Raw genomic sequence first — 144,179 nt, 5'->3', positions numbered from 1 at the left:
AAAACAGAAAAAAACCCAGATATTTTGCATGTAACATCTAATTCACTTTTAAATCTCTATCTATAACTTCAGTTGAAGCTGTTTCTGTTGGTTACCTCATCATACAATCATAGAATCAAATCATAGAATGACTTTGGTTGGAAAAGTCATTCAAGCTCACTTAATTCCAGCCGCCAGCCATGGGCAGGGACACCTTCCCCTGGACCAGGTTGCTCAAAACCCTATCCAGACTGACCTTGAACACTCCCAGATCTAAGGCACCCATAATTTCTCTGGTTCTCACCTGTTCTGGTGTCTCTTCACCCTCATGGAAAAGAAGTTCTCCCCAGTATCTGATCTAAACCTACTCTCATTTTAAGGCTTTTCACTCTTGTCCTGTCACTACAGGCACTTGTAAAAAGTCTCTCTTCATCTTTCTTCTATTTTCCCTTCAGATACTGAAAAGGCTCTGTTAGGTCACCCCAAAGCCTTCTCTTCTTTAGGCTGAACAATCCTTTCCTCATAGGAGGGGTTCTCCATCCTTCTAATCATCTTGGTGCCCATCCTCTGGATTCGCTCCAAGAGGTCAATGTCTTTATTATGAGATGCAGCCCTGCATGTGGGATCTCAGCAGAGCAGAGGGGCAGGATCCCCTCCCTCATCCTGCTGCCCACACTGCTTTGGATGCAGCCAGGACACATTTGGACTTTCTGGGCTGTGAGTGCTCATTCCTGGGTCATGTCCAGTCTCTCATTCATCAACATTTCCAAGTCCTTTTCTTTATCCTTATTCCTGAGGGGCTGTAGTTTTGGGAAGTGGGCAGAAAGAAGATATTTTGATTTTGATAAACCTTACCAGGGCTGATGACCCTTCAGTGTTATGGCACAGTGACACGCGTCCTGATTTCTGCAGACCAGGGCCTCCCAAAATTTCATCAGAAATTGCAAATTAAATACAAATGGGAACACATGGAAACACAGCAAATGGATTTTGGTTTGCGGTTGAAAGTAAAAAGTTCTGATAAGTCATTCATTCCAGGAAAACCGATGTAAGATGAGCCATGCAAAAGCAAAGCTCCTCACAAAATAACGCCAAATTAGGCCTTATATCTTAATGCATCAATTTTATTTGCACAGTAGCAAGACTATTTCCCAAATGCAGACAGTTTTTAAGACTGTGCTCACACAGACCATTTCCTATCATGAAAGTGAAAGCACTCCAGAGAATTTCAGAAAATTGAATCTATTCTAAAGTTTTCCAAAAACTGGAAGCTGCAACAGCAGCCTGGCCAGGGAAAAGCCCAGTGTTCTTCTGAGTGCTTCAAGGGAGGATTCATTTCTGTTTGCTGAAAGCAGCTGGGTAACAAGAATTTGTACCACTCCCAAGATCACTGTTTTACAGGGAAAATCTAGTTTTCCAGAAGTCTCAACCGGAATAAAATTATTTCTTAGTTGATTAGTTTACCTCTGAATCTTTTTCCCTGAGCCATTCAAGGTCCCATGAGTGAGGGACACTTTAGAACAGAAAAATGACTGTAATGTATTATATTTGTTTTCTGGTTTACATATTTTTTAACCCAAATTAAAAAAAAAAAAAATACCCCCGTGTGACTGTCAACACCTAGAGTGTCACCCAAGTTCACTTTGTCCTTGTTGTTATACAAGAGACTCCATAGTTCCTGAATTTTGGATTCTGGTTTTATTGTTGTTATTGCTGTGTAGAATAGCTCCCAAAAACCTTGCAGCACAGTATCAAAACCAGGAAGGGGGCCAATCAGGCCTGTAGAGGATCCATAGGGCTTTTCACCGCTCCTAGATTGGAAATTCCCATCTGTATTTCAGGACTTGATTATGTGATATCCTATCCCAAAAAACATTTTAAAAAACCCTCCTCTGCCTTTCCACTTCCCACTTTGGACTTCAGTGTAATGAGAAGGTGCCAGATCTGTGGCAGCTGTAGCTGCCTACAGCAAAGGTGAAGGAGAAGTGGTTTTCCTTGTGTTTGAACTCCCCACTGTCTCATCTTTTGCCCTGTAGGGACAGCCTGCTCCTGTCCCTTCATGATTTCTTTCTTTAAGTGTGTCCATCCTTTCTGCATCCCTTTGTTTTAAGGTATTCTCTGTATCAGCATCTGTGTTAATAATCAGAAGGCTCAATTGGTTCAGAAAGTGTCGTGAACCAATTCAGGATCCCATGCCAGGGCCCCAGGGAGGCAGGAGACTTCCCTGTAGGAAGTGTCCAGTTGACATACAGGGTCCTTATTTCCCCTCAGAAGGGACTCACCTACTACAAGTGCCCTTCTTTTCCTCTTAATACACGGGGCTGTGATCCATCTGACAGAGTACGTGCAAATGGCAGACTCTCCACACAGATTTTTTTTCTCTGGTGTCATCTGTCTGACCTTCTGGACCCAGGGCCTTGTACCTATTCTGTAAGGGCACCTGGGAAGGTGATGAGTGTTGGGAGGGGATTAGTTTACTTCCCCTAATAGGGACCCATTTACATTGCCTCCTATCTAGTAGATCTCCTCCTTCTGCCACATGGCAAGAGGAGTGGGGCTCCTTTGGCTCCTGCTGAGATTCTCTCAGGGTTGGAAGGGAGTAACTCCACCCACCTATTTTTTTTTTTTTTTCCTCTCCCTAAGACTCCTTTCCACTTCTTCCTTAAGCTCTGCCACCAGACTCACTCTAATGAGAACTACATCTCTGCAGCAGTTTTGTTCTGAGGAGTCAAGTTTCCCCCCAGCCCCTCAGTTTAAATACTGTTACACCAAATTTGTGATGCTATGCAGCATTTTCTATCATCTTACAGAGGTCTCATCAGTCCACAGTGAAAACCCAAGATGACTCCAGCATTATCAGTTTGGGCCAAGGAAGGGATTACTTCCACAGGGTTTTAGGTTACCTCGTTTTTCTGCTCCATTGCCCTCTACGTATAAGTTGGGGGTTTTGGCAAATGTGAATGCTACCTAAAAGAGTAGAGCAGGCACGCAGTGTAAAAAGTGTCAGAAATATCACTTTTTTAAACAAAATCATGTCTCTCTCTAGTTCCATGTCACTTGGTATTTTTACTTTGCTGCTGGGACGAGGTTTCTTCTTACTTTTCAGAAGCTGAGTGTGGCACTTGACCAGAGTGTGAGCATTATTCTTGTACCAGGACAGCATAGCAAAGGGAGGGAGGTCATGGAGGTGTTACAGGAGAATACTGTCATCTTCAGAAACAGCAGTCTCTGATTGTTCCATTGGCCTGATTAAAGTTTTTATTTATATTATATCCAAGGATGAGGGAACAGCTTCTGATAAAATAAGTAATAATTCATGGGATGATGTCTCAAGATCACAGATAACAGTATATTTCCTCTGGAAGTGGCAGTCACCCAGATATTGTTTAAGAGTATCTGTCTTGTCCTGGGTATGCAAGCTAGAAAATTATATTGAAGAACTGCCTAAATCTAACCATGATTGTCATCAAAACTCTTACTGTGGCTTATAAATTTTTTATATATAGGCAAAAGAACAGCAGGCATGCATTGATTTTTATTAAAGAAAAAGAGAGCCATTTTCTTGTAAAATTAACAAGCTGGCATTTTAGTGTCTGATGTATTTGATTTTTTGGTTTAGAGTGTTGAAACTTTCACCACAGTGAAGGTATTTTTGCTGTTGGAACAGTTAATAAACCATCCTGTATATATCCACATTGTCCCCTTATTCTGGAAAGAAAGATGTCATTGCTTTAGTGATCAGTATGCAGTATTTTCCCTTGCTCCCCTGCTGAAGTAGAAAAACAGACTGGTGAATTTGAGTAGAGTTAGAGTGCTGTATTACAGCTGTTTCCCTGAGAACAGGACAAAGGGTCCTTGAAGACTCCAAGGCACACAAAACCTTCTCCAGCAGCACAGCTTGCACGTGTTCCTACATACATATCCAGGTTTGTTTCCATCTGTGCAATGAAGATCAAAAGAACTGAGGAAATGTATACTTTAGGGTTCTCTGAAATATATAGACCTTGTAAGAAAAAAGTATTTAAATGTTTTTCTCAGTTCAGGTTAGAGCTGAACAATCCTAGAGAAAGCAGAAGACTGGATTTTATTACCATCACTTGAATGCAAGCTAAATTGCATGAGATTGATGTTTTTAATCAGTGAGTTCATATGAAATTTCAGAAAAAAATTGATTCTTGACATAAACAAGGCAACAGTAATAGAAGTATCACATATGACCTCCTTTTTTATTGTCTCAAAAGTTGAGCAAGAACCTTTCTATATAAAACTATGTCTTTCTCTTTTACAGCCTAGTGGCACAGCAACAAAAATGTTACTAAGAGAGCAGTTCAAGATTTTGAAGAAAAACATAACAATTGCAGCTTACCCAAGGAATAGCTTTCTTTTAATTAAGGTAGTTTTTCAGCACTGTCAAATATTTGTATATTTTGTTTTAAAAATTTGGACTAATGTGATTTACAACAGTAAATTATGAAAAATATCTTTCCACTCCCTGTCCTTATGCATCATTTAAGCTTCCTGCATCTCTGTCACAGTACTTTAATGGTCTGTCAGCACTGAGCTTTCATTTTCAGAGCCAATGAGAGAAGAAATAGTTAAGAATCTTAATATAAATAAATGCTAAAATAAAGTTACTCAAGACTTAAAAGCTGATGCAGTATGCTAAATTCTAAATGTTTCTCTCAAATCCACAGTTTTCAATTTAAATGCTACTCGCTTTTTGCTGTACTAAATTCTTTGTTGTACCAAAGCCTGGCCAGTGTTTTATATTCTTGAGTTAAGTCTGATGGAAAACAAGGAAAATGGTTTCCTTAATGACAAAAATTAGAATAATTTACGATTCTGGACTATATACCTTTCTAAATAAATGTGCAATTATTATATTTCATTCATTTTTGTGGGTTTATTACCTTGGTTATGAGGAAGATGGTGAGTATAGAGCAAATCACTTAGCTCAGCCATTGAGTCAATTATAAAAATTTCCATTTAGCAGAAGCAGAATTCTTTTTAGGGATTCCAGTCTTAAATGGTGTCAGATTGTAAATGTGGGAAGATTTCACAACATTTACTTTCTAGACATAAAAAACTGAAAATCTGTTACTGATTTGAGGAAGAGAGATGAGAGCGTGGAGAACAGCATTTCAAGGCAATTTTTCTAATATTGGTACAAGACCTATACAATTTTGAAGTTCTGCAATCCAGCAGAAGACTTCAAAACCACTCATGGTCAGTACATGTACAGCACATCCTTTCTGTGTTCCAGCAAATTAATTGCTAGCAAGATATTTAGACTTTTAGTTACACAAATAACCATATGTATATACAAATGAAAACTTAGTTTTGAAATTCTCTTGGTTCCCTAAATATCTCCAGCTGCCAATAAATATATCAGTTTCTGTCCCATGGGAACATCCAGTTAATTTGCCTAATTTTTATCCAAATTCCTTCACAAAAAGAAATAGTAATCTAGATTTTGAATCAGCTCTATTTTGCATGTAATCCTGGAAAGGGGAAGTACATGATTTTACAGGTTCAGTAAAATAATGGGCCAAGAAATGCACATTTTGATTCATAAATTCATAGTGAAGTTCATAATTTTTCACTTAGTCTGCAGAAACCCTGTGCTGGGTTACATTTCTTTCCTTTCCAGGACAAGTATAATGTGCTTCATCCACCAACTCTCCTTCTTTTCTCATTTGCACATGGAAGAAGAAACAGGAGCCCTTTGGAGCTATATAACTGAAGTCCAACAATTCACATTTCCCCATCAACTGGAAATTCAGGTGTTTTCCTTTTCATGACCATAAAGAGATCATCCACACTTTACAGAGCTGTCAGGACCACCATTACAGCCTCTGCCCTGGGGAAGGAAACCACTGAAAATTCCCTCAGGGCATGCCATAGCTTCAGCATGAGTCTGCTCACTATGAACAATTTTCATGATGAATTATTCTCTGATGAATGAATAAGCTTTCTCCAATGAGTCAGTTGAAAAACAACTTTAAGTGGCATCCCCAGAACATTGTATTATGAGCAATCCCACAATTAACACCAGAAGGTTATGGTATTTTAAATTTTCCTTTCTGACTTTTGAAGTTACATGGCAATTTTTCTCTCATGTGCTATCCCTATGGGGCAGAAATTATGTAATGATGCATTTCCACCCTTCTAAAGGCTTTCATGCAGAAAACAACATTTACTCTGACCTATGGAAAAGTACCATATTTCGTAATTGCACTTTGATTTTTGAACTGTTTAAGAATTTCTTTCTATTAATTTTTTGCAATAATCCTACAATAATTAAGAAATCTAAGAACACATTTTTCTTGCTTTATTTTTGAACTGGTCTATTCATAATCACTTAGGAGTTGCTAAATGTAACCAGAGCAGTCTAGCAAGCAATACTAGGGCTCATTAAGCAACTGGGTGATGTGTTACTTTTATCTTTTGCAATAAGGACATTACTATTTTGTTGTCTTCTTGCTACACACTTACTATTGCCCTCAGGTATATTTGTTTAAACATGCACGTAAATTATACCTGCACTAGTGGAAAATGAATATCTAAGGGGAACAGTCCCTTTTGCTGCTGTTTCCAAAGCAACTACAAAAGTTCACACCCCTTGAGGTCATGGCCTGTTTGTCTTGTGCAGAGGTGCTGGATAGCAGCAACAACCATCATACAGAATCACAGATGCATTTAGGTTGGAAAAGGCCTCTAATATCAGTTGTAATGACTACAGCTATTAACCCAACACTGCCAAGTCCACCATTAAACAATGTCCCTAAGTGTCACATCTATGCAGATTATCTCCAGAGACGGAGACTCAACTACTTCCCTGGGCAGCCTGTTACAATGCTCAACAACCCTGTCAGTGAAAGACTTTTTCCTAATATCCAATCTAAACCTCCCCTGCTGCAACTTGAGGCCATTACTTCCTGCTGGCCACACAATCACAGAATCAATTAGGTTTGAAAAGACTTCTGATATCATGAAGCCCACACTATTGCAGATACACGGCAGGATGCCATTGGCCTTCTTTGCCCCCTGGCCACAGCTGGATCACATTCAGCTGCTGTCAACCAGAACCCCCAAATCCTTATTCACTGGGCAGCTTCCCAGGCACTTTTCTCAAGCCTGTAGCACTGCATGGAACTTTTGTAAACCTCATGCAGAAACACTTAATCTTGTTGAACCTAATGCCATTGTCCTCAGCCCATTGATCCAGCCTGTCCAGATCCTCTCCAGCAGACTTGGCATCATTTGCAAAGTGACTGAGGGTGCTCTCAATCCCCTCATCCAAATCACTGATAAATACATTAAACAGAACTGGACCCAGTACTGATCCTTAGGGAACACCACTGATGACTGGCTGCCAGCTGGATGTAACTCCATTGATTCTCTGGCCCAGGCCATAAAGTGATTTTTTTATCCAATGAAACACACGCTCATTCAAGCCATGAGCATCCTTGACAAAGGAAGTTTCTGGTTCCACTTGCATCAAGTGCAATAGGAGGTAGGAGCTCTTTTTATACGCAGTCCTTACCAAATTTTGTTAGGCTATGACCAGCAATGGTCTTTGTTCTCCTGAAGAATATTTATCAGTGTCTTTCAATTCTTTAAAATCCATCAGTGGGGCATGGATTCTTCCCATACAGTCAGGCAGTTGCCCTGGAGCAAATCATGGCTTAATTGCATTGCCTATAAACAAGCACTTGCCTTGACTTCAGAATCAGAAAGCCTTTGCAGATCAGGACTCATAGCTATTGAAACTAACATTGTCTCTCTTTTATTTATTTATTTTTTTCTTTTCTCTATGATAGCCTCATGAATGGAGTATTTATCTTAGTTTAAATACGGTCTGTATTTATTCACCTGACTCTTTTCCCATGTAATTTCAACTTATTAATTTGACTATATTGTTTTTTTTGGAACATCTAAATGCATTCTGTCACCTAGAGTTGTATTTCTCATAGGTTCAACTATTAATAAAAGCCACAATTGCTCCTTGTTCGTTTCCTTCAAGCTTCAGAAGCAGAAACCAAGCAGGGTTTCTTAAGGTATTTTTGCCTGGATATGAACAGACTAGGTAAATTAACAAATTTATTTGCTATGAATAGTAGTTCAAAGTTGCCAGCACTAACCAGAGCTTATTTGTTCATTTTATGCTTTGTATTGTAGCAATAAATATTTATGATAATCATGCCCCATTTTTATTCATATTAACATTGAAGACAGCTTACAAATATCTTGGGTTCTCCAGATGTTAACTTTACCAGCCAGACAAGTGCTGGAAGTTTTGTTGGTAGAAAAAGCAAATAGATATTGGTATTTTCATTCCTACAGATTATGTTCTAATCACACATTTTTTTAATTAACTAAAAATTTAGATAGAATAGCAACCACAAAGTGAATCATGCTGGTATAGTGACAGATTCTTTCCTTAAAATTTCTTCTGAATTCCTTTTTCATACTCCTTATGAGTATACACAATTCACTTTATCTGCTTCAATTCTATCAGAGAAGGATTCTTTTTATCACACAAGTTTTGCTTTCAGAATGTGCTATGTCTCAGAAGAGTGAGAATGGGGAATTATCACAAACACAAAATCATCTGGCAATATATTTATCTTTTTTATTTTAAATTGATAACTCAGAGGTTTATTTTTAAAGGACCTAAATTATGCACTTCTTGAGAAAGTAAAACTTTTGTGGAAGTTGGTCCTGTGTATTTTGAGAGACACATTTTGTTCTTTACTAAACAAATATAACTTTTAGTATTACTGTTTTAATTGCCCATTCTCAGTTGGGATTGTTTGTTGACCTACGACTTCTTAACATCTGCCTGCTATGGGGTCACCTTGTCCTGCACTGACTTGACAAATATTCTCTTGGTTTATGCATTTCTCTTTGTGGTAATGGCAACTCTAATAATAGTGCACATACTGAGTCTCTTCTGGAAACATCTTAGATCATTCTTAAAGCAACTCTAGGACTTTCATATTAACAGTTTGCTTTGGTCAATAGTTCTTGGTTTTGTTTGAAATAAAGCTCATCTGAGTATATATGCCCTATTTTCCTGCTCCTTTCAGAGTCAGAGTTTGTTTCCTTTAGCCTTTAGAAATAGAAGCCTTTGTCATAAGTAGGCATTTTTTTCAGATAACCATTCCCAACATACATATTTTAAAAAATAAGATCTAATTTCTCTTTATCAGACTAAAATTCTCATTTTTACAAATAGAAAAGGATATAATTATTCTTCCTCTCAAAAGAACTCAAATTTACCTTTCACACATGCAGACTTTTGAATGGAGATTCTGATACTTTTTTCTGTTGCACTTATTCCACTGCCAGCAGGGGCAGATGTCAAGCTCTTTCATGAAACCTTTAAATTTCTGGTACTGCTTTTGTAGAAGCTTATGAATAAAAATGAGGAAAGGCATTTGATAATTCTGTGCAATCTGTATTTCATCCTGGCCTCAGAGTGGCCATTTCCCCATTCAAATTTGTGTGGTTAAACTCTAGGTAGAGTCTATCCTTCAGAGTGAGTAGCTTTACTCCACACAAGCTAGATGGAGGGATAATATTCAGAGTTTGCAATTTCATATTAAAAAAAGGCCATGTATATTAGAAAATGTTGTGTGAACATTAGTAATAGCATAATGTCAAAGGCAAAACCATCAGCTGCTTGTCTGTCTCTACCATGAGGAATGAGTGATTGCAAACAACAGAAGACAAATAGTATAATCATAAATATAGAATATTTTTCCCAATATCTAACAGATTTTTGCTGAGGATATTGTTGGCTGCTGTTACTTCATCTTACTATTTTTTTTTTCTGATTTTTGGAGGGTTTCCTTGGAAGAGAAAACTCCAGGGAAGAAAATAGTATCAAATAACAAGACTGTCAAGAATAATATTTTTATATACAGTTTTAATTGAGTTATCCTCAGCTGCCATTCTAATCTTTCTTTGCTTTATTTTAAGTTTATGGTTTACCTAAGTTAAACTCTTTTAATGTAAATATATCTTCAAGAATCATTCCCTTTATATGCATATTTTCTTAGAGTCAAGCCAGAATATTATAGCCCGTTCCAAATTTTTATTTCCACACTTCCTGAATGACTGCAATATTTCTCTCTGTAGATTTTTGAATGTCCCATTAAAAAAAATAGCAACCAAAAAATCTTTTGGGCAGTGGTCACTGAACACATGGAAATCTGGTTACACAAAGTCTGCTCCAAGCCCACACAGCTGGGCAGTGGGCAGGTGTTGACTGCTTCTTAGAAGAGCTCCCTCACCCTTTTATGAGAATGGAAGTGGATACTTTGAGGATGCAGCTCATCCTACAACTTACACAGGGGAACGTTTCTGGACACAGAGTTATTTTTTTTTCCCCACAGATGGTCAGGATCTTCACAACAGTCTGCTGCCCAGACACTGCGAAGTGTGGTTACAGCTCAGGCTGCAGAATCACATGTTCCTGCTTTTCACAAATAGATCCAACCTGGATCCCATGCCAGAAGTCTGCCATGGATTTCACTAAGCAGAGTCTTGTGGCAAGGCATTCTGGTCTTTGGTATCTTTGCAAACTAAGATATCAAGACCTGACATTTCAACGGTGGCATGGAAGGTCATTTTTAATATTTTTTCTGTCTTCATTTCAGAAGGCTTTTATAATTGTAACTTTATAAGCTTTGATTTTCACCTCACTGTTGGACTAGTTTAGCATTTATTCCCACAATGATACATTACTCTGATATAACCAAGACCCCACACTGTTAAGAACATGGGCAAACAACTACAGTCTGTCTAATTCCTCCTTTTTTCTGTAACAATAAAACAGATGTAAAATACAGCATGAATAAGGGATAAAGATGTCACCACAGAAGGAAATTAATTAAGCTGACTGAAAGTGTAAACATAAAGCTTGCATAGAACATAATCCAGTTTTGCAAGGCCCAATTCAAGTCTTTACTAGTATGGAATATTGTTAAACTTACTAATGCCCATATAATGCATGTGAAAGCATTATTCTACCCACAAATGATAAAATATTTACTTACCTGTTGCAAGTAATTTTTCCAAGAAAAGGATATGCAAATACAGATTCAAATAGTTTTAAAGATGAGCACAAACAATAGGAGAGGAGATCAAATGTTTTACATTAGGGATTGCAAAACAGAATCTGTAAAAAAGCTCTTCTGTGTCTCTTATCCCCAGAGTTCATCCATGCAGCATAATTTGACATGTACATGAAATACTGCAGACTGGCTTTCAGAGCAACAGACATAATGCAGGACCTTTTCTTTACTGAGAACTAAAAGTTGAAACCAAAATATTCATCATATGGGGGTATCATGCTACATCTTTTTTATTACAGTCAGGTATAATAATTCTACTATAATTATCTTATTTATACCAGCAGTTAGAAATTGAAATCTAAAATTATGAAATAACTGGAACTTTACAAAAATTAGTCTGTAAAGCAAATAATCTGTAAAGGAAATAAACTTAAAAACAAGAAAAAAAAAATCTTTCCTTGCTCCAGATAGTAAGAATTTAAAAGACTGGATGACAGAACTTGGATTGCTAAATCCAGTGTTTAGATTTCAAGTCCCAAAGTAAGTTAGAAGTTATAACTGTTTAAATCATGACTCATAAGAAGTGCAACAGCACGCTTGCTTTTGTTTTAGTCATATTCATTAAAAATGCATGGATCCTGCATCAAAAAGATACCACAGAAGAGATGTAACTATTTATCTTATTTATAGTTCTATACAAATTAAAAAGAAAATTTTCTTATTTAGTTTGAACAGCATTCTTTTCTCCTGTGTAAATTAATGTAATGATATAGAATAAGACCTTACATGGTAACATGCACTTAGATGCAAAGCCACGTGAATGTCCCACAGCCACGATTCACATCATATCAAGACAATGGGATACAGTAGATATTTCAGTTTGCATGGAAATGCATGCAGACACAAGTTCTTCATATTGAATATTTTTGGTTTTGTACAACAAAAGATATTCCAGGCTTCTTTATATGTTCACTACAAAATGTCACTGCTGCAAAAGTGAGTAGAGAGGCAAAAATTCTCTTTCTCAGTATGATTACTGTTACTGATAGTTTTTGTCCTTCATGCAGGAATCAGGCTCAGCTTCACAATGCCAGCCCCATCTTCTCACATTCATTCACTCTGTTACAGAGGAAGAATAATGTGCCTATGGCTCCTGTTCATGGTAATTTTGTTAGAAGCAAAACTCATCTAAGAATTTCCTGTTCATTTAACCACTTACTCTTTCATACAGAGAGTGACATAAATATAGCTGAAGACAAATGCAAGATGGACAAGTAAAGTTAAAAGAATGACTAGCTGGAAGTAAGCAGAGATGTTTTTTAAACTGGCATTAACACTTGGAAAACTTTAACATGGATCTGGAGTCTTAGCATGGCATCCACAAATGCTAGCACACTGTACATAGATGTTCATTGCAGGAGATGGGGATCTGGAGACTCTTGCTTTTCTATGGGTTTTGAATACAAATCTCTGTACAGGAAGGAGTCATCTTCTGCTGCAGAGGATTTGAAGACATGGACCTTCTTACTGAGACAATCACTTCCTCCCTTTCAGCTACAGCTTCAAAGAAAGAAACTTGCCAGTCTTCGTACCAGCAACCCAAAGGTTCATTCTTAACTAGACATGCAACTTTTCTCCTACTTCTGCTAAAATAGGAGCAAACTAAGCTAAAATCTCCTATCTTTCAGAGAAAAAAGCTATGCTCTGGGCTTGTGGATTGTCCTATCCTGTCCTGGACCATATTCAGTTGCTCTTCCTAAAGCTTGTCTGTTTGCTGGGTCAATATTGCACTAGGGCAAGGCTAGGTATCAGGCTGCAAAATTCTTGTCCTTACGTATTTTTGGCTCAGTATTTTTGACACATGATACTGTTATAAAATGGAAAAACTAAAGGACACAGCTTCCCACAGCTCCATAATATAGGATCCATTACTTTCTACAATGCTTACCATTATTATTGAAACCTTAAAATAAAAATAACCAAGTACTATTTTCCCTACAGTTTCCATCTGACATAAGAAAAAATAATACAATAGTCTTGTAGAGCAGAACTCCAAGTTCTAAGAGGACTAAGAGAAATTTATTTGTATCTCTAGTGAAGAGTTGATTCACAATGCACCATTTTGAAGCCTTGTATGCAGGAGATCAGGTATTTCCTAGGAGATAACCAGAAGAATGTTTGGTGGCTTCTTATATGCCTTCTGTTTCTAAAGTATGTGTGACTGTGGGGGAATTGAATGCAAAGATTCAGATGGCACCTTTCAGTGCTGTAATCATGAAGGATTTACAATTTTAAAAAAAAATTATTGGAATGTTTTCACAGCCTGTTGAAAGTGAGAACCAACTCCAATCTGAAAGGCAGCAAAAAATTGTCTAGCAGCACTGATGGATTTTGCGCTACTTCAGCTTGCTGTTTGCATCTCTGTCTCTGTAAAGAGTTTGTACTAATTGCCTGAATTTTAGCGTCATTTATATTGCAAGCAACACATGAGATGCAGTTGTAAAATTATCACTCAATGTGTTAGTGCCCCCAAGGAAGGCATACCAAAAGGCACAGGCTTTATCATTGCATTTTCGTTGAGGGTACCCCATTGGTTTTAATGATCTTTATAACCTCTCAATTCAGTAACTATGATAAGACATAACTTTGTCAAATTATATAAAATATCCTTACGCTCAAAAGGTAAATATGGGGAAGCTAAAAGAAATAGAATTTGAGATTAATTAACTTCCAGAGCAAAGGAAATCTATAGAATAAGAAAGATCTATTATAAATATAATGGAAGTAGGAATTATTGGCTTTGAATATGGAATGCAAAATAAATCACATTGTAATGCACTAGATCTTTTTTAGATTTATTGACTAAATTTGTATATACTACTCTCTTCCTCTTGTAGGGTTGATTTCTCTGTATGTTTTTTTTGTACTATATCTGTTCAAGCTACCATTTCTATTTTAAAAGTCTCTGTGCTTGTAGCCATGCAAAATTACCAGTGACACATTTTCTTTTGGGGGGCACTACACTGGTAGTGTACCAGTGACACTAATAAGACACAAACTTTTGCAAAGCAGGTAATTTCTTTGTTTCTGTTTTGTTTTGACATCTTTTATAATCTTACTGCAAGTCCTGATGTGTTTTAACATTTGCTAATACCATTTCTTTCTGTAAGCACTTAATGCTATGACATCCTTACAGAGCAAAGCTCCTTTCTGTCATCCTGTGAAAGTCACAGCTTCATGCCAATGCTCCCGAGCAGAGAATTTCTCCTGGTCATTCCCATAACATCCTCATATCCTCCTGCTACTGGAGGAGTTTGCATCTGTGTTCATCTTTTACTTGTTTTGCTCTTGATAGCATATATTAGCAAGTGTTTCAATTTGTATTCATCTTCAACATCCTGTTTTTTAAAGAAACAAAGGTCTCTCCATACCACTATTGCTGTCAATACATAGTGCATTGGGATGAAAAGTTAACCTCCTGTTGCAACAATTACTGTGGTTAAACAACTTTTAGAGCTATTTTAGTGACAATCAACAATCTGCCAGTGTTTGATCAATTTCAGCTTCTGAATAGATTTGCAGAATCATAGAATAGCAAAAGCATTGCGGTTGGAAGGGACCTCTGGGAATCATCTAGTTCAAGCATAGGAGCAGGTTGCACGGGATCATGTCCAGGCAGTTTTTTAATTTTTCCAGAGAAGGAGACTTGACAAGGTCTCTGGCAGCTTTAGTGCTCTATCATCCTCATAGTAAAGAAGTTTCTTCTTATATTCAGAAGGCACTTCCTGTGCTTCAGTTTGTGCCCATGTGCACTGGAAGGAGTCTGGCACCATCCTTTTCTACCCTTAAGATACGTGCATGTATTGATAATTTATTGATTGCCCTCTGTCTTTTACAGGTTAAGAGTCCCAGCTCACTCAGCATTTTCTCATCAGAGAGGTGTTTCTAATTATCGTTGTAGCCCTCCACTGTATCCTCTCCAGTAGTTCCTCATCTTTTTTGATCTGGAGAGCCCAGAACTGCACAGCACTCCGGGTGAGGCATCACCAGAACTGAGCACAGGAGCAGGAACACCTCCCTCAACCTGCTGGAAATGCTCTTCCTAATACACCCCAGTTTACCACTGGCCTTCTTGGCCACAAGTACACACTGCTGGCTCATGGACAGCTTGTTTTCGAACAGGACCCCCAGGTCCTTCTCCACAGAGCTGCTTTTCTACAAGTCAGTCCCCATCCTGTACTGGTTATGCTTCCTCAGGGGCAGGATCCTGCATTTGCCTTTGTAGAACTCTGCTCTGCCAAATGGTGGGTCTACCAAGGTGACAAATAAGATAGAAGAAGAGAGCTAGAGATATGCATAGAGGAAAAGGTTCAAGACAAAAGAGAGATGCATTTAGGCATAGTGCCTCAGATTTCTATAAATCCCTACCTTCATTATCAGGACACAAATTATATTTAAGAGGCTAGAGTCTAGGCAAGTAAAATGTGCTGATGGTAATTCACTGTAGCCTAATGTGAACTAATACATTTATGAATCAAACATGATAAAAACTGCAGAAAGTTACATTTAAAAAGTGGCCATACAGTAGCTCATAAAAGATTAAACTAGTCTGAATTATATTTCCCTGTACAACTAGTTTGGAAGTTTTGTTTTTATTAAAGGATATTGCTTTTGAAAATGTTACAAAGATTTCATCAAAAGAAAAATGCATGAAATTAATTCCTATGAATGCATGGTTTTCACATATTGACATAGACTATGCCAACACAGAAGAAAAACTATCTGAATCAATAGCAATGAAAATAATGAAGTTAGCATATTATCATTGCCACAATCATTCAGGTGTCAAGTTGAATAGTATCATAAATCATCTCAGGTTAGACAGTAAGATCTGACAAAAAGGGAATTTTTGATAGAGGTAGCTGCAGATAAAACAGTGACCAAGAGTTGAAGGCAGTAAAATAAAATTTCTGTAGGTTTTAATCTTGATCTTTTCTACTTCTTTATAGACAATGGTTTGTAATTACAGACAGCAATTAAACATCAAGGACTTTTTTTCTAATATTTGTAATCGAAATATCCTTTTGACCATTTGAGCTTTTGTAGGCAAGACTAAAATTTTTAGAACTACAAAGAAATGTCACCTCGTGTTCTTAAAGGCTAGTTTCAGTGTACCACAAAGTTAACAATGACAAATTGATGCGGAAAGGTCATGACATTTTGTCAAGAGAGGGCTCTTGTTCTCAGGCAATCGAGCCTGTAAATACACACCATTCTGAAAAGTTCTGCTGCTCCAGTAGCTGCCAGTTTAGGAAATGTTTTTAAATGCCATGAGCCTCTGTGCTAGTAAATCTGTTTCTATAAAAACAAGAGTCTTACCAAAATATAATTTCAAAGAAAATAATCAATTTAGACTAACAAAGCAAATCTTGTGTTTCTGTCAAAACTATTTATTTCATTTGCTTTATTTAATTTCTTTCTGTCACATTTTTTAGAAATACAGGAATGCATCGAAAGGTAAGAAAGGAAAATTTAATATTAATCAAATTAGCTGCAGATAGTGTCCGGTTGGCAATATATAACCAAAAATGTGTATTATACTTCCATCTGTTGAAACGGGTTGGGGAGGTGTTTTCTTTATCTCTTGTATAAACCATTCCTCATCACTTGTGGGTGGGGTGGGGGAAGGAGGAGTTTATCTTCTGTTAATGGGCCAGCTGTTAAAACCAGGTGGGGCAGTGTTCTTATCTCTTCCATGGCACATCCTCCCTCCAGGGGGATATCTGCTGTTAATGGGTCGTTAAGGCTCACTGCATGACTGATAAAATTACATCATCCCATTGTGAGATGATCCACTCAGTGGGGGGAGCCAGGTGTTCCTACCTAGATAAAAACTGAGACCCAGAAACACCAAGTAGCCAGTTTTCCACTGGATTCCAGAGGAAGATCATATCCAGATCACCACCACTGGACTCTTTTGTACAGGATTATCTCTACTCCAACAGAACCACATCCGTTACTCCAGGAGGATTTATTTGAACTGCTTCCAACACCCTGACCAATAGGGTGTCGGGTCGTATCTCTGACTCTGTCAGAGTTTTCTATGATTTTTGTTTGCTTGTCTTTTTTGTACTACTACATTTGTATTTTTAATATTCCTAGTAAAAAACTATTATTCCTATTCCCATATCTTTGCCTGAAAGCCTCTAGTTTCAAAATTATAATAATTTGGAGGGAAAGGTTTGCATTCTCTCTTCCAAGGGGACCTCTGGCTTTCCCTGGCAGACACCTTTCTTTCCAAACCAAGAGAGACAGATTTACCAATGGCATAACATTTTGTGTGGCAATGAAGGCCACCTGTTATGAACACTGAGGAGTCTTGCACTGTGGGCTTCTCTGCCCAAGAACTTATTAAAACCCCACAATATGTTTCTTCCTATACTGGAACAAAAAATCAGGATTCCATAATGCTTCCTTTCTGCTCCTATTTACTGTTTCCATGGATCAGTAAATGTAGCTCTTTGGGGAAGACCAGTGATTAGCTCTTCAAAGCAGAAGTTATGTTTCCTTAGGGTTCAGGGAGAAATGTAGCCACCTAAAGGTGGGGAAAAAAGCAAACCAGGACACAAAAGACATACATGCCTGCCAATCATGGTCTTAGGCACCAGGAATTGCTTGCTGTATTTAGTACTGGGAGAGGGGAAGGAGAAGGTGATAGTGTGTGGTTGTAAACTATGGACCAGTATCACTGCCTACAGACTGAGAATGGTAATCTCTGCCGTATTACACATCACTTAACAAAAATGCCTATTGTCATCAGCTGAACTGGAGCACAGTTCTAATAGTTCAGAGTAGCTTTCCTGAAGGGAGAAAAACTAGCTCAGCAGAGGCAGGTGGAAATTTCCAAGAAAAGAATGAGGTTCTGCCAGCCTCCTATTGACAGCACTGTGTTCTGTAAGTACTTCCATTGATCTATGGGACTATTCATGCAGTAATGTTCTTTGTGCAAGGAAACAAAACAAAACAAAATGTAAATTCAAACTCAATGGGTTAAGGTGCACAATCTGGCTCATTTGTTTCATAGATACAACCCACTGACTTTCTAAATTATTATGGAAGTATCAACAGCTGTTTTCTCCACCCAACTATTTCATATTGAGTTGGAATGCACACTTATCCATCAGTAATGCAAACCAGCCCTTTCAAAGACTGTGAATAAGCAAAAAAAAAAATCATATTGGAAAAACTGGAGATGTAAAAATTGGAAAAAACGGAGATGTAAAAATTACTTAGAGATCAAAATAGCCTAGCTGTCTCAGTGAAAATAAACATAGTTGATCCACATGACAAATCAACCTTGTGAAGAGGGGGGAAAAAATGTTCTGTTTCCATGCTATGTGAATGAAAACCTTTGCCAAATTTGGGAGGACAGAGTCATCCACCCTCCTGGGGCAGAATATTATAAGCATTCACACACACAAAAAAATGACAGATATCAACAGCTGAAACTCATCATTTCCTTCTGATCCTTAGCTGTCAGGGGACTTTACAGGTAGTCCAAGACAGAAGGATATTACAAGTGCGATGAAGAATTCTGTACTGCACAACATTTCACAGCAAAACGAGAGCTCTCACAAAAATATCTTTACAATGTTTAAAGGTGTGAAATTAAAAGAAAACTGGTACCTTTGCTATACAACAGAAAGACTGTTCAAGCCCAGGTTCAGAAAAGTATTCAAGAATTGTCGAAGTTCCAGAAACTTGGAATTTGGGGTTTTAGTACATAGTAGTATACGTGAAGCAATATTGAGGACTTTGGGTGTTGTCTGGGTCCTTCTTCTTCACCTTGTTCTTCCTTCTTCTTCATGTGTTTGGGTGGTTTTCTGTAATTGGTTGGTGGGGTCCCCACTTGAAGACTTCAAAGACAATCCATCCAATTATGAAATGCCACATAAACTATTTTAACTTTAAACCTAACCAACTAACTACTTGAAGAGATCTTACAGAGAGGTACTTCATTTTACCTCATTTCTCTAACTTGCTAGTTAGAGCTCATGGCTCGTGAGTCTGTAAATAGTTAAGAAATAATAAATATCTAAGTTTGAACATGGACTGTGATTCCTGTGTATTAATCCCAACCTTGGCAGAGAAAAAGAAGCCAGAACCATCAGAAAGAATAGTTTATTTTTTACAAGATTCTCTCAATTTCAGTTTTCATGACATGTGCTATTCAGGAAGGAAAAGGGGGCAAAGAGCACCTAAAAATTCCTTAAATACCTTACAGGCCCATTGTTTGTTCTTAACAAGACTTCTCAAGTCTTTTTCTCTCAATGAAAATGTCTGAGCTAGAACTGAGATGGGGACTCTTGGACTGCTTCCTTCCATTGTAAATCTAGTGGGGATTCCATGAAATGTCATCATCATCATCAACAGCACTCAGCTCAGCACCCAGCACTGCACCAAGTGTAACTTTAAAGACAAAAACAAACAAACAAAATCCCAAAAGAAACAAAACAAAAAACTCCTTTTATATTAAATTTAGAAATGTGTTACTTATCCCACATTAAACACCAGAAATACAGCTAATGCATTTTTGCACATCTTAAGCTTTAAAGCTGTGTTTTCAACCTGTTTGCAGACTACAGAATAACAACTGAGGACAGCAGAGTGCACATGGACTGCAGAGATTGATTAGGAGGATATCCTGCATCAGATAAGGCAGGTAGGTGTAGATAGTTGGGTAGCATGACAACTCATTACTGGACAGAGACAATGGCAGGAAGTAAGCTAAAACTCTCAAGCAAGTACATTTAGGCTGTTATTTAAGCAATCACCAGCCTGTTCTTGAAGCCAAATGTGTCTCTCATACTCCCTGATGGACACTTTAGCTGATAATTGGAAATAACTAAGCAGAAAATGTGGGCTCTAGCTACTCGATGCATTCATGTGTATATAGTTGAGGGGGAAGATTGGCATTATTCATCTCCTCTGCCCTTGTTGTGTTGCTAATGATGAACAGCAATTTGCTCCTGTAAGCTTTTCCAGAATTGCCGAATTCTGCAAACTGCCAGAGTAGTGGGATTTATGGCTAGTGCAAGCTAGAGCTGTCTTGCATAATATGGGGTCATAACTGCTCAGCTACAGGCACCACAAAACTGGCAAAGTGAGAGCTGGTACAAAAAGCTACATTAGCAAACTAACAGGCACTAGCCCAATCCATTATCCAGTATAAAAATACGGGCATGGAGATGGGGTCCAAAGGAACAATTTTTACTCCATCATTGCTAACAAAGGCAAGAGGGTCCCATACTTGGTGATTAGAAGGATAAAGAGCAGTGGGTAACTAACTGTTCTTTGCTACACCCAGCTGGCACAGGACAAGATGAAATTAATCCGTTGGGATAAGGAAATTCATGGGAAAACTATTCCTATCTGCAAGCCATCTGTAGCTGTAAGTTTTCCCTGAACAGCAGTTTCTATGAGACATGTTTAAAATCACTGAGTAGATTAGCAAGACTATTTGGCCTTAGATTTCAACACAAGATTTTTAGCTGAATCACTGAACTGGTGCGCCAGTTTGACTCCATACGGTATGTAGGTACTAAGCACATTCATAGCCGATGAATATCGAATGCCCAGAGTGAGATCAGCAAAAACAACAGAAGGAGGAAAACAGCAAAACAGCAGACCTAATTAGAGAATTAGAGGTATTTTTGAGAATATACTCTACTCCTGGAAAGGTAAGAGCTTTTTTTTTGTGCAGCAGGAAATGCATGACATAGTCGCCATCACAGAGACATGGTGAGATGACTGACACATTTGGAGTGCAAGGATACACAAGGAAGGAGAGGCAGTGGAGTGGCCCTGTATTTTAGGCAGCATTTAAATTGTCTTGAGCTTAGCGATGGCAACAACAGTGTTGAATTTTTATGCCAAAAAAAAGTCAGGGGAAATACTAACAAGGCAGATATCATGGTGGGAGGCTGTTATAGACCATCCAAACAGGATGAAGAGGCAGAGGAAATATTCTATTTCTATTAGAAATCAATATTTGTATTTTCTGTTGGGAGAAGTCTCAGACTCATTAGCACTTGTTCTTTGGAGGACTTTGGCTCACCAGATATCTGCTGGGAATATAATTCAGTAGAGAAGAAACAGTCTAGGAGGATCCTGGAGTGTGTGAAAGGTAACTTTCTGATGCAAGAGATGAGGGAACCTACCAAGGGAGGCACCTGCTGCAGCTGTTTCTTGTGAACAGAGAAGGACTGGTGGGTAATGTGATGGCCAGTGGTCACAAAGTTACGGAATGTTCTTTTCTGGTCAGCAAAATTTCCACCTTGGACTTCCAGAGAGCAGACTTTGGCCTGTTTAGGTGACTGTTTAACAGAGCTCCTTGGGAGGCAGTCCTGAAGGGCAAAGGAGTCCAGGAGGAAATTCTAAAGAAGGAAACTCCAAAGGTCCAGGACCAGGCTGTTCCCATGTGCCAAAAACTGAACCAGTGAGGGAGAAGATTGGTCTGACTGAACAGGGAACTTTGCATGATGTTTGGAAGAAGGAACAGACAATGTGGGAAGACTACAAGGATGTTGTGAGGTTAGACAGGGAGAAAACTAGAAGGGCCAAAACCCAACTAGAAACTAATCTGGCTACTGCTGTAAAAACTGGTAAAAAATTGTGCTATAAATAAATCAGCAAGAAAAGGAGGGCTAAGGAGAATTTCCATCTGTTGTTGGAAGTAGGGGAGGGGTAGTGACAAAGGATGAGGAAAAGGCTGAAGCACTCATTGCCTTCTTTGCCTCAATCTTTTAACAGCAAGACCCTGAGCTGGAATACAGAGATGGAGAGCAGAATGAAGCTCCCATAACCCAAGAGGAAATGGTCAGTACCTGCTACACCACTTGGACAATTGCAAGTTTATGGGGGTGAATGGGATCCACCCAAGGGTACTGATGTAGCTGGTGGAAGTGTTCACTGAAGCACTTTCAATCCTTTACCAGCAGGTCTGGTTAACTGGAGAGGTCCCAGCTGACAAGGAGTCAGCAAATGTAATGCCCATCTACAAGAAGGGCTGGAAGAAGGGTCTGAGGATCTACAGGCCTCTCAGTTGACCTTGGGGCCAGGGAGGGTCATGGAGCAGATCATCCTGAGTCCCGTCCTATGGCACATACTGGACAGCTGGGGGTTCAGGCCCAGACAGCCTGTGTTTAGGAAAGACAGGTCCTGTTTGATCACCAGTGAAGTTGCATCTCAAATCCTTTGTTCAGTTCTGGACCCCTCACCACAATAAAAACATTGAGGTGCTGGAGCATGTCCAGAAAGGACAATGGAGCTGGTGAAGGGTCTGGAGCAGAAGTCATATGAGGAGTGGCTGAGAGACCTAGGGTTGTTTTTCCTGGAGGGAAGGAGGATCAAGGGGGATCTTATCACTCTCTATGACCACCTGAAAAGATGTTATAGCAAGGCTGGGGTCAGTCTCTTCTCCTAAGTAAAAAGTGACAGGATGAGAGAAAATGGCTTCAAGTTGTGCCAGGGGAAGTTTAGGTCTGGTATTAGGAAAAAAAATCTTCATTAAAAGAGTTATAAAGGAAGGGTTATTGGAAGTGGTTGAGTCACCATTCCTGGAAGTGTTCAAAAAAGTGGGGTTGTAGCATGGCTTAGTGGTGAAGACAACAGTGCTGAGTTAACAGTTGGACTTGATGATTTTAAAGATCCTTTTCAACAAAAAAATTCTATTATTCTATGGAAAGTCCTAAGATACTCACTGTCATGATCTAAGCATTAGTAATGCCTTTCTTTTTTCAGCAGTGCCAAACTGAGAGAGGTGTACATGCTGCCTCAGAGCTCACTGCCTGCTCTAAATTCTCACCCTTGAGTAGAATGAGTTCAAACTTCCCTTTTACATGGCAATGTCCAACAATGTAAGCATGCTCTTGTGATAGTGGGGAATGAAAGAAATCAGCTTCAGCTCTCCCTCTGAAATGAATTTCCAAATCATACTGGGTAAAAAGAGATTTAATATAGAGCTCTGCACATTCATTTTGGCTTTTCCTATTATTTTTCCATTACTTGAAAGCACGCTTCTCTTATCCACATTAAACACCTAAAGCTATTGCAGGCTTTTTATTTAAGACAGATAAAATGGTTAAAGTATTCTATGTTTTTGATGTAAAAGAAAAGATTAGAAACCTTAAGGCAGCTACTATCTAACAGTAATTGAAGCATCATCTTTTCCAGATCAGAGTACCTTTGTGGCAATATTTAAGTGATTTTCAAGCATGGAACAATTTAGTGGCTAAAAAATTACTAACATCATTTCAAGAGACAGATATTGCAAAAAATCTGAAATGATGGATTTCTTTGAAAATCTGAACCCAAACTCTTAAGTAATGAATAGCTCAATCAAGCTTTTCTTAGGAGTCCAAATGTTTCTTCTCATCTTCCACTTACAAAAGAAAAGAAAAATATTTGGCTGTGAAAACTTTTCCTTCTGTATGTCTAGATGCCAAATTAGCAGTTACATGATTTATAGCTGTCATGAGATACATTAGTAATGTGCATTAAAGTGAAGCTTCTTGTTCCCCCTTCATCTATGGTATAGTGAATTCACGTCTTAAATTACAAACTAATAATGGGCATCAGGGTTTACTGAGGAGATCTGTAGTTATCCTGCATTTCTGTACTACAAGGCAAGAAGGGCTGCTGTAACACCATGTAATTTGGTACATTAAGATTTTTAGAAACTGAATGCCAGTGAAAAGGAGAAAACACACCAGAACATAGTACACGTTTATTAAATATTTTGTCCTTAATCTGCTCACAACCTGTTTGTTTATTTATTCGTGTTGTAGAAAATGCGGCAAGACTTAGGTCTCTCTCTCCCTTTCTCTCCATCCACACAAAAACCCAACCACAGCCACAGACATTTATGGTTTATAAAACTCTTTCTATTGATCTTCAGTGTCATGACCTTTAACGTAATATATTACTGAGTTTCACCAAAATATGGCAAAGTGTAAAGAAAATAATTTCTCTGAGACTTTCACACTTGCAGTACCTCAGCAAGTGGTCCCAAATTCTTCTGTGTTTCAGGCTGAATAATATTGGCAATTTATTTTCAGTTTTTCATTATAATATAATGGTATTTTCCACTACAGATACCTGTGAATCCTCTATTGTTCATCTAGGCTATTATCCACTGGAGTCTTCTTTTTAAATGGAAAAAGAGAAATTATTTTTGAGATAATTGATACCTAGTATTTTTGATTAGGTTTAAGTCAGATCAATGCAGAGATCATTAATGACATGTTTTAAATCATTAAACAAAAATTCACTAGAAAAACATGGGGTAAAAGAAATAATTCCATTTGTTGTTTCCTGGAATTTTTGTTTGCTTTACTTTAATAAGAAGAAAAAAATCATAGGAAACTAGAAACTTGCATTTGAAATAAAGCCCAGACCTCTGTGTTTTGACTGCGCTTTCATCACTTTCTTGGTAATTTTGACCAAGTGACAATAGCATGCATTTGCATAGAAATATTCCAGACTTTCTTGTCTAGATCCAGTAGTACTAATTTCTTCTGACGCTCATATGAATTTGTTTATTAAATATTTGTAAAACTTTTCATAGACAATTGCAATCCAAAATTATACTTGTTTTGGTTTTTTTTGGTTGTTTTTTTTTTTTTTGGCTAACAAATATGTCATAAGCAACACTGGACAGCCAAACTAAGCAAGGCGCCTGCAAAGACTGCCAAAGGCTTTCTCCACTGTGAGAAGATGAGAGATTCAAGGCTGTCCCATTTTCAAGTCTTACTTCGCTAAGAATGAATTCCTTCTGAATATGTCATATTGCTTCTTTAAGTAGAAGACTGACATGTCCAAGTCACTCAGAAGTGAGGCTGGAAACAGATAAGTCCATTTTTAAGAGGTTTAATTAATGTCCTGAGAACTAAGGAAATGAACAATTTTTCTGACAAAGGAACAAAGCCCTCCTTAGGAAGAGGTTGTGGAATAGTTTAAAACACACCACATAAATGAGATGTGTGTTCATGGCTAGGATAAAATATTCTTTGATGTATTTTAACAACATGTTTGAGTCATAACTGGGAACTCTGATGAATAACAAAGCAACAGCTAGAAGAGGCCATGAGAAAAGGGAAGGAACACATGGCTGGCTGTGGCAAAGTACTAATTCTGCCTCTTGCTACAGCCAGCCTCCACCTGCCTGTTCCTGAGGGTCTTTCACCCAAGTGTAAACCTCTCCAAGGCAGTGGGACACTAAATCTGAGTATTATTTTCTTCTAATAGCACTGGTCCTACTGAGGTGGTGGTGTGATTTGCTCATGATGCTCAAACCTCAATTTCTTTTTGCAGTAAAGTACTGCTATGTTTGCTTCCCCTGGATGCAAATGCAAATTCCCTTGGATGAAGGCTACTTTGCAACATGAGTTACAGAAATACTGTCATAGACAAGACACAGATTTATCTGCTTGTTCTCTCTAGTGAACTAATATAGCAGGGGGAGATGGAGAGAAAAAAAAAATATGAGAGGGAAGAAATGCTCTCACCTCATGATTTTTTTTTTTTTTTTTTAATGTGAGACTGTTTCCCAGTTAATCAGACAGAGAAACAAAGTGAATGCTACCAAACCACATTTCTTGTAAAGTGGCAGGACAGTGATAACTTCATTCAACATGTGCCTGTGAAATCACAAACAACAGCATGTTCCAGATTGACAAACTGTCAAGATCCAAGATAAGTGTTTCTGTTAACACAGGGCAACATAAAAACATATTATTTGTATTATTTTTTCATCAAATAATCACAGGGGGCTTTTTGTATAAAGAAAAAGAAATCGAAGAACTTGGATGGGAAATCACAGTTTTCTCCTTTTAAGAGCGCTATATAAAGTATTACAGCTTTTATTTAGAAAAAAAATTGATTTTTGATTTTCTTGTTCACTTTCATAGTAATCTATTACATCTTTAAACCAGGGCCAAAGCAAATACTGATTTATTCATGGATCAATAAAAATCAGGTGCTCTTATAAATTTCATTGCCCTCTCATCTCCTTCTGTGGCTCAGTTAGCATTCCTAGTTTTTCACCAAATGAAGAAGAGTGTCTCAACACATCTGGCAGACCCAGGACCACCACCTACAACAACAGTTGATACTTTGTAAGACCTTCCATGGTTCACAAATCCAAAGTAATATGCAAATCATATCTATTATATGTGAAAAAAATAAATATATACGTATATAAATGGTAATGTATATATATGATTTATATATAATAATAATTCATGATGTTTTGGGCTTGAAGATAAGGAATGTGGTGTGATTCAGGCATCACACAGAAAGTAGGCAAAATAGCTTAACTTATTCATCAATGACTTGAACACTTGGATGGAGTGCCTCCTCAGTAAGTTTGCTGATGATACAAAGCTGGGAGGAGAGAAAAATACCCAGGTGCTGTGCAGCCATGAAGCAAGACCTGGAAAACAAGCTGAAGAGCTGGTCAGAGAAGAACCTAACAAAGTTCAACAAAGGCAGGTGTAGGGTCCTGCCCCTGAGCAGGAATAATCCCGTCCACCAGTACAGTCTGGGGGCTCACCTGCTGGGAAGCAACTCTGCAGAAAAGGTCCTGGGGGTTTTGGCAGACAACAAGCTGTTCATGAGCCAGCAGTGCCCTTGTGGCCAAGAGGGCCAGTGGTATCCTGGGGTGCATTAGGAAGAGCATTTCCAGCAAGTTGAGGGAGGTGATCCTGCCCCTCTGCTCAGTCCTGTGTCCAGTTGTGGGGCCCCCCAGTACAAGGGAGAAAGACATGGGGAGCTCCTGGAGCAGGTCCAGCAGAGAGCTACTGGGGGATTACTGGGGGACTGGAGCATCTCTCTTATGAGACAATAGTTTGAGACAGTCAAGCCTGTTCAGCCTTGAGAAGAAGCAAGTGAGAGATAAACCCATCAATGTCTATCAGTATCTGCAGGGAGGCTGTCAGGAGGATGTTTCCAGGCTCTGCTCAGTGGTGCCCAGTAATAGGACAAGAGGCAATGGGCAGAAACTGAGGCACAGGAAGTTCCATCTGAACATGAGGAAAGAACTTCTTTACTGTGCAGTGAGCACACATTGGAACAGATTGCCCAGAGAGGTTGTGGAGTCTCCCTCCCTAGAGATATTCAAGACCAGTATGGATACAATCCTGTACCACTTGCTCTAGGAAGACCTGCTTGAACAGGAAGATTGGATAACATGACCCAGGTCCTTTCCAACCTTACCCATTCTGGGATGCCTGCCCCCATAAAAACTATTCTATATCTGTAACTGGCCCTAAAATATACTTTGTTTCTATGATGATTTTCCCCAAACTTGTTCATCCACAGCAATAAAAACAAATAAGTAGCACACTACTTACATTTTCTTCTAGACCTGGGGAAGAAAATACATCTGCAGAAAGCGAAATAAGACAGTTTCAGAACCTGTAAGTTAGGGCACTCTGGGTTGCAATTGTGGCAATGAGCAGAAGTGGCTTTGTTTAATTCTCATTGAGTAAAGAATCTCAGGCAGAATTTCCTTTAGCATTGTGCTGAGGGATCTACAGCACAATGTAGATTGATCTAAATCTATAATAAAGATTTACACTCCAAAGTGCAAGATCTACCCTCACTTCAGTTTTGATACATAGGACATAGTTCAGTCACTGTGAATGCATACAATCAGTTTTCTAGGAATCACAGTAAACAAGACCATACAGGAATGACTCCTGCTTTTCAATGCAGTATTGCTTAAGTAAGCTTTTAAGATACCCTGTTCTGATCCACCCCAAGCTTGCTTCATTTGGAGGATCTGACAGATGTTTTTTCAAATCTCTATTGCTACTATTTCTTCCAAGAATTCTGATCTTATCTGAGCAAGACCATGCCCAACATGACAAATCATGAGCCTGCAGAGCAGATGTTGAATTCAAAAGTCACCTTTGATCAAGCAGTGTGGGTATTGTCAGGAAAAGTATAAGCCTTCTACAAGGACAAAGTTCATGTGTAACATCAGGGCCACAAGCCAAAAGATCAATCTTGTCTTTACTCCTCAGGGAACTGATTTCTCTTAATAGTAATCTTTGCTGCACTGAAGCTTAATTACAGGGCAAGTAGATTGCAACATCACTGAAGGAACACATACGGGTCATTAATTTCTCCATATAAAAGTTTATTGTTTACTCATTGCACAAGTTATTTTAAGGTAGCTGAATACATAGATACAAATATTTTCAGGAATGAAGATCTGGCTATTACCCATAGGACAATTTTACTTGCAGTCACTGTGACAACAGCTATTACAGGAAAATTTGTGAATCCTCAGCAACTCCAGACAGCCTGTATAAATGCTTTTAAGTCTGAACTATAAACAAGTCTCTGTTACTGAGTTACATCCAAACCATGGGAAATGCTGATGGCAGAGCATTTGCAGCCTCGCCCTGCTGTGCTTGCAGCCCAGGAGCTGGGGCTGCTGCCCTCCTTCCTGCCAGCACTGCCACACCAAAGGGAGCATGGAAAGCAACTGAGACACAGGATGCCCATGTATCTATTGGTGAACACACATATTGGATTTGTTTGTCCCTAAAACAATCTTTAATGATTTAGTGCTCCAAATTTTCATGGTCTTAGCCTCAACTTGTGTCACTGAGATCAACTACTGGCAGAGGGACAGAGCCAGGGCAGCATGAAAGCATATTCTTAGTGCTGTTATGTTCACTGACATGTGCAGTTTGTTCACTGTCTACTATTGTTCCCATGGCTTGTTGGGACCTGTTTCACATTAGGCTGCAAGTTGCTATGAGCAAAGTGTATTTGGCCATACCTACAGATCACTGGCTTGGGGCTTAATTGTTTTTATTATAAGTAATGCATAATAAAATTAGTCACATAACCCAAGAGAACAAATAGCACTAGGCAGTTTCTAAAAAAATTTCTGATGGGAATTATACCAACAGTCCAGCAAGTATTCAGTATGAGATAAATGAGAAAAATAAAAACATCTCATGCATCACTATCTATAAGCAAAGCTGTCTGTGACAAACTTGAACTGAACTCTGTTTCATGTGCAAAGACTTTACTTCTTTTCAATTAGAAAAAACTTTTCTAATTGTTAGCAGTTTTAAATAGAAGTTATCTATTCCACTTATGACCTGAATTGTACCTTTTCTCCCCCCCTAATATTTCAGTCTGAATATTTCAACCATTTCTGAGAATGAGGTTGGGACAAGAAAACCCTGCTGGCTGGTCCCATATGAAAATATTTTAATATAATTCAGAGTTTTACAATTCAAAAGAAAACACCATGCTTTTTATCTTGATCAGGAACACAAATCAAAGAGTTCTGCTAGGAAATATTTAGAGAAATTTTGATGAAACCTGTGTGCACTGAATATTCTTTGAATGTGTTTGTTCAATATATATTATTATTGTTAGAGAATTTAACCAGGGAAAATGAGTCATGAATGTTTTGGCTGTTGACAAAGGTATACACCCCTTGCTAATGATCAAAAATTAGGAGGATCCAAAGCACATTGTTAGAGCTGGTATGTTATTGTGATTTGTATTCTAGTGATGAAGATATTGCTCACTGCAGGGGGTTTGGATTAGATGACCTTTAAAGGTCCCATCCAACACAAACCATTCTGTGATTCTATGAGTAAAGTGCATGTTAACAAGATCAAGCTAACCCACAATCCTATAATACAAAATTAAATATATTTATTTTTTTCTTTTTCACAGAAGTTATTTCATATTCACAAACTTACTGAAAAATGTGGGATAATCAATTTTTTTCAAGCAAAATGTAGTCAAGCTCCAACCTGATGGAGCTAGCTAGCATAGTGGGTAATCTGAAAGTATACTACAATCATGAAAAAAACCCCAATATACCTGTCCTCTGGTCTCATGTTCAAAATTGAAGGCATTTCCAGTCCCTAGAAGAGCTCTGCTATTTCTGTAGTAAAATTAGCAACAGTTAATGGATTTTATAAATTGCTGTTTATGAACTTTAATACCTTGTTTCTTGTAGCTCTGTCCCAATCAAATCTATGACTAAAACCAATCACATCTGTCAACATCTCATCCTATCTGACTCCTCCTCAGTAGCACACAACACTCAGAGGGCTGAATATAAAGACTGGGGCTGCACCTATGACATTAAATGAAGTGTGAGCAACACCACAGTTTACATCCAAACCACTGAACCTTTTTTCCTTCCCATACCCTGTGCTATATCTTTCTGCACCTGAACAGAGAGTTTTTGGCATGGGTCTATAAATATTAAGAATTAAACATGTTAAATGACACTGGGTGGTCCATTAGCCCAAGCTTGGGCCATGCTAAGTGTGCTGATAACAGAGGTAGCCACATACTCAAATTTAGCTCTCTTTCCTGTGCACATCTTCACTCCTAACATTTGTCATCAGTATGTTAAAGTTGCCACAGAAACTGACTTTATTTCTCATGGTAGCTGAGCTTAAACACAAGAAGCCTGCATGCTTTAGACTGGAGTGGGAAAAGAAAGACACAAGGGCAGTATATACATAGTAAGACAAAGTATACATATATTTATATTTTATTTTTATTTTTGTACTTTTGTGTTATTTGCACCAAGGTTTCACTTGCTTTGGAAAAATAATGGTCCTGATTTTGATCTTACTAAATATGCAGGTTTGTGCATGGCAATGACATAAAACATCAAGATTATAATTTCTAAAGTTTATATAAGACTATTTCTAGACATGTTAGTGAAAATGGTAGGGGTACAGTAAAAGCAAAATCATAATCTCAAGAAGAATGGCAGAAGACACACAGAGAAATCTGAATTCAGTTCTAAATGATGAATGACAAAGATCATCAGAGTTCTAGATAATACATTTTTAAACATAATTCAATTCATGAAAAATATTATGAACCGTCCAGTTTACATGGTCTGTCATTCTGGAGAGATGAGACAGTGGCGATACTTTGGGTTTATGTTTGTTTGCTGTAAAATTTACTGCTGAAAGCTTGAGAAAGACACAATGAGTCCATGGTCAAGCTGTGACAGAATTGGATCAAGATCAAACAGTACCTTAGAGAGATTTCAGGTGAAATCTCAAAGCCTCTTTAAATACATCTCCAGCAACAATTTTATCAATCTTTTATTATCTGCAATTTTTTTTCTGCCATTGCTTCACGGTGTTTGGAGAACTGAGTAGAGGCGATAACTGGACTAAATGCTAGCAAAACAAATACAAAACAAAAATGACCCAGAGTCCTCCAGGGGAGACAGGCCACAGGAAATGCAGAATATTATCTTTATTCCTTAACTTAGCAATTCCTCCTCAATGTGGGGAATATTAAAGGTAAGGAGGCTTTCAGAAAGCTGTGAAAGCAGGCCCCAAAAACGGAAGGAGCAGAATAACTTGGAATTAGCTTCAACTGCAAAGTTTTAAAGTAGGAAAAGATACAATGATACAGTAAGCAAGGACAGGAAATAATAGTTTGAGTTTTAAGGCTTGGCTAGAATAGACCTTAAGATTGCAGAAAAATATGGAATATTGTTTATTGTTAATAGAAAGCATACAAGCAAGCATTGTTTGAAGCAAGTGTATGTGTGCTTTCAGTGATTGGCTAGAACAATTGTCTGTAAGCTTTAGCAATATCCTGTTGGCCAGAAAGTTTTTTAAATGACCTGTAACAAAGAAATCTTCAGCTGCTGCTGACAGACATGAGCTGTTGCCATCTTTCAATTGTCTCAACCCCTGTCATGAGGCTGATGTCGCAATAAAGGCCCAAAGGAACATCTCCCAGTGGTCCTGCTCGTGCAAAACCTCTAACACAATCAACATATTCTGTTGAAGACAGTGAGGCTTTCCAGCTTTTATTGCATTTGTTTTAATAAAGACAGATTCCTCCTTTTAAAAAATCATTTTCATGAGTCACTGTAGACTTTGAAATTCAAGTACTGTCTGCCAAAGAGTCAGGATGCACAGGCTCAGATACATGTCTCCACAGAACTAACTTTTTATCTTATGCTCTGATATTTATAGGGAAAAAGTCAGGACATTTTCAGAACTTCTGTTTCTCCTATGGGGCCAACTGCAGAAGAGCTGAGAAACTCAGCAGTGATTCCTTCGGACATTGTGCTGTCTTTGCAAAGGGGAACACCCAAAAACATAGCTCATGATTGAGTCCAAATTCATTGTGTCAACAGCAAGACCTTCTTATTTTTAGAGCTTTTTTGGCTGGATTTTCTTATACTTCTAGGAAATTCTGAAGATCAGAAAAAATAATAACTCCATATGCAAAGGATATTTGTCTGACTTTAAAAATATTCTAGGGAATTTAAAATGTTTAATGCTGTTAATATTAACAGCAAATTATAATATTATTAACTTCCCACATAATATTCAGTGCTAAGATAGAAAAGATGCTGTGTCATTGGGCAGGTTTATTGTTATCATAAAAAAACACATGTAATGATATGCAGAATTTTGAACACCACAATTTACTCACCTTGATTTAGGATAAGACTGAAGCATATATTCATTAGGACAAAGCTTGAATGATTTACTGATTGGCACTTCATTAAATTTGAGGAGAACCAGCCTTTTTCATTTTTTTTTTTTTTTTTCAGATTCAAGAACTGTGGTATCAAAATTGCTTCCTTTTCCTTTCAGCTGAAAGGAAGAGAAATCAGGTAGGAGTTAGTACTCTCCTAGTTCATACAAACCATGAATGAAAATATAAGCTTAATTTATGCTGTAAAATCCATCCAAACACATGCAAAGAACCTCTGTGAGTATCTTGTTCTCCCTTGTTTTCCTCTCCTTTTCCCCCCCCCAAAAAAATCCTCTGAAGATGGTGATGATTTGGCGAAGGCTTTAAGTTCCCCATCTGCTTCAGCCTTTTCTTTCTATCTCAGAGCAGAATTGCTAAGGTAACTTTCAATGCCAGACTGATGCTCCCTGAGGGTGCTCTGACAGTGCACGTGTGACTAAATGACACATCTCACACTGCACATTTCAAACTGTGAGAACTAGAGGGATTTAATAACATTTAGTCCTCCTCTTCTGTTTGCACCTTCTCTCTAGCCTTCTTTTCAACTCACAAACCTATGCAGAATTGATGGATTGCATAATATTGCTGAGGAGTATGCCCATTGTTTTAGCAAAGGAAAAGCTATTTTTCAAGGCACTCATCCAGAAATCTGGCTGATCACAATAGCAATCTAGGTCCCTTAGGGCATTTCCCTTTTCTTCTAGGTAAGATATGACACTGGAGAATCTGTAATTAAAACAAAACAAAACAAAACCAACAAACAAACAAACAAAAAAGCCAAACTCCACATATGCAAAAACAAAGCAAACAGACACTGGAATATTTTGCTTTTGTCACTCATTATGTCCCTGAATAGGGTATGATGAGTATGCTGAAGAGAGCAACTGGATGCTTGACTAGCTCTGGTCGTCCTGAATTTCAGTCTTAATTCAATTCAGGAGTGTACCTCTGAGATGAATTTTCTGATCATCCTCACTTACCAGTTAGATTCACACAGGGAACAGGCTCTGAACACTCACATGAAATTTCTTTTACATGAGACCAAACCTAGAGTGGGGCCCCAATACCTTCTCCTCCAAAGCCTAAAATATTTGGTCCACAGCCTGTAAAGGTGTAAAGTAAACTTCCCCTGAAGTCCATCTGGTGTCAGTGTCAGACCTTAGCACACATTCATTTGCTCTCCAAATGCTTCTGTAGTGCTGTAGTGATTGGCATTATGGAATACTGCCTCTGTGGCCACATTAGGATACAGTTTGTGCACACAGGCATGAAATCTATTTGTGCAAATAAGAAAGACTTTTGCCCACAACCATTCTGGGAAATCAGGCTCAGCAAGTGCTCTTTCTGTGACACAGTTACTCTGCAACTGCTGCAGGTCAGTATTTCAAAGAGAGACTATAGATGAAATCAGTAAATGCAGAAACTTGGAGTGTTTAATCCCTTAAGATTTAAAGACCATTTTTAATTTGTAAATAAAGATGTGTCTAACAAAAATTACTGTTCTGAGATATTCAAAATTTGTTACAATCTTCGCTGTTCTTATATTAGCATACTTACACCTATCTATAGTTTCAGAGTGATGAACCATCAATCCAGTTGATTAAAAAGACTATTTATATACCCATTTTTACTGTGCTTCTATATGCCTGTAGAGGAAAAATCACAGCAAATTCCTAAAAAACCTGATCAAAGTCTCCAGAAGCAGTAAAATCTTAGTTTATTGCCAAGATGTATGAACCCAGACATGATGAACCTCAAGAACAGCATTGGGGGCAAGTATGAAGTTGTATGAACCTATGAAAATGATCAGAGAAATCTGGATAAATTACTCTACAAAAGCATCAGTATTACATTACACAAAGAAAGCGTAGTTTGGCAGAAGCAAGTATTTCTGCATTTAGAAGCAACTGGAATATGTACATGTGAGTTGCTTAAAAAGTTGCAGTTACAATACTTGTGTCATATTACAGATATTTTTGTGAATAAGGAAGTATAGTTGTGCTCTGTTTCTTAAACAAATATATGAAAACTAGATTAAAAATGGAGTCCATATTTTCACTGTCTTTGGGGACCACAGAGGTAAGAGCTGAAAATAGCTACTATCAGGAAAAGTTTTGTTAAAACCCATCGCTCCTTGTGAAGAACAGAAACAGAAGATAAAGGAGTAGAACAGCATATCAATGTGCACAGCTATTAGGAAGAGTTTTTTTACTCAGGAAAATGTGTGAGGAAAAGGTGTTGCTCTGTTGCAGTTTTCTCAGAGATGTAAAGCCCTAGATTTTAAGCAAAAAAAAAATTATGGAGCAAGCAGATATTGTACTGTAGAAATGAACTTGTGCTTATAGGAGGTAGAAGAGGGAGGAACATATTAGGTCTTCTTCAATCCAAATATGCTGTTCTTTCCTTGCTGAAATTTTGTAAAATAGGTCCATAGATACTGATCACCGCTTCAGAGTCAAAGCTGCAAAATCCAACAAAGTACAGTGTCAGCTACAGCCAGGGGGTAGTTTACAAGAGAAGAAATATGGTTTAATGTGACTGGTTTCTCAGATATTTTTCAGAAGGGTACACTGAATTTTTTTCAAAAGAGCTCTAAAATATGAAGAAAGACCAGAAGATTGAACTACAGTTTTAAGGATTCTTTAATTATCTTGTTTCAGACATTTCAAACTCCTGACAAAGGCTACTCTGAGAACAGTAAAGTCCCATATTAATATATTTTTCTGACAAGTACTGTAGGCTGATGCCGGAGATTAAGTTAAACTAACCTATGTTAGTGTCTTTAGAATATTCCTTTTCCCTCAGTGATGTCATAGTAGATACATCGGTTGATGTATAGAATAAAACAAGGTGATTATTCAGACTTCTGTGGTTTCAATATTAGGTTGGAACACAGTTTCAGTGGCAAATGCTGCTGGATACAATAGTGCTTTTATCTAGATGAAGAAGAGGACTCCTAAGACTGCAAGAGGTCCTCAAAGAAGAAAAAAATCTTCATATTTTCAGACATATCATATTCATCTTTTTGATTGCACTCTAAGGTTCATTAAATGTGGTCAGGCCCTACATTTAGCCCAGGAGTCCATGAAGTCAGTTATACAAGACAGCAGTCAGGCCCTAGGCACCAGAAAGCAGATCAACTCTACATCCTGAACCTTGCCAGCTGCCTTTGTTCTCCCTCTCCCACTTTATTAGGGCTTTGTTTACACGGAGGTATGCCATAGGGAGTGCATCTTTTCTTAAAATTATATTTAATAGAGTAAAATGATTAAATAGCCTTTTGGTGAAGATGACTTGGACTGAAATTCATATATATTGACTGATCAGGATTAGGGGTTCCAAATGAAATGGGTGAAACATTGTGAAATGCTCCAAGATGACTTGAAATATTAACTAAGAATTCACACTGAAGTCAGCGTTCCCTGATAATGAAAGACATCAGTCTGTGGGTAAAAGGAAAAGCAGAAAGCTTGGAGCCTTTTTCTTGCAACATCTTATTGCTTTTTAGGTTAAATGCTTGTACTACAATATCCTAAGTTTATAATGGCATTCTAGAAGGAGAGCTGTCAGAAAAACTAAGACCACTTGCTTGTCCAATGACAATATGTTTTGTTGAAAAGCTTTTTAGTAGATAAATGGTATCTCTTCTGGCAATACCATAATTGTGTGTCCCACAAATAGTACTTGGTCCTTCAAGGCTCCAGCATGGTAAATCCTGGTGATGCATTTCCTCTTAAAACACGTCAATAGTCCAAAGCAGAGAAAAAAATCCACCATTTTATCAAACATATAATTAGAAATAAATACGGGATTTCAGAGACTACCAGAATATTTACATGTAAAAATCAATTTAATCATGAACACAGAAACCCATATTATTTATACTAGACATCAGTGATTAGTAGAGTTAAAACTTACTGAAGTAATATTTCAGGTGATGCTTCAATTGGCCATGCAATGACATTATTACCCCTGAAGGTATTCAAAAGACACATAGATGTGGCACTTAGGGACACAGTTTAGGGCTGGGTTAGTGATTGGTCTTGGTGATCTTGAGGTTCTATCTCAACCTAATGATTCTGTGATTCCACTACCATAATGGCTTTGTAAAGGCAACCATTCCAAATGCTCCTTTCTGAATTTCACTCTGACCAGGGTCCACAGTTGGGACTATTTGTCTTGGGTAAAAAAAAACCCCAAATCAACAAACAAACTCAAACATTTTTCTCTTTGGATTTGTTCCTTGTGGAACAATTTTTGCAAGGGCAATTGTGAGTAGCAGAGGGATACTCTCAGCACTGTGGCACAGCAGCCCTCCTGATGGGGTACAGGGGCACCTTGGAGCTCCCTGATAAAATGGTGCACAGCTGAAGAATCAGCACCAGAGGCTTTGCAGATGGAGCATTAGAGATCATGATATTTGCCACAAAAGTATTACCAGAGCTAATTGCAATGCAGTTCCTCTCCAGTGACCTCCACAAGGCTTTTTTACCCTGCTAAGGAAAAAAAAATTACTCTTCATTCATATCAAAGAAGACGGATCCTTTTCATTTCCAATTCTACGCATTTTCTATGTTCATTGTTTAAAACTGGTCATCCACCACCAGTATATTAATAAAAACTGATTAATCATATCAATCTAGCTGCTGGCTTGTTTATGAGGTTTATTATTTACACGATAGGAAATTAAATTTTGCATAGTGAGTAAAATCAGATTGTTACAATTCCAGTCACTAATTGTATTTCACTTGTAATTTTCATACTGTCAAACATATATTCCAGTTTGCAATTAGTTTAACAGATTTTGTTTATTCCATCATATCAAGTTTCCTCCTAATTATAAAAAATGTTTAGGTTTCCTCATCTGAATACTATAATTTCATGATCGGATTATGATTACAATGCTGATAATGCTTTCCAAGGGAACGTTTAATTATTTGGGGTAGACTGAACCAAGTTTTCTGGAAGAAAAAGAGAACAGAGAACACAATATCCTTACTTGATATTTTGGTGTCATTATGGACTTCACTCACTTTTTCAAACTGCAGGTGCAAAACATGCCTGCTCACCTATAGCCTGGATCTTCCATAAGCAAAAAGAGAAATTTAACTGGATAACCAGCCCCACACACAAGTCCCTTCCTACATACATCTGCAGTATCTCACACCCAATCACATCTATCTAAGTCTACTTGGAAAATTACTTCCCTTCTCGCATTGCCTATGCAAGCAGGGGAAAATGAAGCTATAAATGTCCCTTACCCCAGGAGTTTGGCCACATAATATGCACTTCCTATTTAACTGCCCACATTCTCCATTTGAATATGAACTGTCACTCTCTTACATTAAGAGGTAATCTAAGGTTTGTAGAGATATAATCCAAAAGCAAAATATTAAGGATATTTAATGAAGCCCCATCCTCAAAACATAATGAAAATTGTTCAGATTAAAAAAATTAAGTGAAAACTTTGAAAATATTTCAGGCTGTACAATATTAAAATTAATACAGCTGAGCAGAATAAATTCAGTTAGGAGCTTGACTATTTTTGTTTAATGCCAGAATAGCAGATCCTGATAGAGATTCCTATCTTTATAAACTGTATTTATATTTCATCCAGTCACTTTTGCCTGATTCACAAATAATTTTTAAAATCTAATTTTAAAATGTTAGACACAGTACTAAAAATTGAATAGTTCAGGCACATAATTTGGAAAACTGAGACGTAAGACTTCTGGATGGAGAGATTGTCACTTCAGTGGTTTTTTTTTGTCATTTGGCTAAATCAGATCCAGACAATGTAAGTATCACCAGCTGGGAAGAAGAATAACAATAATACATTTTTAAAATCTTCAAAGAAACACATTTCAGTATGCACTGATTTGTACTGGCACTTAAATGCACAAATGAGGCCGGTGGAACTAAATATTCATATGGGGTCATCCTGAAACTTGCAAAAGCATGGAGAAGCCTCCACTGAAGCAGTTCAACTTCTTCTGAAAGACAGTAGAGAACTCCGGCCAAGTTTTGTAAGGGATGAGTGAAACAGTCAGAGTAATTGAATCTTTTCTCCAACAAAAAACCCATGATGGCTTGTAACCCAGTATTACTGCATCAGGCCATATGTGCTGGATCATTAAAGGCAGTTAAAGTAAACAGATGAGCAGGAAATCCAGTCTGGCTTTAAGAATCTAGAGTGCAATCAGCTACTTCCACAAACTTAGTGAAGTGACCCAGAGATCAGCAATTAGAACAATGAAAAATGTTTATGCATTTTACCCATAAATTGTCTTTCACTGAATGCTTGGGGCATGCAAATAAAATGCTTTGCTTGTCCATTTGTGACTTTGGGAGAACAAGTATTCTTAATCCATAATACATATATATTTTTAGATGTGTTCTTTAAAAAACTTAATACATTTTTAAGGAAATAGCAGCCAGTACTGAAACAAATAGGGCAATATAGACATGCAGTACCAAAATCAATTGTAAAAATACTAGCTGAGATGAAAATTGAACCCTTGCTGGTCTGGATCGAAAATTCTTCTGAGGGGATCAAGTATAACCTGAGTTTGTTACCTCTGAAAATCCAGTCAGCTTGAACATGACACAATTTGGAACAGCCAGCATTTGACAGAAGAGGAAGGAGGTTCTCCCTACATCCAGGTCCCCTGACAGTCAGAGGCTCTTTCAGGCTTAAGTGCTGATCCTGCAGGAGAAGGCACCTTAGGAGAGCTGAGGTTCACAACAGCCTTCACAGGCTGATCATAAACCACAGAACCACATAGATCAGCCTTAAAACGTGGCATTAAGAACTTGGTGGAAAAAAAAGAGAAAAGTTTGCGGTTTTTTAAAAATAATTTAATTTAAAATTTTGAAGCTCCTTAAAAATCTCTTCATTTTGGGTCCCATCCTCTTCCTCACACAGCTTTGGGAGTAATATCCTCACTTTCTTCTCTGCAACCACTAAAATCCTCCTGAGAACCCTGGATACTGCTCTTATTTCAGGACATACCTGCAGTGACAGCTCTTAAAGATCTTTTACCAAATGACTAAGCACAGGCTTATATTTTATTACAGCATAGAGTATTAATGAAAATCAAGAAATATCTGTATTCTGTTTTTCAGTGTTTTTTTAAAAAACAGATATTAATAAAAGAAATGTATTAATTAATGGAAGAAGCACAATTTTTGCTTGATTTAAGATACATTTAGTCAGCCAACATATCTAGGTAATTGATATCCAGAATGAACAGTCTTGTTCAAATAGTCTGCTGAAATCAGAACAAAGCATCTAAGTCTGAGCCAAAACTGAACATTCTCAGAAGAAACAGGAACAAAGTGGGTTATTTGCAAGGCAGATGTTATATATCGGTAGTTTTAACTCATTGTAATTTATTTTGTCTGGAAGCAAGCCTGCCATTTTCATACAGCTCTTTGGGGTTTTTTTACCAGTTTTATGCCACTGGGTAGTATTTACTGATGAAATGCAGTCAGAAGCGCTTTCTGTGTAATTGCACTTTCAGTGAAGCAGTCAGATCCTCTTCTTCAGCACTTGCTTGCTCTCACACCCACATATTCTTATTCGTATGCAGTGTCTTATCTCTTGCTGTCTGGCCTGTGAGTTATGTGTCTGCTTTTATGTTTTCTGCCAGTGTTTGCTCATCACTGGTTGGTCATTTTTCACCTCCTGAGTTACACAGTCATCACTGTTACCACTTGTACTTCCATGATAGAAAATGAAAAGTATGTGTCTTCAGTATTTAACCCTGTTTGTGCTAAAAGAGGCTGAGGACTATTCTAATCACAACATTTTTTTTTTTTTTCTTCCTAATCAAGGTCAATCTAAAGCTGAAAAACTAGTACCGTTTCTGCAGTGTACTGTTACTAAAAATATCAGAGTAAGCAACAGTCTTGGCCTCTGTCTGTGAAATACTGGGCCATAACAGACCACTGTGAGGTTAAGTCTGCTCTCCCATATTACAGTGCACAGAAGGCTGGGTGGGGGAGAGACAAATTAAATGGAGATGCACACAAGTGTGTGTGAATTAGAGAACACTGCAGGGCAGCAAATGGCTTCCTGAAAGCAGCAAGAAGCACTTAATCAGAGGGACCATGTGAGTGGCAGGAATTACTTGCTCCCTTAGCTGGGAGATGTGACAGCATCTGCTCCAATGCTGCTTTTAAATCACCATAAACACCCCCCATTCTCTGCCATGCAGCACTGAGAATCAGATACTGGTGGAGTCACTGCCTTCCTGGTATTGCTGCCAAAAATACTTCAAGGGCATGTATGAAGAGAGAAAAAAACCCCAGCAGTTTGCTTTTCAGACTGAATTACCAGCACCAAAACGCATGCATTTTAATGAAAATTCTGTTCGCATAGCAAAGTGTTCAAGAAATTGAAATACATATGGGATTTCCAGTGGTATATCCTAAGAGGTTTCCTCTATTTCTTGTGACTTTCATTAATAAATTAATTGCTGACAAATTTATCACACATTGTATGCACAGATCTTCAATCGTCTTTGGCTGTGAATTTCTCTAGAGGACTTTGCTCTTGACAATACAAAAAAGTCTCTAGGCATGCCAGAAATAGTAACTTCATGCAGATTCCTTGGCCCCAGTTGAAAGTCAACAGAAAGAAAAACAGTTCACCATTTGCTAATAAAACATCAGTATTGCTTACAAAGGACAAAACAGACTTAAATAACTACTTATTTATGAAATGCTGAATCATGGAACCAGATATGCCGGAAACCTTGCCAGGATTTCCCATCCTGTTTAGGTTTTTTTTTTTTTTTTTTTTTTTTTTTTTTTTTTTTTTTTTTTTTTTTTTTTTTTTTTTTTTTTTTTTTTAACTGAAAATGGATTGAGAGAAATGAATGCATTCTCCAGATCACTGACTCTTTGGCAGCAGTTACTAGAAAAAGATTGACCACATGAGAACAAACCTATCTCCATCTGGGAAATGGGTTCCATGCATTCCATGCCCATGGCAGGAGGGTTGGAATCACATGGACTTTAATGTCCCTTCCAGCCTAAACCATTGTATGACTGTATGAAATGATAGTTTGACAGCCAACTTTGCACAGCAAACTCCTGTGGCCAGACACAGGTGGGACAGCCTCCAGAAGCATGAGGCTATCTGACCTGACCCCAGGCTCCAGCCACACCCTTCCAGGGGGAACTCTGAAGGGAAGGAAATCCCCCCTTGCCCAGCCAGGGAACTGGCAGCCTGTTAACATGGGTGAAGCTGAGCTGATCTGAGGCACAATTGCATGGTCAACCACCACGACAAAGCTGCCCAGTCCTCACAGAGCTACAGGTTTAGTAAGGTACATGATGGAAATCATGGCTCCTTATTTCCAGCACACACTTAAGGAAAAACAGCTCCTGAGGCAATGTCAGAGGAATGCCATATAGGACAACTTCTGAAGCACCTCCAGGTGAAGATTAAAAAAGAACAAAAGCAGAAAAATAAGTCAAAAGTTGCTTTTCTGCATATTGGAGCTAAATCACAAGTCACTCAGCAACTTGTTTCTCAGGAAGTCTCTGAGAACAACCAGGGAATTTGCTGCTGGGAAGTATAAAAGGTAACATATTCACAACTATGGTTACCATTCCTGAAATGGCTGCAGAGCCATGGTCTGTAACCCCTGTGTATTCAGTGCTGAAACTGCCCTTTCTTTCCTGAGAGCTAGGATTACGGTGAGAATGTTCAGGCAAATACTGGCTGGTCTGAATTAAAGACCAATGATACAATCTTGCATGTGTGTGGCCAGAATGGCATAGGCTAATTGAAGATTTATCAAGTCTGAGGGTTGGCCTGCAACTTCTCAGAGTGGCTTAATAATAGCAAGACAACTTCTCTGGACATGCTTTGTAAAACAAAAGGCTTTAATAATGACAAAAATAACAAACATCATCAGACAAAGAAATATCAATTGAACACAGTGCAGAGAACACTCATAGACTAGCTAAGGAAGTCCAAAAAAGCCCTTGAGCTCCTCTGTGCAGTCTTTTTAGTACTCAATGGTTTAGGTGGGATATTCGGCACCGTGACCAATGAAATTGGCAACAGTCTTTGAGGTACATTTCCAAAGCCCAATCAGTGCTCCTGTGCAGTCTCTTGGCTAATTACAATGAGAAGGTTATGGAAAATTCTAATTTTACTTCCTTACACGTTCAGAGGTAAACTGAAACTATTTTCCTTATATAGAATCATGTGCTTGGGTGTGGAAATGCACTGCAACAGAGCAACACTGTAGAAATGAACATGCAAAAATCCATTGTAATTTTCTGCAGTGTGCAGCAGTTAAGTATTCATTCCCAACCTTGTGAGCCTGAAAATGTAGTGGAATCCCAGTTGAATAAAAGAGCTGTTGTAGAGCATGGAACAGTACCTTGTACTGTTTTAGAATGTAGCTGTGTGGCTAAACAGTGCTGCTGGTGGGACCCTCTTTTATAGAACCAAAACAAAGGGCTGTGAGTAACCTGTGGACAAGGCACCTTGAGTTTTGTGCAAGTGACCTGTGCTGCCAACACTCCTCTGAGCAGGGACTCATTTTTAACTGTATGGAGAGAGGAGTTCCCTAAATAAGGCTTGCTCCTTGCAAGCAGACCCACCTGAAAATGTATGAATCATGGGGTTTACAGAGCAAAAGTCTAGACAAATCTAGGAATTTTAATAGAGTTTGAAAGGCTCATGCTTTCTCTCCCATCCAGGACCTAGAAGCATCTTCCATAGTCACAGTGAAAGGCTCTGATTTTTCACCTTCCAGCTCACTGGAGTGCAGACAGGCCACTTTTAACAACACATGTTTACATTTTGTTATAAAAAATCTGCGCCATTCTGGTCATCTATGTCAAATACTTCACAAAAACCTAAAATACGGAAAATTCTCCTCACATGAATTTTCCTGAGGACTGAAAGATTTTTAGGATATGTCTTTTACATGAGTACTCCATTGCCAAATATCACCTTCTATTATCTGCAGTTTTGGAGGATGTGATTGAGTTCCACTGCCCTTGAAGAGAAGAAAAAGCTGTTTTTCTCTAGCTCTGGAGATTGAAACTATTGAAATGACATGGTTCCCTAACACAAGAGCCAACTTCCACCATGAACCTCTTGAAAACAAACACCAAACCTTTCATCACCTTGAATGTATTCTAGAATAGTCTTTTATCTCACACTTGTTATTTTGATTTCAGAAATATCATGGGTTCAAAAAGCAGAGCAGCTGGACAAACAAAAAAAATAAGATAAAAAGGAAAAGGAAATCACAGCAAAGAAAGCTGATGGAATGTTCAATTGTGAAGAGATCTGGAGAAATATGAAAACAAGCTCCTAGCCTGATGAGCTGATTCCTGGTGCCTGGGTTTATGTACCAGTCATGGCTTTTCCAGCTTTGCAAAGGACGCTAACACAGCCTTCCCCTCCCCTCTCCAGCAAGGGGGACAGTCATGGCAGGGAGAGGGTAGCACAGTTCAGGAGGCAACGAGGCCTGGGAAACCCTCATCTCCCCAGGGATGCCTCTCCCACCTGGCTTCCCACTCAAGCATCCTGTGCCTCATTTCCCACTGCTGCTGTAAGACTCTTGAGTGCTTTGATGTAGGCAGCTAGCAAAGTGTCACCTTCAAGGGGTGAGCAAGGGGAAAAAGTTATTCCATGTGCATAAGGCATAATTCCAGGTAAAGCTCTTTGTGCTGCTGAGTAAACAGTCTGGCTTATCTTGCACAATTGCTTCCTGTTTACCTGTGAGATAAGGACTGGGGCAGTCCACTGAGACAGTGACCCAATGCAAAACAGACAAGACAAAATTGAAACTGAAAGAGATTACATTTTATTTCCTAGCTGCAGACAGAAGTTGTGATCCAGTGTGAAAGACTGTGTGTGTACATACACATCCATATCCTCTGTGCTACAGGGAGTGGTCAGTGTCTAATTTGGCCAGTAATTGTTTCGCCTTTCAGGACAAAACCTCCAGAAAGGAGAAGGCGCTGAAGCATGATTTTAGTCTGAGGATGCAATTACATGCTTCCATTTTTCAACTTTTTTTTTTTTTTTAAAGGTCAGTAGCTTTCTAGCAAGTTTTAGAAGTGCTAAAATTTGTGCCAAATCAACACATGCAGCTGTGGACACGCTCCTCTGAAAAGTGAAAGAAGCTTTTCTTCCTGAGCTACTTTAACCAAAATGGAAAATATAATTGTGAAAAAGGGATGTGAAAACTCTGCTAAACCAGACCTTTACATGGTCTACTACCTTTCATTATGCAAAGTTATAATGTCAAAATCACAGATTTAGTAGGTTATTTTTCAATAATTACACAAATCCTTTCTCAGGTAAGCACAACATGCTCTCAACAAATTATTACTGCAAATGCTGCACATACACTGTTCTCCTTTCCTCTTTCAATGTTTTTCATTCAAATTAACTTTTTTCATTTCCTTTCTTAAAAAAAGTACATCAGAAGTAATAAATACTCTAAAATAACATGAAGCTACTTTCATGTTTCAACTTTCAACTACTCTCAAAAAGAGTAAAAAAAATCTCAGACAGCATTTAATTAAAATAGGATGTTAATATTTAAGAACACAAACAGGAAAGCATCTCTGTCATATGCAAATCCCTTGAGCTATTATAACTTTCTCTGATTCAACAGACATAAAATACTGTAGCATAAAACTAATTTCATGCTACTTGATAAACCAGTGTGTCATGCTCACATTACTACGTATTCTTGTTAAATAAATGTTCACTTGAAACAAAGTATATGCTGCTACATTATTTTTTAAAAAGCATGTAGAAAGGAATGTATATACATTATGTGGCATTTAATGTAATTACAACTGAGCTGAATTCTGCATGGAAATGGAGATTCATCTCACTTTCAAACTTCTACAAGAATAATTTCACCCCGCAAACATCAGCCCCACAGTCAAGAACTCAAAGGAGAGCTTTATATGAGGGATTCAGTTGACCCATCATGTATTTTCACTTAATTAAATTTTTTTTTTTTCATTTGCAATAAGCATCTAAACCAGAGAAACATATTTCCAAACATAGAGATTAAGTAATCTTATACATCTTTACTGGCTATCTTTTTTTTTATATGCATTGGTAAAGATGACATTTTAGCTTAAGACTGTTTTCACTAATCATTAACAAATGTCATCCTACCTAAGATGTTATTCAATGAATTTGTTCTTTAGAATTTTCTAGGGACTATTTATTGGGAAATTAATTTAGAACCATGGTTTTTTGTAAAAACTATGATATGTATATCAATGAATCCAAGACAGCTTCAGTTTTCTGGTTTTTTGTATTTTTTGCCTATTAGTCCTCTCTTATTCCTGAATATATTAAAGCAGTCTCTCCAGGTATTGCATATAAATTCCAAAGTAGCTTGTATTTTCTTATACCCTTTTAGGTGAAAGGTTTTTTTTCCTTTCTCTTTTCATAGTCCATGGAGTTTTTTTTTTAAACTTCAAGTTTGTCTAATTGTTCATTTCAAATTTTCAGTAGACTGAAAAGTGTTCAGCGTTATTACCTTTATTTAGTTTTCATATACTTTCATGCCGTGCGGATAAAACACAATAATTCTGGAAAGCTTCCAGTTGTATCAACACCACTAGCACATATTGAAGTCCCATTTGTTATACCAATGATCATTATTAGTTTGTCCTGCCCCAGTGAAAATTCCCAGAGGGAGCCCAAAGTGCACAGCAAAGGCTACAAAGGTCTCATTTCAGAACCTGTTTGTGGGTTGCCATCCCTTGGGGATATTATCCAGCCATCAGAACACCAACACTGCACAGCACTCTGCAATATTCAGCTGCCACATTCTCAGCCTGAGCAGGAGCAGCATGGGGTGGGTGAGGAGATCCACACCCTGTGGAACCTCACTGCAGGGGAGGGGACAGTGTGTCCCACCTACCCTGTCCCCAGCTGCACAGCATGGAGAAGTCACAACGTGTGAGCTGGAATGAGCTCCCTTCCTGGATGTGTGACACATGAGAGGTTCTACTGACATCAGAACAATCTGTAACAAAATGCTCTAACTTAAATTGCTTAGCTGGGTTTATCTTTAACTCTACACTTCAGTTTCACAGCAGAATGCACTTACTTAGGTTACAGAGTCAGCATGGGAGAGCCAGGCTACCTTCTTTCCACTGTATTCTGCTCATTATTCACTGTGCTGGGTATTGTGGCATTGCAATTTCATTTTTGCAATGATTCAGCTCTTACACTGGGAGTTCGCATCTTCCTTACATATTTCTTCCCCCTGCAGTTTTTCATGAGCATCATTCAAATTCCACCGAATGAGAACAATGCCCACATGAAGCCACAATACTTTTTTTAATAATAACATTTTTCAACAACAGTTTTGGCTGCCTTTATAAGAGAAATTTTAACAAACAAAAGACAAAATGTGTAGCCATTCAATCTATTGTAAGGAAAACCAACAAATAGAGACTGCTGCTAACAGGTAACTACTACTGTAGATGTCTCCTCTGATCACTGAAGCCAGGATGTCTTTTTTACATTATATGTATTTTCTTTTTCTCTAAATGAGTATGTACCCTGCTGAGTCTGAGTTTCCTTAATTTTACAGGTTAACTGTCTATCCTACAGTATAACCATTTGTGTTTACATAATGAGCTTTAGTACTATTTTCTGTACTATGATTACACCTATACCTATCACAGACTTCTAATTTTCACTCTTTGCTTTAGTAAATATTGATTATCTACAACTATTTTTTATATCTAGACATCTATTGGGAACTTACACATTTTGCATAAGCAACTGATTAACAGAAAGCCTTGTAATATAGAGAAGACACAGAGAGTTATGTGGTATAATAACCAGAATGTAAAATTCGGGATTATGTGCACAGTGAGAAAAATAAATACTGGAAGCAAAACAATAAATATTTTAAAAAGATTATCCTGAAACAGTAACAGATAGCTAGCTTATTTGATTAGACTGAGTGCATTAGAGTATTTTATAGTTTCTGTAAACAAGATGTTCTGCGTAAGTACATTTTTAGCCTTAGAGAAACAACAGCCTGAGGTTGCATTTGACTCCCTGGGATAACAGATGACTTAAACATCCTCCTTCACTACCTTTAATGGTTGAATTGGATAGCTTCCTGTCTGTCAGAAAGAAACCTTCTTTCCCCATGGATCTCTTCTTTCACAAAGGTCAGCGTAGCCTCTGTTTTGCCTTTGTCACTTAAAAAAAAAAAAAGAAGTCAATAAGTGTACCAGTATATTTGCTAATCTTTGATGTCCTAAGGAGTTTTTTGCCCTTTTTTAACGAACTAAAGAAACAAGAAAGGAGAACAAATGAGAGAAAGCTATTTCTCATTGGAATTGTTTGCTTTACGATTTTGTAATTTTTAAAAAAATTATATAGCAGCAATCTTCAAAAAAATCCACCCACATGGGTATTTTGCAAGTATTTCTTCCCTTGTCAGACAAAAAGTTATTTTTATCTAACAATTAAGGCACTTGCTAAGATGCTTTTCACAGATATTTCTTCCCAGGCAACTATTTGGTCATATGATTGAGAACATTAAAAAGAAGATAAAATGACTTTTAAGGGCTCTTTTCAATGAAACAGCCTGCCTGAAGGAAAATACAGTGCACTTCCAATTGCTGGGCATGAGATATTTTAAATGCATTTTGGTTCTATACAGTCTTCCAGTTATTTGTGTTAGCTGTCAACCATAAGCTGACTATAAATTTTAGCCACACATTACTTGGTGTCTGAGCTTACTAGTAATGCACTTTGTATTTTTAAGAATCAGTCATAATTCATACAGCATACAAATCTAACAAAGAAGCCTGAATATATTCTTGCTCAGTGTAATTTGAGGGGACACTGTAAGGCAGATGCAAATGTCAATATTATTCTCTACACGTAAATATTCCCTTTGTTTGCATAATCCTCATGGGTATCATGTTTCAGTATTTGGCTGCTTCTAGCAGACCAAAGGGCAAAGTGGTGGAGAGATCAGCAGCAATGCACATCATGAGAAGTTTTCAAACAAAACAAGCCTTCTGGCCTTGGCAAAAACAAAGTCACCAACTTCAGTTTCTGGTTATGATGAGGTCAGTTTTACACATGTCAAGTGACATTTTAAGGCATCAAACAAAGAAGATACTGCCTAGTGCTTCACCCTTCTCCCACAACCCTCACTACAGCACGAAGAAGACACACTAACAACTCCACCCTAGGGTGTGATGCAGCAAGTGTTTGTACATCCACACACATTCACACCCCCTTACAAATAAATGAAAACCATACTCTACAATACAGAACATATCCCCTGCCTTCTGACAAAATTTTTCATTCACTCCTTTAATCAGCTATTAATGCCCCTCTGCTCTGGCAGTCATGTCCATCAGACCAGGCTCAGGCCAACAAGTCTGACTGGACATACACAGGGGATGCCAGTGGCAAGGCAGCTGTGTGAGGGGACCTCATCCATGTCTGTAAGTAACTCAAGGGAGGGGTGTCAAGAGGAGGGAGCCAGGCTCTGCTCAGTGGTGCCAAGCAATAGGACAAGAGGTAATGAGCAGAAAGTGATGCACAGGAAGTTCCACCTGAATATGAGGAAGAACTTCTCTACTGTGTGGGTTACCGAGCACTGGAACACTTTACCCAGAGAGGTTGTGGAGTCTCTCTCACTGGAGACATTCAAAAACTGTCTGGACACAATCCTGTGTCATAAGCTCAGACACCAGGCTGACCCTGCTTGACCAGGGAGGCTGGACCAGATGACCCACTGTGGTCCCTTCCAACCTGACCCATCCTGTGATTCTGTAATTAATGGGATTTTGCCTCTCTTCCACACACATTACTGTCAAAGCCCGAAGAACAGTGGTTTTTGCTTTGTAAAATCCAGTGATGCAATAAACAATAGTTTTCCCAGCAAAAATTAGACTGTTCTTGCTTGAAATTGTTTACTTTAAAACAATGGCATTTTTATATTTTGTTCATTTAAAAGTTTTCCAAAATGTTTCATTTTCTTCATGCACCTACAGTCTTTCCTGCTTGCAGACCTCTGTCTCAGATTTTGGACACCTGTTGACTCAGAAACCTTCCTGAAAATCTTCACAGACACCCCTCTGTGTACAGCCTTGCTCAGTTAGCTCCACATTTCCAGCACAGGATTCAGTTTAAGCTTCATGTGTTCCACCAGCAGTTCCAGCTGACCTCCTTAAGGGACACTAACTTGCCAAAAGAAGTTTTTTTAGCAACAGTATTTTTTAGTATCACTGACTCTTATTTCAGACCAGTTAACTTTTATTGCAGTCAATTTCAAAACTCCAAGTTGGTCTGAAATCCATTATCACCCATTATCTGACTTTGGAGGTCTGGGCTTTTTCCATGTATTCCTAGAAGGACTCTAATTAGAGGCTTTGCTGTTTTGTTAGTGTTTAAGTCAGAAGGAAATACATCTTTGCACATCCAACTCAATAATCCAAAAAAGCATTCTTACTTTCCATTGCACTGCCAGGTGTTGCACATTTAAATTCCAGTTTCACCCTGCAGTTTGCCTCCTGCATTCATTGCCCCAGCTAAGCCAAATATTAAACTCCAGATGCAGACAAGCAGCAGCATCCTTTGCCGATTATCCCAACAGGGATAATCCCAGCAGTGAGGCACTCGTGTCTTCACACAGCAGAAGGTCTTAGGAGGAAAAGGAGGAGGAGGAAGGGAAGAAGGAGGAGAAGGAGGTGGGGATAGCAGCCGGGGTGGATCAGAGCACGCCTCTCGCTGCCCTGCGAGCCTGGGCTGCCTGGTGTGGGTGGCACAGGTGAAGCTGCCTTGGCCACAAGGCAATAGCAGCGCCTCGGGCAGAGCTTCGCCTGCGTTTTTTCACAGGGTTCACTGCTGACGTTTTAAAGACAGTTCTGGCTCCCTCTCGTGGAGCGTGAGCCATAGGCAAGGTTTTGCCATGCGCTGGTTACACGTTTACACATTCCTGGACCTAAAGTTTATAGAATAAGAAGATAAAGTCTTTCATTAAAGAGATTAAAAGGATCTTGCACTCTGATTTCTTAAAAAAAAAAAAAAATTATCTTCCTACACCAAACCACCACACTCACCATCATAATGCTCCAATTCTTCATGAGAATTCAGCAAAGCTCCAGAAGGCTCCTTTCCTTCCCCAGCACTTCCCTGACTCTGCCTATCTGATATTCACCTTCCACCTCTAGCTCCTGCATGCACCACACCTGAAGATGGAAGATGCTCTTGCCTGAGTTCTCCTTCAGCATCACATAGAGGTCTACCTCTAGGAGAAACAGAAATAATACTGTAGATAACATTTATATTTCATTCTTGTGGTTGTTTTCTGAGGCGTTTCAAATTTCTTTTACAGCACCTCATTCATATGAGTCAAATAAAAAGTGACACTGCAAAGTAGTAAGAATAGCTAATGTCAGATACAGAAGTAATGAAGGTTTTCCTTTTCTTCCTTTGTGTTTCAATTCAGCTCTCCATGGATCAATAAAATATGAAGATGACATCATCTTACTAAATGCTCATGTTTATTTGATGGTCCTTCATGATAAGCAGAAGAAAATGCAGAGTGAAAGAAGAACCAGGGGGAGAAAAAGGCATTCTTTAGACTTAAATCCTTACAAAAGGATCCCATATTGTGCTTGACTGGTGAGAAAATACCTCGCTGTTTCACTTTGACATGAAGTTTTCTATGTGACTTTTATATGAGGTATCAATTGGTATGGCATATCAAAATAAGCAACATTTTTAAAGGCCAGAATTCCACCATGTGCATGTTCATCACTGTGCTCAAAATACAGACCACAACAGAAGAAGTCAATCTTTTGTACAAAAACTGTTTCTAAAAAAGCAAGTAGTGCAACCTTATAGATACAAAAAGGAATATAATGGCATCCCAGGCATACCAGAGTTGTTCTGCAGCACTTAAAATGTCACTCATTAGTCTTACTCTTCATTAATAAACTAAAGCAAGTTTTGTGCAATTAGAGTTTTTTCATCTAGAGACATCTACCATATCTGGTAATAGATGTTGCAACTTATAAGCTGAAAAAAAAAAAAAAAAAAAAAAAAAAAAATCCGTGAGACTTTCAATAAGAGAGGTGTATGACTTTACACAGAAGCATGCCCTGAAAGAGGATTACCTGCATTTTTCCCAGCCTCTGCACGCCTCCACTGAACTGGTGAAATGTTTCCAGCACAGTAAAATGTTGATCTTCCCTCCATGACAGCAAAGAGAACAAATACAACAGCTGCTTCCTAGGAAAGTGCAGCCAAAATAAGCAAAATGGGTGCTCCCGGAGAAACACTGGACACCTCCTACACCTCCCACGGGTATTCTAGTCCTAAAAATGTCTAAGAATCCAAATCCAATCCACAGCAGGTTACTTGGTCATCCCAGAATGAACTGTTTTGTTAGCCTTATCCTTCTTACTGTGTAAGCACTCATGCCAGCAATAAACTAAAAAATAATAACAATGTTAAGTAGTGTTCCTTGAGAGAATGTAATAATTTTGATTTGAAGCATCTGTACTAATGAAAGCTGACAGAGACAACAAACATCTTTGGAAAATTCCTGCTCCTCATAAATTGAGGTTGTTAGGCTGGACATATTTTTTCTTTTACATTTCTTATGTGTTTTATTTTCACTTTTAATTTTCAGAAAAACAATTGCTCCTTGTAAAGAATCTAGTTTGCAATAACTCAAATCTGTGAAAGCACAAATGATGCTCAGTCAATAAGAACTCATCTGTTTCAATAAGAGCTCATTTCTTTATGATTTTTGTGACTGGTCATTGCAATATTTTCTTTCAGTATTTTGGGGCAGCTCACAGTCAGCAAACTCACATCTACAAGGAACTTACTCTCTTACTCAGATGAACTGGAAGAATTAAGTGGCAAACACTGATTCTGCGAGTATTGCTGGTTCTCATCCAGCCAAAGCTCTCAGCAGAGATGACTTGCATGGAATTATATTTTTTTCTTGCAAAAATATTTTTTAAATATGACATGAGAGAATTTTAAAAAGAGAGCCAAAACAAAATGAAAACCCAAGTCTGCCTCCTTATTACACCCTTGAAAAACACAAATTACATAATAGAAATTGTTCCATGCATAATAAGAAATTTGCAAAAGGCTTACAGGAATGTGAAAAACAATTTATGTGTCTTGCTGAAACCTCCAAAACTCTGATAAAATCAAACTTTAGGCTTCTGATCATCATTACAGGCCAAGAAAGTATTTTGTCTGTAAGTAATCAAATTATATAATTACTTGTCACTAGGAAACTATTGATTTCAAGATGAGCTATCAGTTCTTGGGGACAAAGCATAAGCTAAACACAACCAGGAATTACTAGTTAATTCTTTAAATAATCATTAAAATCAAAGAAATTATCTTTTATCTCCTCAGAAAACTACTCTTTTAAACTCCCAACTTCAAAGAATCAGCAAATACATTGGTGTGGCTTTGCTAAATCTGTTCTTGCTTTTAATTATGTAGGAGATATAAAGGTGTTTGTATCAAAAAGAACAAAGTGAATATGAGAGACAGACTTTAGTGTTTTGAAAATCTTTGCTATAGCTCAGGACTGAAAACTATTATTGGCCATTTTATTTTGTCTCCAACAGCCTCCTAGCAATAGTATTTTCACATGTTACCACACCTTTTTCTTTTTTAAATCTTTATTAATCTCTGCCACAACATAGACTAAACACTAAAACACATAAGTATGCTTTTTTTCCCCTTGGTAAGAAGCCATCTTCAGGGATCTAGCCTGAAGTTATTCGCAAGATAATTACACACATCAATCACCCATTAGTTTATCTTTCCCATTATGCTCAGTCTCTAGATTTACCCATGGATAAAACCTATTCTCCCTCTTTGGTATGCAATAATCAGCCAGTTCACTTCCTTTTGCACCAAAGGATCTCTGCTCTCTGTATGCATAAGTTCTTGTCAACTTTTATTTTTCTTGAGTATGCTCGAGTCGTCTTCTTCCAGATCTGTATTTCAACAGCACCTTAACACTAATATTTCCTCTCTTCACAGGAAGTGTCTTCACTGATGATTTGCTGATTCTCTCTGCCTAGAAATGAGAAAGTGATCTGGCATGATTATTCCTTAAAATAAATCCTTAAAATTCCTTAAAATACAAGCTGGTAAGGGAATGAAAACAGTCATTCTACAAAACACTTCAGACATCTGTCCCAGTGAAAGAAATACAAGCGTATGAACGGAAACCCCGAAATGTAGGAAATACAAAGTGTGGTTGCCTGGGCCAGTTAGCATAGCTGGGAATGGGTTGGGTAATTGATGTAGACTGAATGTGTGGCAGTGAAAGCCTGGGGGGGAAGAAATATTCTTGTGCCAGGAGAGCACACCCTTGGCAGAGGATAGTTAGAAGTGTTAGGTTGAAAGTGGCCTAGTAAAGGTTAGGAGACACAGAATCCTGTCAGAAGAGTTATCTCTGTAGTTGTTCAAAAAGTCTGTGTCCTACTGTTGGGGAAGAAAAGCAAAATCTGGTAATGATTTCAGGGAGAAGAGGGTTTGGCAGAGAAGATGAAGAAAGCAATGAGAGAAGACTTCCAAAGGTCAGCAGTGCTGCCAGGAGAACCAGCTGTGCATATATAGGTGGGTCAAGTAGCAGAACCATTATATGCTAGTTTAGCATTTCTGGGGGGGAAAAAAAGGAGGAAGAGGAGCAAGGGACACCAAGATAGAAGATACCACTTCAGAGGAACTGATTATATTTCAATGGCAGAAAAGAAGTACACCTGCAAAAAAATTTAAGCAATTGAATGATCTAAAAAAGAGGAAGAAAAAAAAAAAGATGAAACTTAAAAAGAGATAATTCGTGGGTCCTCAATTATCTGAACTCAAGAAAAAAGTATACAATGGGAAATGAATGAGGTGCAAAAATCTTTTTGAAGCATGAAGGACAGAATGAGGCTGTCCAAAGTACAAAGGCAGATCCATCAGGCAAAGGTCATAAAGGAGAGAAGAAAATACTCTGTCCACACGTATTGTAATGGGAAAAGCACAGCAAGAGATGGCACAGAACAGGTCAATGTTTATTCATTGGCTTTACAGTCATACCCACAACTTTCTATTTTGCCTTGGATTGGCTTACTCCTACCAGGTGCAGATCTTTCATATCTTCCTATTGAAATGCTTATTTTCCTTCTCCTGCTCCCAGAACTACCTTAACTCATTGAGGTCTTTTGCAGCATTTATCCTCCAGCATGCACTATACCCCTCACTGTTCCATGGCATATTCTCCATTACATAGGCACTACATGAGTTAGCAGGGGTCAAAACAGACCCTTCCAAAATACATTTTCTACATCTTTGATAGTGTTCTCAGTGACAGGTTTGTTTGAAATCCGAATTCCAGATCACACAGCCAGCTAGTTAGACACTGCCTTGGCCATATTTCTCTTCCTGTACAAGCCTGTCATAAATAACAGTACCAAAAGCCCTAATAACGCCAAGGCAGATTCAATTTATGGCTTCCTCTCTGTTCAAATGACATGTTATCCTAACAAAGAAAGAAATAATACCAGCTCAACACAACTTGTTGATCATAATTCATCTCATTTTGATCTTTCACGTACATATATGTATTTAGAATTTTTATTCCAGTATTTATCTGGAAATTGGAGATAGTTGACTGATCTACAACTGCCCACCTATCCCTACTTTTCCTCTTTCCCTTCTTCCTCTTCCCTACCACATCTGTTTTCTCAGCACTTTTCTTGTCTTTCAAGTCTTTAGAGAGTGCATGCAGCTCTAATTTTCAAAGAATTTCAAACTATTTTAATTTGGGGTTGCATAAAACATTGGCTGATGCAACACCCTGTCTCTTACCTGCTTCTCTAAATTCTCTTATTTGAGAAGGACTGCTATTGAGTTGTACTGAGTATAAATTACAGACACATGTCTCCCTACAAATATTATTTATAAGAGTTTGCATGTCACATCAAGTAAAAAATGAACAGGAATATGTTCAAGTAACCAGTAAAAACTCTGTTAATCTTTTACATAAGGACGTATCAGATAACCTATTAAAAGAAAGAAAAAAAGTGAAGAAGACTGGAAACAAAGTGAAAAATATAAATATATTGCAGTTTTATGTTTAAACTAATAAGCATCATAATTTATTTCATGGCATAATTTTTTCTCTCCTTATTCCTGAATCAAATCCTTGAATAGTCAAATATTTCTAATCACTACATTCCCAAAATAGGGACACAGAGTAGTCTGAGAAAGAAGTATAGGTGGAAATGGAAGACAAGAAAACAATTCATATCTCATAACAGATGTCTGGTCTTTGACATATTAGATATTCTTCCTTAATGTATTCTGATTCATTTCTTGACTCTTCCTTTCCTGGAAGTCTCATCTACTTAGTCACACCCTTCACACATGTATCTTTTGGAAAAATAAAAGCCAAAAAAACAACCAACTAAATTTTTGCCTAGTGCAGACAGCTTGTTATCATTCTCCCACGAATTCATCCTGAGGGATGTGATCTTGAGGTGTATCCAAGACTAAAAGGATCTACTTTTGGTTTTCACTTAATAAGATAAAACCTATAAATAGGTTTTATCTCATGCGGTACATGAAATTGTACTGAAGTGCTGAAATCCATTTTAATTTACAACTCTTCTCAGTGCAATTATCTAATTTTTAACACGTTATTTTAAGCAAGCTTGTCAGAGAAAACCTTCCCTGTTTGAGAAGAACTTGAAGAATTACAGCTCAGGGTCGGAAGGACATAGACCCATTTTCCCCCAGAGCAAGCATCCCTACCTGGAACCCTGTTTTGCATAACTGGTGCAAAGCACTTCTAGTTCCTTGTAAAAGCACTGACCCCTCTCAGGAGCAGGTCTCCTGGAGTAATTTTGCTGTTTCCAGTTCCTTGTTCTTTCTGTGGTGAAGGGTTCAGAAATGAAGGGCTTATACATGAAGGGCCTACAGAAATTCTGGGGTTATACTGTCACAAATTTTCAAGCCTGAAAAGTTGTTTAAAAAGTCCAGATCATTCACACGTGGATATACCCAAAACCTTGATGGTAAAGACAAATGGAGTTTTTCTTATATAATAAAATCCTCAATAATTAGGCTAGGGAAAAATCTATTTAAAACATATCTAATGTATTAGACCACCATAACACCATGTCATAAAACTGATGGTGAAGTCTAACAAACACATGAAAAGCCCCAAAAATCCTGAGAGTAGAGTGGATATGCAAAGGAGCAAATAAAAGCATATAAAAGTAATGGTTTGGTTAGATGTTTTTTGTTTTTTTTTGGGTTTTTTTTGTTTTTTTTTTTTTTTTTTTTTTTTTTAATTGAGAGAGAATGCCTGGGAGGTTATAATTTCATTACAGGGTCCATTACTGGTATTTAATAATAGAATGGAAGTTCTCAAGTGCTTTTATGATGTGGTTGTACAGTGAATATACAAAACTCCCTACTTCCATTTGCAGTCACACAAGATTCCTGTCTACCCTGCGGAACTGGATGAGATACCATCCTGTAAGCATGGAGTGTCTGGAGCAGTGCCTGCTCAACATGATCAGCCAGCTGTCTCTAGGCCACCAAAAAGTGTTCTGCAGATCAGAAATTCCAAAACCCTTCCATGAACAAATATTTAGAGCATGCATGTCTACAAAAATGTTTTTTTGCTACATTTTTCAAACCCACAGAATAAGGTTCAGAGACATAAAGGCAGTGAACAGTCACCAGAAAACACCATTCCAACATCTGTGCTTCTTTTAAGCCCTGCAAAACGCAGACATGATGACTCATACAAACTCACACATGATCATGAATGTAATATTTCATCATTTGTCAGGGCAATACAAATTTGAGGATATAAATATGAGCACACTATAGTGTCATTTACTTTTGACCTTAGCTATTTAGAAAAGGGCAAGCAATTTTTGGTTCTGCTTTGTTAGGATAGAGCTGTGTTAGGACATTTCAGACACAACACTAAGCCTTGCTCCTACAGAAAATGGTGTTAGTACAGCACCACGTACTGAAAAAAAAACAAAACAGAGAGTGAATCTGGTTTTCTCTAGCTTTCCCTATCAGATTGGCTGCAAGGTTTCATAATTCCCTCTCTTGTGTTGGTTATCTGATTTACAATAAAGCATAAGTTTATATTAAAGCCACTCCTCCTGTCAAGGCATTGAGTGTTTTTCACCCAACTTGAAGGAACTGTGTATCTTCATGATAGCCAGCTTGCTGTTCATATCAACCAATGAAACCAGAATTTTGAGATAACAAGATACAAATCCTTTGGCAGCAGTGCTTAAAAGATAGCATTAGGCTAAGAGGAGGGAGGCTGCAGTGACGACGCAGTGTGTAGAGACGGACTCCTTAGACAATATATTTGCTTATAAGCCAAGTATTAACTGGCTCTAAATAAATTCTCTTCAGTAAAGTACTGACAACAATTAAACATTTCCAAAATTGACTTAAATTGATTCTAGTTCTAAGGTTTGGAAGTCTCAGTTTTAACAATCTTATTTATTCTCTTGAACCTTGAAATTTTTTTTCTCCTCACCACAAAAATCTCATATTTTTTGCACAAAAAAGAGTTGAAATTAGAGTTGTCCAATCCCTATATAATCCTTTCACTAAAAAGGAAGAAGATCTGATGGAAAAAAGTAGAGATTATAAGTGTTTTATAGTCTGCAACTACATACAAAATGCTACCAGTACTATGACAGGGTGTTTTGCATACTGGTAATTGGTTAAAAATCAACTATACAATAACTTGGAATACATTACACATAAAAAGATTCTATTAAATGAGAAAGTAAAACCTGTGCTTTTTCAAAGACACTGCTTTTGTAATATTCAAACAGTAAGTATTGGTTATGGTCTAACTATGAAAGAAGATTTACAGGTCTGTGTCCAACAACTACTGCATTATAGTGTGACTTGCTGCTAACAAGGAAGTGAATTATTTAATAAGTGAATCACTGAAGTTTATAAAGGAAGAATTTACGTCTTTCACTTGTCAGCACTTTACACCCTCACACATCAAATCATTATGCCACCACTTCTCAGAGGAGTAGCCTGTGTAGATTTATAGCCCAGAACTTTTCGATTAATTAGGAAAAAAATAGGCATTCCAGAAACCAATCCACTTCTGCAAAGGTTATTTTTTTTTCCAACTCTGTCTTTCCAAGAATGAAGAGTATGGATCCAGAAAGAAACATCCGTACAAATATGGCACATTAAGGAAGTTTGGTGCATTTGGAGAAGGAATTAGTAGAAGTTAAACTACTATGAAAAATCACCTAATCCATTTTTGAAGCACATATAATTGGAGATAAATACATATAACAGGAAGTCAGAGTGTTAGAATCTCAATTTAACCAGCAGCTACAGGAATACTTACTAAAACATCTAGAAGTACCCGGCATATCTTACCTTGTTAAACTGGCATCTCTTAAAGACATGGCCTAAGCCAGAGATGAGCTACAGGGAAAATTTCATACCTGCTGCACTTTTGCACTGCAGTACAAATTTGATGTGTAAACCACCAACCATTTAAGTTTCCAAACTGGCAGGGCTACAGCTCCAGTTATCAGAGCACAGTATTTGATGTAATCCCTCAAACGTGTTTTGTAGCTAACAAAAAGTAAACATGTCTATGCAGAATTTAACTTTGCAGGCTACCTAGACTGCCAAGTTTCAGCTGCATGTGTTGGCCCAAATCTAGTCAGACTTAACAAGGATTGCAGAGCTTGTCTCTCCCAACCTCTGAGCTGTGCTCCAGTCACCTAAATCAGGAGGCAGAAAGGGACTCAGAATGACTGTTGGGCCTTTGTGGTTTTGGAGATGAGACTGAATATATTCCCATTTTTTGCGTGTTGCTGAATTTAGGCAACTTTCTTTGTTAAAGACCTACGCAGAATTCTCCAACATGATTTCAGATAAGACAAAAAAAAAACACAAAAAAACAAAACAAAACAAAACAAAAAAACCAAACCAAAAAACAAAACCTAAAAAACCCAACCAACCAACCAACCAAAAAACCAAAAAAAACCCCCCCAAAAAACCCCGAAACAAACAAACAAACAAACACAAAAAACCAAAAAACAACAAAACAAAAAACCAAACAAAAAACCACCACCACCAACAACAACAAAAAAAACAACCAAAAAACCACACAACAACCCGCATTTTTATTCAATAAATGTTTTTTATTCTGAACTCAATCAGTTTTTGTTCTACAAATGCAAACATGGCACCTTAAGGTGTACACTTACTTACTTTAATTAAATAATATCAGGTGCTTTATGATCATCAGTTTTACTGAATACCTAAGTGGCAGAATTCAGAAGTTTTTGGCTTTCTGAACTGTATGACTTGAAGTTCCAGCAGAGATAATAAACATGTAACAGAAATAATTCTTCTGGTTTCTAACCAGCCTTTGTATCTCATAATCATCTTCCACTTTGTGAAAATGTAGTGCACTACTGCTACCTAATGGGTTATTTTCCTCAGGGCAAGAGGCAAATGACCTATTAGATAAAAGACAATTTTATCTGAATGCTTCTTTTTCCATGTCAGAGAAACAACCACGAGGACACTTAGCAGTGGTAGTTCTGAGAGTGTCACCATCACGTTTATTTTTAATGACAGTAGTGACTGACAGTGGCACTTGGATGAAGCAGTTACTGCATGAGTCACTGTGGCAATGCCATTGGATGCAGTTAGCAATACACTTAGCAGTTTATCAGTTTATGAATCAAATAAACCCTCTTTCAGCCTTGGCCCTTCTACTGATATTACTTTCTTGCATGCCTTGTTCAGAAGCATGTACTCTGAAATCAATCTGTATTCATGGGCAAATATCTATTCATGGGCAATCTGTATTCAAGGGCAAAAATCTGATTGTCTCACAGATGACATAAAAAGGGAAAAGCAAACAAAATCTTCATTGGTTATTGAAAAGAAGGATAGGGAATCAAATTACTTGTTGCTAAAGGACAAAACAAATAATAAATTACATAAGAAACAGCATGCAAATATTTCCACTATATGCAACACCTTTTATTTTGGCCCTAACTCTGTTGAACAACAAAATACTTTCCATAAAGCTTTTGCCACTTATTTCCATGGTGCTCCAAAGCAGGTCCTTCTTTCCCAACCTGCTGTAAGCACCCTCAAGCAGCAAGGGAAGGTCACCCTTTAACACTTGCACATACAGGCAGACCCAGCCAGGACTGACAGATACCTGCAAAAGCCAGAACAAATATTTGCTACAGCTGACAGATCATTTCAAGTTTTAACTGGAACATTAAAAACGTTTTGTGTAAGCTATGCCAATTTTTTCCCACTTGTGGGCACCTAGAGTGAACAAGTTCCATCCTAGCAAGTATTTTTCTTCAGTGGTTCTCCTTTCAGAAGTTCAATCAGCCTGATTTTACTTTAATTTTCCTAAAATAATTTATCAATAGTATTGTCAGGCTGGAAACAGACATCTTTATTCTGCTTAAAGGTATAGGGACATAAGAAGAATGCAGTAGCCAAGGAGATCTTGGATCAACAATTTTACATATAACTAATGTTAAAAATTTTCTGGGGGAGCAGAGGGCTGTTCCAGTTTAAAAACTCTATTCTAATCTACTTCCTCCCCTCAAAATAGCCTTGGAAAAAAAAGACATTCAACCTTTTTTGTGAAGATACTAGTAAAGGATGACTCTTGAGATATCCTGATAATAACAGAAGGTAAAGGCATCTTACTTAGAGAAACACTTTATTCACTTTTACCACACCTGTACTCTGCAAATTTTTTTAATCTCCTAATTCTTCAGCGCTTATTACAGAGATATTGAAAACCAAAACCTATGTGTCCATCCCAGATGTCACTTCCAAGAGTGTTTGCAAATTTCAAGAAATGGCAATTGAATTTTTAAAAGCACAAACAGGCAGATCTCTCCTAGTAAGCAAGGATTACATATTAGCAACTGCATTCTCTTGGGGCTAAAGTATCCTGCATTCCTGATTGCACCTTAAGCTTTTTCAGCCCTTCCAGCCTGCCCTGCTTTGGGCCCATCTCTCACCTGAGTCGCTGTTTTGTTTAGCTGCTGACTGCCCAACTGCCATGTGGCACATGGCAGGGTTTCACATGGAGCACAGACAACCACAGCCTGTCTCACACCCAGAGCATCATGCAGAGAGCTGCCTGCCTGAAAGATCAGAGCCATTTCCAGGCAACCCAATTTTTCTCCTTCTCTTTCTCCCATTTATTTGGTGCCTTGTTTGGACAGAAACAGTCAATTGTAGAGATGTAATTTAAGAAGGAAAAACCTTTGTGGGAGTTGGCTGTGGCTGACACCTGAGGTGCCAGTCAGCACTGCATACATATGCATGGTTTTGTCATTTTATTCTTAAATCTTAAAACTTCTTTCCTTGTTTGCTCTGAGTGCAGTGATGCCAACACACTGTAAGAGGTCAAGGTGCTGAGCAGTGCCTCAGTCCCAAACAGGCACACGTGGCCCAAGCCAGCGGAGCTTCATCCCTTACCCCTGGGGCTGTCAGAACAGGAAAGTCATGAACCAACCCCAACTCCATCCCATTCAGCCATCAGCCCATCTCTTGCCATGATAACCACACTCACACCTGTGTTTCAGGCTGCCTCTGAAGCACCAGACTGATTTTATCCTGGCTGGCTCCATATGGAGTGAGGAGAACAGACGAGGCAAAAAAACCAGGCCAACCCTTAAGCTTTTCCAAAGGGGATCTCCAACATTTTAATAATTAGTGTTGCATCAAAAAAAAAAAAAAAAATCATGTATGCTTTACCTTCTTGCTATTCTTTTTTTTTTGACATTATTTAAAAGAAATGTCAATCTGCCATGTTTATGATCTTCAATTCACATTTGGTGAGGCATGATAACCAAAAAGTATTCTCACAATGTGTTTTTGGAAGGAAAAGCAAAATGGTGTAGCCTTCTTCTCCCCTGTGCGCACAAATTGTGCAGAAAGTTTGGGGAGAGGAGATTGTCACACCCCAGCTCCCTGTGAACACGGGACACTTTATCATTCCTGTGGAGCCATTTCCCTTACAGTCCTCCCAGGCTGGCACTCCAGGCCATCCATCCCTGGTGCACACAATGGGCATAGGAATGAAAAGTGAGGGAAGGAATCCTGAGTATTTGATAACTTTCTTACCAGCCAGTCTGGCACTGTCTTGCTTGCGGATACTCACTCCTCCTGGTTCTACCTAAGGCACTCACCCAAGCTGTGCTCCAGGGCTTAGTAGTGATAACTCCAATCTCAACAATCCTGAGTACTTCTTAAATTTCTGGACCTGGTATATTTTTGAAACACTTCTAGAAAAGGGCAAAGAATAGCCTTAATTGTCACCAGAAGGATCTGGCAGGCAGGTATCCCACTGAATCCAGACATTCAAGGGAGGGAAGTTGGCATCCCATTGAATTTTCTATAGATGTGCCGTGTGGAAAATGTCTTGATCACTTTCTGAACCCTATGTTGGAAACACCTCCCCAGGCAAGGATGATCTCCTGTTCCCCCTCCCTAATGGGGCTGCCCTGTCTTGTTCTGATCACAGCAATTTCTGGTCAATGCTTGGGTAGATCTCCATCTAGGATGTAGACAAGTTTGAAAGGCCACTGTACGATGTAAGTTTTCTTAGCAGACTCTTAGGTAATTTGCCAAGCCAGAAGTTACCGACAATGAAGGTCTTCTTTACAGGTCAGTGGCTAAAAAGACCTTTTGACAGAGTCAAGGAGAGGCAGTTTTCCAGGAGCTTAAGTTTCCAGTATCTGGTTAAAATTTATTCTAGAATCCTTCCTCAGGTGGCTTCTAGATGACCAGAGTACACTTGTGACTTGATTTGTGCCACACATTGTCTCCAAACAGTGTGAACAGGAAGAGACTGATAATCTTTGAAGGAGAAAAATGGAAAAGTTGGTAATTCCTAGCATTTCCCATGCACTAAGGAACTCCTGGTAAGCTGTTTACACACTAATAGTCACATGTAAAGTACACTGAGAACCCAGCCCAAGAGAAGTCAGTCCTTGGGTGATGGAGTCTTCCTGGGGGTGATGACAGTGATGCCCATGCACCATTATATCCTCATATTGTTCTTTATGCAATCCAGCATCAAAGGAATGTACTTCTGATATTCCAGTCCAAACTCCGGCATAATGTTGCCTTCACAGTTTCATATGCTCCACTGTATCAACTAAAACACTTCTTATGAGACAAACTTGGCTTTTTAACAATTTTGCAACACATTCAGATAGCACTGGTTTGTTCCTGCTATTTTAGTCAGCTATGGTGAGGCAGCAGGAGTGCGTCTTCCGGGTAATTGGCTGCTGCGGGACCAGTGGAGTTCCTACAATACTTTGGGTTGGGAAGAGACCTTGAAGATCATCTTTTTCTAACCTCCCTGCTGTGGGCAGGGACACCTTTCACTAGAGGAGGTCGGTCAATGCCTCAGCTGACCTGCCTTGATATCTCCATACTGAGACCCTGAATGCAACTTCTGGGTCCATTCTCTATTTACCATCTCCAGGTGCTAACAAACCAAGGTGTCTTGGTTTATACAACAGTAAAGATTTCTTTTATTCTTTTACAAGAGTCAGAAAATTTGATACTTTCTTTTCATCTGCCTCCTAGACTCTCACAGAAAGTCTTTTCCTAAAAGCACACAAACCAAGGAAGTCCCCATTCTTCTACCTGCCAAACAGTAACAGTGAGCTCTGATTCCCACTGGGGAGAGGTTTACATGCCAGGGAAATGGAGGGGACAGCAATTTCAGCTTTTGATCCAGGATCTGCAACTAGTGGAAGCAGTCCTTACATCTCCTTAATGCCTCAGTCCAAATCCATGGAAGTAAAGGTGCTAATATATTCACCAGCTGGCACCAGGGAGGACTCTTGTCCAGGTTGACAAGCTGTGTTATGACACCACTGGGTATAGTATTTGCATTTTAAAAAGTCTCTTATAAACAGAGCAAGGCGCAAGAATATTAAGTTGGGTCAGGATAAGTGCAAGAAGAATGTCCCATGGATTTGAGGCTGGTATTTTTCCCAGGAGTGCCCCAAGTAAGGCTGCATTTCCTGTACCAGAAGTCACTGAAGGGATCATAACATGAATGTGTGAACACTGTGGCACAGGGATGTCCAGCCAGGGCATTCTTCAGAAGCAACTCAAGGCAGTGTGTAGGATGTCATAATACCTGCAAGGCTCTGCCTCTGTGGCAGATGAGGCAATACCCCTTACAAAGCCCTCCTGATTTAGGGGCCCAGGTTGCCAGTGGTGGACTAGCATTCCCAAAAAGACCCATAAACCCCCATTCACCTCCTTAAATGTCACATTCTTACCTAAACACATCTTCAGCTGCCTTGCTCACAGCCTTGCCCTAATCTTAGCCATGCACAGACAAAAGGCACTAAATTGTATCATCTGGGTCAGGAAAGATAACTGATAACGCTGGGTGTGACACACAGAGAAAATGTCACAGCTTCTCAGTGCCCATATAAAAACATATCAAATAAAACACGTGGCAAAATGGAAATCTCTCTGTGAAACAACTTGTGAATTACTGGCCAGTTGTCTTTGCTTCCAAAATTTTGTGGCCCAGAATTCCAACAAATAAACCAGGAAGAACTAAGAGATATGCAGTATATTTCTTTAATAATTCTAGAGAGAATGGGGTTAAAAACTGCAGAGTCAGGAAGCCTTTACTATTAATATACCAACCTTTATTGGTTGCATCTCCTATTGGTGTTGTTCCTTCATAATTACATGCCTTTTTAATACCATGAAAGTGACCCAAGTCTTTGATGGAAGGTGGGGTATTCAAGAATATGTTTCTGAAATCACAACAGCCTATTAAAGACTAATTAATTAGCCAGTAGTAATTGTGGATGCGAGGCATGGAGAGTCTCAACAGTCATGTTTAGCTTGAGTCTTCATCATCATTCTGAAAAATGTCACTATTGAATATTTTGGGAACAATTTGTGAATGCAATTTAAAAGAATTTTAAAAAGTTCTACAAGTTGCACTCACTCATTTCTTCCCTTTCATTTTATAGTCCATATCATTATTTGATCCATTTTCTATGGGTTAGAATAATTTCAGGTCATTTTTTTTAGAGCTGGTGGTGTTATCTCTGCTGAGGGAGAGATATTTGGACAAACCAAAGGCAATAAAAGGCTCAAACATCACAGAACAAGCATGCACATATTCACTGTTTCAAATTCAGCCCTTTAAAATGGATACATAAACCAAAAAACACAGTACCTGCACACTGTTTTTACGAAATACTGGCTAGAACTTCCTGTAACATATAACCGTACATTGTTAAAAAAAGAAACTCAAGTCTCAGCAAGCACTGACTGTTTTGATTTGCCAAGTTATGCTTATTGGGCAAACTGCATTAATACATCATATTTTAATTGTAGTTTTTCTTCTTTCTTAACCACCCCCTCCCACTCTAATCATGAACAGACTACACACTCAAGGAAGAAAGGTACATTTGAAATGGTTTCCACTACTATTAAAACACAATTTGTAATCTTCAAAGATAGAGATGTGTTTGGAATTGTTTTAGGGCAACTCCAGACAGTGGCAAAATAAATGTCAGAAATAATTCAAATCTTCAAAGGGAAATTTTCAAAGTTCAAGTTTCAAATCCACAAAGTAATCTTTTGCTTACAAATAAGCATGTAAATCAGGTATGTTAAATTGGGCCTAAGCAGTAAGAGGCTGGCAGGATTAGGCCCACAAAATCCACATTTACAATCAGAGTTCTCTATTTTAAACCACTGTATTGTATTCAAACCATTTGTATTGATATTTTAAAAATTAAATTAGTTTTAAGAACAGGTCTCCTCTTCAGGATAGTTTACCATCATGCAGTAAATGCAGCTTCTTGACAGTAAAGAGTACATCTCATAAGGTTTTTTAAGTGGATGGATTTAAATCAAGTAAAAGTTGATAAAATAAAACCATATCAAGGATGGAAAAGTATGATTAGCAAAATCAGAAATCCCTGAAGTTTATGGAATTCACCATATTTAAGTAAGTTTTCACACTGTGAGAAAGGAGTCAGCTTTATGTTATGTATGAATGACATGTTATGTATGAAGGACACAGAATATCTCCTCCTAAAATAAACATTTAATCAGAGAAAGGTTTTTACAAGAAAAAAAAACGAAAAACTAACAAAGCCCCCACACCTCTTTCAGATGGAGAAAAAAAGTCTTTTAATTAATTTAGGAACAAACCTAAAATCCTTCATTGTAACTGTAATCGAACAAAGACATTTATTAATCCAAAGCCAGGGTAAGATAACCTTTAGCACTCTGTATTAGATTTCCATGATTTAAGACCTCGCACTCATTCCTCAGGTAGTTTTCTGGTTCTAAAAAATTGCAGATATTTAATTTTACTCCTTGCCACAGTGGTTCCAATTTAGTTGCTGTGACTTTTCAGGGTGATTTTCTGGCTGCCTTTAAAACCAGAAGGAAGACTTACAATAATCTTAAAAAATAAAAATTAAAAGCATATTAAAAGAAAGAAAAAAAAAAAAAAAAGGAAAAAAATTGAAGACCCTTAGTACTATTTCAGGGACAGTTTGCCTGAAATCAACTCACTAATCACTTTTCCTCAAAACAAATAATAGGCAATAAAGGAGATGAGAAAATTTAAAAGTTCAATAAATGCTTTTTGTACTGTATATAACATTGTAAAAAGGAAGTCCATTAAAACACATAGGTTCACTCAATAAAAAATATTTTACTATAATTTTGGGAAGTAAACTCTTCAAACCACAACACCAAACCCAAAGGAAATTTCATGACCCTGAAACACAATGAAATTGTCATAATTTCAATATGGGTTAATATCTGCGATGATTACTGCTGTTACCAGACCTCCCTTTCTCCCTAAAAATACACTTGTTAAAATAGGAAAAGTAAAAGGATATGCATTGACAGAAACCAACACCCAATTCCTTCTTTCTTCTGTGCCTCACTAAAGCAGGAACAGGACTTTCATAATTTTCCGTGGCTAAAATATTCATTTCTCCCCCATTCAGCCTTATCCGAGGCACCAAAACAAACAAGAATCAGCTCAAAACCTCAGTGGTGAGGAGGACTGTCCCACTGGAGCTGAGGCAGCAGATGATGTGACCCAGGGGCACAGTCCCTGCTGGGTTTTGGGCACACCCCAGGCACCAGCAGACACACAGGAATAGTTTCTGGTGCCTGACAGAAGCTGGGGCAAAGCCTGCCTCACTCCAGCAGCCAGGAGTGAGGACCCTGATTGCCACTGTCTCCTCAACACTGGTAGTGCTGCACTTGGGATCTTCCCCTTCCTCGTGCTGGTTTCTCAAAACATCCTTGTTGGCATATTGCTCTTGATAAAATCTTTATTGGCACAGCAAGACAGGAAGAGAAAGTAATTATGACTTCTATTCTAGACCTTGATAACAAAAACATTCCCGTGACTCTCTCACACTTCCATAAATCTTATCGTAATAGTTTTCCAGAAATATTTTTTTTCTTTAATTCTTGCCAAAGAAAAGGAGATCCATACATTACGTTTGAATGAGTGTAAGATATAATTCCACATTAAAAACAGTTTATCAGTCAGTTTGTGTGGTTTTTTCAGTGCTCACCTCAGTGACAGGACAAACAATCTGTACACAAAGTAACAACAATAATTAATAAAGAGGGTGTTCTAGTGCAATTATAATGTTACGTCCTTTGGTCTTGCCAAATACAGCAGAAGATTAGGAATTCCCAGAGCTGAGTATCAATGAGAGTTCTGGGTGCACAATAAACAAAACTCTGAATCCCAGTTAAGCAGAGATTCTCTTGTGGGTTCAGATTTATTTAGTGGAAGGAGTAGGCAAGAATATGTCTCTTTTTCTCCCCACCCCTTCTATTTAGTTGAGAAAAATTTAACTATCAGACAGACTTATTCATAAAAATAAGAGCATAACAGTGGTCACACTTTTCTGAGTTCCACCGGTTTGTGGCAACTGGAGCACATACATTTTATTCCAAAATGACATCCAAATATTTATAACTTTTTAACTAATGTTATTCAATAATACAATAATTCACTAATGGTACTGTAAGTTTGCAAGCAGCCTAAAGTCAAATCTAAAGTCATGGTCAAAAGAGCTTTTCAAGCTGACAAGCAACAGCTGGAGAAAGGCAGCAACAATCCCAGAAATACTTAGTCTTTGGAGAACTGAATCTTAACAAGAAATTATGTGCTTTGCAATCATGTAGTTCTCAAGTAGTAATATTAGTATTATGGTGGAGGTTACTATGTAATGCCTTCTTTTCTATGAACATATTTGACCATGTCAGGAGACAGTTGGATCTCTAAATTTAAACTCGTTTAGAAAAACTGTCCTCAGGAAATGTATTGAACGTGAAATAGGTTTATTCATCATCAGCTAAAATTACTGGTGCCTTTCAGTTGTTAGATGCTATGCAATTTGTAGTACCCTCTTTTATGGGTCAAAAAGTTATTTTCAAAAACGGTGTGAAAGAGAAAACTACACACATTTGCAGCAATGCCCTGCATTGGACTACAACTTTCCAGAAATTGCTTATTTGGAAACTTACTTGGTCAAATTATCTACATAACAATGCTAATATATCTCCTATTAAAACAATTGGCTCTATAAATTCTCAAGGTATGAAAGTGAAGGGGGACACCTAATGTCTCAGAATTCTACAGAAATATTTCAGTTTTATTCTACCTCCAAAGATTTTACCCACAGCTACAGACAAGCTGCAACTTAATTCCACTCCAGAGGGAAAGGTCTCTATTACAGCTTGGCATCAACTCTATTTTGCAAAACAGACAAAGTGATACCAGTCATTTAAACGAGGTAAGACTCAGCTGGGATAGACTTTTATATGTTCAGGACACTTTTCATGATTTCTTTATTAAAATGGGTTGTTAAGATGATATTCACGTAACAGATCTTATATTCCTTATTTTAATTTTTCAACTGGTTGGTGTTTGTTTTTCCCTTAGAAGAATACAGTATTCTTCTGAACATTTGAATTTGATCTTTTGGCAGGTAATCTTTACAGAAAAAAACCCCAAAATATTGCTAAATAGCTAAAAGAAACACTTTGAAAACAAAATATATATAGTGATTCAAGATATTTTTAAAAGCACATAAAAGTTACAGACAAAGTTTGACTATTTAAGCACCCTCTACAAACAAATACATCAAATAACATCTTTATCACAAGTTTATGTCCCGGTTAGGTCACATAAGAGGGATTGAGTGGGATCTGAACACATGATATGGAGTAATGTACAGATCACACCATCTATTTGTCACTTTAAATGAAGAAAAAGTTTGCCATACATTTACCAGACTTTTCACTAAAAAAAAAAAAAAAAAAATTAAAAAATAAAATCCTGCCACTACCGAAGAGCAAAACGCCCGTTAAAGATTCTTGTATCACCTTTCAGTCATGTTTCCATTAATGCATTCAGCTACTATACTGACTTCTTCCACCAATTACATTATTGAAATAATTATCAGTCTTCCTGATGTTTCAGCCAGAAAACTAACATAAAAAAAGCACATAAAGAAGTTTTTTCCTTTATATTTTGCACCCCGACAAATCTGCATAAACAATCTCATTTTGTAAACCCACAGGTACTACTGTAAAAATTGGAAGACCTATTTGCCTAGAAAGAAAATTGATCTTGGTGAGAAAATGTTGCATGACTGGAGCTTCATAGTGCAGCTTTTTCAAAACACTTGACAATTGAAAATGCAAGTCTCCAAGCACGAGACTGTAGAATGGACAGTCACAAATTTGCTTGCATTACACCAGGTACCAACCTCCCCCCAAAGGAAGAGTCCTGTGGCATTCTCTGAGTTGCACATGCCAGCAAATTGAAATGCACTGAAACGTTTTCAGAAAATATTTGACAGAAGAGAAAAAAGAAAACAGTAAATGAAAACAAGAAAAAAAAAAAAAAAAAAAAAAAAAAAAAAAAAAAAAAAAGGCAACTTAGGATGCAATAAGAACTAGATAATTTAGCCACTAATGAGGCAAAATCCTTGTTCAAATTCAAGAACTGAACAATATATATAATTATATATATAATTTTATATCCAATTTGGCACTCATTTAAGGAATAAGCAAGTACAGCTGCTCCCTGCGTGGAATCGTGTTGATGTTGATCCCTATTTTTTTGCCCAAATCATAGTCATGGGCAATCATTAGTAAAATCAAGCAGCTCAAAGCTGAAGGGGTGGAAAACTACCTCCCTCTTGAATCTTTGACAGAATATTTCTGAAGAAGGATAAATTAAATTCTCTTCCAAAGAAAAAGAAATGAGAAATGTATAGCCAATCTAGAGCAGAGTCTAATTCACAGACGATAAAGGGGACTAAGGACCTCCTCACACAGGAAGGAAGCAGCACAATTTCAGTTCAAGAGAATGGGAGGAAACTATCCTGACCGTTCCACATATTTGCCCCTTAATATTCACACCTCAATATCTACTTTCCCTTAGGAAGGCACTCTTGTGATAAGAAACAGGGGTTATGGAATCAGCACTCTGTGCTTGTGCAGAGCAGGAAAAGTGATGTAGAACTCAGAAAGTTTCTGGGCAGGAGACGTGAAGGAGGCACTACTAAGATACTTAGAATAATACCCCGCTTTATTCCAAGCCTTCTGAACCGCACATGAACAGTTTTGCATTCTGAATTTACCTAGAAAAACACATCTTTCTACAGATTTGCCTTCTAGAATATGGGTGTCTTCTAGGCTGAAACACCTTCCTGAGCCATTCACCATCCTTTCTTAATCCTTTCAGAGTCCACACAATGATTTTGAGGGGGAAGGGGAGGGAGAAAGGGTGTAGACGACGAACTCTGCAGAAACCATCGAGCTTTTCCTTTTGAGCCCAGGCCAACAGCCCGGGGTAACCCTTGCCCCGCCTGCCCCAACCCATCCAAGGGCAGCTGAGGGAGCGAAAGAGGGCAGCGCATCTGCCTTCAAGCTAAGCCGCTCTCCTCCTCTGACAAAAAGCGACTCCAAAACACGCAGTGCCTTTTTTTTTTTTTTTTTTTTTTTTTTTTTTTTTTTTTTTTTTAAGGATATCCTCCTCGCGGATGAACGGCTCTTTCCACGCGCGGTGCCAAGCCCCATCCTTCCCTTCCCTTCCCTCCCCGGCGGGGCGCACGGACGGCGCTGGGCTGGGCGTGTAGCGGGGGCTCTATGTAACCCCGACGGGCGGGCCCGGCCCCGCCACTGCTGCTCCAGGCCCTCGGCGGGGGATCGGGGGCTCGGGGGCTCGGGGATGCCGCCCGGCCCCGGGGCAGCCCCGCCGCGGCGGAGCAGAAAGTGAAAGTACCGGCGGAGCCCCATGGGAAAGGCGAAGCCGCGCAGCCCCGCGGGCGCTCCGGAGAGCAGCGCCGCGGCCCCCTCGGGCGGGCGGGCAGCGGGGGGCGGCTGCTGCTGACCCTGCCCAGCCCGGGCCCTGCGCGGCGCTCCGCGGGCTGCGGGGCCATGGGCCGGGCGGCGCCGCCGCCACCATGAGCGCGGAGCCCTCGGCGCGGCTCCCCGGCAGCGTCCCCGCGGAACATGTTCCATGGTAAGGAGCGCGCCCCGCACCGCCCCGCCCCGCTCCGCAGAAGGCGCCCCGCTTCCCCTGCCCCTGTCCCTGCCCGGGCTGGGCTCCCCCGCCTCACCTGCCCTGCCGCTGTCCCGAGCCTCGGCCCCGCCGCCTCCCCGCCCGCTCTGCCGGAGCGGTGCCGCCCGCCGTGCCTTTTAAACCCTCGCTGACAAGCCGGGGAAATTCCCAGTTTTGCTTTTTTCTCTTTCTCTTTCTTTCCCCGTAGAATGAAAGTAAAAGAGTCCTGTTCCCATCACGCCCGCTGCCGGGAAAAGGGCAGCTCGGGGAGGGCAGGGGCGGCGGGACAGGGAGGGGAGGGCGAGCTGCGGAACGCGGGGCTCTGTGCCGGTCTGAGGGGCTCCCACCGCCCCTGGAGCCTCCCTTACCGCGGGCACACACCCTGCCGGGGGTGCCTGAACTCCCCTGGGCACCTGTCTCCTGTGGGCACATACCTTTCCATGGGCACCTGTCCCCTGTGGGCACCTGCTGTCCCTGGGGCAGCGCCGGGGGTGCCTCGCCCCCGGGAGGGAGCGCTCAAGGGAAAAAGCCGGAGTGACCCGTTTCCTGCGGGGATTGCGGGCTGCGGAGCGGGATAAAGGGCACAGGGAGCGGCCCGCCGAGATTGGGGTGGGTTGTGGGGCACCGGGGCTGCTGCGAGGATCCCGCTGGGTGCCGCCGGTGACGTGCCACGGGATGCACGGAAAGGTTTTTTAACATTAAAAAGCCAAGAGGTTGTGTTGGGGTTTTTTTATTTTTTTAATATGTGGAAATACTGGAATACTAGCTGTTCCCCACTCTCTTAGCAGAATTTTTGGGGCTTTCCACATGTGACTTAGGAGTTTACTGGAAAGATGGGTTATTACCAGTAATACATGTTCTCTTTCTTTTGAATTGCTGGCCATATGGAGTGCCATAAACTCCCATTCTTTCAAAGTTACCTAACTTTAGGAAAATCTGTTTCAATTTTCAGTTTCGATCTCCTAGAATTGTTCATGACACTTGTCTAATATTTTTTTTCCAGAGGACTCGTTTAGAAATGTCTTGAAAAAATTTGATCACCACCCTGCAGTGGCTCAAGGGACTTTATGAGTGTGCAACACGTGACCTGCTTTTATTCTGTAATTTCCTAATTTTAAAAAGATTGGCAATCTGTACAGTACAGAGAAAGTAAAAATGACAAAATAAAAGTAACTTTGCGTGTTTCACCGCTTATCTCCACTTGTTGCCGGACAAACCAACTTTAAAGTGATGGAGTCAGATTGTTTTAATTTAGAGGATTGCTTTTTTCGTCCCTTGAAATGTTTGTGAAGCAACATATCCAAGTTGTTGTATTACCCTATTTGCAAACAAGCATTGCAGTTCATCTTTTGCACTGGAATCAAGAGGTGCAATGGGAGATTGGAAAAATGTTGTCCTATAATTAAATTCTTGAATGTTTTTTGTAAGTGCCTTTTAAAGTACTAAATCTTAGTCCTTCAAACTGATAAATCATTCAACAGAGATATAGTTAGCATAGGGATTTACAAAGATAAAGCTCTGTGGAAGTCAGGTGTGTCCACTTGGAGATTGAAGATCATAGTGGAGTCACCTTACAGAGTTTTAAAAATCATTACATGTAGGATTCATTTAAGATTTACTTAGCTCATCAGGCTAGATTTTTTTTTGAGACATTAATAGACGTCAGTTGATCAGCATGCAAAAAGGTCAGAAAATCTGGTTTTCAACCCATCAAATTTCCCATTAAAATTTGTCATGCAGCTTGCCACAAGAACTCTGTGATTTCACTTGTGCCGGTAAAATTGTTCTGGTCCTGTTTCTAGGACAGAAGTGTACATCACAGCATGTTCACATGCAATCTGTCAGAAAGAGAAGGCTTCACTAGTCAGGAAAGGCATGCATTCTTCTTGGGGGATTCAGTCTGCTGTGTGTGGTGGGAGTTGGCTGGGATGGGCTGTAAGGGACCGTGTTTCTTTGAATGGCAGTGAGCACGTGGAGTGACCTGTGGTTCTTGCATTGCAGAAGTTACATGGGTCAATACAAATTTTTGTCAAATTCTATTGCTGCTTCCTCAGTTGTTCAAAATTCCGCTCTGAGGCTGTGATTTATTAGTGATGCCCAAGTCCAGAGGTGCCCATCATCTCTTGAGTGCTGGACTGGCTGTACCAAACATCTCATCCTTGCCAGAGAGGAAGGAAAGTAGCAGCTGGGGCCAGGGCCTTCTTCCTTTCCTGGCTGCTGTCCTGCAGCTACTCTGTATGCAGTTGTTCTTACTCAGTAGTGGAGATGTTCAGAAACAGTGCATACTCTGCAAGGAACTTGTGATCTTTGCTAGTCCTTCAACATAAATTTCTACCTTTGATTTTTTTTTTCCCAAAACCTTCAATTAAAGCATCATCCTACCAGACCAGTGATAAGCCAGAGTCCAATTATTCCTAATCATGTATTATCATGTACTCCTTCATTCCCAGTACCAGATGAGTCACCTGCAGCCTCCTGTCAGTTCCCTCAGGCTCTTTTGATTTTTCCATCTTTTCTCTCTGCCCATCCTCACAGAACTCATATTTTCCTGGGTGCCATGCAGAGACAGAAGACAGAACACCAAGGGTCTGAACAAAGCAAGATGGTTCGTTAAAGGGACAAAAAAAGTGATGGGCAGTGAAGTTTGCTTGAAAAGACTGCAAAAATCTAGTGGAGAAGGTTGTGTTACTGCTCTCTCTCATGTTATGGCCAGTAGCATGGATTTGTACATTTGGTCAGCTCGAAAATATGTTTAAACACACCTTTGCTGTAGAGAAGTGTTCATGGGGATTTGTATAAGTTATCGAAGGAAAAATGGACAATCAAGATGAAACTCTTCAACATACATCTGATGTGGTTATGGTCCACTCAAATTCAGTGCTTGCAGTGAACCCTGAAGATGAATTCAGCCCTAGCAGTCACCAAGTAGCTGGTCAGCTCAATGCTTGTAGGCTCTTATCCACACTAGCTGAATCATCTTTGGGTATGAGGGAGTTGAGACAACCAAAGAGTGTCTTAATCTGGAGCTGAATCCTTCCCTCTAGCAAGGCACAAGTCATTTGGTTGTACAAAGATCCCTTTTAAACTATTTTAACAGATTACAGAATGTATTTGTTAATACAGCACCCAATCTGTGACATTAATATATATCTAACTGTTCTTCTTGTAATCCAGTCTTTTTTAGATCTACCTTACCAGTTCTGCCACTGCTCCTTGTTCTGGCTCCAGTGAATGCATCTAGTTGTGCAATGAGAAATAAAACAACTGAAATCCGTGTGAAGTATGAGAATATACTAAGTCACGACATCAATGAGCTGGTAGGTAGTAGCTCTTGGGCTTCCAAAACATATTTTTAGATGCTAACAATTAATAATAAAAGCTCTAATGTTAAAACATGATAAAAAAGTAATTTAAAGTCACACATTATGCTGAAATGCTGGTGTTATTTGAGGGGGTGCAACAATTCGGTCTCTTTAAAATCTCTGAAATCTGTGGATAGTGCCTATTTGCATGTACAAATACTGTGATACAGTTTTTTGTGCCTGAGTATCATGTAGTTAGACACATGTGCCTTTTGGCCATAGATCATATATTTAATTAAAAAGTACTCTTTTCTAAAGTAATCTCATGACTACTTCTGTTTGTATGTTTTTATCAAGAGAAGAAAGCATTACACCCATAATTTGTTCTACTAATTAGAGTTCTTGACTGAAATTTTATGTTATCCATTGAATACAAATGCACAAAGGCACAACATTCATAGGACAATAAAAGTTTCTTTGTATCTTAATAGGGTTTTTTTTGTACCTATTAATATATCTTGTTTAGCTAACAAAACTTATCTTTTCTAGATGGCAGCAGAGAACTTAACATTCTCATGTGTAAGTCTCCTGCATTATGGCTTTATCAGCCACATTTATTACACCTTTGCAAAATAGTTTCTTAACAATTTACCAATCCATGCCCAAAATTTACCTTCCAGTTCTTCTTCATGAATTATTAGCAATTAAATTTATCTGTCAAGAACACTTCTGTGGCGGAGCACTTAAGACAGTTGTATTAGTAGAGGCATTCCCACAAAAAATGTGATTTTTTTCTGACAGATTGTCACTTAGTGAGGATTCACCATTCTGTTGCAGTCTTAAATCAAGATCTATTTGTATGAAATAAAAATAATATACAGCCTTTTTCCAAGGGCAAAATCAGAAGCCATTGCATTTCTTTACACTTATGAAATACCAACATCCTTCAGAGCATTATGGCAGTGGTTTCCAACCTCTCTCTACCAAGACACATCAACCCTCATTTGGAAAAAAAAATACCTTTAGGGTCAGGGAATGATCTTTTAACATTTTGATCATGTCATATTTGTTGAGATTATGAAGAGAGAAAGGTATTTCTCTGCAGATAAATTACTTTATTCTGAATGAGGCATCAAATTTAGGGAGAGTAGTAATGGCCATATTAGAATAGATAAGTATTCCCTTTAGTTTGCTGTCTTATTTCTGACAAAGGCAAGTTTTCCCTAGAGAACAAAAATAAACTCTCTTGGCGAGCAGTTAGACAATAGCTGACTTAGAAGAGAAAATTATCTGAAGGAATAACACCTTCTGGGAGGCAGATCCTACTGCTTTCTGGTGGTGGAGATCCATGAGGTGCATCCCAGCCCTTCTCAAGATCCAGGGTCAGGGAGGTTGGAGGACTGTCCTGGCCTGGATAGGGGAATGCCTTGCCACTGTCCTAATAGTAGGATGGAGCTTGATGCAGGTGGTGCCTCATGGTGCCATCAAGGACTGGAATGGAGCAATGCCATTATTCCAGATACATTTTGAAAGTTTTGGGGTGTTTTTTTTTGCAATAAATATTATTGAGATTTTTTTAAGCCATAGGGGTTTTTATAGAAGACTGTATGAAAACTAAAAAAGTTATCAAAATAACTACATAAATAAAACCTTTATGAATTAATGCTTGTGCAAACTAATAGGAATGTACTGAGCTCTGAAGCTTTTACTTCCTAGAAGACAAACACAAGCAACCACTGTGCAAGTTTCTTCCTTTTTCCTGACTTTACTTTCCCCATTTAAAAGAAATTTGTCTTCTGTGTATAATCAGTATATTGTCACTATAAGTTAACAGCAAATAATATGTGTGCTGTATGGGTGATAGCAACTGCCCAGTAGATGATTTCCTGCAACTGCAGAGTCAAGTCAACAGCTTTCAGTTCCTCAGCCAGATGTTTGGAGCAGCTGTGGGTTTGCTGCAGAGCAGGATAGTGAGTCACATGCTAGGTCTCTGTAAGGTAATTAAATTTTCACTAATGCCTTTTCTGAGGTCAGGATTTCCCTTAGGTTGGTTTGGTCACAGCCAATAAACTGCCTTCAGATGTGGCTACTGTATATTATACTAAAGGTGATCTAAACTAAAGATCTATACTAAAGGAAATCAGAGAGGATGGGAAAATCTCATAGCAGTTAGGAAATGAAGTGACAGAAATACAGTTTTTAGAGTGATTATATAAATATATATATATATATATATATATATATAAAAATTCTGGTGCTGTGTGATTGCAGAAATATCTGTTGTGGTGCAAGAAAAGATGTGCATTAGCTTCCCGATGTTGGTGGTTTGGGTTTTTAAATTTGGTTTTGTTGTTTTGTGGTGGTTTTTTTTTTTTTTTTTTTTTTTTTTTTTTTTTTTTTATTTGTCAGTGAATATTTAACTTCCTAAACTCTCGGTTTTGCAAACACTTTCTGGATAAAGTTCTGTTTATCTTGGGTAAACTTCCTAAATACAGGCAATTCCTGCAGAAAAACTTTAGGAACTAACTGTCTAATGTGCTCATATGCATGGCGGAGTGAAGAGATCTAAAGCAATACTGCTGTGAGCTACCTTTTTTAAAGCCCTTTGGCTTAACTGGAATGTCTGAATACAGGCAGAGGAAGACAAAACTGCTGTTGAGTTGGCTTCCATTGTCATTTTGATGACAAGTGTGAAAGTGGAAGAAAAAACTACAAGAGAGGATAAACTATTGATAAAATACTATCATGACCATGTGATGTTGCTTAGGCCATCTTCTGTTATTCCATATGCAAAGTGAGTGCTACTATCTGTTTAGAGCTGAGATGTATTTGTTGAGACAAACACTGAAAAACACTATTTGTATTCAATGCATTCAATGTTACAATTCAAATGTAAGATTTAAACAGTGCTCTGTGTTTCAAAATTTCCAAAGAACAAAGCGATTTGATAGAATATGAAGATTTAACAGATTTGTGTCCATTTCTGGGCTCCCCAGTATGAGAGAAATATGGAGCTACTGGAGAGAGTCCAGCAAAGGGCCATGAAGATCCTGAAGGGACTGGAGCATCTCTCTGATGACGAAGGGCTGAGAGAGCTGGGGCTGTTCAGCCTGGAGAAGAGAAAGCTCAGAGGGATTTCATCAGTGTGTAGAAATACCTCAAGTGAGTGGGCAAAGAGTACAGAGCCAGGCTCTTATCAACAGATGGGACCAGGGGCAGTGGGCACGCAGCAACACACAGGAGGTGCCTTCTGAACATCAGGAAAGAGCTTTTTACTGTGAGGGTGACTGAGCACTGACACAGTACTTCCATGTCTAAACATATATGATATTTTACAGGTAAATATGTCTGCAGAGTATCCTGACAGGTGCTGCACGAATAAAAGAAATAGAACTATCAAAGTGTTTTTCTGCAATGATACTGAGGTAAAATTTAACTTTTCAGAATTTAGAGAATACAAACTCAAAGGAGTTCTTTGTACAGTCCAGTATAAAATAGAGTGTTAGAGTAGTATTTAATTTTAAAAGTCAAATCACAATATTCAGGATGTTTTTGGGTTTTTTTGAATCTGGAATTATATGATTTGTCAAGTAAATTGATCTTTTAAACATTTAAATATTTAGTAATTCCATATCCAAGAACTGTGGGTATTTTTTCCTCCTATGACGATTCTTCTATATTTTTAATCCAAAACAGACACAACACTTTTTGCCAATAGAAGTAAACATTAAAATTTCCCAATCTCTATTTTTATTTTTCTACAGAAAATTATATTAGTTAAGCTTTTCACTTCAGACCTGAAAGCTTTAAAATAGTAGTTTGGGCAGATATCAAATGCCAGAAATCACAATTGTCAGCTGTTGCTAGAGATTTAATCATGACTTGATAAACGGACTGGCTGGAAAAATCATTTGTTTGCTAACTGCATCAATTGATTTGATTACAGCTGTGGTTTCTCCCTAACATCCTTATGCTACTATTATTACTACTAAAAATTGCTGCTTTAAATATCTTGAAAAGATGGCAGTTAAGTCAGATTAGTTATGTGTTTTATTGAAAGAAGATTTGCACTATGAAAGCAAAAGAAACCTATAGTAATTGATGGAGGGTTTGGGTTTTTTAAGATAAACAAACATTGCAAAGAATTAATGGTGCACAAACTTTTCAGGACATATTTTCCTTGTTCTCTTGACAGGAAATAGAATCACTACAGAGCATGGCATGCAACATGCTCAGATTTCTTAATAAGCAGAGAATCAGCAAAGCCTTTAGATGGAAAGCAGCATTCGTCTCATGTGGAACATTAAAAGTTCTACAGTGTAAATGTGAAAGACCTAAAAAAGAAAAGGTGAGTAATAGTTTAACTGTTTGCCTTATTTTCTAGAGCTCTTCAACACAGACTATCACATCTAGAAGATATAACTACCTTGCACAAGTTCTATGCCAGAGGAAGTTCGCTCTGCATTTGTCTTGTAATAGACATTAAGCCCAGTGCAAAGACTAGGACAATCATCTGGAAGTCTGTGGTGAAGATATCTGCTCTGGTTCAGTAGTGAAATAACTGAGTTAATTCTCCAGTGAGAGACAAGGAGCAGACTTGTGCAAAGAAGGCATTTAAACTTCTCTAAAGTCAGAGTTGTAACTTCTCACTAACCCTAAGAATCACGTTTAATTTGGTTTGTTTCAACAAACAATTAGGGTGAGATTCTCTCTTTTCTGTAATCTCTTTGGTCTTTATTTTAACTACAATATCTCAAATTCAACAAGAACAATTAGATATGATAATATTTGGTTTTTTAGTCTTTGGCAGAATCTTCTTTTTGAAGTGCCACTTAAATGTAGCACACTGATCCACAGACTACTGTAGCAAAGGAAGAGCCTTCTTTTAAGTGTGGGTCAGTGTTGCCTGTTGAACACAAAAATATTAACCAACATCAAAAAGTCACCACATAGGCACCAAAGGATATAATGCTTAAACAGATGGATTGAAGGCTTCATTTAACTCTTAGTTTTTTTCCTTGAAGTCAAGAGACTTATAATCTGGAACGAGATCTTTAAAGTAAGATTGGTGTCTATATTTTGCTTTGTCACCTCTAGTGAATCCAACATTTGCCTTACTTTAAAGGTATCCCAGTCAAGTCATAGAAGTCAATGCCACCCTTGCAACTCCTGCCTAACCTTAGAATTCTTGTTTTTATTTAAAGACCAATTACAGTAATTTAGCAAAAAATTATGAGCAGTCATTGAATATGAACAAGAACCACAATAGTTTTGTCTGCCTGAGATCCTAGAACACTAGGGCACAGCACCAGCCCCTAGAACTGGTCTGTCTTGTTCCACTAGTCTCAACACATATTGTCAAAGTTTGGCTCACAATTTAATTGACTTTCTTATTCCTTCAGATAATGGGAGATGAATTTTGATCTGTGATAGAGGATGTACACATTCTCAGTTGGACACACTGGTTTCAGGTGTCTTTATTTGCTCTGAGTTAAAGCCATGTTCTCACAGTTCCATGGGCAGGGGCTCTCCACTATTCAGATGTAAGGCAATTGGTTTGCTTTGAAAGATGGCTACAGGAATAGACTAAGCAGTTTTCAGATAACAATACAATCTGTTTTGTTTCAGGTTTGCCCAGATGTATTTAATACAGAGGATACAGAGACAGGCGAACAGTCCAAAAAGAAATGTCACCAAGAAGTTTGTGAACTGAAAGAAAATATATCTAGCCTTCGATCCTGCTGGAATAAATTTGAAAAATTAATTTCCAGGTGATTTCAGGTGAATCCTGCTCTTTCCTTTTGAAGTGGCATTACTTGGTATCTTTGCATTTTATATGCATTCTTCAAGTAACCTTGCTCGCTTATATGAACACTTTATGCCAGAATTCTGATGGAAGGCTACTGTACCTTGTTCTGGGAGGTGACAGAAACAGAAATGGCTGAACCAAGCTGCTAAAGTCCAAGAAGTGGAAATAGAAGACCAGCATTTGAAACAAAGAACTCTGCAGAAGTCTGTGTCCAGCCTTTGTGCTCTGGAAACTACTTTGAATTTTCTGACTTTTCAAGTAACTTTATAACACTGTCATATGAAAGTATCCACATATCTACTGAAATTTATAAAAACATCTGGGAATCTGCAGATGAAGAAAAGTGTATGAAAAAGTAACTGGTTGCTTTATATCTATGCAAAATGCATTAAGGACCAAAAGTAACAATTTACCAAAGCAGTAGCTTATCTTGGGCATGTTCTCCTGACACAGAAGTGTTTTTGGTGTGGGTCTGATGAGTCTGCTAACTGATTTGGGTTTGGAAAAACAGAGAAAAAGTTAGCCTTTTGAAAAACTTAGGAAGGGTACTGATTTTTGAGAGATGCAGCATACTTCTGCTGGCTGAAGCACAGGCAAGACTGAATCCTGTGGAAGACAAAGGAGATGCCTGAATGGAAGCTGTTCAGTTGACTGGAAACAGCACTACATTCATGCATTTGATCAGCCCAGAGTTAGCTGGAGGAGGAGCTAGAATTCCTTAGCTTCAGTTTGTGATTTCTCATATGCTATTATTTTATACAACATGTTTTAAGATGTTAGGCAAACATGACTTAAAATGTGTGAATATTGTCAGAGAATAATATATTGGCATTTAACTAATAAAGTGCTCATATTTAATTTTGAATAAATATAAGTATTTTTATAGTTGTTTATTACTCTTTTGCAGTTTCTTACTTTGATATAACTCCTTTGGTAATAAAATATTTGTCTTCTATGAAATTGGACTGTTCACTTTTTGGCTGCCATTACTCCATTTTTAGTTTTTTTTCAGAGATAATCAGTCATTTGAAACACAGCTGGGGACTTCCTGTTTTAAAATAACCATTTCGTAGCTGCTTGTAACCTGCCCAATTTAGGCAAACATTTCCATACCAGCCATCTGCCTTGGACTAAATACTTCAGGAAAGCTTTAGTTAAGCCAGCCTGTTGTTTCCTGGTTTGAAGTAAATGAATATAAATTGTTTTACCTGCGCTTAAAGAATTTTTCTGTAAAACTACTCTAAAAATTTTGGTATTCAGAACAAACACCTGAAAAAGCAGTAGGATATGCTTCAAACAACTGTTTGCTCGGTTGACTATAAGCAGCACTACCTTTATGTATTTGACTGGAATAAGATTGCTGTACTGAATCTGAGAGGGAAGAGGTTAAGAGCAAACCAAGCATGCCATACTTTCTTGAAGTACACCCACTCCAATCCCCCATGTATTTATGGGGGTGATGAGGTGGGAGTGGTAACTTTGTAAACTGTGACTGAAATTTTCACGTATTCTCTTTAGCCCTTCACGTAAGATATCGCAACTTTAATGCCAAACACTTTCAAAAACTGAAACCAACCTCAACCTATTTTTTATGGAACAGGGAAGGGAAACATTTCCCAGTACCATACTGCAGATAAGGAGAACATGACCACAATTGTAAGGACTTCACTGGAAATCCTTTCTTCTGAAAGATGACCCAGGAGACTGCAGATTCAGTTGGGCTCTGAAACTGAAGAACAGTTGTTTTAGTATTTTTTGGAAATCAAGGAATAGTTGAAAGCCAGCACTTATTTCCTAATAACCACTTGGCAAGGAAAGGGCAGTGTGAATTAAAGCAAAAATACACAGATGCAGTATTAGCTACTACAAAACTGAAAGGTCAGTCAGTTTAAGTTACTTAAGCAGCAGCCCACAACTTAAGTCTTGAGAGAAATAAAGCAATTCCAGGACTACCCTGGGGGAAAGACCAAGGGTAGATCCAGAGCAGAAATTTAAAATAGTGATTATGAAATTGTGGATTTCTTCTGATTGCTTCTCTAAATAAATACCCTGCCTGTCTGATTCTTGTTGCCAGATTTCCTGAGTCACTGCTTACATGGAAACACTAACTGCTAAAAGCAGCGAATTGTGCTCTGTGGTTTGTTCCTTCCATTCGAGAACTTCTTCTGGTCTACTGAGCTTACAAATGTGGCACTAAAGCACTTTTCAGGAATTGGCAAAGGGATGAAAACTGTGCATGGTGTTATCACCATCATGCCCACCTCCCTGCCACTTTCAGTTACCAATTTATTTATTTATTTGGCCATAGAAAATAAATAATATGAGTAGGTCAAAATCATGATTTAGAAGTACATGGAATTTATGGGAAGGTGTCAAGGATAAAAAGTTAAGTATTAAAAGGATTTTCACAATGTTGCTGCAAGAGGTTCAGGTTTGAGACCATCTAAGGAACCTGAAGGTGCACAAATCCATGGGACCTGTGATACATCTGTGGGTTCTGACAGAAGTGGCAGAGGAAGTGTCAAAGTCACCAGCCATGATATTTGAGAAGTCATGGTAGTCCAGTCCCTTTGGATGGCATCTCCTCCTTCTGGTGTGTCAGTTGCACTGCTCAGCTTTGTGTCATCTGCAAACTTGCTCATGGTGCACTCAATTTCACTGTGACATTGACAAACGCATTAAAAGAGCACCAAAACCTGAGTCCCCAAACAAGATTCCTGAGGGACAGCACTTGTTACCAGCCTCCACCTGAACATAGAGACACTGACCACAACTTTCCCACTGTATCCATCCAGTCAATTCCTTTTCCACTGACTAGTGTACCCTGCAAATCTGTCTCTCTCCAAGTACACTAAAAAGCTCTCTAAGCTACTAAAGAGTAGAAGGAAGTTTCCTCTAAAAAAAAGTGAATGAAAAGAGGAATTCATTTCTATTCATCCATATTTAGCCAAAAAAAAAAACCCTCAGCAATCCAAAACCTTATTGTAATTTCTGCTCACATAAACTAACTTCTGAAGAAAAATATAAACTTCTGCTTTTTAAAAATAATTTAGTCAACAAAACAGTGCTCTAATGTCATGAAGGAGAACAAACCCAGATCAAGCTTAAGTTTATTACCCCTTACAATTTTATTATTAACAAAAAAAAAGAAGAAAAAATAATGAAATACTACAGATGTCACAGTGATGGGCTCTACATAAACTAAATTCTCAGTATAATTGGGGAAATGGAGGAGATACAGAATTAACTTTATATAAGCAGATCACACTGATTTAAATATCTGATATATTTTTCCAGGTGACTTAGGAATCCAAATCTCACCTCACTCAATTTAAAAACTCTATTTTTTGTGTACCTGAGATCAGACATCACAATATTCATAAGGCTGAAATTATGTTACCTACCTGTATGTTACATTATATAAGATAATTTTACATTTGACTACAAAAATTTGCACATCACAAGAAGTTTTATTGGCGTATTTGCTTTATTGTTAACAAGTGGCAAATTAGCATTAGGTGGTGATTTACGTTTATTAGTTTAAACAGAACTGACACTTTAAAATAAACACACGAAATGAGAGGCAAATAAACTGAGGAATTCTGGCAAAAAAAACCTCACTGGATGGTCACAAATATTCCATGTACTGAGGGGCAAGGCAAACATAATAAATGCAATGCTGAAAAAATTAATCACCTCCAATACCTGAATGAATACGCCATTTAAAAAACATGGAACATTAATAAATAAACTTATGAACAGAAACATATTAAGTGTCATATGAAGGATGAACACCAAGAGTTAGAACAATCATGTAAAGTAGGTTTCGTAACAGTTGTAGTGTACTCAGCACTTTACAGATCCCACCCAAATCCATTCATGGTTCTGCCAGAAAGCCAAATTGAAAGAGAGAACTATGGTAAACCATGCACTTCCATTTATAATGTGGGTTCAGTATTCAGCTATATTAAACCAAATCTTTGATTTTGCTGACTCAGATGTTCAAATTGGGGAAATATAATTTCCCTACTGATCATTTTTGTAAAGAACAAACACTTATTAAGAGAAAATATGAAGAAGCTGTTTTCTGGCAAGATAAAGTGGAATGGAACTAAATAGGACCCTCCAGAAACATGTATTATTCTGGATTGACATAACACCAAAAAAACAAACCCAAACCAAAAAATGAACTAGTATGCAAGAGTAATCTCTTATACTGTGAATACTGGAGTAAAAATATGAACCAAGTAACTACTGAATTCAGTTAATGGAGTCTTTTACCTAACACTTCTTCCAACAACACAATTAGGTTACTCAAACCTCACTTAGCAAGTTGGGAAAAAACCAACCAAACCAACCAGCAACAAAACAATCACAAGTTGGAATAAACTGTACTTGAAAGGCAATAGAACTATTTTTACCAGTCACCAAAACAAATTTTACCAAAGATAAAAATTTTACCTTCTCATACAACCCATATAACTATTCATAGCTTAGTCAAACTGGATAGAAATAAAATTGAAAAGTGCTCTTACTAAACACAGATTTTTCAATCAAGATTAAAAACACTCATAACCAGGTTTGTTCTTTGCAGGTATACAAAGTCTATGTGATGGAAACTAGCACTTTGCAATACACAGGCAATGCCATTTAATTTTATATGCAGACTATTTACATAGTCTACATCAGTGTGTACATATCTTGTTTATTTAAAGTACTGCAGTCATACCTCCTTCCACTGACCAGGTAAGCAGGAATGCTCTCCATGCATTTCAGGCACCAGCTCTCAGCTGGGATGGTGAAATAGGAGCTAGTCCCTTGCAGATGACAGAGAACTTCCATGGTGCATGAAGACTGGGTCAGGTGTTACAATACCATCTGCAGTTCCCGTCCTGTGAAGGTGCAGGACGCGGGCCGCACTGGAGCTCAGTGCCAGAGCACCATGGAGAGCTCCCTCGGTCTGATGCCCTCCTGGCCAGAGAACTCTCAGGTGGAGCTTTCCCACTCCCTCCAGGGAGTTCAAAGGCTCTTTGAGTCTCTTTGACAAATTTGAAAAATTCTGCCTATATGTTCATTTCATAGTTACAACCTGAAATGGGGGGAAGCACGTCCATGTGCCCACCCTCCCTGCAGTGGTGTGTAAGACTAATCATTCATATAAACACGTATTTTAATTGCTGTATATTTAGAGACTCCAGTTTTGAAACTACCTAGGGTGTGGGCATCATGCATAAATATAAAACCGTGTAAGGTACATCATATAGAGATTAAGCTTTGTGCCATGCTGTTTCTACTACTGAAGCTAGCATTTTTCGTAATTCCGATGGTCCTGCACCACTTCCTGGCACAGAGAGGTCCTTTGTGTAAGAAAAAATCACAAGGTTGAAAGGGAATGCAAACTCCCTCAGGCCAAACATCAAAACCAGCTTCTTCCTTGTTTCTTTAAATGGAATTTTACCTTTGACCTTTTTTCCCCCCTCTCTTCCTTAATGAGTGGAAGAACCTTAGTAAGAAAATTAGGAAGATAAAATGGCAGACAGTAAATCTGTCATAGAGTTATACATTGGTATAGGAATCATCACAACAATTGCATCACTAAATTTCACTATAAACAGACAGTGCATAGTTCATATTTTCTCCTCCCACGAAAACCAAGGCATAAGGGTGTGGAGAAGACTAGGGCAAGAGGGTTTGGATATGGATCACCAATAAATTAAATTTGGGAACATCTTGACACATGTAGTACACTAAAGATTGAAAATTCAGTCCAATTCTCTGTATTTTTTTTTCTTTAAATATAACGGATTTGTTTCCCACATTCAATTCTTCAGGGACAGTACAAAAACCAATCTACTACTTTGTACAAACATCCACTGAGATGGAATTACAATGATCTGTGCCGACACTTTGAGTAATACAGGCTAGGTAGGGTCTGTAACAACACAGACTTCAGAAAGCCATGTCATTCAGTAACAAAACCAACTGATAAACACAAAACATATTGGGCATCTCGTAAGTCTTACCATACAGCACCAAACTACACAGTCAAAAAGAATTTCATTGTCTGCTTATATTTACTGTGGATTACAACACACACACACTATCCACTGTTACTTTCACTAGTCAGTTATGTTTCATAGACCTTCTTTACAGGGCCAAATTAAAAGATCACTTTTAAAAACCTTTCTTTCTGTTCAGGTTAATTCCCTATCTAATCCTCATGAAAATCACGTAAGTGTAAATGAAACAAATGATGTGCTACTCACGTAACTTACTAATTCTGCGCTGAAAGCAAAGAATCCCACAAACAGCTCACAAAGCAGAAAGTATAGTAACTGTTTGAGTATTGATTTGAATCAGGAAATCTGTCACCTACAATTCAAAGGAGAAAGAGTCAGTATGTTTTTTCCTACAGTTACAATAATCCTGGAAAATCTAGAAGGTATTTAGTACCATACTAAACATTCCCTTTGTAGAAAGCATGTTTAATAAATGGAAAAATGCATTTTTCAGCAGAAACAACTGTAAATTCATCAGGTAAGAGTAGATTCACTATCTGATCAAACCTATTCTGGACTGGTATCTTTGCTGGTGGACTCTCAGCTCACAATACTTCAGTCTGCAGACCTCCATGGCCCAAGTCCAGGGTAAGTTTTCCAAAGTGGGTGTATCTCTGGAAAGAATGCAGAATTCCAGTTTTTCCAAACAGAGAAATGAATATGCCATAATATGGATCCTAGAATCTAAACTCCTAGAAAATAAACTGGCTAGGATTTGACAGTTCTAATTATCATTACCAATCACCTATTCTATCATGCTCAGCAGTCAGTTTACATCAATTATGAAAACACTATGCTGAAAGATGTATAATTTCTAAATAAAAAAAAGTATAAAGAGCACAAGACATTCACTGAACTAATTTTAAAACATCAATAGCTTGTGGCCTGCAACATAACTACACCAAGTCTCTTAAATCATTCATTCTCTTAGACTGGTATCTGCTTTGAAGATGCTTTTCTTCAATCATGCTTTCTTCCAAATTGGCCCTGCTGATAATCACAATTTTTGAGAATGCAAGCAACAACCATAATACTGTCATGGAACACTACATTATATTTTGTGTAAGTTGTAAAGATATTAAATGAACTGAAACTAGTGGTGTTTGTGAGCTGAAAGTACCTGTTCCTGACAAAAATGTATTTACTGTGGGAAAGGCACAGTTAAGTTGTTTCAGATTGTTCTGTCACGCATAATGAAGATGGTGGAAGTACTTCAAAGCAAAACTTCACAAAAAAATTACTACATTAAGATACAAGTTAAGTGATTTGGCTTGTGAATGGTTTTATTAGTAAATGTGTAATTTACTAATTTTTCGTGTAATAAGTAAAAAACCAAACAACTTTGAGTCTCTCTCTTCTTCCCAATGGATTGATGTAAAGTCTATTACTAACCTGAAGAGACTGCTGTTCTGAGATACACAAAACCGATTAAAAAAGAAAAATGTCAGGCATTGACACATATACCAGTGAAGCACAGTTCCTCCCCGTGCATTTATAGGTGTATAAGAATAAAAAATACTCACTACCTACATTAAGATCTACTGCCCTAATAGCATTCATTTCTATAGAACTTTTTTTTTTTTTTGGTATTGGATACATCAAGAAGGTTGTATTCAAAGTGAGAGTTTAACATTTAAGTAGGATAAGCAAAGACTTTGACTTTCCTTAAGGAAATGAGGAGAAAAGAAAAAAAATGAGCAGGACCTTGGGAAATAGGACAAAGCACAACACTCTTAGACATGCTACTCATGGTGGAGCACAGGAGGAGGAAGACAAGTTTTTCAAAACAAAGGGAACTTAAAAAAATGAATAATAATAAAATTAATACCATATTTGTCCTTATAAATACATAAAAATATCACGGTTTTACTGAAAAACAGAACATGGAAAGTCACAAAGAGAAAATCTTGCCTTTCTTCTTAGATGCAAAGAGAATTCTCAGGTAGTCTTTCCACCTTGATTCTTTAAAAAAATCCTAGGAAGCAACTGTAAAGTCCAATTAGCGAATTACTGTTAAAGAGTTTAACCAGCTGAACATTTTATACTTATATCTAGGAATTTATAAGGAGTTGCTCATGTTGTTTTCACTTAGAACACAGCATCTAAGTTGCCATCACAGATGAAGGAAATGCCCTCACAGAGAAACTTTTGAAGCCGAAGTTGTTCATGGCTAGTTCCCTATAGGTAAGTATTACCCTGCATAAAAGATTTAAAACATCCTAGTAGGATGTTTAAATCCTAGTAGGATTTACAAAAAAAAATAACATTGAACTTCTTCTGCTATCTAGGTTACTTAATGCATTTTTACCTTAATTTTAAATATTTTCAACAAAGAGTAAAGAGTATTTCCTTGAATGGCACAGTTTTAGACAGCTGCTATTGTTATATACAGTATATATTGTTTATAAATAACTGTGTAACCAGGAGATTGCACTCAGAAAATTACAAAATGATGTTTCAAAGTTCGCAGCATGAAGTCTAACTGGATGGACTGCTCAAGCTTTCCATGCAACAGTACATAGCAGATGTTCCAATTCCTTGTTTTCCTTCTGCTTTAAAGAATGTGTTCACACAACCATTCTTCGAATTCCACACTCACAGCAGAACTTCGCCCATTCCACTGGATACTTTGTTCCACATTCATGGCAGAACTTGGATAACTGTACAGGTGAAATTCCTTCGCTGCCTTTTGCACTTCCTCCATTGACTGAGGATGAGCAGTCTCCAGTGTCACACCCAGCTTTCCCATTAGACCTGAAAAGTCCCAGATGAACATTCTCTGTAAGTCAATTCAGTATAACTTAATATAAAATTAGCCTACTCCTTGTTTTTTTTTTACCATCATTTTCATGCCTGTACTTCCTATTTACAGTGGTATATCTTACATACAACACTATCCAGGCTCCTCATACAAATCTCTGGATACCCACTTCCCTGCAAGAAAACAAAAATCACCAGAGTTCTAGGAGCAGGATCAATATTTCACTGACTATTTAGATCAACTGGAGTGTTTGAAAACTTAGCTTGTCAATAAAACAAAGGCTATACCAGTAGTACAATTTTCATCTTACTCTTTAAAAGGGCAAGACAATTTATGTGTTTACTATGCAGATTTCAATCAGTTTCTACTGAAATAATATTTGGTTATTTTTTCAACGGCTCCCAAGTGGTTTTTGACATTTCCAACAGGGCCTTCTGTGTACATCTGAGACAGCTGATGACAAAGGTGTGCTGTCAGATGATAACCATGCAAAATATATCGAGCCAAATAACACTGATCGACTATTAATTGCAGAGAATAATACATTCCCCAACTTCTTTTGTAGTAAGTAATCCCCTTTAATAAAGGCTCTATTAATGACAAAATCCACAAAAAGTTACCTTAAGTGAGTATCTGAATTGCTAGTTTTTCTTCTGTTTGTTAAAGCACCCGTGCTCATGGCTCTTGCCACACCAGGAGGGGTTGATGTCCGGGGTTTTGTTGCGCCTCTAAAATATTAGAAATATCTGATGATTTGTGCACACGCAGAGAAATACATACAAGAATATGCATTTTCAGATATCATATATATATATATATATATACATACACACACACACACACACAAGAAAGTGTAGCAATCTACACATTAGTTAACTGTATGAAAAATAACTCATTTCCTACCAACAGAAGACAGGAGCTTTGGCATGAACTTGCATGGTTTGAACTGTTATGACTTGAACCTTACAACAATAAATTAAATGAAACAGAAAGTCCCTTCCTGTTCATGTGTTTCACTTCCTAACAGGTAGATTCTGCATTATTCGTTGCTCAGTACATTCTAACGTCTAGCCTGATAAATTATAAGTCACATTTTAGGACCGGCACGTCTTTTAGGAAAATAGAGAGCACATTTTAATAGTTTAAGATCTGTAGAAAGGATGCCAGATTTTCAATACTTTGTGACCAGTATGGAGTGAAGAAGACTTTTTTCTTCTTAGATAATGCCTTAAATCCTTTTTCTTCAAAGCACAATTATAGTTATGAATATAAATAGGAGAAAATAAGGAAGCGCATCCAGGTGGGCATTAGGGCCTCAATTTTTTCTAAACTGTCACAGTGTTCCTAAAGATCCTATTGATCCTATTGGAGTTAATAGTATGACCACAGAGATATGGAAACTGCTTCCCTCAGGACCCATGAGTATTATGAGAAGCCAGTATACAGTGATCAGCACATCCCAAACATTGAGAACATTTTACTGCTGGCTTTGATGAGTAAAGAAACATCAGAATCCCCTGAAAAATCCAAGTAGTACTAAAAAAATAAATTGGAAGGGATATTGTTTTATTATTAGTTATCAAGGGCAGAAGTTTTTACCATTCACTGAGATTTCTTCCTTTTTGGCAAATCTTCAGACTATGGTTTCTTGTGCATCACCAAGTTTTTCTGTTGTCATTCTTGAACACCAATGCATAAATGAAATTTACTCACTCAAGGACATTAAAAAACACATCTAATAACTCCTGAATTATAGATACGCTCCATAAAACATTTCTCCCTTCATGTGATGCATATGGAAAAAAGACGGCTTTTCAGCTCCTTTTTTCACTTCAACCAGTGGAAAAGTGATCAAATAATTAAGCACAAAGGTGGAATTCAGAAACTAATTTTAAGATTAAATATATTGAAATAATATCTAACTAAAGTATTCAAGTTTAAGAAGAATGGCTTCTACTCGCAACAGGTAGAGTAGAATGATCAAAGATTATGGCTCACTGGGCAGAACACTAACCTTCTCCATTAGTTTTCCTGTCTGCCCCCTTATTTTGCAAAGAAACTCTAAAGATGGACTTAATTTAGAAAAAAAAATACTGCATAGACTGAAAAACACTACATCAGTTATATCAGAATTAAAACTTACTGGAAGCTATGTCAGCCTTTCAGAAGTTACAGAATTCTAGAATAAAATCATAAATGTAATCTAAATTACATTGCTATGATGTACAGATGCTAAATATTCATCTTGTGCTATTTTCCCCATCTCATTATACAATGAAGAGAGACCTTTGTTTATAATTGATTAAAACTCATTAGAGCTCTACAGTAGAAAGAACCTACTGGACTCTTACTTTACCTGTTATGGAAGGGAGAAAAACCTACAAAGAAAAATTCATCATGGATCAGCAATGATCAGGGAACGAAGATAAGAATAAAGTAATTAAAAAAACCCAAAAACCTTCAAAATTATTACTGACTCACTTTTGTCTGGATTTTCACCTTGTGACCAACATACTACTTTTTCAAAACTAACAGCATTAATTTTTTAAATTGAAGTCTCTTCAGAGTGTAGTTTAAATCAGTTTTGAACATCAGGTTAGGAGTCCTAGATATTTGAAATAAATTGACCTGACAACCAGTCCACTATTCTTCCCTATATTTCAACTGCATCATATGCCCTCATCTCACTAAGTACTCTGAAAATTTATGTGGTGCTTTACTTATATACTAGGTGTATACTAAAGAAATTTCAGAGAAATCAGTGTCTTAATACAGCATTCAGGCCACTGACTGAGCTGGGCAGGGGAGGAAATCAAAATACTGAAAAGCCACATTCAAAGTGTACAGTCCACCCTCTATATTAAAGGAGGCAAAGTCTCATGAACAAATAAAATGCCACTCATTAAAGGTTTAACAGGACATCTTCATTCCAAGATGTTTAAACACAGCTTTCTGCATAATTTATGCAGTCTTTTTCCACAACAAGTTTTCTAAAAATATAGAAGAAATCTCAAATATATTTTCAGACCAGAAACTTCCTTTCCAACCTTACCCATTCTGTGATTTCTCACATTTTTGATGAGTAAATCAACACAACAAGTAGGCTGCCACTGTCTACAACTTTATTCAGCCCAAATGTAGACACACAATTAGAATCAAGTTTCACGTATGTTTGGTGACAAATCTTGAAACTGCATCTTTAAGTAGCAATCTGATCTCTAGAGACAGATGCCTTCCAACAAAGTCAGATATTTTTGGTTATTTCAACTTGTACCACCACAGCTTAGTTTCTTCTGATTTGTCCCACCTCTGCCTTGTCTATATACTTGTCCACTTCTGCTGTTTTCTCTGTTTGGTTGGATTTTGTGTTGTTGTGTTTTGTTTTTGAAAAGCTATATAAATCCCTGCTCTACGCTGTACCACATGAAGTATGAATAATGCCTGACAGCATGTGCACGTGGCTATGTACCAATACCAGATGGAACTCTTAAAATCTAGACATGCTCTAAAGAAATTTATTATCCACTTTCTCTTTTAAAAGAAATAAAATTGAAAGTGACTTTCCTTCATAAAGCAGCTCATGTTGTACATCCAGTTGAATTACCACTGGTTGCAAAATAAAAATCTGCAAGTAATTTGTAAAAGAAGTTTGTCTTTTTCTATGCATGCATTCATGATTTGGTTGAATTCTATCATAAAATACTGATACATAAATCTTGCTTCTTAGACAGAGTGTTTTCAGATGTTCTTGACAGCCGTCACTGTTATCCACAACAGCCCATACTTCTGTGCAAAGTCATAAATAACTTTCTGCTGACTAATGGCATGCATCCCAAAGTCCAGAAACCTCTGCCATAAACTGCAACCACCCACACTGCTATGCTGAATTTAAGAATGGTTAGCATTTCTTTCTAACATTCACACTTGCTGGAAGCTGTTGGCATGCAATATACTGAATAACCTACTGCAAAGTAAGGCAGATTTAATTCTTGAACTCAGTAGATACTTGAGTGAGAACAACAGGGATTGTATGAAGAGCAGAATGCCTATACTTTTAAAGAATTTTTCTTGAGAAGAGAAAGCAAATCACTGCTCTATGGATAAGGCCTATTTTAAGCAATTGTAGTAACTCATTAAGCTAAATTTTCAACATCTTAATAATGTCTTACAAAATGAAGAACTGAACTAATTTTTGACAGTTCACAACATTTAGAACTCTAACCAAACAAGCATAGGAGCAAATAAAAACAAAGAATTTCTGTTTGTCTAGAAAGAGCTCTCATTCCTTTCATTGCTTTTGTTTCTTCAAAACCAAAGTTAAATATTCTGTCCCTGTCTCAAAGATACTACAGCTTTGGTTACAACATGAAGATATTCAGACACATTTCCACCACGTAAAGCAACACATTCCATGTATGTGGCACATAATTCATTACTTATTTCTCTTTCACAATATGAAAAAGCAGCTGATTTGAATTTGGCATCTTCCAAAATATAACAAAGGCTTAAATACAATTTAGTATCTAATGCCTTTTTAAAATATTAAAATAATTGGAATAGCCTTCCTTCCACACTTAGAATTAATAAACACTTCTGAATATCCAGAAATCTTTATATGAGGTATGTTGGACTTAAACAAAGTTAATGACCTTTCATTACGAAGTCTGCCTTCCTCATGTTTTTGGACCATCACACCTACATTACAGATGTAGGAGTTAGAGAAATATTTCACCTTAAGAGAAGAAAATTACTTTGTCAAAAACCAGTACAGTTATCAGGCTTAAATGTTTCCTCCAGCTTTGCATAATGGAAATCATTTTTATCTTCGGTTTAGAAAGGCACAAGTTCTTTATTTTTAATCTGTAATCAAGACACAAATTCATTACTTTTAATCTGTAATCAAGCACTGACAGAAGAAATCAAATCTGAGGAAAGCCGTCCTCTTCCCTGTCCTATCAAGCTGTTTACCTCACTCTGATACTAATTATATCATCTACTCTTTTCTCACAGCCTCCCCATGTCTTTATATGGAAGACACACTGGGCAGCTGATGTTTGTCAAGGGCACACTTTTCTGCTTAGGAGAAATATTTTTGCGAAATACATAAACCACACTGATTTTTGATACTTACTTCTTTACAGGCAACAACTCATTTGGCCTTTTGATGGTACTTTGTGTTTTTGTATCAGTGTCATAAAACCTTTGCACATCTCTTCCAGTTCGCAGTGGTGAGCCTAACTTGTCCATCTTACTATTAAAATATATAAAGGGGTGCTCATAAGGACAGTGCTATATTGCTATTCAAGTTATGCAAAAAAAAGTAATTAAAAATATTCACAATTCAATACTTACATTACCAAAAAAAGTACAAATCAGACTTTAATTATCCAGCAAACAAAAGGGTTTCTTCTTGCTTTGATGTGGAATGGATTTCATAGACATTAAATTAGGTTTCCAATACATTTTTTTAAATTCTTTTTCAAACAAAACACTAATGTCAGTTATCCACACACTCTGCACAATGTATTCACATTTGGTCTCTTTTAAGAACATCATGTCATACAACACACCTAGAAAAGGGGGCTCATAACTACAACTAATAAGTTTAAATATTAGAAAATAACACATATATATGTACAACTCTAGAATTAGCAAGAAGAAATTTTTTTCCTTTATTTTTTTTATTTATAAAGCCAGAATAGAGGAAAGCCTGAAAGAAACCCAGCTTTGTTTTAACAACAAAAACCCCATTCACAATAGACAGTACTATATACACAGTGAATACTTTATATATTTTTTAGTATTGTAGATAACATTTCCAAACCAAAAAAGAATAAATCAAAAATCAAATTTTAAAAAGGTAACCAACAAAATAATAAAACAAAACCCCTCACTCACATCATCGTAAGGGAAACTGTAGCTTTTCAGAAATCACAACTTAGATTAGAAAACCAGATCTTCAAGTTAAGTTCTGCATTTTTATCATCTTATAAGGTAAAACCTAGAAATAGCCTCCCAAACAGATGTTCTAGTTCAAACTAATTAACTCCTTTTTGACCCAATATATAGTCTTTACATACTCCCAAGACACTGAGAAGCAAGACCGAGGTCTTCGACACTGTAAGACACAAACTTCAACCTAACATGATTTTCTTAGTTATTTTTAAACTTTAACAAATTATCAGTGTAATCTGTGAACTCCAGGCACATACTGAGTAGAATACTGAAGAAATACCCTAGAAACCATCATACACTGTCAAAATAAAGCACTACATTATTTTTTCACACCTTAACAAAAACCCAAAGCTGACACCCCTTTCACGTTCTAATGAAAAAAAAAACATGATCACAAGAATCTCTTGAAATGCAAAGATCTTGAAGACAACTACTTACATATATCACAATTTAATTGAACAAAGCTCTGTAAACTACAGTCTTCATAAAAGGAATGAATTGTTTTAAAAAGAAAATTTTTTAAAGGTTACAAATGTTTTATGGCAAACATGTAAGTGGAAATTAAAAATTGCTGTTATTGGTTTGGTGTGCTGTTCATATTGTACTTCAGCTGTAAGACAGTAGTAGGTGTGTCACTAGCAGACGTGATTCCCAGGACGGAAACACTAACATTAAAGTGTGTGTTTTATCCCCAAAATAAAACATAAATTAAGAAATAATTTCTAAGGGTTCATTTGCCATATTAAAAAAGGCCATATAATTTCCAAGTCCCATTAAAAAAACCAAACATAACTGGTGACAAATGAAACCTGTACAGACAATTAATCTGTACATGCAAAAGATCCCTTTCTGGCCACAGACAGTGGTGTGAAGTTCTGCTGGGCAAAACAGTTTGCATGTGGGTGTGGAGTTTACCTGTTTGCTTATCTTTAGGTTAGGAAGAACCTACCCAATTTTTTCCTCCTGAACATCTGATTACTTCTGACAGCTTACTACAACTGCCATACACCTCAAGAAATGTAAGGCACCGCTAACTTATATACTGTCATAAAACAAGTATCAAACTTGGGTTCATAACATGATATCGTATTATAAGCCTAATGACAGATAACATATAGAGTAAATTCTCCTTTTCTCCGTTCTTCAACATCAAAAACATAAAAAGCTATTTTCACCCAAATGAATGAAGATTTTCTTACTGATTACAGTAGTCACATGCCACTCCTCACTTGCCTCTGTATGACTCAAACAATGTCCCTGTGCAACACTTTCATTCATACTGGAAGGACTGTCCTTACTCCGTCCAGGCAGAAAAAGAAAACTCACAGCAGAGCTAAGCTGATGCATCCTGATCTACACGTACAAAGTAAGCCTCACTGGCACTAACATAGCTTATGTTGATGATATTGTGCTGTGGTCCCTCAGTAGTCCTTTACCTGGGGAGCAGAGCAGGAGAATTCAAGTTTAAAAAAACCAAAAGGACACCGCACAGTAAAAATACCTTACAATAAATGAGTTCATAAAATAGGGTTCCACTTCTGCGCATGCAAAGTAAAAGCGTGCGCTGCGATGCTGCACAGGAGCTTTACAGGCGATGATTCCCAGCTCCCTCCCCGTACAGAGCTCCCCAAGGGCCGGGCAGCGCTGCGCCAGCGCCACCTGCCGGGCGCGGGCGGCACTGCGCGCTCAGCACAGCCTACCCTCCGCCCCCTCCGCGCAGCTCGGCTGGGCTGAAGGCAGAGTGTCCCATCACCTCGTACTAAGAATTCATTCATCCTTGACACGGCACAATAGAATTCTAGTTCTACTAGAAAGCCTCTCTTCTATTACCGCTCTGGAAAATCTACAATTACCAACAAAAGATGGAAGGTTACACACTGTAGTAATATCCAAAAAAACACCCTGAAGTTACAGTTTCCCTTGGTGCCCCAATACTAAGGCAGAAGTTGAGATAATTAAGGCCAAAATTATCACCAGTGAGCAATCTGAGGAACGGAAATTTTCCATTATGAACTGGTTCTTACACCTCTTTGCTTCAATGTAACTTCTGACAAATTTGTCCCCAGAAGTGAATGTAATGAAGCTAGAAAAAGAAATGCCAGCTCATAGATAAAACACTTAGGAATAAGACACGTTTAACAGCCACCTGTGGAAGACTGGTTAGTATGAGCAGAAAATACCATAAGGGCTAGTTTGAAAACAGAAGAGAACAAGTTTTTTAGCGCAATGAGGAGGACTGCAGGCAGAAACACTCACCACACCCATACTCTTAAAATCTGGAAATTGTGCAGGCAATTGAGGTTGTAAGCCAAGGTAACGTTTACTGCCTTTCAACAGAGATCATTATCTGAGAGCTGTGCCAAGCAGGAGCCATCCACTTGTGCTTAGCAGAATGCATAAACAGAGAAAACCTGTGCAAACATCTCCCCAACTGCTATTTGGCTTCATCATGTTCTTTCTCTAACCAACAGAGGAGAAAATGGAAGGCTACCAAAAACAAAGTCCAGTGAACAACTGTGGAAAATTTCCAGACTTACTACGTCAAGATACAGAGATGCTGTGAGTTTGTGGAGAATTCATGAGGCTGTTTGAGCAAAAATGTGAGCTAAGCCACTTGCTCATCTTGCACTAGGCTGGAGCAAGGCTTAACAACTGAATGATGCCTGGGGTGAGGCAGAGGTCTCACAGCCCAATGGTGTCTCAGTGAAGTACAGGAGTGCACCAGGCCTCGGTAACAACCTCACTCCACCTTATCCATGCACAGCCAGCCTCTGTTACAAATCTGTACCTTTGGGAAGATAATGATGTGAAGTTGTAACATGCTGACAGAAGTAATGTCAGCTGGCCTTCACTGCTCCCTCACCTGGGTGGAGGACAATACTGAATTATTAGGGATCTGTGCTCTCTTTGTTACAACCAATTCAGCCAAAGGTATCCAAAGATAATTAATATATTGAGAATACACCTACCAATATGAAAATGAGGAAAAAGCTGCTTCTCCACCAACTAGGACCACAGTAACCGGTAACCAATTATATTTGACTATAGTCATACCTTCACTTTTCCGAAAAGTCTATAATTGGTATTTGAAGTCCTCCATTTTTAGAATCTGAGAACACGACCTTATTTCATAGACAATGGGCTTACTCCTCCCTGCCCTCCCCAAAGCAGGGATGACTCTTTGGTAAGAGTTGCACCTCCAGCTGGATCAAGGGTATAGCTGGGAACAGTTATACATAGCACTGAATACTTATATTTTGTAGATCTACTGCATTTATCACCAATAATCTAACAAGACAATGATCTGTTGCTTCAATAAACTACATTATTTGTGAATCTGGAATTGTAAAAGTTCTTATTGAACATAATCAGCCATTATAACCAATTGGTTATAATCAGAAATTAAGCCAAGCTGCACCTAGACCCTCTGATTTCTGAGGAACATCTAGAACACAAGGGGGCTTATTTTCTACCAATTTTCATATGCTTATTGCAACAGCAACTGACTGGTAAAATTAAATAGAACTTCTGTGTTAACAAGTGAAGACCAAAATTGCCGCATCCTCACAGATAAATATGGACTTCAATAAGGAACTTTCAACAGACAGTTAGGTTACACCACTGGATTCAGAAACATGCCTTCAAATGATCTCAGCTGACTTTTTTACTATTTTTGCAGACATGCTTGTTTGTCATTCATCAGTAGGTGTTAATTCAACTTCTAAAAATGGAGAAATAAAGAAAATCATTGAATAAGGGGCTGAGATTTTCTGACAGTCACAGCATAGATGCCTACAAATGGTAGTGAAGCTAACCAAAGACTAGTGAGAGGGGGGAAATAAAAAAAGAAATAAAGACATCTGTCAACCTATGAACTCTGAATGTGACCTGTGTCTGAAACAATTATCATGAGTAGATAGAGCAAGGAGGGACAGAATTTAATTCTGATGCCATAGGGGATTAGGAGGGAAGCATGACAGAGCTGTAATTCCCATTCATGCATAACCTGCAAAATTCAAGAGTGATAAACCAAAAATCTCTGTTTTGTTATTGCTGTCCAACCCTATGAGTTTTCAGAACGTCCTTTTTCTTCCTCATGAGCTTAAGACTTTTTTATTTTTTCACATTATACAGTCTTCATCAATCGGCTATTCATTTTTATAGGAATAAATCTTTTTTAATCATCAGTGTTATAATTGCAATCACTTCCTTTTATGTTTTGTGTTCTCAGTGATCTTTGGTGTTCCTCAAACTTCTATAGAATTGCACTACTTTTCTTCAATCCCTTCCACAGATTCCTCTATGAAATTCTGGGAAATGTCAACCCCTCCAGCAAAGCATGAGTCACAGCCTTGATCACAAACAGCACTTACACTGAACTCTAATAATCTTCATGTAGCACTCATTGCTGTTGTAACTGCACTGGTTTTGTTTTATTTGTGCTTATTCCTGTGTTGCCTCTTAAGACAGGAAAGAGAAGAGAGAAAGCCTCCATCCTTTTGTGCTAAGAGAGAAGATCCTGTCACAATTGCCTTGTAGTCTATGGCAGAAGCCTCTTCTATTTCCATGAAGTGTAGGAAATTATGCCTAATGTTTTCTGCTTTTTTAAGACCCTTCACTTCTACCAATAAAAAATTCATTGCTCCAACCACTTTCTCCCTATTCTGTAATTTTTAATATACTTTATTTTTATCTCTTGACCTCCTTTGTTGTTAAATCAACTTGATAAAACCTTTGCCTTCTCCAAAGTTCCTTAAACTTCAGCTATATTTACGGATAAAGGATAAATGTAAAACACTACTTCTGAAGTTCATAAGAAAAAATAAAAAGACAAGTGAAACAAACCAGAACTTCTAGAACTAGAACAACAAATACGAAATAAAGCACGAATGACAAAATTAGGTGGAACTCACCCTGCTTGTGGGTTCACCATTCCCGGCGAGTTTTTATGAGCTGGTGACAACGTCTGAATTTTGCCCCCACTGGATCCAGATGAAGATGGTGTTTTACTCGAAGAGGTACCTGGCAGGTGAAAAGCAAGCACGAAAATATAAGAAAATATAAGATGTTGCTGCTGAAATGATACAATTTATTAAACACATTTTAATTGTAAAATCCAAAACAAGAGTTTTAGAAATACAGAGATATGAGCCAATATCAAGATAATACAAAAAGACAATATGTTTCAAAAATGTATAGAAAATATGTAATTGAGACATAGTATTTTATTCTAAGAAAACACACTGTATCTCTAATATTTTCCTCAGAAAAAAAAGGGAATGAAAAGTTGAAGTATGTACAAACAGAACGTGTTTCATATCCAATGATATTTGAAACCCAAATTAGACTACTGCTTGCATAATTATAATATACATGCCTTGACTATGTATTTTCACCAATTTATGATAATATTTAGCAGACAAATTAGTTACAGAATTAAGTATTAGATAAATTTCAGGTGAGACATCAGTATTCGATACAATCATGCATTACTACACTGAATGACTTTTCATACTCAATTCAGAAAAAAAATTGACCTGATATATAAACCAGAATCCTAAGTGCTCAAGAGTCTTTTTAGACAGATGGCAATCAGTGCCCCTTCTGAATTTATTTTGAATGTGATTTTGCAAACCACTATATCAAATAAACATAGTTTGCAGACTGTGCATAGTTTGAGAACTATTATTTAGAAAGGACATGGAACAATTCACAACATTCGTTTCATACCTACACCACTTTTGCTAACACCACTTGGCTGTGGTAAGCGTGATGATGGTGATGGTGTTGATCCTACAGAAGCCATCTTCTTAACTGGAGCAGGTTTGTACTGTAACAAAATACAACCTAGAAATTTAAGCAATTAAATCAAGCTATCTATATAACACAACAGGTAGTTCTTCCAGGTACTGTGGGAGAACAGATACGATTTCCTACTAGGTAATCTGTTTCTAGTATGGGAACGTGTAAATGGTTTCTGATAGTCTGTTTTCTAATACTTACAGATGATACTAGCAGGAAACATTCTCTAACTTAGTGGCTTTGTTGTTCAACTGTATGTCTTTCTGCATTTTTTTCTTTTCTACAGCTTTTAACAACTTTTTCCATAGCTGGAATGAAGCTAAAGTTAAGATTAAAAGTATCATCTCATTACCAATTAATTTAAAAGAGAATACTCTAAGTCAGAAATATTTTTGTCTTTCAAATCCATATCTTACTTTCATCTGTGTGGTCTGGACCCCACACTGACTCAAAATACTGTGTAATACACCTGAATCGCTCTAAACCCTCTAATTAGCCACACTGCTGCTGTCAGATGTCCTGTAGTCAGGTACCTTTGACTGCCCCTTAACCAAGTCTCTAATTGAGTTTAGAAACCAGCACAACAGAAATTCAACTTCCTTTACAAAAACTGCATCTCTGTTTCCTCCTCCCATCTTTACTTCTCATTTGCACATTTCTCAATTACATTTGTGACTACTTTTGGTTTTGCAACTGCTGCCATCTGACTTAAGGATCTCTGCAGTTTAAGAAAGCAAAAACCTTGTCCATACTTAGTGGTGGTGCAAATAATAAAATTACAGACTAAAATGGTTAATTTTTTTTAAAAGCAACAGACTATTTTAAAAGCTTGATTTGACATTGAATCCAAGTTACAAGTTAAGAAAAGTGTTATAGCTTACCTGTGTTCGAGTAGGAAGTTTCCCTTTGGTATCAGCTGCCAATTTCCCCTTATTAGTAATACGTGCAGCTTGCTCCTTACAGAAATTGATGTGTCTGTCAGCTGCATTTTCATTAAATCTCCTCTGACAGTATGGACACTGAATGTAATCTTAAAAACATTAAAAAATCTAGTATTAAAAATCTGTTTTAAAAATGAGAATGTTTTAAAGTCTTTTAAAGACCAGCCTCTCCTCCAGGGGAAATTATGGCTTCTTGAATCTGAAAATAAACACAGATTGCTAGGTAAAAGCATATTCTCATTTGATGGGTAAGAGTATCTGAGAATTAGAAATAATCTAAGCAAAATCAGAAACATTTTAAGAGATGCTATTCTGCAGAGAAGGTACCCAAAGAGGTACAATGACATGGCAGAGAGATCAGCTGGAAGGAAGTGGAGAAGAAGCTAAACAAATTAACAATCAAAAATTTAAAAAAAATCACTAACAGTTCAGTTTGATCAAGCTATGGGAATACATTAAAACCTTTCCCACACAAGCAGCAAAAGACAACAGATCTGTCTCTTCTGGCAGCTTTGAAAGAACTGAGAAATACTAACTCTAATACTGGAAGTGATCATTAAAAAAAATCAGAATTTTTACAAATAAACAAATAAAAAGAAGAAAATTGGCCAAAATTAGGAGCTCTCTCTCAAGACATGCAAAAGAAAGTAACTGGTGGCCATGTTACTTTTGCAAGATTCATTTATTCACATTGTAAACAGTATTACATACAGGGAATATTACTGTCATTGGGGAAAAAACCAGAAAAAGCTACATAAATGCTTAAAATATTAAAAGATATATCATCTATATGCTGGAAATACACACCTTAAAATACAGTGCTCTTGGAAAATAATGTTTGGACTGCAGATTCTGACAACAGGGTATTTCAGTGTCTAGAGATATTAATGCTGTATGCTCCAAATTCGAGTATTCAAAACCATGTAAGCATCAACTTAAAAAAGCTTGACACTGGCAAAGCAGGTTAAATTAGTGTGTTTCTAGGTCACTTTAGAAATGCATTGAAGAAAATGAGATGAAATTCAGCAGTTCCTGCCTCCATGTTACAATTAGATATTATAAAATATAAAGGAAGCTTGGGATTACATGTTACTAGTCCAAATGCAGTAGGTCTGTCTTAAATACTTGTCCTTTTAAATATTTATAAAGGGTTATGAGTTAAGTTAAATGATGTAATGGCCACTAAACCATGAACTGTGACCCAAGAAGTGTGAGCTAGGGAAAGAGGAAGAACACAGAGAAGTGACAGCATGGGAATCTCATGGGGTAACAACAACATTTTTTTATTTATGTATTTTACATATGCTCTGCTACTATCAGAACACCCGAACATCAACTACACCTTAAGAGACAAAAAATCAGGAACAGAATTGTTTCTAGCTATGTAGTTAAACCAAAATTATTCCAATGAAATTGCAAAAAAGAAAAAAATAGTAAAACAGCTGTGAAATGATAGATATTATGCCATTTCTGGCTAGTGCAGTGCTCAGTTCCCATAGAAAACTTTCAAAGCCCACAAATGCATCAGACTGTAGAGGATGAATGCATACTCTCAAGAACCAGGAATTGTATCTTCATCCTTCTGTAAAATGCATAGTACCAGTCAGACACTTAGCTATCTGAAAGTACTGCTCATGCTGTCCAGAGGAAGTTTTAGGATTCAATTTAAGCTATATAAAACAAAAACTAATCAAAATAAGAGGGCAGTAGACATATGCAGTCAAGCTCAGGGTGACTTAAGGTCCTTCTTAACCTGAGGCGATCCTGCATTTCCTCAGAAAAAATGGAAGAGGAGATGGAAGAAGCAGCAACACTGGTTATTTGGCAGCTCAGAGCAGCTAAGTTGAAAATATGAATATGAGACTCTTTCCATGAACAGGAAAAAGACTGGCTGCTTGCCAGAAACAAGCGTGCCCAAGACAGAGCTGAATAGGGGAGGATGGATACAATCATGGTACAGTCACAATCTTCCCACTCTCCTATGTGAAAAGTAGAATCAGTAGCTGCTCCTGCTCTATTTGTAATAAGAATATCCACTAAAAATTTTGTGCATGGTCTCTTCATTCCCGGCTTCTTCTTCTTAAGTCTTACCCACTGCAGCAGGATGATGCCATGAGACAAAAAGCAACAACAACTAGACAGATTATAGATATACCATATAAATTATTAATGATTCTTTCCATTATCAAGCCTTGTGATTCTTATCCACACCATTTGCTACTGACTTTAAGATGGCTTTACTTTTTAAAATACGCTTTATGGCTTTTCAAGATTGTGAATAATATAGCATCCCAGAGTGAATGCTTAACTACAATCCTAATACTGGAATAACACATCTCCTGTAAAGAAACAGGGTCGGGAACACTTCACATCCTCACTTGACCACAGACAGGCAGAAGTAAACACATGCTTTTCCCTAATCTTTCTGAAAATAGCCATTCAGCTAATCCAATGGTTTAGCTCTTAGGACAAGAGGAAGAAATACATTCTTCAACCCTTATCATACCTCAGAAGTTAAATGAAAGGTGTATTTCCTTCTCATTCACATCAGACTGCTTGAACGCTCAACCCAGTCTCAGTTTGAAGGTACCCTGTCGTGCCCTCGCTAATATGAACACCACACATCTCACATACTCAGAACACAAGTACCCTCACTACAGGAGGCATTAAGGCATACACTACATACATGAAACTAAAGGTGAATTCAGCAAGAAATGGGACAGATTATATCTGAAGAACACAAAAGTACATTCCCACAATGTAAATACAAGCTCATCAAAAAGGCAGTCTGCTATTTGTGACCAGTTCTACTGTTGTGAGCCCAAACAGGGTATTGAAACAATTTGTCCAGTCTGTGGTTTACAAGACAGCAGCAAGCTGCAAGTTGGCTCCAGCTATCTTTCTACATGTTAAAAACAAAGTCATAGGCTTTGAAAGCTCCACAGGATGTGAGCCAGCCAGACCCAAAGTCACAACCCAGTATCTGCACAGGGATAATAACTCATCTTCAAGAACTTGTGAATGTTGTATTCCAACAAATTCCTTTTCAATTCAAATTTCTACACATTAACTTAAAGAAAAGTCTCTAAGGAACTTGACTGCTTTACATACCAGGGTCATATGATGGTGGAGGTGGTGGAGGGAGTTTTCCACCATCTTTAAGGTTAAGTCCTTTGGCTGCTCGTATAGTTGCTATAAATTCCTCATGTTTTCGTCTCCAGTTAGAAGGCTTTTTGGGTGGTTCTGGCTAAGAGGCAAAAAAACGAAAGCTTTGTATATTTGAAGGTTTTTCTTGAAGCTAAGTATGCACCTTATTTTAGTACATAATATCATAGTTAGATTTTCTCCAAATCTTAGTTGATCTAATTAACACAAACTATCAGCAGAAATAAGCCTTACCAAAATGCATATACAGCATGCCTAAAATGTTCATATTCAGAGTAAATTATAACATACCCGTGGCTTAAGAGGTTTTACTGTGGGAATGTCCGTTCCTTCTGCTCTCTGTCGGCTGGAATCGAATGTCTTCCTTTTCTTGGTAGAAGTTTTTTGGCAAATGGGTCCATGCTTTTTCTATAAGCAGAAGCAAAATAAAAGGAGAATACAGAACTTAGTTTTGAAAACACAAGCTATTAACACATTATTTCCCTCTTTCTTGATATAAAAATTAGCAAAAAAAGCCCCAACTCTTGATGAATATGCTCACACTGTTTTCACTCAAACATTTATGCCAGGCACAACCTTTAAAACAGAACTACAGGAATTCACAGATGTGTATACAGGGTCACAAAACCACAGTTGATAATGAAAAAGAAAAATAGAAGGCATCTATATTTGCTCCTTGCACATAAAAAATTGGTGATAGGTAGGCAGCTTTTGCATTGAGTGGCAAAACAAACCATAGGTGTCTGAAATTCATATTCACATTTAAGGACCGACTGATTTCTGCTAACAATGGAGAAGGGAGTTTTGGAGATGGCTAACAAAACACTTCATTTACGAGCTGAGACTTAAAACTGCAGAAGACAAGGATTGATTCTGTAACCCTAGAAAAGATGCTTTTAGAGGCATGTATTGCAGAAAATGATGGGATCTTAAAATTAAACCCCTTCTAAGGAGCTTCAAACCTGAGACAACTGGAATCAGTAATTACTTGGGAAGGAAGGGATAAACAAAACCAAAACCCCTACCAAAACAAAGCACCTAGAATCTATTTTATTTAGCTATAATGAGCACTGCTTAACTTTCATGTGGACTTACCAAATCTAAAAGCCAACAGTGCTCACACCACTTACCAGAGCTGCTGGAAAGAAAGTTCTTCCACAAATCTTACATGGCAACAAATCACCAGTTTGCACTGCAACTTCACCTTAAAAAAACCAACATATTTCTTTAAGAAAATGTGATTAATGACAAAACTTTATTTCAAAAATGCTAACCTCATATACACTTAGCCATAATAATAGTTGTTATTGTAAAAGTATACATCCTTTGACTTGTGCAGAGACTATGCAGATGAGAAAGGCAAAATACATACTGAAGTCCTTGGGTACTTTTGGAAGCTGTCAGGCCCAGGAACACATCACCAGCAATTCTGTTTATTTATAATACATAACTCCACTCCCTTAAAAAAATGCATATCATTATGCAAATTAAAATTCCCCTGTAAGGACCAATGACAGCTCGAACACACACCAAGAATAAAGCTATTTAGTGGGTATTCTTGTGTCTTTGGAAGAGATCAAATTTAGTGTCAACTACAGAAAAGACTGATTCCATCATTTATTTTGCCCTACTAAGTTAATCTACTCCACTTTCTCTTATAAAGAAAACAGTCTTGAATGCTATTTTTACTATGTATTTTATTCAGATTATTACTGATGTTTACAGAAGTATTTCTGATGTTGCTATTCAAGCATTGGTAACAAAAATGTAAATAGCATATTTGACATACAACAGATCCACAGAACCAGACAAAAGACCAAAAAGTCAAAGTATCAAGGCCTATGCAAGCAACTATATTTATATAGCATGCATTATGCAAATGAGTCATGGCAGAGATGAAAAACTCCAGGGTTTCCCATTTACTATACCCAGTACTATGCCACAGGAATACAGGGATATTTTTGTATCATGTATATATCAAGAAAGAGGCAGTAAATTTGGATTATGTTTGAGACTTACTAGTAGCTTTCTCTGTACTCAATCTGGCTATTGCAGACAATACAACTGCCTCTATTTACACCACATTAAAATACAACCACTTCAAATTGACTTGTATTTTATGCAAAGCAGCATCTTAAACTAAGAAAGTTATCAACATAGGAATGCTCAATTACTTGATTGGTTTTTGTCCCCAGTTTCCCAGTGGATAATTGTTTTCCATCTAAACATACATACTTCCTAACTAAGTGTATGATCAGTTTTAAAGAAATGAATAATTTAATTAAATACATCACAGTAAACAAACATAGATTCAGGCTGCCACGGTTCCCACTGAAAACCTTTTTTGCCCAAATGCAAAGATTAAAACTGAGGCCTCTATTACCAATAAGCAATTATTGTCTATTTCTGATTTTTTCAATTACTTAAAGCAAATTCACTCCCAGTATGTAACTGCATAGAATATATTAGTTGTATGAACATACTATGAAGCAGAATGCATTTTAAGAATCATGAATCACATGAAAAGTGCAGTTTCAACATTTAGCTCATATGTTTAATTAATTTATATATCTCTTGCATGTAGATATGAATAAGCCTGTCCTTACCACAGCACAGCAGGACTGCACTGACAGCAACGAAGTTTTACAAATGAAAATCATAATCAAGCTTCCTTTTGTATCTAAAATATCTAAATATCTGTGCATTTAGATGTACACAAGTAGGAGTAGGAAAAATGCAAAATATGCAGATGAATCTTAGTTTTCTTCTATTCTTACATTTGAATTATACTTGAATGCTATGAAGATTGACTAGGAACTTGTTTTTTAACTGTATTTTTTCAAACTCTTTTTTAAAAAAGTTATGTCTGGAATTTTTTCCATAGGTCTGTTTTCTTAAATCCACAAGCCTGAGCACATGAACACGAGTACAAAGCTTAGATGGCTGGGAACCTAACTTCACCACTGATCTGAAGGGTAAGCAGCGATGGCTGTAACCTTTTCTCAATTACTCCACGCAAAAATACAAGATATGCAGATTTGTTTTTCATGTTATGTATCACAGTCATGTATTTCATGACTTCAGAGTCCCTAGCACTCTTAATAATGATAACCTACATCACTGCAAACTCACTTCTGCTAAAGCGTTCAACTTCTTTTTATCTTTTTTATGATGACATCATTCTGATACAACCCTCAGCTCTGCAGAAACAAGTGAGAGAGGCATTTCCCAAAAATGTGAAGTAACACTGTTCGTGTCTTCTATAAATTAGCTGAAATAAATCGGATTTAGTGATCTTGACATAAGGTATAGAGTATATGATTAAGAATTTGGCTGAGAAGAGAATTCTTTCAAATACCTGCCTTAGTAAAAGAAGCTACATGTCCTAAAGTTTTCTTCTGCGTTCACTGAACTCTAGAATTTGAGCTGGTGTTTAAATTCCTCATTAAAAGAAACAGACTTGATAGCTGCTCACCTGACTGAGCAGTATTTACATACGACATACCAAAGCACAAGGAATGCCAATTACCACTCAGTGCAGTTAAGAGTTACAGAGCTGGATTTCCGTACAGCATTCCCACCCTCCCCTGTTGCTGGCAGGTAACCACATCTGCCTGGAGCTATTTCTACTGCCAACACCTCCTGAGTAACACAAACCGCTGGCCCAAAGCACATAAGGAAGTTATTTTTAAAAAATGAAAGTTCCTGAAATTTTGTTGAAAATGGGAAGCCAAGTGTCCTTCATGTTTGCACACTTACCCCTTCAGCTTCTTAATTCCTCTGCGATTTTCCTCACTTTTAAAGTACAAAACCCCCCAAAACCAAACAAACCAAAACCACAAAACCTTAACATTTCTTTCTAGGAGTCCATAAGTCTTCCCTTACAGAAGCGTTAGCAAAGTTATCCACATGAAATCTGATAACTTAAAAGTAAGACATGGCAATAAAATTGTGAAAGTTGCAACTGAGTTAGTTTTGGCTTTGTTTGTTTTTTAAAAAGACGCTCATGCGTGGTATCTATTGCAACTTTTTTCCTGAAAAAAGTTAACTGAAATGGTTTTTAATTTGGGATGGACTGTGGGGAGGAGGCTAAAAAAAAAAAAAAAAAAAGGAACACTCAAACCAGGAAACAGAAGGAGTTTGTCTGAGAACAGAAACTGGCAGTAAGAAAGTGTCATGGCAATTTTCTTCAATCTGCAAATTTAGCAACATTGCAGGACTTTAAAAAATCATTTTCGTGATACAGCCACAGAAAACCCAAGATCTAGCAGCTACACTTCTTTTCCTTTTTACCAACTTTAATACCGCTAATCACCAGCAGTTTAGATACTTGCATGAAACATGAATGAATATAGTTAACTTGGAAAAAGACTGAAATAATTATTACTGCTTATCTAATCAAAACACATCTGGAGAATAGATAAATATGATCAAAATTGTTATGTGAATACCACAGAAGTGGTATGTCAGTGGAAGTGATGCCAGAACTATGATAGAGAGCTTTACATCCTATTCCACTGCCTCCCTGAGACCAAGTCTCAGATAAAACCACAGTGTACAACCTCGTATGATGCTGGGTGTCTGACTTCACCAGACTGGAAGCTCTTTAGCAGGACTCCAATAATCTTACTGTTCATGTTGGTAAACTGCCCTGTCAGGGCTCCTCCTCCTCCAGCTACTTCCAAATCATTGGGTTTGTTCCTTCTGAGTATGGTTACAGTCTAGTTGCCTACACTTTCTGATCTTGAAGTTGCGAGTTTAGCTGTAAAATCTGGGTGGACCACTAAGTCTGACAAAACAGCTGTGCAGTCTCCAGATGTATCACGGTGCTTTCAATATTATAGACGAGATTAGACTTCCTTGAAACCTAGATTTCAAGGGAACAACTTATTTCTTTCTCTCCTCTCATATTCACAGACCACAATTGATTTACAGCAGAAAGGGCAAACTGCCAGTTCTCAGTACAATTTGTGGGCTCATCAATACATAAAAGTTTGATCTGACACAGTCACAGCCATAGCACTTGTTCTTGCTGTCATGTTTACAGATAAAGCAATTGTGTAAATAGACTTCACACCCAGAGGGAACAGAAGTCTTCAGTATTGCTGAATAACTGAAGTTTTGTTACACTTTTCTCTTTTGGAGAGCTCTGTATACCCAAGTAGTGGGTGCATTTAGATACAAATTGCAGAAACAAGAGTGCATTTTGTAACAGTATTTCAAAATGTTGTAAAATCTGACTGCCCTTCAATACTTTTTATCTACAGCCGTGACAGTACTAAACTATTTAGGCCAGACAACAGACACAATCAGAATCATCAAGCCTGTCTCAATTCAAACATGCAGAAACACCCTGGTACAATTCCCTGCCTTAGGACCAGGTACCTATTTGGAGCCAGCAAGCAATCTGTAAGTGTTGGAAGTTATCACTTGAAGAGCACTTTCCAAATGCTTCTGCAAAAGTGTATTTATTGCTTTTAGCATAACTCCATTCTCATTTCCAAAAGCAAGCTATTTGTCACTTAAGAGTTCCACGTATTTATGGTACAATAAAAAATGCTGCTCATTTCCCACATTAGTTAGAATCTGTATCATCAAGCCACAGCATCTGGTTCTTTGAGGACTGCCCAGTCTCTAACATATGTCCAATAATCAAAAATGACTGGGTTATATTTTTTAATCAACACACTAACTAACCACAGCCTAACCAACGGCAAATACTACAAGCAAGAGCCACCTAAAAATTATACCAATTCAGTGACACAGGTAGGGAACACTTCACAGAATCACAGAATGGTATGGTTTGGAAGGGAACCTTAAAGATCCATCCAGTTCCAACTCCACCCCTGTGGGTAGGAACACCTTCAACTAGACCAGGCTGCACACACCCTTGAACATTTCTTTAAATTAGAGCACTAATTTTTTTATTTTAGGGCATTCATTTTTAAAAAAACAGTTTTGAAGATAATTAAATCACATAATGAAAATATTGCTTTACGAATGTACCAAAGCAGGAAAAAATATTCCAATAGTGAGTAAAGTTTCGCAAATTTGCATTATTTTGTCAAAAGAAATTTTGAAAAAAAACTGCAAGTAAGGCAAGTACACTGACTGTGATTCTTAACGACAGGCAGTACTTGCCATGCTTCAGTCAAGTCTGCTTGATAAATGACGATGTGCATGTTTCACCCCACCAAGCACATCCCTTCTCACCTGTGCTATTCTGCAGTTCGCAGGAAAGAGGAAAAGGAAGAGGAAATCAGAGTAAGCTCTGCTTCTTTGTATTCAACCATTCACATTGAAATTTTTAAGCAGCTAAGTTATCACAATTGTCTAATGAATAGCAGATCAATCTACTTTTATCTATCTACTCCCAATTTTATAGGAAAGCCCCATGAATTCTCCTGTACTCCTGTATTGACAGTCTTGTATAAACCTGTCACTTCTGCTTCCAAAAGATAACACAAAGCATTGTAACATCCATTCCTTCAAGCTGAAAAGACTTTCATAGTACCTCTGCACATTTTTGTATCGCCTTTTCAGACTGACAATGAAATATTTGTCAAAACCCCTGTTATTGCACTGAACATGAATGAGTCTGATGATGGCAAATTTTGTTGCATTCCTTGAAAATAACACATCAAGGCAAGACCCATTGCCTCAAACTGACAGCCTGGAGGAGGATTCTGTACAGGTTTTTTAGGTGACTGAGAAATGAATTCCAGGCAGTCAAGAATGATTGTAACAGCAGCACACACAACTCACATCATGGTGCACTCCCCTTTACTACAACTGTCTGTCTTTCTTTGCTTCCTTCCTCATACAAAGCGAATCTGGAAATGGGTCAGACGCATTACACATTCTTAAAAATAACCAGCTCTCTCTATGGCCGTATCTTACAGCACTCTTGAAAGCAGATCCCTAAAGTCACAACCTGCTCTCCTGAACCCGGGGCTGAGCTCCTGCTATTTACTAAGCTCCATCCTCTCAGGATCCTGAATTCAACCACCCTGCAGCCACTGGAGGAAAGGCTGCCCCTGACCTTTACATCTCCCATGTCTGTACATATGAAGTACTGCCCCCCCTTGTCAGCTCCTTGATCACCTGGCTCAGAAGCCTCCCAGCTGCTTGCACCTTGCTGATCTGTCCCTCCAGCAGATTAAAGTTTCTTCAGAGGTTGAAGTCTCTCATGATGACCAAGGCCTGTGAATACACAGAACCTTCCAATTATGAGGGAGACCTCATATTTTTCCTCATGAAGTGGCTTTTAGCAGACAGCTACAACAGCTTTTCCCACACTGGTCTGCCTGATTCATACTCCCCCAGGTGGTTCTACAGCAAAGCTCCATTGCAGTCTCACTGCTCTCCCACATGAAGGGCGACTTCCCCCCTTGCTGTCCAGCTGGTTCTTCCTGAAGAGCCTGTACTCATCCACCACAGCACTGCAGTCCTGTGAGCTGTCCTACCACCCACACATCATCCCAACTAGATCCTAGCCCTGCAACTGAGTGCAGACCTCCAATTCCTCCCATTTGTTCCCATACCGAGTGTTAATGTACAGGCATTCTAGAGAGTCACTCAGCCATGATGGTCATCCAGAAAAATCTAGGAAACCATCCCCTTCAAAGCCTCTGGAAATGCAACTAAACCAAGGGTGAACAAGCAGCACTATTTGATCCATCTGAATTACAGACACATCATCTGGCCTTCTACTAACAAGCTGTAAGATCAACTAGAAGCACTAGAAAGTGTGTGACCTGCAAAACCCATGTAAATGTTACACGTTTCTGCTTTGGCATCACTAGCACACTGTTCTCCTGTATTGGGCTACAGACCCTGTGATGGCTGTGAGGGCAGTCAGGCAGAGACTTGCCTTCTCACACCAGCCTTAAACCAAGACTGTTTTGCAATAGTGATCCCCAAAGCAAATCTGGGCTTATGCACTCTACAACACAAGTGTAATTGGGCAGAATCTTAATTGGCAAAAAAGAATGTGTTAAAAAAAACTGATAATAAGCTTAATTTATAATATATTGATTTCTAGTTTGCCCCTCCCTCAGTATTTCTTTAGAAAGTAAGCCTGCTCCTCAGATGCTCCAGTCAAGTGCTTACCATACTCCTGAAACCGGGTTTCACTGAAATGTGATACCTGCTTTTGGTAACAACCACACCATGCTGTGTGCAGGTAAAGTATGTTCATCTTTCCACTATATTCAACCAATTGAAGCCAATTAGTAGATCACTCTAGCTTCTGCAATTTAACTTAAAAATGCAAGAAATAATAATTTAAAAAATATAGAAAAGGGCATAAAATCTATTAGTTCTAAGATACCGAAGAAACTAATCTGAAACATTCAAATTCCTGTCTACTTCCTCTCCTTTAAAGGTGAAACATATTCTGGTAGTGCACTTCCCCACATCATATCAGCCTAAACTGAGCTTTTGGGATTTTTCCTTAAGTAAAATAAACATTAATTAAAAAATTAAAACACAATGGCTTTAAAAAGAGGAAATACATACACCAGTTATAGAGTGTTAAATGCCAAATTCAGATCACTGAACAGAGGTGCAAGTATGCCCAGTGAAGTATCAGTTCATTGCAAAGACACATTTATCATTGTGTTTTAATGGTTACCAGAGACAAATAACTTATTAAAAACATTAATATTAGTTTTGCGTTTCAATCTTTAATAGTTTCCAAGTTGCTGATTTAAGAACAGTGTCCAATAAAATGGACAAAAGATACACCTCTTAAAAAAAATAAAAGCTGAAGTCTGAAGTCAAATAGAGCTAAAGAAAATGGCTGCCAAAGTAAGGAAGCTGTTGCCTGGATCTAGTGAGGCAATACAAAGATCAACTCTAAAAGGAAAAGAACACTCACATCAATATTATTTTTGTTTTAAAACCCAGTACTTTTCTACACTATTAGGAAAAAAAAATAAGATTGGGCATTCAGAAATTCTGTCAAAGCAAGAATAAACACTTGCTCTCAAGAGTCACATTACTAACATAAAACCTCAAAGGAGAGATCTTGCACTGTTAGGGGTGGAGCATCTGAGACATTCCCCATGGCAGGGAAGGGCCCAGGGACAAATGCTGCCCCAGAGCAGAGCCCAGCTCTCAGCAGAAGATCCTGTACAGAGACCTCAAGGACACACCCAGAGTGCCCAGAGCGCAGTCCCTACACGGATCCGCAAGGCAAAGCTCTGGGTTTGACACTGCAGGCTCTTTCCTGAGCCAGCAGCCTCCCGTCCCCTTCCCACCACAACCAGCCTTCCCTGGCTGCTCCAGCGTGGGGCTGGGCAAGCACTGCCATTACCCACCACAGAGAGCTGCACTTTTGCCCTCAGACACAGCTGCCCCTCTGCCCCTTATTCCTTGGGCTGGGATGAGCTGTGAACAAGTGTGGGAAGTGGCATTTAGTTGGCTCAAGCAGCTGTGGTGGGGAGGCATCCTCCCAGAAAAAACAACAGACTGGAGAGAAGCCTCTGGCTTAAATGAAGTCAGGAATTCAGTGCTTGGCTCCATCTCGCTCAAGCAAAACAGAGAGCAACAAACACGCCAGTGTGACAGCTTTTTTCTTGACATCCAGCAGTGAAAGCAACAGGAACATGTTAATCCATCAAAAATGGTCCTGAGATTCAGCACATGGTGAACTACTCATGAATGGATTTTTAAGCTCACCTTAGAGATCACTACATCGTCAGACAGAGCCAGTCAATTGCTCTATTTTCATCAGTAAATTAAATGAAAATTTAAAACCAGCCAAACAGCACACAAACTGCAAAGTAACAAATGCTGAGCTACAGCCTTTAGACTTAGTATTAGATTTGTAACCTCTAATGACAAGTGTGCACTCATTACTTTTACAAAACTTGAAAGGTACAAACTTGACTCAATCTAGTAATATAACAATACTGAAAAAAAATACTCTAATAGAGCAACAGCCTTAAAGGAGCAATGAAAGTAAATTTTAGAAGAAACTTTTAGGTGACATAGAAACCTACTTTGCCATTTCACAGAACATTTAAACTTGCACATAGTGAGAAAATGCAACTGTGACACTGAAAATATTATTTAGCTTTTTAAATGTCGTTGACGCAGTTCGACATGCCAACTATTGCACATTCATCTCTCCACTTCTTGAAAAGGATCATTATAAACTGGGTAGAGTTCTTTCTTATTAATAGCATGCTTATATAAACCAAAGTAAAACAGATCTTTCGTCTATAATGCTGATTTTCAGCAAAGCAAAAGCACCAGCTTCTGAGGCTGGAAAGTCCAGGATGAGCATCTTAATCCTGAGGGGGTGTTCCACTGTCACAGACACACCAGGAGACTGCTGTCAGCAGATAAAGTCCTGCCCTTCCCCATGACCATGACCCTCACACACAGCAGCCAGTCAGCTCTGGGAAATGATTTTACTAAGTGCTCATTTAACAAGGCAGCAGGCTGAGGCACATTTCAGAGGCTGCCCATACTTCTATGTCAGATGGGGATGACTGTGCAATTGCACGTCCAAACATAAGTTTAATCAAAGATGGCAACCAGCAACGCTCCTCTGAGTTGCCAATGGAGCAATGACTGAATAAAAGCATAATACCCAATGAAATAATCCACTATTATTATTATTATTATTGGCTTTGCCTACGTTTTTTCTATGCTAAGGTGACCTTTTTACAAAAACTTAATCTGAGCCTAAGCTAATATGCATGAACAGAGATAGCCTAAACTGAAAAACTGTAAATAAAAGCAAACCCACTTGCTTCAAATGTTTTAAAGCAGAAATGCAAATACTATTTTTGTGGTGATTTTAAAAAAATAGAAACAAGGCACAAAAGGACCCATAAAAATGCAGAAAATTGTTCTTCAATTTCAAAAACTTCTGTATTCAAGGACACTGGATAACAGTGTAAGATATGAGTGTTCACAAGGCAAGGACAACTGGAGTTTTAGACATGACCTATTCCCTGTGCTATTCTGAAATTAATCTCAAGTGCTCAGAAGAATCATTTCACATGATGGAAAAAATGCTTTGGAAAGTACTTTTAAGAAAAGGTTCAGTAAAACATGAGATTTTACCTATGATTTAGCAGTTCCCTCCACTACCAGTACCTTCTGAAATGCAAACAAGATATAAGCCATTTCCAACAAAGTCAGAAACTGGACAAATTTTATGAAAAAAAAAAAAATCACAAGTTTTTTCAGGATTCTGCTGTTATCTGTAGATGCATTTTTCTCCTACCCCCTGTAACTAAGGTGCTAGAGCTTACACAACACAGCAAGTATAGCTGGCCTTGGTAAATTAGCACACAGCCAAATCAATTGATAGATTCACTGCAGATGATGTAAAGGCTCAAATGCACAGTTTACTCAAAATGAAAGCAAGCTCTGCCCTTTTGGAGAGGTAACATACAATTGTCTGGAGAGCTGGAATGCCTGATAAGGCATTATTTGATAAACACTAGACACCACCTTTCAAATTTCAAAGGCATTAACAGTCAGCAAAGAATGCCGAGTGAATCAAAGAAATCTCTTGGGATTTTAATGCCAAGTTATGTCCAAATTTAGAGTTGTGATGAAGTCACTGGGCTCAAGAACAGGGTCTGATTACCGTAAAATCTACTAATGACAGAACACAGGTATTCTGTGAAAATTACTTCAGTTTTCCTGAACTGTTCTAGAAGGGATAAAGAAAAAAGGCTAGTTTGTGCTTACTCCTATTTAAGCACTCAGTTACCTGGCGAGAAGTGGACATGGAAGACTTAATGACTGTGCTGCACAGCTTCTCAGAACAGGTCTGTATTTTTTAAGTAGTATGGCTAACGCAGCTCGCCAAACGCAGCAATGACAGGCCTACAAAAATGCTGATTGCAAGCTGTAACTTCATGAATTCCAAGCTGATACCTATATTATGATGGATGACACCATCGATAAAAATGAGCTTATCATTTCGGAGAGCAAGAACGCTTTCATTAATTCAACCAGCACAGGACAGAGTTGAAAATACCCTCTCAGCAAATTCATACCTTCACCGCACTGAACATTTCCCTAGCATGATAAGCGGATCTTAACACCCACTTTAGCCATCTGTTAGCAAGAAAAAAAAAAAAAAAAAAAAAAAAAAGGCTCGGTCGGGGCCCCGGGGAGCGGGCTGGGAGCGCGGCCGCCGCAGGGAGGGGCCGGGGCAGGAGCCGAGCGGCGCCCCAGACAAAGCGCGGGGAGCCGCTCCTGCCGCCTCCCGGCCCTGTCCGCCGCCTCCTGGCCCTGTCCGCCGCCCTGTGCCGCGGCCCCGGCCCGCCCCAGCCCCGCCGTCCCCCGGCGCTCCCGGCCGCGGGGGCTCCGCCGACGGGAAAGGCGGTGCCCGGTCGCCGCTCCCACCGCCGCCACCGCCCGAGCGCGCCCCGGCCGCCACACAAAGGACGCCCCTCGCCCCGGCCCCGGCCCCGCCGCCGCTCACCTTCCAGCCCCTCCATGGCTCGCCCGGACCGCGGGCTGGGGCTGGGCTCGGCTCCCGAGCGCCGCTGCTGTGGCAACGCCGCCACCGCCCGGCCCGCCAACAACCGCCGCTCCCATTGGCCGGCGGCGGGCGGCCACAGCCCCGGGCGGGCAGGAGGCAGGGAGGGCGGGCAGGAGGGAGGGCGGCCCCTGGGCCCGGCGCGCCACCGCCCCGCCCGCTCTGCCCCGCCCCGGCCGCACCGAGCCCCGGCGTCCACACCGAGCCCCAGCAGCCGCACCCAGCCCCACCAGCCGCACTCTGCCCCGCCCTGTCCGCTCTGCCCCCCCAGCCGCCCCTCGCAGGGGTCCGCAAGCCGCGCTCCGCCCCGCTGGGACCGGGCGATGTCACCCGCCCTCAGGCCGCGCCCCAGGCTGGGTCTTCCCCAGGGAGCAGGGCACCGCGTCTGAACATCTTCCTGCAAAAAACAGCCGTGTTCTGACTCTGGTGAGATCTGATGGGTCCTGAAACCCGTACGCTGAGGTTGTGCTTGGTCCCAATCGCCTTCCAAGAGCAGCGCTTGTAGGTGAAGCACAGGATGGTAGGGCTGGAAGGACCTCGGGGGATGATCCAGCCCAAACCCCTGCCAAGGCAGGATCACCTGGAGCAGGTGGTACAGGAACGAGTCCGGGTGGTTTAGAATATCTCCAGAGAGGGAGACTCCACGACCCTCCCTGAACATGAAGACCAAAGCGAAGCACATCAGGAGAAATGACGGCGCAGTCGATAAAACATCCGTCTCTGGATGGATAAAACATCCGTCTCTGGATGGATAAGAGCAGCAACTGGGACGGTGCCAGGCACCCTCCACCCTCAGCACCCAGTACTGAACAGATGGGTGCTGATGTGTGGCCTTACTGGGTGTCCCCTTGCTTACGGAAAACTAGAACAACTACAGGAAAAACACAGAAAATATTGTTTCCAGGTTCATGTCCAGAAAATAATTGCAGACAATGGAGCCCCCCACCCTTCCCCCCCTGTTATTTTCATAACTGAAAGAGATGCTAATATAAGATTAGCATCTTGACAGAATCTCCTGCTACAGGATAACATTTGAGTATGGATGGTTTTGGAAAATAGTGCTACTAAATTATCATTGGCTAATGAATATACATAATGGTTGATGCATATGGAAATTCTTCTGTTCCTTTTACAAAAGGTCTCCACATTTTTAGCAACCAAAGCATTTCAATATTTATTTCTTCAAGCCATTATTTTAGAACTACTTCTTAAGATCTTTTATTTGTCTTTCTTGTGGCAATATGCCATGAGCAACTAATAAAGTTTTGCTAATGTACAATAAATCTTAGAGATTACTACTGTCTTTACAGGCACATGTAAATAATTTCCCTTCTTATGCTAGACAAGTTGGTTGATACAGATTCCCTTGTCCATAGAATCACAGTCACTGTCTTTATCACAGCACATCTGTGATTGAAACACAAAGAAACAAATACATGAAAACTACATTAAATTAGAGACTATGGTCATGTTGTCATCTCTGCATCCCTTTAGCACAAAACAAATAGATCCAGATGCTGCATGGCAAACAGCCAGCATGTAAATCATGACTAATATATTATTAAAATCATCATTTGAGACCAAAAGCTTGGGTATATATGGTGATTCCAGCTACAATTTTTCTAGTTAATTAAGTAAAAGTACATCTCAGATTTGCCTTTGGTCTCTAGAGTTTATGCTTATAAAATTACAGGCCATGCCAGAAGTAAGTAGTTTTGCCACCAGGCTGCAAAGTTCTAAACTTTGCAAATGATCCTTTAAATCTTTAACCCAGAACTTAGATAAGCCTATAGCTAGCAAGTGTTTCCTGAAAAACTAACCATTAGGATAGTGTACCAGAAGTGATATTTCCATATATGGATTGCAAACTCAAAACCAGAGGAGAAAATGTTCTCAGTTTAGTAAAGGGTTTCATATTAGAGGTGCATTTTGTTTGGTTTGGCTTATTGTTTCTCTTTGAATTTTGGGGTTATTTTTGTTAAAAACAGGGGAATGCATTAACTTCAGGTCACCTACCTTTAAGTGTGTACGCTGTGTGGTGTTCACATCTGAGCTGTCAACTTCCCCAGCACAGACTATTGAGATCTGTCTCTGTAGTTGATATGGTCTACAGGATCTGCTTGGCCAAACGTATTGTCTGTTCCAGGGTAAGAGACAAGTGAATCGTCAATATCTGCCTCAGAGTAGGATTCTGCTGCAAAACTAAGAGGTTCTTTTGGCTCTTATGGCTCGTGTATGAACATGTTGTGCAACTATAACTATGGACAGCATACTTTAAAGGACTGCTGATGCTGAAAAGTAGCTGTCTTTTAACTGTGGTGTCTGTGTGGGGAACAGGGGACTAGTCCTCTGTGATCATAGCCACTGTACTACATGAATGCCTTCACAAATTTACCTTCATACTGAAAAAAATCCCAAGGCCTTTCCTTCTATAGACCTACTTGTGTCAAACTCAAGTCTGTGATGCAATGACATTCCTATAACATTTATGATTTTTTTTCCAAACCATATGCTAAATTTATTAACTACTAGTTAGCATAATGTATGCATGAGCCAACATTTTTTTCTGGCATATTTATTTTATTGTTTTCCTCTTTGATGCATTTATAGAGAATTAGCATCCATTCTGTTTCATATTTGACTTGTTAGCCTAAACAAAGTGGAGCTCTTCTGAACTGTCTTTAGAAGCTATGCTTTCCATTTCCATAACCACCATGATACCCTTTATTGGGCCTATTCCATGTTAGTTCATATTTCATGTGTGATCAGAATCTTAACTTGTCCCAGAGAGGTGGTCTTACTGCTTTCACTAGACTTCTTTGCCTCTGCTGGGAATATTTCTATTAATACATCTTAGGTTACGTTTGCTGTGCTATGGTAAGCCTGTGAGCACTAGTATATATTTAGCTCCTCTTCCATATCAGTTGTTTTGCAGTGTCAGCAGTGATGGTAGAAATATTTGCCTCTAAAAAGTAATGCAGTCTGAAGACCTACTGTCCTGAGTGTTCAGAGTTCTGAATGTCTCTGAGAAGAATCAGGAAAACACAGCCCTAAATGCAAAACCTGTGTCTTCCTTACTCAAACTTGTTTTAAAGGATTGAAATACAAACACTAGCACAGTCATGCCTACCCATGCCCAAACTCCAGAAAGAATTCCAAAGAAGATAGGTAAAAGTCAGTCTGAAGTATGCTCAGGCATTAGCAGGTGTGTAGAGAGGCCACCTAACAGTTTCCAGAAAGACTCAGGTCTCCTTCTGCTGGCCAGTAAAGGGACAGTTTTTCATTTTTTGTTGGTAAAAAAAGGAGTTTGCCCACAGCAATAAATCACAAGAGATAAATTGTGAGTTTCTGATAAACTGGAAAAACCCATTTTCCCTATGGTTTGTGGGCATAAATAAAAGTTACAGGCTAGTCTAGATTGCTGGTTGCAGAAGTCAGCATTTTCAAAAGTGCCTAGAAACATGGAATCGTGGTCTAAGATTTGAATTTCAAAGCTTAGGGAAGCTGTGACACCAAATCTTTCTGCCAGAATATGTCAAGGCCTCTTGCAGAAGAATTGGAGGACTGTCCTCACAGGTCCCAGGTGTATTACTGAGACGTAAAATTGTCTCTTTGCTTGCTTGTAACTGGGAGATATTTATGGCTGGCACAGCCTGACTGGCAACAATAAACTCGACTCATTTCCTATGTGTAAGCCCTGTTTGTCATGTAACCATGCTTGTGTGAGAGATCCCTAGAAAGGTAAAGGATATATTTGGTAAAATGCAATGTGAAAAAGCTCTGACATTTAAAAATAATCATACATCCAACCATCACTCCAAATAAAGGGGGGTTGCTGTGGGAAATGGGCTATGAATCTGATAAACAGTTTAGACAAGCCAAGAGGAGCTGTGGAATGAATGTGGCTTTTCTATCAATATAGAAAAATCTCTACACTGTACTATTCCAAATCTTTAGTCACTTTAGGAAAAGACTCCAGGATCCAGAGTTTTGACAATGCCTTGCCCTTGGTTTTTGTGAAGCAGTGTGAATCATTTGTTTGGGGCAGAAGTGTCAAAAAAATACTAAGTCCTGTAAAATGATCAGAATTTCATTAACATTACAAATGCTCTTTTTCACCATTTGAATCCCTGTCACAATGACTAAAATCTTTATAAAAAATCAAAACCTTTCCACTATCTTTCATGTTAATAATGAACACTGGATAAAGAGGGAACTCCCAAAGCTGTATTTTAATTAATACACTTTGCACTATAACTAGCTTCTGGGAATTCAGATATGCTTGCACAGGGGGACTTTAAAATTTAAATATTCCTAATAAGCTTTTTCTTACAGTTAACATTAATTGAGGACTACAGACAAGAGTGATTACTCTCCTACTAAAATAATTCCTCAGTTGAATTCCTGCAAGAATGCCTTTTGTTCTTTTGTGGGTTATAGTCACAATTTATATTCAGGAATGGAGTATTGTGATTTTGCTATCAATCTTTTTAGCAATCCATTTTATTTTTCAGTAGGATTTTATAGTTTTGTTTGCTGTGGTTGTCCCATATTAGAAAGAATGAGACCAGAGACCACAATAAAAGTTGGTAAGCAGTACTGGAGTAAACAGTTTCTGCTGTTTCAGACATGTCTTGCTCAATTTATAAAGCTGAGTCTAAAATGAAAAAAATAAGAGTAAATTAGTTATAAGAATATCCAAAAGACAAAGAAAATATGAATTTAAATTCTAGATTGCCAGCTGTGGGGTAGAATTTTCTCTAGCTGAGGAGCCAGTAATAGAAGGAGACCAGAGACTGACTTTATCATTGCATATAGTACCTCTGCTGTTTTCTTATTTCCATATATTGGCTTTTGCAACCTGCATAACAGTCTTTGTATGTTGGGATGTTATTTTTAACAGTTCCACTAGCGGGCTAGTTTAAAAAAAAAAAAAAAAATAGGAGGGCAATTTGGAGTATGGAATAACTGAGCCAAACAAATTAACTTTTGGTAAATCCCCTGCACTTTGTGTTTCATTTCCAACACACTTCCATGCTTCAGCTTGCTGGTTTAGGACACAATCTGTTTTATAAAGCATAGCACAAGTCAAAAGTGAGAGATTACTGAGAAACAAAACAATGTTGCAAAGTTGATTTTGCAAAGCCAGAGAGTTCCACAGAGTACTTTATGTGTTTGTCTTTCCTAAATGCTGACTGAAAAGATGGATTTTGCTAGGGAGACATATAAAACTTGGGTGTGTCTATGTATTATATGAACAAATTGACCGCCCAGCTGGTGAAATATTCTGTTCTTCTGGAAACCTCCAAATGCCTTGCATGGTAAATAAAATTAAATTTATACATACGTACCATGATTCTATCAATAATATGAGGTGATTTCACCCTTAAGGGCATTTTTTTTTTAAATTAAGAAATTAAAATGTCATTACAAATTAATCTATATTTATATTGTAATTTGATAGTGTATTTCTTCACTATGCAGAGGAAGAGTTCATATTAGATTATGATAAGACTAGAAATTCTGGCTGAACTTAGATTTTGTTTCAGCATAAAACATTCTGAAGGGATAGATGGAAAAGTTTCCTTATTTATTTATCACCTAAGATACTCAGCTTCTTTCCCAGAATGTGATCTTGTGATCCATCTGTTCTTCAACAAAAACTTGGACAGATTATGCAGTGCGTATCACCCCTTATCACGTTTGCATGGTGTGACTAAATTTCCATGTTTGCAGTTCTTTGACAACAATCCATGGTTGTGGATACACCAGTATAAGAAGTATACTTAATACGTATATTATATTTAGGAAGTCCTTCTTAAATAAATTATACCTAATAATTTGGCAAAGAAAAAAGCCACTAAAGTTTCATCTAGTTTTAGATGAACATTTAGTTTTGTCTAATCCAAATGTCATTATATTGATGTACTTTTCCTTAAGTTAAACAAAGAGCCCAGTCAATGAATTCTCCAGGCCTTTTCTAGTTGTGGCTTATCTCACAGTGATTGTCTCTTTTGATTTTTCCCATTAAAGCCACAGCTTCACTATGTTTCTTTGACCTTTCTTGCTCTATCTCTTACCAGTAACATTTGTGCTTGGCCAAGGTGAGAATTCCCTCTGTCTCATGATTTGTGATTTTTTTTTTTTCCCAAATGCTAGCTATCTGCATGCCTCATGTTGTTTTCTAGTATTGTGTCAGTGATTACATCTATTGAGAGTGTGGGATGAAAACTGATGCTCCAGCCTCTCTAACACCCAGCTCAACAGGGTACTGCAATCAATTTCTTTTTAAGTACAGACCAGTACACTGGAAGTTTTCAGCAAACTGAAAGTAATCATGGCAAATATGATGGCCCTCAGTCTGAACTTCTCTGAGATAGCTTTCTCTGTATTAGTTTGCTTTGCTATGCAGTTAGATGCTTGGATAAAAAAATTAATTTCACCATATGATAAAACTCCACTGATCTTTCCAGCTTCATGTGAATGCTTATGGAAGAATCTTAACACATTTGGCACACAGTAGATTGTAAAATGTTATTTATGGTGATGAATGGTTGCTCATGAGTGACTTCAGTAATTACTGTAGATTTTAATATAATGAGAAAGATGTTGTGTTTTATTTTCTAATTTGCCATCTGGCAGGAAATTTTCTCTTCCATGTCTTTATAAAACCTCACCAAATATACACAGGCTTGAGCAGGAAACACACAAATGTTAGTCCATACTTTCACTTTGGGGAATGGGCCCATCAAACTGCATCATACTGGAATACATCAGCAACTGTGCTGTGGCATAGTTCTATTTTTAATCACAGAAATCAGAAATAGAGGGGACACATGCTAGGTCAGAATAATTTTCACAATATATTCTTAAATATTTCATGTCATTTGATCAAACTGTAGGATTTAGAGATGTGAAAAAATCTTTGATTATTTGATTCGCTGGATAGTATTTGATAAGACATAGCTTTTCCTTGATTCTCTTCTTTGGCTTACTGGGAAATTTCATATTGATTGAAAAGATTTACATACATTGATGTCAGAAATTGAGTTAAGGTTTCTGTTTTTTATTCAACAGCATGAGACACTTTGAATTCAGAGCCTGATTAAGCTGATATTTGTTCTAAGATACTGAGTGTAAAAAAAACCCTATTTGGATATAGAAGGTGTTACTTATGAAAATAATATCCAGCAACTAATGGAAAGTTTTGGATCTCAAGACATTACTGACACTGGCAGAGTAAGACATGGAAAGAGGAAATGAAAGCACAAAAAACCACAAGCAGAATGAAGAGCTGAAATTGTCCCCTCTTCCTCTTGCTGACAATTATCTTTCTTTTGCTTGAAGAGAGGCAAATATTTGCAAAATAAAAATTTAAATATGTGGGTTTGGCTTTCATTTAATAATGGGCACAAAGGAGATTTTGAGAATCAACGTATTCAACATTGGTTATAACTTTTTGTTTGTTTGTTTCATTTTCCTGATGCCACTTCCATGATATTTGTGAGGATTTTGTTGATTTTAAATGGGATTCAGTTTTATTTTCTCAACAGATTATATATAAAATAAGATAAAATGGGTTGGGAAAAATTCCTCCAGTAAATATTTTTTTATTTTGTGTCTCGGTACATCAATATTTCTTGTGGGCCTCTTCTTAGTCTTTAACACATGAACATGTTTTAAGTGTTCAGTAGATTTTTGTGTCCATTTGGGAAGGCCATTTAATTAATAAACATATCAGGCAATGCCAAGTATTGTCAATTAAATTGTAAAGGAGTTAGTCAGAGATCAAACACAGGCAGTAATGAGAGAAAAAAAAAAAGTGTTTTGCTGGCACACATTGCTGAGTGTCTCTTTCCTTATTGATTCCTCCCTTTGATTTTTCTTTAAATACTTTTGGAGAACTAATTCTATAAAATGTCTAATTAAAACTGAAGGGAGAAACAAGAAACTGAAACTGAGCTTCAAGCCCAGTTTTGTATTTTCGAATACGCTTTTTGTGTGCATCTAAATGCAACTAACCCAGCAAAAGTCTTTTACAGCTCTGCGATCCTGCTTACCCTTCCTGAAAATTTTGCAATACAGAGTCCTCTTACCTACATCTCTGTCAACCTCCTTCTGATTCTAGGGACCACTTCATTCAATTTCCACCAGTATGAAATTCTTGCTTCTTGTGGACCTAATTCATTAGCAATAGAATGGAAAGATCTGGCTTAGCAATGCTGTGCAGCTGGCAGTTCAGGGAGAAACCCCACTGAATTCTGTTACTCTTCTGGATACTTTAAAATCAGTGTCTCGTGTTACTTTCTTGGCTTGATTTTCTCTCAATATTTCAACTTGGGCTATTTACTAAGTGCTCTCTCCAGGTATTCAAACATCTATTTCCAGAACTTTGCTCTCAAGAATTGCTCCTGCAACCTCAGTTTCTTCACTTTCCTCTCATCATTATTTCCCTCACTGATTTCTGTATTGTAAGCAGAATCAAATGAGGCCAGCTCCTCATTTGCACTTCTGATCTGGCTTGGATGACTATGTCTATATTATCCCTTGTATGCATTTTATGCACCATAAACAAAATTTGGCACAGCAGAGTCAGTAGAGACTATTGTACCTACCTTTTCTTGAAGCCAAACTTAAGAATACAAATGTGATTTGATCTTGTGATAGGAGATTCTTGGGCATCTCGAAGTACCCCAAATTCTCTCACCTGTCCAGTGTCCTACATAAAATCACCATATGCAGTTGGGATAGGTGGAGGCTGTTCAGCCATGTCTTGAGGTGCTGGGGCTGTTTGCACTTCAGATAAATATGTGACTAAGTGGGTTTCAAAGTCCCTGCAGTACAAGCAGACAAATGTGGAGATCTGCTTCAAGCATGGTGGCTGAGTCTCTGTAAAGCAAGCCCCATTTATGTCTTACAAGTCAGAACTTTGCATACTTGCTGAATATAGCCTTTAGCCCATATTTACAGATAGGCATGCCCTCCCTGCTGACCAGTCCTGCAGACCTTGGTGTCTTCACCCTTATGGCAAAGAGAGAGAATGACGTCCTGGACTGCACTGACAAAGCACTGCCAGCAGATGAAGGGAGGAAACTCTGCTGCTCTACTCAGCACTGGTACTCAGTACCAGCGAGATCTGAAGTACTGCATCCCATTTTGGATACCCCAGTGCAGCAGAAATATGGATGTAATGGGCCTTCCAGTGGAGGGCAATCAGAATGCTGAAGGGACTGGAGCATCTCTCTGATGAAGAAAGGCTGAGAGAGCTGGAGCTGTTCAGCGTGGAAAAGAGAAGGCTCAGAGGGATTTCATCAATGTGTAGAAATACCTCAAGTGAGTGGGCAAAGAGTACAGAGCCAGGCTCTTATCAACAGTGCCCAGTGATGAGACCAGGGGCAGTGGGCACACAGCCACACACAGGAGGTGCCTTCTGAACATCAGGAAAGAGCTTTTTACTGTGAGGGTGACTGAGCACTGACACAGATTACCCAGGGAGGTTGTGGAGTTTCTGTTCTTGGAGATATTCAAAATTCCTGAACATAGTTGTGGGCAGCCTGCTGTAAGTGGCCCAGCTTGAGCAAAGGGGTTGGAGCAAATGACCTCTGGAGGTCCCTTCCCTCCTCAACCATCCTGTGATTCTATAATTAATTTCAAACATAAAAGTGCAGCACAGTTCCTGGCAGAAGCTGAACATGTACTATTATTCCTTGTACTATTATTTCTATGTCAAAACTACAGCATTTTATGAATGAGTAGATATCTCTTAGATCATTCAGTTTCCCTATGTTCAGATCTCAAACGTTTTTTGATCTTGGACCCTGTACTTGAATTGTCATTTTAGCTCTTTCCAGTTCTGTACTTCCCTCAAAGTCCTCCACAAAAATCTCAGATATAATTTCCATCAGCTGATGTGTTCAATCATCCATTAACTTAATCAGTCGTCTTTTGTGTATGTTATCCTATAGTTGTGTGCATGACAGTTCAGTTAATATGCTTGATGCATAAACATCTGGTTTGCTAACAAAATTATTATTATTTGTGCCATAAACAGAAACAAAAATTAGAAGCAAATGCTGCTTCTGACATTCTTCGAGGTAATTGGATTTTTCTTTGCCAACGGCTTAGAATTACTCTGTAGCTATTTTTGTACATAACAGATTTCATAGTTCTAGTAGAAGAGATGAGGTCACTGTTTCATATCTATGGAGATATGGATCAGCATGCAGTATTCTACTTCATGCAGTAATTTACAGGAGCTCTGCATTGTTCCTGTTTGCACTGTGAATTCAGAAATCTGTACTTGCTATCAAAATAGCATATGCATACCCTTTAAGGCAAATTTTCCCTTTTTTTGCTTGCTGAGAAATTTTTGTTTGCAGAGAAATTCTTTCTTTCCTGGTACCATTTCGAGGCTTTTGTTTGCAGCTTGAAAACTCCTTCCATTCCTAGTTTGAGGAAATACTATTTTAATAAAAAGCATTGCTTATTTATGAAATATTCCCATTACTGCTATGGATCATTAAACTGCTATGAAAACAGAAGAGGAGCTGAATTTGGATGCTGCTGTGGTACAGATGATTTATGTTCTTATGCTTCTTTTAGTAATGCTTTGTGAAGTGATATTGACAGACACGAGGTTTTCTACATTCACTATGATTGTAGGCCTTAGCAAGGAAACTCTTTTAGCTTTATTTTCAGATAGACAAGATTGTTTTTAGAAACAAAAAATCTTCTTTTCCCAGCAAAGGGGAAGGAATCTCTTTTAGCTACAGCTCTTTTAAATGACCAGTAGAAAGCTTTTGTGTGAGAGGAAGGACATCCTTAAAAGTATGAAAAAATTTCTTGGTCCAGTTAGCTGCATGCTAAATAATCAAGACTGAAAAGTGTGATAAGACAGAGAGAGTGGTAAAGCCAATCCTGCCTCTGATATGTTGCAGCTATGTTAATTACCAAAGAGTGGGAACATCCTTGACCTCACAGCTGGGTGTAATAAAAGAGTGAGTTAGTTGGGAGAGAGTCAGTTGGAGTCTGGTGGCCGTGCTGTGAGAAGGGACAGGAGGTTGTGTGAGGGACAGATAAGGTCAGCCACTGCATGAGGGACAGGCAGGGTTAGGTGGCCATGCTAGGGATAGGAACCAGCGAGCTGGGAATGCAGAAGAAAGGGAGAAGAAGGAGACAAAGAGCCAGAGCTGTGAGGGGCTGCCCATAGGATTGCTACATAGAAGAAGTATGAAAGACTTCTAGGTAACATGGTGCTGATACTTGGGCCCTCCTGGGGTTGTTATTGAAGCACTTTGAGTGCAGTGGCTGTTTTGACTATAACAGGAATGTACTATCCACCCAAAACTAGGTGAAAACCAGGTGACTTGATAGGCTTTGTTGTTGAATATCAGAATAACAAACTTTTTCTCACAGCTACTCCATAATTCCAGAAATATTAATGAAGGTATAAATTCTTCTCTGTGCTTGAGAATAGATGTGAAATACCATTTTTATATGTTTTGATCATGCTGTATATGACTATTTGTTTATATGCTGTTGGCTGGAAAAACAGACTGCAAAATCTTTTTTTTTCAGGCTCTGCCTTTCATTTTGCAAGATGTGAACTTTTTTCCCTTAATGATAACTAGAAAAGTTGTTCTTAAAAGGCTTGACCTGGGTGCTTGACTTTCTGTCTAAAGAAGGTTACACCCACATAATTGGTGTAGAAAAAAATGTGACCCTTTGTTATCAGCAGATACTAAAGCTTTATTTTGTCCTTTTGTGGGTTCAGTATGTGCTTCTAAAGCCATCAGCCTGATAGCTGATCTCACATTCTTACAGTTTATGTTATTCTGAGATTCTTATAGTTACTATGCAAAGCTTTCCTTCATTTCAAAGAGGATTTTGCTTGAAGTAGTCATGCAGAAATGCTCCTGCTCTTTATTTGAGGTGAATTCCTGAAGTTGTAGAGGTTCAGTGCAGTTAGGAAACTTGTAAGTAGGAGTAACATAGTGAAACAATGGTGTGGTCAAATGCCATCACAAAAATTCTATTGGTATTTGCCTAACAACCCCCCTGAAATCCAGGCAGGCCCTTAAAGAGTACTCCTTTCCCTTCTTACCACAAAGGCATTCAATTCCAGAACTTTTTTAGTAAAGCATGAAAGGACTGCTCTGTAGGCCTCTCTTCTATACTTCTTAATTAACCAGTAAGACTTAGTTCATAAAGGTTATCATTCTCTATCCAAATCTTACAAACAGGTTGCAAAAAGCGTGTCACCAATTGCAGCTATCGTAACTGCAATAATCTAATGTAGCTTTTTCATTTCATGGTTTCTTCATGTTTATTAGCCTGTGACTTGGTCAAGAACTGTGAAGGGAACAGAGCTCTCTCTGCAGTAGCCTCTCCAAAGCAAGACTTTTTGGAAAGTGTTAACATTAAAGCTTGTGCTGCCAAAGTGACTGTGTAGTTCTTTGGCATCTGAGCCTCTGCCCAGAGAGGATGTTCTGCCTGACTGGCTGTGCTGCCTTTCTACTCAGGTCTCCAGAAGTGTAAGTTGTCATTGTTTTGGTACTGGCTTACAGGACTGGCTTACAATCTTTTAAAGTGTTCTTTCCTTAGGGCAATATAGTCAAGCAAAGTGTTTGAGAAACTTGACAAGAAATATTTTTTTAAAAAAGGAGGAAGAAGAGACTGTCATGATCTTAATAGGCATCCATCTGCTATGTGACTTCATAGCTTGTGAATGCTATGCTGCATCCATCTGCTATGTGACTACAAATGACTTTCTGAAACTCTTAAAGAAAAAGATCTCACTCCATAACTCAGGCTTGGAAGACTTAAAAGATGAAATGGGTGAAGTGTCAAATAGGAAAAGTTCATCTACAGTTATTCAGAAAAACAAAATTCTGGCTTGTCTGTATAATTCTTGGAAGATGCTCCAGTCTGGGATGTCTGACTTGCTGTTTGAGAGGTCCAGTCCTGGCTGGAAGAAAAAAGGTAACATTTTCTGTGACCAGCAGGACTGGAGACAAAGCCCAAGATTTCTAGAACCAGAGTTGCTAGTGACAAACTTCAGAAAGAAGAATGAGGCTGGGAAAGTCAGAGGAACGGTCCTCACAGAAGCACAAAATAAGAGCTGTCATTGCAAAGAAATCTAACTGTTCTGCCGTTTTCTTAAAAATGCTGCTGTAAACCAGAAACTTGAACTCTAAGCATGATGTTTATCAGGTTTCCAGAATCTCTGTGCACACTGTCTGTCTGCTGTGTTCTTTGCTTTATCAATGTTTTAATTTCCAAATGTTTTGTCATCCCTTCTAAAGCACTCAAATCATGAAGTATCCCTCCAATAGATCTCGCATGTATCTACTGTGATTAGGTGTAACTTGGAAGTATATGATGTTGACAAGGCTATCTTCCTCTTTGCATATTTTGAGTGAACAAAAAATAGGGAACAGTCACCAGACATCATATATTAGAAAAGATCTGGTCTACAGATCTTGGTCCTACAGATAAGTAAAATTTCTGTCTGTACCAGCTCACTGTTCGCACTCAATCTAATGGTTTCCATAAGAAGGAAATCACATCTGCTGTCCTATAAAGACCCAGTTTTGGACAATGAGAAAGTCAAGTGTACTGATGATAAAACATGACCTCAGAAAATATCATTAATAAGTTTCAAAAAAGCACCATGTTTCTGGTAAGAAGGATTTAGAATATGAGACCTTCCTCTTTACCCTTCAGTAAAAAAATAAAGGTGAGGATGATGTAGAATGGTCATTACTCAGGTTCATGGGTATGTCAGTCAGGGTGAGGTTGTCCTAAGGATAAAACTTGGAGGCATGTAGAAGATGTCTGTTGGCAATGTGTACCATTATATTAAATTGGTTAGTTGCCATGTATTAAATATATGCATGCAGTGATCTTATTTTTTACTGTTATATGGATTTCACCATGGTTCAATTTAGGTGACTACATTGTGAGAAAGTTTTGCATAATCAAGTTATGATGAAAGAAAAATGAAGTCAGTATTACAAAATAAAAACAATAGCAACAATAATAATAACAGTAATCCCCCCTCAGACTTTAAAGTCTCAAAGCTGAATGTCAAATAAATATGAGAGTAATGAAAATAATCAAGATTTTGTTTGAAGAATGGGGATTTTGTTTGTGTTTCAAATTAATTGTTTGCTCTTCTGAACTTTGAGAACAGTATGTTATTTTCAGATACTGCCATACAGCTGTAAACAGGAACAGTATTTGTAGTCATATGTTCAAAGAAAGAAGTGAGCTCTGAAATATCTTCACTGGATTCTGTTAAGGATAATTTTCTAGGATGCAGACATTTTGCATTAAAAGGAACCCCAGTATACTGCTGGACACCTCCTCCTCCCCTCCACTGATGGACATGAAGTAGCAATTTTCAGCAAATGCCCTAAGAATAAATGCGTCTATGCACAGATTGAGATCCTGATAAAATATGAATCTGATTTATAGCATGGGTTTGATGCAGAAATTACAGGGTACAGTCAATTCCTGCCCTAAAAGCCACTAAATAAACGTAATATTCACTTCAACACCATTACCCTAAATTTACATCACAGGAGCTGTTTTTGCCTCGGCAGTCTCACATCTACTCAGGAACAATGGATTTTAGAGAGATGGAGTTAAGGGAAATTGCCCACTTGTAATTTTCTTTTTTCAGATGACCACTTAATTTCAGTATGTCACTTCATCCATTTCTCCAGTCTTTCTTGTAGATTCATGGTATATTTTCTGTCTCATATACCTATTTATATATGTCACATGTATACCTATGTATATGCACATCAGAAATCTTTCTGTTATACACAGCTAAAATATAAGTGATATTTTTTCCTATTAGTTATAAATATATTTTCTTAATGAGGAATAGGTTTTTTTGTTGTTGTTGTTTTTTTTTTTTTTTTTTTTTTTTTTTTTTTTTTTTTTTTTTTTTTTTTAAGTGTTGTCAAAATATTCATTTGGAATACTATAAAAGCAACTGCAAGGTCAGAAAGGGACTAACTCCAAGGATTTTTTACATATTTTTTTCTTCTTCTGTTTCCAGATTTCATTCTTTCTGTTGCATGTTTTTCTTGGTAAAGGATGTTTGGGGTTTTTTTTTTTTTATGAACATCATACATGAAAAAGGCAGGTTGTGTTATTAAGTTAAAGACCCTAGGATGGAGGAGCAGTGAGTAACTGACAGCTTCAAAAGCAGCTGTTTGTCATTAACCTCTCCCAAAATTAGCCTGGAATATTAATGCCAGAAGGAAATCTCTTCCTGGATGCCAATGCTTACTTGAATAGTTGTAGTTTAAGGATATTTTATTATTCTTGTTGTTGGACAGAAAATGTTGGTTATATCAAAATTTCAGATCAGTTTTGGCTTGTGATCTCTCCTGTGAGAAGAGTTAATAAACGTTGTGCTGTGTTCATGAGGAGGATGCAACTCTTGCAATTTTTGTCCTTTGAGGATGCCTAGACTGACCCTGGGTTATGGGCATAGAAATGGGATCTGTAGAAATCATATGCTTGTACATAAGCCTGTGAAGAATAGCACAAAGTGATGTCTAAGACCTGCTTGTCAAGGATGTAAATTACTCTTTTTGAGCTTGGGATGCCTTTCTCCTCTTTGGCTTGACTGCTCTTATTTAGTATGTGGATTCCTTTGAGGAGTTCCCTTTGAAGATTGTCAATTCTAGTCTTTTTCATTAAAGAAAATAATCAGTGTAGGTTTGGACCCATTGTGAGGTAATCTAGTGGTTATGGCATCCACCTGGGAGAAGGTAAGTAAGGCCTTTAACTTCTTTTTACACAGTGGGGAAATGCTTTTAAAGGAAGTCTTGAACATCTTAACACCAGAATACTTGTCTAGAAGGTAGATGGTGGAGATTCAAAGCCTCAGACAAAGCATGTGAATTAAGCTAAACCTTTGATGTCATGGATCAAAGCTTTGTATTTCAAACTGTTGTGGAAACAGGCACTACTGCTACATCCAAAATAAAGTGGTGTCCTAGGAAGATTGACTGTTAGATTGAGACACAGTGTATTGTCGTGATCATCTGACCTTTGTTTTTTTCATGTATGCATGAGGTACTTTCTTTAAAGAGCAAAATGCCCCAAAGTTCCTGTGGCTTTCAGCAGGAAAAAATCTGCCGAGAAGAGATCTCACCTTCAGCCACAAAGGGACATGGCATCTGGACCTTGAGCTATGTTTAGGACACTTATTTAAGGTTTTGAATTTTTACTTTAAAAGATCATTAGTAAAAGTGATTAATAGCTGTCCAAAAGAGTAGTAATTTGACTTAATGGAAGAATAAAGGATTTAGGGAGCAGTTCTGAGTCTTGTACTCAGTGGCTGTCATATTCAGAGCCACTCAATGAGCTTAGTCAAAAACAAACCTCGTGCAGAACACTTCCCTCCAATGTTTATTTCAGCTCTGTGGCAAGGATGAGTGAGCATATTGGCTTATGGCTGAAAGATGGTAATTGAAGGAGAGGGCTAACCTTTCCTATTTGTGAAGCTTCAAGGTTATATGGGGCACCTTCACTTCATATACAGCACGTTTTTACTTTCTTGTGATGCAGCCTGGCAGACTGGTTCATAGAAATCACAAATTTCAAAGCCCAAGCTGTCAAAGTGCACCCTGAAAGCTTTTAAGCGAAAATTGCTTCCTTGTCCAGTAATGTGTCTTCAAAAAGCTTAGTGTATTATCTTTACTGGAATATAAAAACTATCAAAGACATTTGAACAAAGAAAAAAATAACCTTATCCTACCTGAACTTGTTAAGTATTATAATGCTCCAGAAAAAAAAAGTTCTGCTTTTCCTGTTGATGAAACTGAAAAAAATACCAGAATTTCCATGTGATTATAGTTGGTGTGTTGAGCAATTTCTCTGCTTGGGAAATTGCACTGTTCTACTCATTATAGATTACAGAGATATGTAATATATACCTATAATATCTCTATATATCTATATACTTGTATCTATATAAATGTGGCTAGTATATCTCTTTATGGCTATATTTAATCCATATGATTAGATGGAGATATAGATAAAAATAAAAATATATAGGTCTAAAGATAAATACAGATATTTTATTGATGCACTGCATGGTTCAAGAAACAAGTATTAAGATAGGTCACCTTTCACTGCTCTGAACTCATTCACACATTAAGTGGGCAAAAACATACTGCTCCTGGCTGAGTAGTGGAACAGATTGATTTTCTTAGTCAGTATGCCCCCACATTATGAAAAAAAGCCTCATCAGTATCTTTCTGAAACCCTTCCTAAGTAAATGTTCCCTGTGGTTAGGCAAAAGAGCAGAATGACCTCAGAGTTGTTACCTACAGAGTGCACATGCTTCTCTCAAATTGCATACTTCCTATGTAAAAATGTTCAAAAAGCCTTTATATTTGACCTAAACAAGCCAAATGGGCTAATTTTTAAAGCATTAAAAGTAGATGTCTCAGATTTAAACAAGCAATATCTTCAGAAAGTGGAGAGAGAATTGTCAGTATATGGTACAGAAATAGTAAAAAAGGAAATCAATTTACTAATATTGATGAAATAAAAATTACTAGATTATATTTAATTGTACTGACTTCCATTAAATATATTCAGTTTCAGATATTACCACTGGTTTCATTTGTAATGCTGGTTCTGCTACATTCACTTTCCAGCACTACTCAAGTGTTCAAATAGAAAAGAGCACAGCATAGATGGAAAGGAAATATCTTCCATGTAGATGTATATCTTCTATCTCCTTTTACAGGTGAGTGCAAAGAAATAAGACAATATGAAACACAGTTGTATTGTCCTGTCTCTTTAAAATAAAATCTCTGGTGCAAATCAACTCACAGCTTGTTCATAAAGGTAAGTTTTCAAGATTTCACATCAAGTAGCACTGAAGGTGCTTGAGCAGGGAAACTGGACCAGATGATCCCCTGCTGTTCCTTCCAAGCTAACCCATTCTGTGACTCTGAAAAGTGGAGACTTGTAGCTGTTATCACTTAAGACACTTAATTGTCAACTCAGTCAATCATTTTATGTGCAATGCAGTTGCTAAAGTGAACAAACTCCAGATGCTTGTTGCTGGGGTTATTGATGTCCTTTCTTTAGAACCTTGCACAGCTGGTCAAATTAGTGTCTTTTGACGTTTGCTTTGATTTCCAGTTCAAGTTGGGTTTTTCAGGTTGGTGGATCATCATATGCTGAGCAGTTGATCATTTTGTTTATGAACTGCAACCTTGTTGTGAATCATCTTGTGTCTAAATCTGCAAAACCCCATTAACGCAGTTAATGTGGTTCATAAAACAAAATGATGACTATAGTGAAACTGGTATATGTTTGAAATGCCCGTTCCACTTGCGATATGAGCCTTTGCTGTCTCATTTCATAAGAAAAGGCAAAAATAATAGAAAGTGAAGGTGAAAAAAAAGTTTGTGAGTCCTGATTCCTCATTACATAGGTATAAAGAAATATTTCTGTAAAGACACTGAAGGGAATTGTCTGTGTAACTAAACAGGAAGTCCCAACAAACACTTTTTATAGGGTGCAATTTAAAGAACCTAAACTAGATTGTGCTCCTTAATCATCCTTTGGAGAAGCTTCTCTCTTTTGACTGTCTCATTCCAAACCAGTACAATTGGTTAGATGAGGGATAGGAGTTTCTGGATTTGAACTGGGGCAATTTATTTGGTGAAACTTCAGGGCAACAAATATCCCATTAATTCTCCCTGTGATTGAAACTCAAACACCAAAAATTTATCATCTGAATCTGCTTCTGGTAGTCAGAGTATATCTCCATATAAGTTTTATACTTCTCCAAATCTGTTATCTTTAGTGAAGAGAGTTTTTATGAGATTTCTCCGTAACTTGCATAAATCAGATCCACTTTTTTTTTTGAAGTGTCATTTTTGCAGAATGTGCTGACCACAGTCTAGAAATTACTGCATATGTGCCATAAAACTCAAAGCAGTTACTTGTTGGGTTTTTTTCTAGCTTGAAATTAACTGAAATTCTCTATATTCACTGTTACTGTGAAAATATTCAGGAAGCTGGACTATCTACTGAATAGTTTTACATGTCCTAAAAAAAAAAAAAGGCAGAGAAAAAAAACCAGTTTAAATATGGCAGATAAAAATAGTAATCTCTAAATATTTTCTTACCACACAACACATGAACAGCAGTCACTGAAGTATTTTAGAGAAAAAGAATAATGCTTCAGAGAGCAGCCCCTAAATATCTAATGGAAGACGGTAAGGAGGGACCATAAAGAAGCTGGGAGGTCTTGGGAAGATGTTGGCTGGCCTTGCATGTAGCTGACATGGAAGTGGGTTCCCTGCAGGTCAAACAGTGATAAAAATTTTATGTTGATAGATCTGCGGGCAAGTTTTGCAAAACCACTTTTATTAGGGCAAGGGTTTGTTAAACTAGAATGGTAGAATAAATAAGGTATTTTGTCTCTTGAAAATAGCGTCTTCAGGACAGCAGAGTACAAAGTGCTGATGTTTACATTAATGTCAGATATTTTGTGGCCAAAATTTGGTAGTAGAATGCTATTTAGTAAAGGATGTGGATTTTCTCTAAAATATTTAATATGTAAACTTGTTTTTCTTTGACAAAGAATCCCAGAGTGCCAGAATAAACTGAGTTGGAAGGCACCCTGAAGGATCATAAAATCCACCTCCTGGCTCTACATAGCACCATTCCCAAGAGTCACACAATGTGCCTGAGGGTATGGAATCTCTGCCTAATTTTCCAGTCCTTGAATACTTACACACACACACACACACACACATACACATACATATATGGAAAGTAAATAGCTTTAATCAGACAGATCTATCATTTTCAGCTCAGAGAAAACAGGAAGTTTTTGGGAGAAGAAAAACAAGAAGGTTTTTTTTTGGGAAGAATGTGTTCCCGAAAAAAAAGCAACAGCATTCACAACTGATATGATTCACAGGTGGCTATGTACATTTAGGCTGCCTTGGGAGAAAGCTGTGCATGCAGTAGAACTGTGCTTTTAGTATTGAAAGAGCAGCTTCTGGTTTTTGAGTGATACAAGCATAACACTTTTGCTATGTATTGAGGAAATTCATTACTACGAGGGTGGCAAGGTGCTGGAACTACGACCCAAAGTAGTAGTGGATGCTCTCTACTTGGGAGTATTCAAGGATGGGGCTCTGAGCAACCTGGTTTAGTGGAAGGTGTTCATGCCCACAGCAGGGGGGGGTGGATGATCTTTAAGGTTCCTTCTAGCTCAAACCATTGTATGATTCTGTTTGGAAGTACCACAGCTAAACAACTAACCATCCCTGTCATAATTTGTATTACAATATTCTGTGGGCTCTGTATTTGTGAAAGCATAGATAGGCTACTTTAAAGAGAATGAAGTTTCTCTGTGGCTTTGTCTTACGTAGAAATGTTTCATAATGCTTAGTGATTGGTCACAAAGCTTGTTGGAGAAGGAACATATTCCAGATAGTGAAAAGAGAAAAAAATTGTTGATATAAAATTGAACCCACTGCACAACTAAGTCACCTTTCAGACATCAGGGAAGAAGGTATAAAATAGGTTTACTCACTGGTAAAGTGCTGTTTTCCCCTTCTCTTTCTAACATCTTGGGTTACTTATGGTAATAGCCACCAAATTCCTTCATTATTTGTCTTAACACCTGGTTGTTTGGCACAGATCATGGGAATAGTACAAAGAGGTCTATCATAAACACTCTGTAATGCTTTGGAGTTTCCATTCTTCTGAATTAGCCTTGCTAAAGCTTCTGAGCGTTTTTGTTTGCTTGTTTGGGTAATTTTTTTGTGTTTTGTTCTGAATATTTTTTGGGGAAATTCCAGTAAGTACAAACTTTCCACAAATTTCAGATGACTATTCTTTGGTTTTGCTATGATGGCTATTTAAGTTTATAGCCTATTTGATATACTCAGATTGTTAATTTCCTGATAGCAATGTCAGCAGGAAGGTACAGCATTTCGTCTGTGTTGCCAGACTGGTGATTGTAGGCTGGGATTCCTTTGGTTGTCCTCACAGCTATCAGAATTTGCATGAAGACCAGCCAATAATGCATTTTTGATTTCAGTTCATCTACAGCAACCAGTTGCAAGGCCTACTTTAAAACCCCAGGTTTATTTCCAGTAGTTATGAAAATCTTATTTATGGGGTATAGGTGCAGTGCCTGTTCTGAAAAATAATGTGTTTTAAGAGATTAAGTACAAAAGCCAAAGCCATAGTTCAACCATGTAGAAGATTTATGTACAATACTCCACTCTCATGATTTTCAAAGATTTTTCTCAACCCCTTAATCACCCTAGATCCATTGTGGCTGTTTGGATCTTTGTTTCTATGGGTCGGTTTAATTTTGAATCCTTCTATTTAAAAATACATCCCAGTGCCACCAGGAGGTGTCCGTGTGCCGTTTTTTGGTTACTTTCCGGGGTGCTTGCCTTTTTATTTTTGGCAGGAGAGCTCCATAATAATGCCATAATAGTAGCAGTTTCTACAGAATCATTATTATTAATTACACTGTTGGCGTTTGCACTTCCAAACAAAGGAGGATGTTGTGTTTGTGTCCAGAGAGTTCTTAATTCTTGCAACGGATGAAAGAATTACAGATGAAAAAGACCTGTTGAGTCATCCATCTTCCCTTCTGGCATGCCCTGTTCTCTGAAATATGTTGTATAATGTATTGAGTGAGGATATCAGTCTGTTGCTAGGGAAATGATGACTATAATCAGATGTTACACAGTCTACATTTTGACTGCATTGCAGGATCAAAGATGAGGCTATGAAAACAAAGATTTTTACTGAAACACTTAAGTTGTGCCTTATATGTACTAACGTAAAATTTCCAGGACACGAGGGTAGACTTCAAAAAGCTAAATATTTCAAAGTATTTTTATGTTGCATATTCCCATTTGGTATGTAATGTTTAATTAAAAAGTATATAGTGTCATTTCAGTGCAAATACAGGCATAAATATATACAGATCCATAGGAAATTACGAATGGCTACAAGAAATTCTATTACTCTTTAGCCTAAAGTAGAGCCATTTTTATTACCACATGGATATTCAGCAGTATACATCAGAGTAAATATTAATCCTATTTTCATTTGAACATCAGCTAGGAAGAAAGAATGAATTGATGAAGTATGCCTGGTGATAGAAGGTATGGTTCAGTTGTACTCCACATGGTCTCCTGAAAATCCTGTTCCAAACCAAACTAAAATCCAGTGTGTTGCAACAGTCACAAGCATTACCTGCAGATGTTGTGTCTGAGGGAGGGTCATGTGCAGGAATGACACTTTCTTCATGACCTTACAGCCAGACTGAGTTTTTTCCACTTTTTATTGCACCTCCTAACCAATGTTTTTTGTGTGAAGTGCACACAATCCTTGTTAAGAAGAAATCATTAGCCTGAAAACCATTTCCAAATACAACAGTGTGTTGTATGGGTTATGGCCAAACTTCTTAAAATGTTAAAAGCTTTTAAAGTTCACCAGATCTAATTTAGTAGCCACATTTCTGTGAGGATATGGTTTTCAAGCTACCTGTGTAACACTCCAAGCTTAAAGGCCCCCTCCCTCCCCAAATTTATGCATAGTGCTGGTGTTTTATATTCATCTGTAACTATAATACCATTCCACCAAAAACCTAGCATAGCCTCTTCCAGGACCACAAGTGGATTCCCACAAGTGATGGCATTCCCAGGATGTTTTAAAGTAGATCCTGACCCCAAGGACTCATCTGTGTTCTGCTCTATTGATAGAGAGAAATATTAAAGCAGCAGATATCTATCACTACAGTATGGGTGTTCTTGCATCAATAGCCAGATACTCACCGAACTGCAAAGAACATGGATAACAGAAGACATTTTACAGGCAAGTGAGCTGACTTAACTAGGAGGAAACACAGTAAAATTTCACTGAAACCTAATGGTTAGATACTTGCCACTTGAGGAGCCTAATAATAACTGAATTCTATTAAGAAAAATGCATGGTTTTGTTGATGTGCACATTCTAATACTGAATTTCTTTGCAAAATGATGTGGTTTTTTTTTTATTGAAAAGAAGAACCTGCAAATAAAAATATATGAGTAATGACATGGATCTGTTAGCCTGCTGTATGTTTAAAAATATCATGTTTTCTTTGCTGCCTTGGAAGCCTGGTTTATACTTAAAAATTGTTTAGTGTATCTGTTTGCAATATCCATGTTTGATTACCACAATGAGACATAATTTACATACTAATGCAACAAACCAGATGTAGAATAGATCAACTCACATGTAGAGTTACTCAAGATTCAATCTCAACAAGAATCTCCCATACTTCTTGTAGGTGATACGTTACCATTTCCTATGAATTGCTGCCAACCTACCTTTTTTTTTAAAAAAAAAATTAATCTCTCATCCTTTTGTATGAAGATACCTGATTAATTTTTCAGGGTGAAAAGGTTTTTTTATATTCAAACTAGATTTAAGCATTAACTGATTAACCACTGATAAAACAGGTTTATTATTTAGCAAATACAAACCACTTATCATCTGTCTCTGCTATTGAAAGAAGGTGATGTGGATTTTTATAAGTGTTTTTGCCTCAGACACTTTGGGAGCACTCAAGATCATCTGCCTCAGTTGAACTTTTGTAAAGCTACTTGCAATCACACTGCACTCATGGGTCAGCACCAGAGCATTTCCTAACAGCAAACAGGATTGAAAATGTATACTGATGGCTAATTTGCTAAAAGCTTACCTTAAGAACTCCTAAGCAAGTCATCACTAGCACTGATCTTTTTATAGACTTTTTTTTCAGGGTACTGAAGCATGTGTTGCCTGAAAATACCAAGAGATCATTTATACACATGTCATGTGTTGACAAGTCTGTCCTGTCCTCCACCCTAAAACATCAGCAGCTCCAAAGCTATAATGCAAAAATCAATGTAAAAGGATAGAATGTGAAGTCCTGCGCTACTTGACTCTGCTTTAAAACTTGTTCATATTTTGTTAACTCACTATGAGATAGTTAACACTCATCCACATAGGTAATTTCTGTCATTTCTGTCTCTACTCTCTTGCAGGAAAAAAATTAGTTCAGCCAGAAGATGTAGAAATCAGTGAGAATGTCCTGCCACTACCTTTATTTCTCTAATTTTCTTATCTGTTAAGTGTTTCTGCTTTTTAAGTCTATTTTGTGCTCTGTGTTAGAGAACAAGAGGTATCTTTGATTTCTTAGAATCTGGTGATACTAGGATTGGTCTCAAGGGTACGTGCCACAGATTTGTGGATGGTTCTGTTCTAGACTACTGCTGAGAACCTGAAGTTGTTCTGAAATTAAAATATCACCTGAAGTTGAACTATTTTTTTTTTCTTTTCAGCTATAATCAACACATCCTAACTGTTTATCCTATGATGGAAGAAGCGATTTTGTGCACTGGGCCCACCTGCCTTACTGTTAAGAAAAAATATCCTTTTTATATTGCTGGCCTACCTTCTTAAATTCGCACTTCCTTCCTGGCTCTGTTGCTTCTCTCCTGAAAAGAACTTTGAAACAGATCTCACTTTGTGCATTGACCAAAAAAATTAGTTGAAATAATCTTTCCACTACAAGACTTTAGTTAGTCAAATACAGTAATACAGTATTCCGTGTATTTCTAGGGCATTATTTTACATCAGGGAACCACAGGACAGAAAATAAACCATCCAGAAAGAGATGCAGAGCAAAAACAAAGTAATAAGTTGACAAAAATACAGCAGTTCAACATAGGAATACTGCTGGGGTAAGGCAAACTATCAAAGCTGAGGTTACTATACTGTGCTCAGTCTAAACAGCTGCTCTCAGTCTTTCCTATGAACAAAATTCAGTGATGTTTCTGAAACATAAAATACAAACATTAAGAACATCCAAAATTTTCCAATTTAACTGAAAAAGGCATTCATACTGTAGAAATTCCATCTTAACTCCTTTGGAAGTTGCTCCTTCTGGGCACCAGATAATTAATTATCCATTTGCACTCCTATAAGGATATACCTTTTCCCATTTCAAAATTTTGGAAAAAAAATGCAAGAGAAATTTCACAGATGTGGACCAAGTATACTGACATTTTTTCACATTCAGTAATTATGTTACCAAAGATCATGGTGAGCTTTTGGCTCTAAAATGATGGTTAGATGAAGTAACAAACGTGTGTGCTTGCTGCTGTCTTTTAACACACATTTTTTGAAGCACATGGCCAATATTAATGGAAATAAGTTGAAGAAATACATACCAGTGTCTCTGTCCAAATTATAGTCCTAAAAGTTTGGTTTGTTTCAAGTGGACAGGGAACCTGAACCTTGCAAGTGCAATGCTTGTGGACACAGTCATAGACTTTATTAGAGAAACAAGAACATGAGTACAGAGACTTTTAAAGTGATGGTCCTTCAGAGTGACCAAAGTACTGAAAACAGCCAAAAGACTGTAAAA

The 144,179-nt window shown here is 38.1% G+C and overlaps 2 protein-coding genes and 2 long non-coding RNA genes across 20 annotated transcripts; 2 read left to right on the top strand and 2 right to left on the bottom strand.

Annotated features, from left to right (window-relative positions):
- Positions 1 to 21,503: 21,503 nt before the first annotated feature.
- Positions 21,504 to 24,971, top strand: LOC310918721. Of its 3 annotated transcripts, none has more exons than XR_014591732.1 (3): positions 21,504 to 21,656; positions 21,876 to 21,941; positions 24,771 to 24,971. It is a non-coding gene; the product is annotated as an uncharacterized lncRNA (long non-coding RNA). The 3 variants fall into 3 exon arrangements; XR_014591733.1 differs by lacking the exon at positions 24,771 to 24,971 and adding an exon at positions 22,869 to 22,988; XR_014591734.1 differs by lacking the exon at positions 24,771 to 24,971 and adding an exon at positions 22,866 to 22,988.
- Positions 24,972 to 29,830: 4,859 nt separating this feature from the next.
- On the bottom strand, positions 29,831 to 73,445 carry LOC310918665. 14 transcript variants are annotated; one of them, XR_014591710.1, is made up of 10 exons: positions 72,814 to 73,445; positions 53,534 to 53,764; positions 51,822 to 51,936; positions 50,763 to 50,950; positions 47,769 to 47,876; positions 46,766 to 46,924; positions 37,078 to 37,135; positions 34,197 to 34,285; positions 32,595 to 32,758; positions 30,675 to 31,315 (listed from the first exon to the last, which is right to left on the bottom strand). It is a non-coding gene; the product is annotated as an uncharacterized lncRNA (long non-coding RNA). The 14 variants fall into 14 exon arrangements; XR_014591709.1 differs by lacking the exons at positions 34,197 to 34,285; positions 37,078 to 37,135 and adding an exon at positions 29,831 to 30,048 and having other exon boundaries at positions 31,168 to 31,315; XR_014591711.1 differs by lacking the exon at positions 34,197 to 34,285.
- On the top strand, positions 71,430 to 82,334 carry IL7 (interleukin 7). 2 transcript variants are annotated; one of them, XM_083877570.1, is made up of 6 exons: positions 71,430 to 72,340; positions 75,554 to 75,696; positions 76,231 to 76,260; positions 79,020 to 79,106; positions 79,877 to 80,029; positions 81,310 to 82,334. In XM_083877570.1, the coding sequence occupies exons 1-6, from the start codon at positions 72,331 to 72,333 to the stop codon at positions 81,454 to 81,456; spliced, it is 570 nt and encodes a 189-aa protein (XP_083733696.1). In that variant the 5' UTR covers positions 71,430 to 72,330; the 3' UTR covers positions 81,457 to 82,334. The 2 variants fall into 2 exon arrangements, with proteins under 2 accessions (XP_083733696.1, XP_083733697.1); XM_083877571.1 differs by lacking the exon at positions 76,231 to 76,260.
- Positions 82,335 to 84,232: 1,898 nt separating this feature from the next.
- Positions 84,233 to 118,881, bottom strand: ZC2HC1A (zinc finger C2HC-type containing 1A). The gene is made up of 9 exons (XM_083867174.1): positions 118,634 to 118,881; positions 107,304 to 107,377; positions 106,465 to 106,581; positions 106,120 to 106,255; positions 102,949 to 103,097; positions 101,996 to 102,095; positions 101,179 to 101,287; positions 90,931 to 91,038; positions 84,233 to 90,303 (listed from the first exon to the last, which is right to left on the bottom strand). Exons 1-9 carry the CDS (start codon positions 118,647 to 118,649, stop codon positions 90,117 to 90,119), a joined length of 996 nt encoding a protein of 331 aa, XP_083723300.1. The 5' UTR covers positions 118,650 to 118,881; the 3' UTR covers positions 84,233 to 90,116.
- Between the last annotated feature and the right edge of the window lie 25,298 nt (positions 118,882 to 144,179).

The sequence above is a fragment of the Zosterops lateralis genome (assembly GCF_965231275.1).
Source record: "Zosterops lateralis genome assembly, chromosome: 1".
NCBI lineage: Eukaryota > Metazoa > Chordata > Aves > Passeriformes > Zosteropidae > Zosterops > Zosterops lateralis.
This window is presented reverse-complemented; position numbering and strand designations above follow the sequence as displayed.

Excerpts from the sequence above, each read along its gene's own strand:
- IL7 (XM_083877570.1), top strand. Across the intron at positions 75,697-76,230 it reads GTCACGACATCAATGAGCTG|ATGGCAGCAGAGAACTTAAC; the intron begins GTAGGTAGTAGC and ends TATCTTTTCTAG. Across the intron at positions 80,030-81,309 it reads AAAGACCTAAAAAAGAAAAG|GTTTGCCCAGATGTATTTAA; the intron begins GTGAGTAATAGT and ends GTTTTGTTTCAG.
- ZC2HC1A (XM_083867174.1), bottom strand. Across the intron at positions 106,256-106,464 it reads TAAAACCTCTTAAGCCACGG|CCAGAACCACCCAAAAAGCC; the intron begins GTATGTTATAAT and ends TTTGCCTCTTAG. Across the intron at positions 91,039-101,178 it reads ATGGTGAACCCACAAGCAGG|AGGCGCAACAAAACCCCGGA; the intron begins GTGAGTTCCACC and ends CTAATATTTTAG.